A 138,920-nucleotide genomic window follows, 5' to 3' on the forward strand; every position below is an offset into this window, starting at 1 on the left:
TCCCCTCCCTGGGAGGAGGGCAGGAGCTCACAGCTTGGCAGGGCTGTAATTTATGAAGCTCTGATTTGAATCCAACTGGGGACGCGGGAGCGAGGAGCTGAAGTACAGCGTGCGAGGGAATCAAGTGGAGTGGCTTTTAGGAAGGTGGTAATAGCACAATTAATTGAAAAGCCATTAGAGCTCTCCTTCTCCTCCCCCTCCCCTTCCTCGCTCACTCGCTTGCTGTCCTCCTCCACTTCCACCTCCTTTCCTTCTCCCTCTCTCTGCTCCTCCTTCTCCCTTGCTTGCTTCTGAAGAAGCAGCTGTGTCTTAAGATTGCTTGGTATTTTTGCATGGTTAAATCATCTTCCTTTCTCTTTTTAACCCTTCCGTGTCAACCACAAGGGGAAATTATTCCCATCTGCCTAAACTGACCCTTCCTCAGCAGGCTTTGCAAGACTCTCTGAGCCCCAGTTCAGTCCCTGATTCCCTCCTTTCTTGGTGTCCAACTCATTGAGGCTGCTTTTTAAGTGCTCTAGATTGGGGGCTCTCAAACTTTTTTGTGCTGGGCCCTCCTTTGAAAATATTTCAGGCTGTGATAACCCCTCCCCCCCCCCCGCCTCCCTGCTCTAGATGATAAAGCTGCTGAAACTGAAAGATTGGCACCGAGGGAAGGAGGCCAAAGCACAGCCCTGGCAGAAGGGAGACCCGGGTTCTCTTCCTGTGACCTGGAGCAAGTTGCAGAACCTCTTACCATTTGTACCATGAGGATATAGGGACAGAGAACGTCCTGCAAAGTGCTGCCAGCAGTGGGGGTTGAGAGTGCTCAGCATCATGTCAGAGCAGGGCCACACTGTTTAATTCATGGGGTAAAGAGCAGAACTGGATCAAAAGTGGAACCATCAAGCCAAGACCTCAAAGGTTCCCCCCCCCCCCGCAAAAAAAGTGTTTTTATTTTTCTTCCTGTTTGTTCTGTTAGTGGTCATAGAATATCAGGGTTGGAAGGGACCTCAGGAGGTCTAGTTCAACCCCTGCTCAAAGCAGGACCAATCCCCAATTTTTGCCTCAGATGGTCCCCTTAAGGATTGAACTCACAACCCTGGGTTTAGCAGGCCAATGCTCAAACCACTGAGCTATCCCTCCCCTGACTTGGTTTTTTTGTTTTTTTTTTTTTTGTGGATGAAGCATTGGAGGACTCTAGAACAGACGGATTTGTAACATCATAGAATACCAGGGTTGGAAGGGACCTCAGGAGATCATCTAGTCCAACCCCCTGTTCAAAGCAGGACCAATCCCCAATTTTTGCCTCAGATCCCTAAATGCCCCCCTCAAGGATTGAACTCACAACCCTGCATTTACCAATGCTTAAACCACTGAGCTCTCCCTCCCCCCTAATTTTATTACCACTTCAACAGTAGTCCCTAAGGGCAAGCTGTAGAAAGATGTACAGATCTGAGCAACTGAGCTGGGAAACGGTTTCTAGCCAGCCAGATTAAAAATCTGTATTTTAAAAAAAAATCTGTTTAACTCAAACATTTTAGAAACTCTTGGGAGAAATACGCTCTTGGTGAAAGGATCAGCACTCTGTCTTTTCAGCTAAGGGCTGAGAAAGCTCCCACTCCGGTTCTCAGCTCCTCCAAAGAGTCCTCTAGCACATCAGTGAAGATAACACTCTACTTCTGATATTCGTAAGATAAACCACACATCCCTTGAAACCTCCCCCCTGTTAAGCCTTCTTTATAAATCATTGTGGGGAGGCACAAACTTTTTTCCCTTGGTTGCTGACCTTTAAGGTAAAGAGCCCCCCATCAGAGAAATAACAGCCTTAAACTCCCAGCCACCCGAGAGGCAGGATTCAGAGTCAGCAGCATGATCCAAGGCTTGCTCTGATGCTATGGATAAACTGCCTATTCTAGCACTACCATTCAGTGCTATAAAGCAACTGCTGCCCCTCTGTCCTGTCCTTTCCCCTCAACAGCACATATGCATACTGGCTCCCACGCATGGCTGTCGAGATGCAGTCCCTATCTCTCGTGGGATTTAAACAAACACAAATTCCAAGGGCAAACACACCGCTCCCCACTGCAGTAGAATCTGGGCCAAATGGTCCCCTGGGAATAAAGCTCAGTGGCTTCTTTCTACCAGGGTGATTTTGGGAAGCTCTCCCAGGAGGAATTGTCAAGGAACTGAACCCATTTAGTTTGCATTTGACTCATTTATTCATTTTGAAAGGAGGTTTGGCCCTCCAAGTGCACCCACTTTGCTTGTCTTCTATCTACAAATGATGCTCAGCAGCCTAATAAAGCAGGCACCTAAAAAAATTAGGACTGGCTAAATGAGGCATCCTCTCTCTAAACCTTGGAACTATGCTGTTGCCAGGGCAACTCTGCAATACCTGTCTTTCTGGAGAATGAGATGCAGTTGCCATGGCAACATCATCCTGTCTTTCCAGGGACTGTCCTGCAACATGGAAACTGCAGTTTCCAGGGTAACCTTTTTTGCCCCAGTTAATTCTAACCAGGTTGTCTGGCTTAATTTGCTTTTAATAGTCATATTTTAGACTTTGGGGACCCTCTTAGCAAGTGGCGTGCTGTTTTCCACTGGGCTGCAGTTTCTAGAGCCGCAGAGTCAGGGCATTAGAGAGTTGCAAGTAGCAGCAGAGGAAGGTGTTTGGGAAGCAGTTGCCTGGGTAACAGAAACAGGGCGTTCCAGAGGTGGTTGCTATGGGGATTTGGATGCTGACGAAGGCTTGTGAGGCTGAGAAGACAAATTGCCCTCATCGTTATCTTCAGGCTTGTCAATCAAACACATTCCCTTATTTACCTCAGAGAGGAGAGAGCACTAGGAGCAAAAAGAGACTGAGGGAACGAGAGGAGAGGCGCTTGTCCAAAACTCCACGCAGGTGAGGGAGCATCACCATCCAGGATGGCAACCATCACCTGCACTCGGTTCAGCGAGGAATATCAGCTCTTTGAAGAACTGGGCAAGTAAGTTGGAGACAGCAGGGCAAGGAATGTGGTGGTGCCGCATCGGCAGGGAGAGAGGCTTTGGCAGCGGGGGTGGGGGGAAATTAACTGACATGGGAACAGCTGGGATTCTGGAGGAAAGAAAAGGCAACGGAGTGAACCATAAAAATCAAACTCACAAGGGAGCGGGGTCACGCAAACTGTCAAGCGTGAAAGGGGTCGCACCAGGGTAAGATCGCAGAGCCAAAGACCAGGGAAACAGCTCCTGACCTTCCCTGCTTTGTTCCCCTAGAATTAACGCAGTGGCACATAAAACCAGGTTCCCTTGCCCTCCGCTTTTGTAAGGAAAGGGGATCAGTCTGGGAAAGGCTAAGAGCGGCTCAAGCATCCAGGGCTGGGTGTGTGAATGGCTTGCATTGTGTGCGCTTTGGGGGCTGCTGCCTGTAGCTCTGAGCTGCCTCTGCAAAAGGGGGCAACTGCGAAATGACCCTCGCTTAAGAAAGCAAACCCCCAAAGTGATGCTGCTAATTCTGCCTGGAAACTTGTCCGGCTGCATCAAGGGAGATGAAGGATCAGATCTGGGCAGCTGTCTGAGTTCTTGTTCTAAGTTTTTTTTTTTTTTTTTTTTTTATTGGGAGATGCTCTGTGCTGGATTTCACAGGGCTTTGCTTGCCAGCAGGAAACAACTTGCCTGGTGATGACTGACTGTCTCCCAGGAGAACTGGGGTTTAGAAATTCATGGAAGAATCCAGGACAGCAGCCACCCCCTCATCCATCTTCTGTGCTGCCCTGATTAGCTCGGAGTAGTTAGACACCTCTTATGGGTAGCACTGCTCCTGATTCCTTGGACAAGAACCTGTGTGCCCAGGAGCCCAAGAGAGCGAGGTTGACAGTTGGGTTTCCTGAGACTGTCATGTATACGGTGGGCTGTGTCTGGTTTTGCATGTCTGGGTATTTCTTTGCGTGCGTATGTGTAGATGTCTGTCTTGCCTTGTGTGCGCACATGCATGCACACGTAGGTCTGTATTAGTGTGCATCTGTCTAAACGTGTGTGCATTGTAGGATTGATCCTGCAGGGTGCTGAGCATTCCAGTGAGCTACAGAATGTCTTCTGCTCCCATTGAAATCTGTGGGAATTCAGAGTGCTTAGCACCTGGCAGGATGGAGCCTTATGTGTCTATGCTGGAGTGTAACTGCCCGTTGGTGTGCATTTTGTGTGTGAGTGCCCTCGTGCATGCATCCATCTAAGTGTGTGTGTGTGTGTGTGTGTGTGTGTGTGTGTATAAGGGGGTGCATCTTTGAGTGAATTTTTTACGTTTGTTTACATCCATTTGAATTTTGTGCACACAATGATGGGCATCTTTGGATGTATACATGTACATAAGGTTTTGTTTGGCTGTTTGAGTCTGCGTGTGCATCTGTTATGAATGTGAAGTTGTGCCTATTTGTAGGAGTGCTTATTTGTTCCAGTACATATGTCATGGCCTGCATGCACATATGTATTTTGTATAGCATTAAGTGTGTGTGTGTGTGTGTGTGTGTGTGTGTGCGCGTGCACAGGTGTTGGGTTTGTCTATGACTATGTGCAGGCAGGTGGGGATACAAAACTGAGGGCGAGGATGGAGAAATCGAGAGAAAGCGGAGGTTGCTTTCTTCTGGACTGAAAGTGACTAGTATTTCCTGTGCAAAAGAGAGGGGAGGACAGAATGGCCCAGATTTGCTGCTCGCTGAAGCAGGTGCAACTCCAAGGAAGTCCATGTCCAGCTGGCTCCGGGATGTGCATGTGTACCTAGATGGCTTGTGAAGTGCACAACACACTGTATTTTTCACCAATGTTTGGTGACTGCGTCACTCCTGGGCCATTGTGATTCAGACTGAAGTGAAGCACTGAGTCGGTGACCAGTTCTGTGCGATAAATGGAGATAAAGCTGGTGGGTTGGCCCGAGAGGGGCAAGCTATTCTTTCCCCTCAGATGCCTGCTTTGAACCTGTTTCTTCCAGAGGCTTCTCATCTCTTCACTCATGCCGCTGCATGGTTGCTGCGCGGAGCGGGGCGGGAGGGACTGCAACTGTGTGAAGTGTTCTCAGGTGCTGCTGGCATGGCTGGAGGGGACAAGGAATAAAACTGGGTACATGGCACAGCCAGGATGGTTCTAAATGGCAGGGGGGTGCACAGAAAAGGTAGGGATGGGGTACAACATAGGAAGTGTGGGGATAATAGGGTAAGGCATAGGCAGGAAGGGATACAACTCTGCATGGGCACATGCCTTATGCACAAGCCCAAGAGTGTGTTTCCTCCACAGTCTCTCGAGTGAACAAGGCACATTTTCTAGTGTTACTCGGAGAATGTTGTGTTTTATTATTTAATGGTATTAACGTTTTGTGTATCACCCTCCATCCTGATGGATCCCAAAGCTCTTCACAGATTCATACAACACTGCTGCAAAGCAGCTGCCTCTGGGAAAGGGTAGGCAGCAGCCAAACACTGCACAGGCAGAAACCCAGCATAGCCGTGTGTTCAGGAGAGACTGTAACCTAGGACAATATGGGAAGCCCCTCCCTTCATGGAAAGGACTATTGGATCATTAATATCTTTTTAGGCTTGATCTTCAGATGTGAACGTCTGTTGGGATCCAAGCCTAAGTTAGCAGGTTTTGTGCTCTGCTGTAATGCTAGATCAGAGGCATTTTCAATTGATGCATTTTCCCAAATCCAAAAATAAACCAATAACATTCACATGTGGCAGATAGGACCTTGGCTTTTCACGGCGCCTCCAAGTCTCTTTGCATTGAATAGATGACACGTTGAGCCAGCCCTGCTAGGATCTGAACCCATGGTTCTAAGAAGGCCATGTTCCTGCCAGCGCCCCAGACTGTCCTTTCACTGAGTAGATGGGAAGGTTCCCCCTTGGTATTGCTCATGTTGAGAATTGAGCCAACTGAAGGGAGGTAGTTCATAGGCAGGCTGGACCCTATTCTTCACTCGCCCACAGTGTTCTTTGTTTGCATGTTTTGACTAGATCTAGTTTATTCCAGAAGGATTATAACTTGTGTGTGAGCTCGAAGGGGGTGGAGGTTGGAGTGCAGCTGCATCTCTGGGGTATACTCCTAAGTGCATTGTGGGCCTTGCTGTCTTGTCAGCCTAGTAAGTCACAACATGCAGACTAGGGCTATGGGGACTTTTCCATTGGAATGGTTTTCCAGTGGAAATTGCAGTTCCTGCAAAAATCAAATTTTTCTGTTGGGAAAATTACAGTTTTGCCGGTTACATTTGTCTGTTGGGAAAATCGAAATGAAGTCAGGTCAGTTCAACCCAAATCAGAATGTTTAGTTTTGTTGAACTGACCTGACATGTTTCATTTTGATTCAGTTCAACAGAACATTAAACTGCATTTCCCTGTCAGTGCATCGTCTTCTGGGACCTGTAATTCGTGCCCCCAGTCTCTCCTATGGCTGGGCTCACTGGATATTACATCTCCCATAATGCAGCATGAACCCCTCCTGGTTCCTGCTGCATGGTGCATCATGGGAGATGGAGTCTTGCCAGGGAACCTGGCCGATAGGGGAGAATTGGAGCATCCCACTCCAAAACTACCACTTCTACAATAGAGCAAACCAGTTTAATGTTGAACTGACCCATAATGCTTCATTTTGATTCAGTTCAACAAACCAAAATGAATAGTTCAATTTCAGGATCACCAAAGGGAAATGTTTCAACGTTTCTGAATCACAATTAAGTTTTGTCCCAATCTGAGATGAAAACAAATGTTGAAATATGGGACTTTCATGCGGGATGGAAATTCTGAATTTTGCTCAGCTTCAGTGCTGACTCTGGGAGAGCTGCATTCATCTCTTATCCTGGCTGGGAGCTCTGGAGATGTGAGTGCTGCCTCTAGAGGAAGGAGAAGGAATCTCTTCACATGGTCTTCCATCCCACGGTCATGACAGATTCTGGCTAGAGCTACATCCAGAGCAACGGTCCTTAATGTGTAGCTCCCTTCTTGTGGGGATGGGGGGCAGAATCCAGGAAGGACTCAAAGGCCCCCAAGGAGCTAAAAAGCTTGGATTTCCTGGGTCATATCTTCAGTTTCATGTCATTGCCCTGAAGCTGCTGGTACATGAATGATGCAGAGACAACAGTGCACTCTGAGAGCTAGGGGTTATGCTGCTGTCTGGGGCTTGGTCTCCCACTCCCCAAGTGCAGGGAGCTGGACCTGAGCCAGGCCTGAACTAGGTTGTGGGGCGGTGAGTCAGAGGATGGAGGTGGCATTCCTTTGGACTGACCAGTGAAGAGGACCGATAACAGAACACCGATGCCCTTCCCTAGCAGCCCAAGGGTAATGGTGTTGAAGGGAGCCCTCTTATGCAGGGGGCCAGATCATGGTAGGTGGTTAATTTGATGGCCAAGAACAGCAGTTGTCATCACTCCTCCTAAGGGAGTAGTAACCAAATCTAGAGTGTAAGAGGAACACCGTTGGAGTTGAGAAGGAATTCCCCTTCTCCATGGAAAATATTACACAGTTGCCTAAGTGCATTATGGAGGTTTCCCCATCTCTCTGAGAAGTATCAGGCATTGATCATCGAGATAACAGAGGTGAAGGACCCTGGCTCCTATTTGGATGTCTCATCTTAAACAGTGCACTGGTGTGTCTTTGCACTTTCATCTCTCCACTCAGCCTTGGCTGTAGAGTTCGTGTACTGAGCACGTCTCCTGCCAGCCAGGTGAGCCATTGTTTGTACAGGAGGGCGCCACCCAAGGGAAAGCTGAAGCATGGTTCGTGTGAGGCTCAGAGAGACTTTGGGGTCTGAGGGCTGGCATGACCAGGAGTAGAGAGGGGCAGGAGGTGGAAATTGGCTTGACAAAGACATCCTTGTCTCTGGGGCATTTTCTGGTGCTGCTGGATCAGTCCATTTGAACCATCCCAAGATCTCCCAGAGGGAGGAGGAAGCATTTCCAAAGTCTGTCTTCCTCCCAGCATGGCTGAGCTCCCAGCCTCCCTCCCAGGAGTGAAATACACAACCGGCTCCTTCTGGAAGAACTAAACTCCGGGGCGGCCTTGCCACCTTGACTGGAGAAACGAGAACCTTGCATTCTCCATCTGCGGGTCACCGTAGGGATCGCTAACTCTATCTTCCCCACGGAGGCTGGGGAACAAAACAAGTGGCTGAGGAACAAGGGGAGCACACAGTGGTGGGGTGGGATGGGGGAGGCGAGGGAGGGAACTGAAGTGAGACAAATAGAAAGATTGTCTCCTTCTGGCTCCGGGCTCCTCTCAACTCTTTGAGTCCGCCCCCACGGCAGGTGACGGGAGGGGCTGGAAGAAATGATCATGCAGCACTGTATAATCATTCCCTTCACTCCCAGAGCAGCAGGAGAAGATGACTTTATTTAAAAAAAAAAAAAGCACAAACCCCCCCCCACCACCCACCCTCTTCTTTCTAGAAAGGAGAGAAATCCTTTAACGGACTGGGAGGAGGAGGAGGTGCAGACTTTGCAGGCTGGTGCCGGCAGGGAAGGTGTGAAACACAGATACGCAGAGTGTCCTTGTGTCAGAGTGACTGCTCATGAAGCCAGGTCCTGCAAGCTGCCAGGGCGGAGGAGGCCACGAGTTGCCTGCCGTCTGCTGCCGTAGGTCTAATGGCAATTGGTGCCCAGGGCTGGCCTGAGTGGTGCAGAGCTTGTGTGGGCCGTCAGTGGCCTCCTGCTTTGCTTATGCTTAAAGCTGACCCTACACGTTGTCTGCGAGGCTGGGGTTCAGATACAGGGCAGAACAGAGGGGGTGTGTGTTGGTCACCTCTCAGTGGAGGGGTTCCTACAGAAAGACCCAACTCCGGCTGAAGCAAGGGGAAACGGAAGTGCATTTGTGTCCGTGACCCCCTCACGTGATGGGTTCCAGCTGCCGCCTCAAATCCCGGGGCCAAGGACATGCCACCCATCAAATATAGACAGGCTGCAAGGGGGAGATGGTGACACTTTCCCCACCTCCACCAGAGGGGCTGAACCCATCAACGTGCATGAGTTGCTACACAAGGGAGAGCTGGCCAGCTGCTGCTTGAACTGAGAGGAGAGAAGATGGTAGGTTACCAGCTACCTGGAGAGAGAGATTCTGGATTAAGAACCATTTTTGTTGAAGCAGAATCCTTTGTGCCAATTTCAGCCTGAATCTCATACCTCCATGAAGATGAATTCATGAAACTGGAGCAGTTCTTGCCTCCTGACGCTTACTTGGAACAGTTTCTCCACCCTCCCTTAAACAGGGCCCAGATCCAAACCTCACCCTGTGTTTATTTATCAGAACCAAAACCTGCCCTAACAGATTTGGCAAAGATAACTGCACTGTCCTCCCCTTCTACCGTCACCTTGCTTACTCCCATGTCTATTCAAGACCTGTAAGGTTGGTGCCAGCCCCACCAAACGTATCAAGATGGGGGCATCACAGATCAAGGGGGGCGCATGGTGACCTGGGGGCGAGAGTGGTCTGAGGCGTTGAGCTGCCTGCTGAGAGATGTCAAGTGAATCCGGCTGACTCACTGCTGCAGGTGACTTGTTAACTCCACCCTTGATATAAAGGAGTTGGAAGCGGTTTGTTGGGAATGGAGGGGCTGGGCTGAACAGTCCTTAGGGAGGAGCCCTAGCAGCAGTAGCTGCCCAGCTGTGGGAGGAAGCTTGGGCTGGGACTCATTTTGAGTTGCTTTGTTAACAAAAAGAAAAGGAGGACTTGTGACACCGTTAGAGACTAACCCATTTATTTGAGCATAAGCTTTCGTGAGCTACAGCTCACTTCATCGGATGCATTCAGCTGTAGCACACGAAAGCTTATGCTCAAATAAATGGGTTAGTCTCTAAGGTGCCACAAGTACTCCTTTTCTTTTTTGCGGATACAGACTAACACGGCTGCTACTCTGAAATTTGTTAACAAAACCTAATATCAGGAAGGGAGGGAGCAGTGACCCTTGTCAGCAGATGTGGACTGTGCTTTGGAGCAAGGTGAGGGAATTAGCTGCTCACAGGGGGAGATTTCCCTCCCTATGCTGCAATCTGTCCCCCTTCCTGGCTAGCCGTGGCTCTAGGAAGGGGTTTTTTGCTAGGAGCATGAGTGCAGGGCTGTGTTCCTAGTACTGTTGAGCTGCTCACCTACCCTTCACCCCCCAAATCCTCCCCACCCCCTAGCTGCTTGAGTCTGTGTGAGGGAAGCAGCAGGGGCAAGGCATCCCCCATGTGTGGGCAGCTGTGGCGAGGGGAGCAGCTGGGAGCGATGTGTGCTGCGAGTGGGGAATGGATGGGTGTGATCCCTGTTTGTGGTGGGCTGTGGGGGGGACTGAGAGTGAATGTTCCCCAGTTGTGGGAGCTGGGCAGAGAAGGGCATTCTGTATTTGTGGGGAGCAGGGAGTGCTGGCCTCTGGCTGTGGGAGCTGGAGTGTGTCCAGGCAGTACAGCACACTATAAATTGGCAGGGGGACACCCCAGGTCTGTGGGAGCTGGGGAAGGCAGTTCAGATGGAATCACATTGTGAGAGGGGCTGCCCTGAGGGGTCAGGCCAAGGGACCTGAGCATTTCTTCCCTGGGAGCTATTTGCTGCAACCAGCCTGTCTCTCAAGCAGCCAATAAGTGGCAGGAGAGAGGCTCTCCCAGCTCAGCACCACATTCTGGAGTTGTGCCCCTGTCCTGCGGCAACAGGTGGTTGTTCTGCTTCAGGACTCGGCCTGATGCCTAAACTCTGCTGAGTTTGCTGCCCAGCGAGGAGGCAGCATTGGCCCTGGCTTGGTTAACTATCCTGTGTTTAAAGGTTGTGTGTGATCAGCAGGAGTCCAGAAGGCAGTGGGCTGTGAGCAGGGCTGGGCTCGTAAATACAAGGAGGGGAAGCACTGAAAAGTAAATACATGCTTCCTTTCTAGCTGCGCATATGTTTCAATGCATGTACGGATCCATGCACCCACTCACCCACCCACACACAGACTGAAATATTGCCACTCTCAATCCCCCTGCAGCACGCAGACGGTGAATGCTCCCTGCAGCATGCACACAGAGGTCCTCTGTATATTTCCTCCAGCACAAGAACATTGCAAACCTCCCCTGCAGCCTTTGCACAAAGGACCCTCTGAATACCTGACAACACATCCTGTCCTTAAGAACGCTCCATGCAACATGTGCACACACAGGCCCTCTGAATGCATCACAATGCGCAGTCCTGTAACTAGCAAATCTCCCCATCGTTAATGAGCATCAGCACCCTGTGCAGCTGAGCTGCTGCTGACCATGGTTCTTGGGTTCAATTTAAAGCTCCAGTGCCAGCAATTGGCAACCTTCCTGCTGTAGCCAAGACCTGTGAAAATATCATGCAACATGCATTCCGATTCCCTCTGAGCAACTGCATGCTGACCGCATGACTGCCTTGTGCAGCATGCATGCAGAGCCAACCTGGATATTGCCCATTATACGTCCTTTCGACTCTCACACATGTGCAAACACATGCACACACCTTGTAAAGCACCCATCCAACTGAAACACACACGCACACCTGCTCCCTGTGCCATACACACAGGCACTGTTAGTCTAGACAAATGTTGACCTACACATAGCCACACCATTATGCAAGGCTGTCCCACACAGCTCTATCCACAGCTGTGGCACTCGCTGCTTTTTGAACAGTCTCCGCAAAGCTCTGTTAATGCACCTCGGTGCTGACCTGCAACAGTCCCAGCTGATACTCCAGTCCCAGGCTCCTCACCCAGATCTCCTAGTGCATCTAAAATGTGACCTGCACCACCCCCTCCTCGTCCCATCTATTCCAAGGTTCTGAATTGACCATATCAACCCAAGAAAGGGATCTTGGCATCACTGCAGACAGCTCAGTGGGGACAATTTCTCGGTATGCAGCTATGGTCAAAAAGCAAACAAGACATTAGGCTGCGTAAGGGATGGGATGGAGAGTAATATGAAGAATATTATAATACCCTTATAGAAAACAATGGTATGGCCTCTTTTGGGATGCAGTCCTGGTCACACCATCTCAAAAAGGATATTGCATAACTAAGGGATTTCAGAGAAGGGAGACGAGAATGATCAAGGCAGAGAAAACTCTCCGAGAAAGAGAGATTGAAAAGATTGGGATTGTTTACCTTACAAAGGAGATGAAGAAAAGGGGATGTGATAAAAGTATATCTAATAATGAATGGTCCAGTGATGGTAGATCAGAAACTTCTGTTCTCCCTGACTCCTAACACAAGAATAAGGGGCCATTCAATGAAATTAAAAGATGAGGAATTAAAAACTAATCAAAGGTAATATTTTTCACAAAATGTATAAGTAGACTGTGGAACTCATTGCCAAGGTTCTTAAGTTGTCTCCTGAGACATCTCTACCTCAGGTCTGATCCACTATAGCAATTCCTCCCTTCCTATCCTCAGTCCCAGATTTTCCTAAGCAGAGAGACACTCTGTAACGTGGCAGTTTTGTGACATTGATAAAGATTCACTAAGGACTCAGCTGAGCCCTGCAGACTCATTTCACTTATTAAGCCAATTGAAACTCTCTGTTCTTGTGATGAAAGGCCAGTACTTGTTCCTCCTGCTGCCCTCTCTGGCCTCTTCTTAATTCATCACATGGTATTTCTGTGATCTATTACGAAGACAAGGAAGAGCTGAACAATCAAGTGTGTTAAAACTTGTGTTGGCAGAATGTTCCTGCCCCAGAGAACCAGACGGATACATTTCCAGCTTCCTGCATTGTGGTCGTCTGAGGTTTCCTGACACTTCCTCTTTCTGGATTGTTTATTTGAATTGAAATGAATTAATTCCTTTATTTATTTAGACAGTGGAAAGTTACAGAATTTATAGCAATCCAGTCCACGATGTATTGGCAGCTTCCGGCTGAGCTGTTCAGGAACCATGGGGAATCTCTGGCTGCTCCCAGGGTATAGAAGAGGGCCAGGTATCAGTGTGAGAACTCTGTCTCCCATAGATTTCAGAGCATGGGCTTTCTGTCCATACCTAGATATCAGGCATGATCTCAATCCCCTTAGCAAGAACTGAAAGCAGTGGGAGTTGGGGGCACTCTCACTAGCGCCAACCCTAATTAGTTGGGCCAAAAATCATTGGACTTGAACAAGCAGGAGATTGAAAAAACCTCAAGCAATCTTGGGCATTTGCCTTCTGGGTGTATGAGCCTTTACGTCGCACTCAGGTCACATTTTCAGGCTATTCTCCACACCCACAAGGGCTAGACACTTCCTTATTGTTTGCAAAGGAAAGCTGAGATTTCCAGGAATGAGCCCAAATCCAGAATCGGGGCTTTCAGAAACCCCCCAAATATAAGATTCCCAATAAAATCATGAGCGTCAGCAGCAGTGGATGGCACCCTTATTTGCATGGCACTATTCCATGGGGTTGGGTGTTGGGCAAACACTAGGAAGAGACAACCCCCGCCCCAAAGCATTCACAGTCTAAATTAAGGTAAGACATGTTCCGCAGGTGTAACTACCAAAGAGCAGCAGAGAAGAAGGGAGGATTTGGTGACAGTGACAGATAGACAGTTTTGTAGACTAGCTCTGTGTGCAAGCTAGGGAGGTTTTCCCAGGCATGGGAGCACTGATTTCCTTCCATCCAGGTACCAGAGCGGAGGGTTCTGATGTGAAGATAGGCGCAGCGAACGGTGCCCAAATCCCCCATGTCCAGGAAGGCAGGTGCAACGAACGGTGCCTAAATCTCCCACTTCCAGGAAGGCAGGCATGATGAAGACAAATGCACACAGGGAGCCTCAAGAGCCCAGAATGGATGGGCGGCCCCTCAGTGGAGAAACAGGAATGAAATGAAGCATTTACTCCTCTCTCTCTCCCCTGCCCCCCACATTCCAGTTAAACCCCTTGTCCTCCAGGCTCCAGGGATAAGAATAGTTCAGATCTTACAGAGGCCAAGAATAAATCTCAGGCTCCCACAAGAGAGAGAGGCAGGGAAAGTTCCCGTTTGGCTTTCTCGTCTTTCAAACCCCTCCAGAAGAGTCTCCTGTGGCTAGCCCTGCTGGCTGCAGCCACGTGACCCTGAGCAGTACTTTCCAGCAATGGCTCCGGGCGCATAGGTTGGCTTCTCCATTGGGATTTCAATAAGTTCTTTACTGCAGCTTCTCATACCCTGTTGCTTCCCCATTTCACTAAAGATTCATATTCAAACCGAAATTGCCTACCTCCTCCTTCCCCCACCGGGAAAATCAATTGGTCATCATTGCTCAGCAGAGAGCCTGTTTCCTGATTTTATTCCTTTCCCGTTTATGCGGGGAGATGGAGGGAAGCAAGGGGGGGCGGAGGGGGAATTGCTTTTGATTGTTTGACTGATTTGAATGGATCTGGCAGAAAGATCACTGAACGCAGAGTCCTAGCTCCTATTTAGCAGGCCTGGTGTGGGTGGGGTTGTGCCTTGCCTTGCTGCTTGGAAAGACGGGCTCAAATCCAGACTGTGTTCCTAAAGTGCAATGACTTTGTTGATCTAGCTGGGTCAGTGTTCAAAAACCACACCACAGAATCTGGTGCAGAGACTCGGGACTGAGCTGTTAGGGAGGATGCTGGTTGTTGCATCCCACATGGAGGGGAGGCTGCTCAGGTGATGGTTCAGGGAGATGCTGTTTCAGTTTTCTGATGGACTTCGGTTTCCAATATTGCTTTGCTCGTTGCTTCAAGGGACAGTGGGGTCAGTGCCTTGGAAAAGCTCTTTGAGTGCTAAGCTCTGTGGTTCCTTTGGGTGGAGGCAGGAAGGGGAGAATGCCATGTGGATCTGTCCCCTTCTCGGCAAAGGAGAGGGAACTCTGCTCACCTATCACCTCCTTGGGCATAGAGCATTGTCCAAGTTTTAGTGAACTGTGGCAGCCAGGGTAAGAGGGTCATTTGTCAAACTCTTCAGCCCATCTCCACGCTGGTGGCTTCCATTCTCTATGTTCCAAATATATGTGGGTCACCCTGTTTACAGATGGGCTTTTCATTGGAGGAGGCGGGGCTCAGTGATGCTGGGAACTAGTGGATTAACCTTTAGTAACCCATTGGTGAGTGTTTGTGGCAGGTGCCCTCTGTGCCGACACACAGAGTGTACGAGTTGTTGCAGCTCCCAGCTAAGATCTGGGTTCAGAATCCGCTTGGACCACAAGTGCAATGAAATTGGCAGGTTTCATTCTGTTGCCAAGTGGACATAGATACACATCATAAAAGTACCACGCAGTCTGGCACTGCTCAACATGCTACACAGCCTCCGCTCTGGAGAGACCAAGAGCGGGAACGGTAGAGGATGCTGCAGGTCAGACCAAGTGTGATGGACGGCATCTAAGGTTGAAATACCTGATATATGCTCAGTCACCCACTCGTATGATCCCCCATAATACATGTGCACGATCCTGAGATGCATGAGCTCACTAGTCACCTGCATGCTCCCAAGAAACACACACGTTCATTCACTCACTTGTGATCTGAAGATCTATGACCCACAATTCACCCCAGACATGCATTCACCAATTTACCCACATGTGCCCAAGTGAGACACACACACACCAACCTGCCCATGTGTTCCCAAGATGCCATATGTAGATTCCTCCACCTGGACCTGAAATGCACATGTGATTCCAAGACATATTTACTCATGAAGTGATCCCAAGACACATTTACTCATGAAGTGATCCCAAGACACATTTACTCATTCATCCATCCTCTTAAAAAGACCCTGTGAGCTGCTGCTTGTAATAGATGCTTCTCCGTGAGTGGATTCTGAGTGTTTGCTAGTGGAAGGGGCTTCTTGTGCCATAAATTCCCTGTTGCTGATCTAGGTTTTTGATATCATGTTTGCATCTGCCTCTGAGTATTATTTCAGTAATTTTACAATAGAAAGCACAATCAAAAGACTAAAAAGCAGCCACAATTTGTGAATAAAAGCCACTTTCATTTCTGTTACCCCTTCCTAAGTCAATATTTTTGACAAAGCTTGCAACCTGTAGTGCAAGATGTTTAATAAGACAGAAAGTGGTTTCCACCAATCAAAGACTGGCCTGTTTGGGAGAGAAGAAAATGTGAAAAAAGTCAAGTAAATGTACTTGATTTTGAGCTTTTCAGCAAACCAGGTAAAAGAGGGGAGATAAATTTGGTCTTTTTGCTAATACTGAATTGCTTGTCTCAGAGCCTGTGATACATTAAGGGGATGGGGGGGAGTAGCTCCCTTTGATGGACACCCAGCCAGCCAGTTAGCTGTAAAATCCGTCTTGGTGTCTGTTCTCTGCTTGCTTTACCTGTAAAGGGTTAACAAGCCCACAGTAAAAGAAAAGGAGTGGGCACCCAACCAAAAGAGCCAATGGGAAGGCTAGAACTTTTAAAATTGGGAAAGAAACTTTCCCTTTGTCTGTTGTTCTCTGGGCTGCAGGGATGGAGCAGCAATGCTATGTAAGGCTTGAACCAGGTATGAAAATTCATCTTCCATACCTAGAAGGAATTATTTGGATAGGGAATATTTTTTTAGACACAATCAGGTTGATTTTTTATTTTGGCTTGTGGATCACCTCTGTGCTAACCCCAGATGCTTTTGTTTTCTTATAACCTTTTAAGCTGAACCCCCTAGAAAGCTATTTTGAGTGCTTGATTTTTGGAATTGCTCTTTTAAAATCTAGCAAAAGCCTAAGTTCCAGATGTATTTTCTTTCTTTTTGTTTTTAATAAAATTTACCTTTTTTAAGAACAGCATTGGATTTTTGGTGTCCTAAGGGGTTTGTGCATATGCTGTTTGATTAGCTGGTAGCACAGCTAATTTCCTTTGTTTTCCTTCTCAGCTCTTCCCCGGAAGTGGGTGAAAGGGCTTGAGGGTACCTCACAGGGAGGAATTCACAAGTGTTCCTGCCTGGGTCCAAGGTTGTTTTTTTTTTTCATTTGGGTGGTGGCAGCATTTACCAAGCCAAGATCAGAGAAAAGCTGTAACCTTGGAAGTGTAATAGAAGCCTGGAGTGGCAAGTACTAACTTTTAGAATTCCTGCGGGCCCCCACCTTCTGCACTCAGAGTGACAGAGTGGATTCAGCCTTGACAGAGCCCTTGTCCCTGCCGTCCCAGAATCATCTCTCAGGATGGGAATGTTTTCCCAACAGTCTTGCCCATGCCATCTAGCTCAGTTTGGACAGGATAATCCCTATCTTTCCAATCATGCTAATTACCATTATTGAGTCTGTCCCTCCAGAATGCTCCTCCTTGTCCAGAGTTCATACATGTATTTCTGTCTTCAAGTCTCCAATGCTGGCAGGTGCTGTGTGGCGCTCCTGCTTTTCCTTTTGAGTCCAACCCCTTTCACTTTCTTTCTGGGCTCTTGTCTCCCCCAGAGGTGCCTTCTCAATCGTCCGGAGATGCGTGAAGGTGCTTGCGGGACAGGAGTACGCAGCCAAGATCATAAACACCAAGAAGCTCACTGCCAGAGGTAAGTGCACTGAAGTCTTGTGGCAGGCGCCTTTCCACTGATTCTGCTGCCCTTGCCCACCTCACACCTCCTCTGCTTGGACCAAGGTGAGCCTTAACCTTTAATACTTCCTGCTGATTCTGCTCTTTGGGTGGGAACTGCAGGAAGGAAGGAAGAAAGATGGGCATGTTTTCCTGAACAGTTGAATCCCCTTTATCAGCATGGAACTGGGGCCATGATGCGAGGGGGGGACCCAGTCTGTATTTGGATAATGGGGAATTGCAGAGAAGACAGGCAGAGCACAGAAAAGCCAGTTAGCCAAGCTAAGCTTTTACTTGCATGAAAAACATACCCTGAGATAGCCCCCCTGGCCTACTAACACTCCAGCTCTGTGGGCTTTGGCCTGCAAGGGGTGAGCGCCCACAGCTCCCATTGACTTCAATGGGAATGGGGAGCATTCAGTGCCAGTCAGGATTGGGCTTTCTATGTGGAGCTAATTCTGGAGCCTCATGTTGAGTGGTGGTGATGGCTTTTGTCCCACGTGGGAATTCTCCCCACCTCTGCAATCGTCTTCTCACTTCAGTTTCTCTGAAGTGCGATTCCCAGCCTGTGGAGCTGTTTCCTTCCCGGTGGCGAAGCAGCCGTCGGGCCTTGAGCAGTGATGCTTCCTGTTTGCTGCAGCTTAGGCCAGGAGTCTGTTGGTGTTTCTAGAGGGTTTTTTTAGCCAGCTGAACTCAGAAACCAAGCCCCTTTCTGCACCCAGTGGGGCTGCTCCGTGTCAGTCTTTGCCAGGTAACCCCGTTCACACACACAGCCAGCGCTGCGGGAGTAGCAAACACAGGAGAGTACCAAAGAGCAAAGGAGCCAGGACAGGTGAGAGCGGGGAGTGTGGCCGAGGGAGATTCAGTAGTAATGTGAGACGGAGACACAGAGCACAGATACAAACAGGAGAGCTATAACCAAGCAGATGTAGACTTTAACCTTCATTCCTCAGTGCTGTCCCCAGATGCCTTTTCCATGTCCCTGGGGGCTGTGGTGGCCGTAGGCAGGGAGGTGTTCATCAGAGAACCTCCATATTAAGGAGTAGTCACTACTATGAAGGGGGTGGAGAAAGTGACTAGGTTATTTACCCCTTGCCATAACGCAGGAAGCAGGGCTCCCCCAATGAAATTACTAGCCAGCAGGTTTAAAACAAACATAAGGAAGTACTTCTTTCACACAGCGCACAATCAGCCTGTGGAACTCATTGCCAAGGGGTGTTGTGAAGGCCAAAATATAGCTGGGTTCAAAAAAGAACTAGATAAGTTCATAGAGGCTAGGTCCATCAATGGCTTTTAGCCAAGATGGCCAGGGATGCAATTCCATGCTCTGGGTATCCCTGAACCTCTGACTGCCAGGAGGTGGGACTGGACAACTGGGGATGGATCACTTGATAATCGCCCTGTTCTGTTCATTCTGTCTGAAGTATTTGAAACTGGCCACTGTTGGAAGATGGGTTTCAGAGTAGCAGCTGTGTTAGTCTGTATCCGCAAAAAAGAACAGGAGTACTTGTGGCACCTTAGAGACTAAAAATAAATAAAAAAATTTGTTAGTCTCTAAGGTGCCACAAGTACTCATGTTCTTTTTTGTTGGAAGACAGGCTCCTGGGCTAGCTGGACCATTGGTCTGACCCAGTATGGCCATTCTTATTTTCTAGCCAGCATCCTAAGGGTATCCTCTCTTTTCAAAGGGCTCCAATCACGCTTTGCTCTTCCACCTGGGGACTCTGCTACAAGCCCCGGCCAGCCTTGGCTGCCCCAAGTGAATCAGACCCTGGGGAGCAGTGACCATTCACTGACCTCAGATTGGTGCCACAGGCTGCTGCCAATGACAAATAGAGTGAAAATATTAGCAGGAGAGATCAAACCCTTCAATAATTCCCCCAGCCCCGAGCCCCTCTGTCCTCTCTATCCAAAAAGCCCTGAGAAACATGGCCCGCCAGCAATGGAAAAAGAGCTTATTTTATATTCCACCCATGTCCTCTTTCCCAGTTCTCTTCAGAGATGCCTGTCCCAGCCACCTTGCTGCTTAGCTCCTGTAGTCTGCCATGGGCAACGGCTGTGCTTTGCAGAGTGGAAAACCTCTCCCACAGAAGACCGTGGCTCATTGCATTTGGTTCCAGCTGCTGTTCCATGCAGTCCCCTTCGCCTTTCCTCCTCCCCCACCGCTCCCTTGTCCCCAGCCACACACACAGATGCACATTGCCTGCAAAAAGTTGCATAATTGATTGTTGCTGTTCTTGGCAGAACTGGCTGCACAAGGGATTATCAGGGTCTCCAAGACCCAAAACTGTCAAGAACGATGTAGGAACCATTTTTCTTCACAGCCATAACAACTTGTGAGTCCCTGACAATCTCCTGCTGCTCTGCATGGCTCTCTGGCCCTGAAAGCAGACGGAGAGCAGACCTTCCACCTGGGTGAACCTGGCAGCTTCGCTGCCCTGGAATATTTTGCCCTGTTACTGACCAGCTGTATTAAAAGGTTTTCATCCGTCTTCATCTTTTGCTTTCACCTACCCCAAACTGAATGGGGCCATGCCATGGGGCCAGCTCTTCCGTGGCATGTAGTGGCCCGCTATTACTTTTAAAGGTGTGGGACTGAAAGTATTCGCGATTGATCTCGTGTATGTATCCGCGTGGCGACTGTGACCTTGGGAATGGTGGCACTGGGGCTGGGAAGTGTAACTTCCAGCTTGAGCAGACATAACCATGCTAGCCCTGATTGAGCTAGCACAGTCAAAAGAGAAGTGTAACCGCAGCAGTTAGCCATCCCGAGGACGATCCTGTAGGTACGTCCTCCAGGCAGCTAGCCCCGGCTGCGGCTTGTGTCACAGCTGTGCTTCTACGTTCAGCCCGCTAGCTCGATGAGATCTGGTGCATGTATGTCTACGAGAGCTGGAAGTGACAACTTCAGCTCCGGGGTCAACATAACCTGTGATTCAGCTTTGACCTGGAGGGGCTGGGCTAGCTACAGGCCAAGGATGTGTCTGCTCTGCAATCACAGCGGGTGGGTGAAGCTCGCACAGACACACCCTGATCTGGCTTTAATCTGGTACTGAAATGGTGAAGCCAGGGCAGCACGAACTTCCGTGTAGGCTAGCCCCCGAGCAAGTACCCAGCGTTCTGATGGTGCTCCTGCAGCCGGCGCCACGGCTTCACGGCTACCGTGCCCGAGCTAGCCAGGTGAAAGCTAGCTGGGATATGGCTATTGGAGCTGCAGTGCAGACATCCCCAAATGTTTTAGGCAGGGTGCTATAACTCTCCACAGCTACACTTGCTCTTTTGAAAGTACCCCTCAGTCCTCTTCCATGGCTGGCGAGCTGTTCACAGAAGAGCAAGCGCCTTCTCCGAAGCCCCGCTGCTTTGCAGGGTTGAGCGTCCTTCCTGGGAGTCATGAGGCCAGGTTCAACAGTAACAAATGGAAGGGATTCGTTAGTGAAGCTGCTGGACGCAGACAGCCTCTGTGGTTCTCTCTGGCTTCCAGGCTGCCTAAAGCCAGTCTGCGCTGCCTAGTGTCACTATACAGAGGGGCTGAGATTTTCTAAAGGGGCTAATAATTTTGGGTGCCTCTATTTTTAGGTGCTCAAATTGAGATGCCTTAACAGGACTTGTTCACCAGGGGCCAGGCATGCAGCAATTATGAAAATCAGGCCCCTTTCAGGTGTCTCAGGTTGAGTAGCCAAACACTGGGACAGCTCAAATCACTGGCCTCTTGTGAAAATCTTGGCCCTGATCACCCAAAGCCCTAGCCTGGACTAAGCAGTGATGGACGGGAGAGCTGGCCACACTGCATAGTGGAAGGTGCACTGTACAGTCTGGGGGTGCAGGCATTGGCAGGGATGCTGTGGCCTGGATCTCACACCTGGTAATAGAGTAGCAGCCGTGTTAGTCTGTATTCGCAAAAAGAAAAGGAGTACTTGTGGCACCTTAGAGACTAACAAATTTATTAGAGCATAAGCTTTCGTGAGCTACAGCTCACTTCATCGGATGCATGGAAGCTGTGAACCTGTCACCTTAGCAGCTGTGAATGATCCATGGAGATGGGATGAAGGGAAATCTGCTCAGCTTTGATTCATTGGTTTCCATTTTTCTGATGGTCCAGCTGCCCCGATGGCAGAACAGCTTCTGGGACCAAACACTCCTAGAGGTGAGAGAGGTTAGCTCTCCATGCCCCCTCCATCCCTGCTTCCTGTTGTCACTATGCCAACCAGGGCCGTCCCTAGTTATTTTGGTGCCTTAGGCAGTCCCCCCCACTGCGGGGGGGGCTATGTGGGACCCCAGGCCTCCGCGGGCAGGAGCAGGCTGGTCCCAGGCCTCCGCAGGGGACGGGGGCTGGCCACTTCCTGCGGGAAGTGGAGTGACCCGGCCCCAGCCTGCTCTGCTCTCCTGGCTCCCAAGCTTGGGGGGAGGGGGAACCACCCCCCAGCACTCGCCGGCGGCACGGCGGGGAGCCAAAGGAGCGGAGCAGGCTGGGGCGGGGTCACTCCACTTACCACGTGGTGAATGCAGGGTCGGGGCTGGCTGCAGTCTTCAGGGGAGTAGGGATGGGGCTGGGGCGGGGAAGGGGCAGGGCAAGAACAGGCAGGGCTGAGCACGGGCAGGGGTGTGGGGAAGAGCCGGAGCAAGGGCCGGAGCAGCACGCAGCTGCGCTGGGCACCAGGAAATGTGGTGCCCCAAATTTCCTGGTGCCCTACACAGCTGCCTACTTTGCCTATGGGTAAGGACGGCCCTGATGCCAACCAAGTCCCAAAGGGGGTGATGGTTTCTGTGAGGGGAACTAGACTGAGATTTCCAAATTATTTCAGAGGGGCCACCAGGCCGGTCTGGCTTTAAGCTAATGACCTCTGGTTGCCCTCCAAACCTCACTTTATTCCCCGCCGACCTTCGAAGACTCCATTGCAAAAGTCCCCTTCTTCTCCCAATGCAGTGCCATGGCTTTCCCCCCTCCTCCAGTCTTGCTGCAATTTCTGTATCATATTCACTCCTTTGTGCTCACCTACAAAGCTCTCCTACATCTCCTCTCCCATTTCTTACTGCTCCCCCCACCGGGCCTTCCCCCGCTAACTCCACCACGTTCCCATCATCTCCTCCCACGCAGACTTCACCGCCTTCTTCCACCCTGGAACAGCCTAGTGACTTCACTCTCCTTCAGGCACTCCTCTGCCGTGCTTCTTGGCCTGACCTTTCTCCAGTACCCTCCGCTCTGGAGTTTCCCTCTCACATGCCTACTATAGTAGGGTTACTAAAGGTAACATGATGACTCAAATGACTGCAACCCGCCCCCCTGAGGCTTTTAAACGGCAAGAAAGTTTTCTCAAGAGCTTTTATTCTCCCTTTCCCTTGTGTTGCCACCTACCAGTCCCCTCTCCCCGACACCCCTTCTCAAGGGCTGATGATCTCTTTAGTTGATAGCTGCGTAAATAAAACTGTAAGCTCCTTGGGGCACGAATTTGGTTTATATTATATCTGCAGAGTGGCATGCATCCCTATGGTTCTCTATACATAATGCAGAACAATAGAGCATGAGCTGGCTATATTTTCATTCCCACTTGGGTCGATGCATGATTTCCATCTGTGGGTTCTTAAAAGCTGTAGGTTTAATCTGCTACCAAAGCCTCTGAGAGCTACCCCGGTGATGTTCCTTTCACAGACCTCTCTACCAGGGGCATAGTCTGATTTTCGGTTGTGTATGTACTGAGCTGTGGGTTATAAAGAAAAAGTCTATAATGCGTTGTTGATGGAGCAGGGAGGCAGAGGACAAAAGGCGTATAGCAAGGGAAGATTTATTGCCAAGAACTTGATCCAAGTGGGAACGCTGTATTATGTTTTATAACTGGATGGCATTCACATACTGTAAAGAAAATAGAATTGGTTTTATGTAATGTAATTTGTACTCAAAGTGCTAAACCACTTTATAAAGCAGTATGTAGGTGCAGTGCATGTGTATGCAAACACAGCTGCAATTGTGCACTCAGCTATAGCTCGTGCTCAGCCTTGGACACGAGGACTTGTTTGGCTGTGAGAGGGAGTGTTTGCCAGGACACCTAGGTTACCCGTTACTCTTTCCAGTAAGTGCCAAGGGATCATTAACTCCCCCCCGGACAGCCAGAGATGGGAAACCTTGGTTCAGTATCCCTTCCAAAGGAGGGCACTGATCTGGTACTACACTGAGATGCCAGCCTGGGGGATGTGGCGCTCAGGTCCTGGGATGGTCAGCAAAGCTCCCTCTTACTGAGACAACCTCACCAAATCTGAAACCAGGGGCTGGGGGAGTTGTCTTGGTTTGGCCAGGTGCCACCTCAGTCTGTGCAAAGCAATCGAGTTCTGCAGCTGGCAGCAGTGTTCTCCCTCTCCTCAGATGTTTCCCTCTCTCTGAGCTGCCAAAAAAGAGAATTTGTGTTTTCATTTTGGCTGCTGTGTGCGCTCAGGCAGCCATTCCTCGCATCAGCTCTAGGCGCAGCATGCACATGTGTTGGACAAAGGGAGATGATGGGTTGGGAATGCACAGTACTGATCAAGTTGCCTTTGATTTCTTCTTGACTGGCATTTCAGAGGGCGTTGTCACCTGTAGCAGAGCCCTCGATCTGTGTGATTTTGAATTAGTCTGAATGAGAGCCCTGAAAATGGGCAAAACTCTCATGTTGTTTCAACCTGACACCATTATTCATCTCTCAAAAGGTAAAAAAAAACCAACCCCAATCATCTCCTTTCAAATCTTAAAATAGACCAGCATTTTGCAGGCTTCCTACACATAGCTCTGCCAATATACCACAATCGCGACCTGAAGCATCACAGCTATTCCAGGCTTGATCTCCCACAAAGTTCTGCCAATGCACCTCTTTCCTAATCTGCAGCACCTCCTAATATTTCAGTCCCAGACCCCCCAGCCCCAGCTCTACCAAGTCTCCTCAGTTTTGACCTTCAGCACCCCTGCTACTCCAGACCTGGACTCTCGTATAAACCTACTGGCGTACCTTAATCTGCAGTGCACCATTATAGTCCAGGACTGGAGGATTGCATAGCTCTGCCAGTGCCCCTTGTTCCTGACTTGTCAACTTCCACTGCTGCTTCAGTCCTAGGTGGCTTTCCCTGAATTGAGGCCACCAACCATGTGGAGCTGCTGGTTGGGTTTATGAAATGGGTTTATGAAAACCACCCAGTAGGGTCTAGGGGAAACTCACTCATCTTGTTGTCTCATACAAGCCTCATTTAAAAGAAGTGGAAGGCTAGTGCATTAATTACCCCACCCCCCAACAGAATTTTTATCCTTTGGACAATTAATAAGCAAGCCACTGTCCGTCAAGAGCAGATGGTCGGATTCTTCTGGAGGGCTGAATGCTTGGCTTCTCCAGGCAGATCGAAGTTGGCAGCAGAGAAGCCACCGGGCAGGAAGCATCGCAGATTTCAGGGCTTCCTGAAAGACCAGATTGAATTACTTTCTTTCTCTTCCCCCCTCCCCACCCACTTTTGTGTCTTCATTGGTTCCCTCTTTGTCCTCTTCTCAGGCTTCTGTTGGTCTACCCCTCAAGCAGTAGCCCAGCATCTTCATCCTTAAATACGCAGAGGAGCCTGCAGCCTTACTCTACTGGCTGACCTGGATCAAGTCACCAGCATCTTTTGTCAGCCATCCACCCAGCAGAGTCTTGATAGTACTACTATTTCACCAGTGTCAGGAAGCTAGTTTTAATCCTTCCACCAAGACCTCTACCAGGAGCAAAGCATACCTGGGATAGGTGGAGGAGCAGCATAGCTGCTAACTGTTAGAGCCCTGGGGTCATGATCGAATGCAATGGGCTGTCTGCCTCCTATGAGGATGAATCATATGATGGATACGAATCACCCTGGAATACAGGGGGAGGGGAAGGAAAAGGGGATGAGAATTGACAAATGCTCCTCTTCAAAGCCCCCCCATGTTGCTGCTGAGGTACAGAGGGGTGGGGGTAATACCAGAGGCCCAGTGTCCTCTAAGACACTGAGCGTGAGTTGTGTGGCTGTGTGTCTTCAGCCATCGCTTCTTGAGTCAGGAGATGTTTTTGCGCCAAATCTGGCCTCTCTCTCTCCACGTCCAAGGGATGTCCTGATCTGGGGTTTCTGGGCACACAATTCAGGTGAAACCCCCAAGATCCAATGGCCTTTGAAAGCAATGGCTTTGATTTAGATCCAGATCCCCTCCAGCCATACACAGAAATCACTTGCAAAGCTTCCCTGCTCCTTGCCATGTTTCAGTGCCACTAGCTTTTGTTGGGAGTAGGAGGAGGGATTCCCCCTTCCTGGCCTCTGCAGCTCACGTGAAAGAGCATGGCACCCATGCTGTGCTTAACTGCACTGAAACTCCCTTTGCTTTTCATCTCTCCCGTGCTTCCTTCTCATGCCCCTGGCTCAATTCCAGAGCCCTCTCAGCTCCCTGTGTGTCTCTGAACCCAAAATTCCTACCTAAGGCCAAGCTAGTTATGTTGGTTAATGCATCACTGTCAGATGTCAAATGCCACAATGCTGGATGCACTATAAGAACCTGAACAAACCAGAACAGGAAATCGGCCAATTCTCTGCTACATTCTAGAAGGGTTGTGGCCTGTGAGGGAGGAAGGAAGCAAGGACTGAGCTGTGTGTCTGTTGCACAGGTGTGGGTACCAGTGTGTGCACGCAGCAGCCTGGCCAGGAGTGGGTATCCATGTACATGAAGGCTGGGTCTGCGGGGATGCACGTAGATGAGTGTGGAGACGTGCATTCCTCAGTGCACAGGTGTCTGCACAGCTGTGAGGAGGAGACTTTATGCAGGCTTGCAGGGGTGTGCATGACAAGTGATTTTGTGAGAGTGCACACCTGCAAGCAGGTGTGTGCATGGATGTGCAAGGGCACCTGTAGGGCTGTGAGTGCAGGCAGGTAGTTGTGTGAGACAGGCAAGTGTCTGGGTGTGTCTGCTGCTGGTTAGGTGTATGTGGCGGTGTTTCTGTGCAGGTATCTGGAAAGGTGAGTGGGTGCCATATATTGCGTGTGTGTTACAGACCACTTAGAATCATAGAATCATAGAATATCAGGGTTGGAAGGGACCTCAGGAGATCATCTAGTCCAACCCCCTGCTCAAAGCAGGACCAATCCCCAATTTTTGCCCCAGATCCCTAAACGGCCCCCTCAAGGATTGAACTCACAACCCTGAGTTTAGCAGGCCAATACTCAAACCACTAAGCTATCCCTCCCCCCGTAAAAGAGACCGTGTCTCATTGTCTTGCCCAGGCTACGCTGCAGGGGCTATTCACAGGCGCGATCCCACTACTGATCGGCACGGGAGTTTTGACCTGCTCCGTTTCCGACCTGGGCCAGTTCACCCCTCCTTAGGCAACCTGGTAACCCCGAGCTTCCCAGGGATCACCATATTGATGCCGAACTTAGTGCGGACACCCGATCGGCATAGCCCGCTGCAGCCCAGAACTCCTGAGCTCAAGCGATCCACCGGCCTCAGCCTCCCAAGTAGCTGGGATTACAGGCGTGCGCCACCGCGCCCGGCTTAGCCTTCCTGAGCTAAACACAGTCTTCCCCTCTTGATCTGAATTCTCTGTCCTTCTGCAGCACCTCTGCCCTGAGCATCTCAAAGCCCTTTTAAACCACTAACAAAACAAGCCTCTGGGCATCCTTGGGAGGCAGGTCAGTGGGGTTATCCCTGATGGTGGATAGCTGCAGAATGCGAGGCCCAAGGAGGGGAAGTGGCTTGTTCTTCTTGCCTTTTCATTCATCCAAAGCCACTCCTGTTTTCATCCTGATGCTCCTGCAGGTGCAGAGAATGGAGCTAGGTTTGGCTCAGGGAGTATCCAGAGTCGGAAAGCTGCCAGCACTGGGAGGAGAAGCTTTGAGATGTAGCGTGAAAGGAGCAGCGAAGAGTGAGACCTGGAGAGATGGTGGAACAGAACTCCAAATTCAGATGACACCGCTGGGGGGCCCTGGAGAAGTTTGACTACCTTTCACAGCCCACTAGATTTCCTTTTCATGCACCTCGCCCTCCTAGGGTGGGATTTTAACAAGACCTGCGTGATTTAGCAGTTCAAGTCGCAATGAAAGTCAATAGGATTTGTGCTCCTAACTCACTTAGGTCCATTTGAAAATCCCAGCCCTAGGTTTCAGCTGGGACAGGGACCATGTCTGTCAAAATCTGCCACCCTTATTCAGGTTGTTCACAACAGCAGGCAGAAAATATCTATCCTCCTGAGATTTCCAACCTGCGTCTCTGGCTCCAAAAGCCCTGTAAGGAGCAGATAAGCATCCAGCTCTTGGGGGGTTTATCCAAACTGAACCGTCATTGCGGCTGGCTGTGAGGACCACTTCTTCTCCCTGAGGGACTGGATGGAGTGAATCACCACTGCTCCCTTTCATGCAGGGGCCAGGCTCCTTGCTAAAACTCCATATATCACTAATCTTCCCACAGCCTGTCTGCCCCATGAATCCCAGGAGCCCCTGGAATGTAGCTGGCAAGAATTTGCGGAAACCATTCCCTTCTTATTCTCCAGACAGGGATTACAACTATGTTAATTGCAAATCCAGATCTGTTCTGTTTCCCTGCAATCAACATCCCAGTGCCAGACTCACGGACTGAGAGTTAATCTCCCTGATATGCTCCCCCTGAAATATTATCCAGTGTCGGATGGTCTGGGATTCAGTGCTTGCCATCACCCTGGATGTACTGTCCCAGTGCTGGGCTGCCTTGTGATTGAGGGCTGATCTCCGTAGAATCCACCCTCTGTCTCCTGACCTCATTGTCCAGCACATGTGGATTTGAATAGCAAAGAATGGGCAACCCATACTAGGAGAAGTTGCATCTTTGTCTCCCTCTAGTGGTCGATCTGCATTGAAGGATAAGAGTCTATTACAGCCGACAGCTAATGGAGGTACTCTTTTAGCTACCCTATTATTCAGGTAATTGAGATTCTACTTTTAGTGCTGAAGATCATCAGTTAAAATCCTGCTACAGGCCCAAGTAAGGTTATTCTAAAACCACCACATTTTAGTCCGTATCTCTTTGGTAAATATCAGAGGAGCCAGTAGCCAAATTCTGAAGTTTTTGCTCTGCTTTTAATCCGTTCTCCTTACTCAGTGACTTCACTGGAAGCTTTGCCTGAGTAAGGACAGCAGGATATAGCTTGATAACATCAGAAGCTCAGAAGGCAAATAATAAATTCACTCCTCCAGGCACCTGATGGCTGGTGGTGTCTCATTTTAACAGACACAGCCAGTTCTCAGTTATGCACCTTTTGTTTTAATGCTGCATATTTTGTGGTGTGTATAAAAAGATTTTCTGTTATAACTTCGGGGCGCTTTTCTGCGAGTGCCCATCCCAACACATGCACGACTACAGGATTGGTAGGAAAAGCTGTACTTACTTTCCCCCTGTGCAGGGTCAGTCAAACAGACTGGGGTAAACAGTTCAAGCATCTCAAGGTTTCCACACAATTCCATTAGTGGTGAATAGTTGGACTGGAGGGTTCCTACTGAACTAACAAACCTTTAACCTTTAGGCTACTGGATCAAATGTGCCAGGTTAGTAACAGCTGGACCTTTGGTGGCTACTATAAGTGGACTCAATTGTTGTTTTAGTCCCGTTCCTGGTGGCAAAACAATAAGAGTGCTTGATGCCTTTAGTTACAATCTTAGAGGGAGGCCACGGACTGAATGGGACATGAAGATTTAACTCCCCTTCCCTCCCCCGCAGTTGGTCTTTCTGTGCCAAGATTGGGGTGGCCCAGGGAAAACCAGACTGCTGATATAACTCTTCTGTCCAGTGCCAGCCAGGCTCCAGGGCTGCTGCTTTATCTCCTCTCGCCATCTCGGATCCATTGCACTTGTTTCTCACTATTTATTCTTGGTAGTTTTCGTGCTTTAGTAAGTGCTAACCCCCTCCTGGCCGGCTCTGCTGTCAAACGCCTGAGTTGTGACCTTGCAGTCATTTCAATGGTGACAGATTGTGATGGTACAAATGCAGGACCAGGCAGAAGGAAAAGCTGGGGGTGAGGGGAGAGACATTTATTCTGAATCTCAGAATGACAGGAATGGGCAGGAGCAGGGCTGGGGGTTTTGCTTTGCAAAATCTCATTAGTCAAGTAATCCAAACCTGGTTCGTTTGGGTCTACATCCCATTTATTAATGGCCTCAGAGCTCAGATAAATGGTTCCCATTTTATCTCACTTCTAATAATGCTTTGCACAGATGTCTCTCTCAGGATCTCAAAGCACTCTGCAAGCATTAATGAAGTTAGCCCTATGACGGATAGGAAAGTATTAGCATCTTCATTTCACAGATGGGGAAACTGAGGCACGACAGGTCAAAAGACACAGGAAGACTGGAGGCAGAGCCAGAAAGGTAGCCCAGGTGTCCTGCCTCCCACTCCTGTGCTATCCTCCCTTAGGATCCTAGCTAAGGGAAACATAGAAAATGACCAGCCAAGTCAACTGCTGTTTGCATTAATTGTTTCTCATTTCCAGGGCACTCCATGCCTCCCAGGAGAATTCTTCTCAATAAGCAAGGGCCTTTACCAAAATAATGATGGTACCTAGCTCTTCTATGGTGTTTTTCATCAGTAAATCTGAAAGCACTTTACAAAGGAGGTCAGTATCATATATCCCCATTTTACGGATGGGGAAACTGAGGCACAGAGCAGTAACATGACTTGGCCAAGGCCACCCAGCAGATACAGGAACAGAACCCAGCTCTCCTATGCCCAATCCCGTGCTCTATCCAGTCCCTTTTCCTTTATTCGTGCCTCACTCCCTGCTACCTCCCCATCCCAAAGTACAAACACAGGATCAAGTTTGGATCTCACTGAGTGAGAAAGCACCTGTGCTGTCCCAGCACATTCAACTTCTGCTAGGAGTGTGTGGGAATCCAAGAGGTGAAATCTGTCTCGCTAGCACAGTGTGCACGATGAGATACCACCTGGATCCAAGGAAGCATTTGTGTTGTAGCTGGAGGATGTGCTGGGAAAGAGATGGAATTGAGTGTGACCCATGCGCTTCTCCCATCAGTGCTGTTGACCTGCTGTTCGGGCATTACAAGGTAGTGAGAGCACAGACTTTGAGAAGTGAAGCTCATGTCACCTGCCAGCTGGAGGAGAGGAACCCAGCCCTCCTCTGTGAAGCCTTGTGATTGGAGGTGACTCTCGCTCTTTGCAGCCTTTGACTCATGCTGGGAGGCTGCTATGCTGTGATGGTGGAACTGTACCCTCCTGTGAGTTAGCCAGGGGCCTCCATCCTGCTAGGGGAATGCCCCCAGGGCCTCTCTGCCCATGCATGCAGCTTTCTCAGTACTCCTCGGGCATGTGCAGCAGGCCTGGAGCTGAGCAGCTCATGGCAGGGAAAGCAGCTGTGCTTGGTGAATTGCCTTTGGCTGGGAGGAGGCCTCCGGTGTGCTAGGGCTTGTTGTGTTCTGCGGGACTTTGCTGCTCTTTTCTTCCTTAAACAAATAAAGGACGGTGGGAATATTACTGGGGCCCACTGCAGGCCACATGACAGAGCAAACTGTGTCCTGTCTGCTTCTTATACCATGCCCGTGATCATGTTATGTGAGCAAAGTGGCATCCCTGCCCAGTCCTTGGCTCCTGCAATGTTCTCCATGTAGCCCATTGCAGGCCCTCTCTTGCCACATGTGCCAGGGGAAGTGCTGCCCACTTCCTCTGTGACATGGGGTGGCAGACACTCTCAATGAGTGATGCCTGATAACGGAGAGCCCAGGCGGACAGAGAGAAGAGGAACTAGCTCAGACTGACCCAAACAATAACAGCGTGAACTTCTCTGGCCTGTGTTGTACAGGAGATCAGACAAGGCTGACTGTAATGTTTCCCTTTGGCCTTAAAAAATCTATGAATCTATGAAAAGCCAGTGGGAATGTACTACTCAGGGCAATTCACTGGCTGTGTTGAAAAAGACCATGAAAAAGTTTACTGTGGCTCTGGGCTGTACATACAAAAGTATCCCAGGGAGTGATATTGATTGTCTCTGTACAGGCCTTCTGTGACTGCACCTGGAATGCTCTGTTCTGCTCTATTCTGTGTAGATTTTTATATTGTGCATATCACCAGAGTATATGAGCCCATTCCTGCAGTGCGTTAAGTGATGTGACTATGCATTACTGTCTGGCCACCACATAATTGGAAAGAAGTTGATGAAATGGAGAGATTTTAGGAGTTCGGTAACTCAGCCAGAGGTTACGGGTCTATTACAGGAGTGGGTGGGCAAGGTTCTGTGGCCTGCAACATGCAGGAGGTCAAACTAAATGATTGTGATGGACCCTTTTGGCCTTGAAGTCTTTGAGTCTATGAGTTGAGAGATAACTAACAAGTACAAGGAGTCTATGGGGGATGAATTCTGAGTGAAGACTCCGAGAACTAAACTTGTATAGTTTAGTAAAGCAATGGCTAAAGGGAAGACATATATTAGTCTACAAATATTGGAAGGGTATAAACACCAGGAGCGGAGAGGAATTGGTGAGGATCTTGCATGGGAGTCTGACAAGCAGGATTCACTGAAACTCAAAAGTTAAACTCCAGGAGGTGAACCAGGATGGATCATAGCAATAGTCATGGCTGAGGTTTGCCCAGCTCTAATAATAACCCCGTTTCTTCTTCCTGCTGCTTAGTGCCTGATACCATGAAATACATTCACAAATGGTTGCTGTGGGAACGTATCTCTTCCCAGGAAGTCCATTTCGTGGACTGAGAAGGCAGTAAAATGCAGAGGAACAAACACAAAATCACTTCAGAACATCCCAGAATGGAACGCAGGAGCCATTTGGATGAGGTTCCCTGTACTGGATTTCATAGAATTGCAAAGTTCAGGGATGACTGTGAGGCCAGGAATTCCTGAACCAGGTATATTTGAAGTGGTCTTGAGAAGGGAAGAGAAGTTGGGAAAGGGAAGCCGTATGCAGAAGCCTGGGTGGAATGAGATGCTCGCTGAATACAGGGTAACCTTACGGGGTGAGATGTTCTCCTGGTGGTTCATGTGTGTCTATGTTAGTGCTTGAGTCATGCTCCTCAACAGTGTTACTGCAGAGCACTATCAGGGCCGAAGGATGAAGGACACTAGAGGAGAATTAGATTGCAGTTTGTGTCAACATGCATATGTTGAAGAGAGACTGAAAGAGATGTTGGAGAGGTAGGGAGAGGCTCACAAGCACACAGCAATAAATGATCTGCTGGAGCTTAAGAGTCTGATGTTATGGCACCTCTGGTGCAGTGTGAGACTGTTGCCCCAGATCATCTCGTCACATCAAAACACACTCTGTCAGCTAGGGATGGGAGAATGCAGGCTGCCTAATTCTGTACATCTTGCATTCCAAAATTCCACCTTATGAGGTTTGTGTTTTTCCTGAGGGAGAGAGAGAGAGCGAGAGAGAGCGAGACGCACACACACACACTCACGCACCAGGGGTTGTAGGAGAGAAGAAGAAACAAATCCAGTGAAAAGAGGAGCAGAGAACGGGCAGGACAAAAAAACAAAACAAAAAAGAGAGGCTGAAAAAAGAGAGAGGCAGATTGTCTGTCATTTCCCATTATAAGAGCCCATTTTCTGTTGCTTTGTAACTTTGCCAAATTCTAACCATTAGCGCTGACATTTTTGATGGTGTGTGTCTGCCTTAGGCTGATTTTTGGGGGTGGGGGGCTTTGTGGAAATGGTTCAGCCATTTTCAAGAACGAGTTTAGGGGAAAATACATTGCGTTGCCCATATCAAAAAGTTCTTACAGTCGTTTAGGTGAAAAGCGCTAGCGTCTCCATGCTGTGGAGAGAGGGCTTGAGATTGGGCAGAGAGGTCACCCTGATGTCAAGAATGTGCCTTTTGCTGTTATCAAGGGGGAAACTGGCCAAATCGGAACAAGTTATAAACTGTTGCAAAATCTCAGATTGCACATGCTCAGTAGAGACTTGTTAGATCTTGGCAGCTAAATTCTCTGAAGAGTCTATCTGCCCTGATCACGCTCCATCCCCACCCAGCTCTTACTTGCTGACTTGACTGCCATCCCCACAGAGCTACCAAGGATGCTCCAGCCTGGAGCTGCAGGACCAAAGCAGGACTTTCCCTGCAATTGCTCCTCAGGGCTGCTGCAGGCTGCTGTGTTGCTGGGCTCCAGAACTGAGAGCAGAGAGTCTCACCTATGCTGGCACCCAGGCAGTGAGGAGGGGAAGGAGGAGGCAGCTTGATTCAAATGCAGGGGGGACAAGAGCTGGATGGGGAGGGAGGCAGAGTCTGGGAGTTGGGTGGGGGCTGGGATGGTCTCAGCAAGGAAACTGGGACTGGAAGCCAGGGTGGGAAATGGCGGGGGAGGGACTTGGAGCCAGTCTTGGGAGTGGGGTGGGACTTAGATCAGATGAGAAGCTGGGACTGAGACTGGTGAGGATACCGGAACTGGGAATGGGGTGGATGCAAAACTGAGATCTGATGGGGAGCCTGGAATGGGGAAGACTGGGGCTGGCTGGGGAAGGAGAGAGGGACGAGGAACCTGAGGACCTGGGCAGAGACGGGTAACTGTGATGGGTGGACAAGGAGCTCAGTGTGTGAGACTGGGATTAGCTAGGAAAGGAAACTGGGATGAGAAGCCATGGGGAGAGACTGGGGCAAGGAGCCTGGGGCAGAGACAGGCTGGTGGGGACAGAGGCATAAGGCTGTCCATGAGGAGGCATGATAGGCCCTGTATCTCATTTAAAAGTGATACAGGGTCTTGTGAGGTTAGCCTGTGGGTGTGCTCCTCAAGGATATCCTGGCTGAAATATACATGTCAGATCCTCTTGGTGTTGAAGAATATCCTCAACCCTGTTCCTAAAGGGTAAAAGTGACTGGTTCCCCACCACAGCCTCCTAGAATGTTGCTGGGATTCCCTGCATGGGCAGCATCACGTCCCACCAGGAGCCTTTGTATTTTCTAGAGCCTGAGAGGAAGTGGAGGCGGGTTTGACCATAGCCATGTCTCCTGATGAAAGGAACCTGCGTGGTCTTCCCCTCAACCTTGACTTGTGACTTGTTTCTTTCCAGATCACCAGAAGCTGGAGCGAGAGGCTCGGATCTGCCGTCTTCTGAAGCATCCAAACATAGGTAGGGTCTTTCTCCATGCTGGGGACACGTGTGTGTGTGGGGAGCGGGAACCCCTCTGCATTCCTTTCCTTCCAGTCACACCCTGCACCTGCCTCCACTTCCCTCTGAGAGAGGCTGGACAAGCTGAGGCCTCCGTCGGTATTGAAAGGCATACTGAGGGGCAGAAGCCTGTTCTCCTCCCACTCGTGCTGTGCTGGTCAGGAATGGCTCCCCCAAGGTCGGTGCAACTGGAGTAGGAGACCTTTGTAAGTGACAAGAGAACAAGGTGCCAAAGGCCTTAATCCCCAGAGGCTAGCAGTCACTCCCTATGGGACATGAACGTTCAGTGGCTGGCTCGGTGGGGTGACTTCCTCCAATGAGGTCTAAGGGTGTGATCCAAAGTCCACTGAAATCAACGGACAGCTTCCCATTGACTTTGGATCAGGCCCTGTGCATAGCACTTGGCCACATAAGGAGAAGCAGGAGCATGCCATTAAGTGGGCAGTGCTTCCATTTTTACCCCTCCCCAGCTCCCACTGCCCAGGTGCTCCTTTCCTCAGGGCTCTCCAAAGGGAGAGCAGATCCCATCAGGGACCAGCGAAGGGGTGGGGGCTGCGGAGGCGGGTGACATGAAAAGGGGGATGGGGGCTTTCCCATCAAAGGTCCATCTGATGGTTGCCTCCTTCAGAAAAGCTGTTCCAGGAAAACTCCTGAGCCTCTGGGAAAGTCAGAAATAGGCCAGGAGAAGAGAGAGAGAGAAAAGGAAAAAAACCCAGCCCCAAGCCCTGCCAGTGATGCTGATTCAATCTGTCGTTCTCTCCATTCTCCCAGAGCCCGAGCTGATGCTGGCTGTGCCAGAGGAAGATCCCCACTCAGCGGGGAATGTAGCGAGCAAGGCCCGTGGCTCTCAGGGCGGGAGTTAGGGAAAGCCTTCCCTCCCACAGGGACTCTGGTTGGTGGGTTTTTGCACCGTGTTGAAAAGGAAATGGCTTGCGAAGCCGGGAGCAGGCGCTCCGCCACGGTATCCTCCCAGAGCGGCCCACCATGCTGAGATGGAGCCAGCTTCGTTCTGAACTGGGGCTTCCCCCGCTTGTCTTGCTGCTGCCTGGCTTTCCCTATCCGGGCCGAGGTAAAGTAGGTGGAACAAGCCACACACTGAAGCGTCGGCCACAGAATGCGGAGCGCTGCAAGCCATGGCCGGTCTGGGTTAGCGCGCTCACCTGTCCGCCCCCTCCCCAGTGCCTCCCAAGGCACCTGTCTAGCAAATCACATCGTCATGCAATGCCCACCGCATTTCTGTGGCACACCACGGTGAGGGGGAGACAGTAAATGGCAACAGAAAGTCAGTCACGTGGGTGAGCCCATGCTGACCAGACTCCATCTGCCCTGCGCTGTCTGCTCTGCCTGGAACTGCACCCCCCTTACCACCCCCCGGCACATGCACGCACACACACACACACACACACACACACACACGGTGCCTGCTTCATAAATATTTCAGCTCATAAAGAGCCTGTCAGCTTCAGTCTGTCTCAGGCAAATAGCCAGTGCAGCAGCGTCAGGTCGTCTCTGCATCAGCTCGAGTCACAGACCTCGCTGGACCAAGCTGTTACCGTGACAACAGAGGCATTTGCTTCCCCTCGTTCCAGCTGGAACAACGCTCCTGGGCAAAGGGAAAACAAACGGGAGAGGGATGAGAAGGGGTGTCAGCCAAGCAGTGCGAGAATCTGGGGGGCAGAGCAGAGAGAGGGAGGGAGGGAAAGGTGATGGCCATCGCAGCTATGCTGCCGATTTCCCTGGCATTTCGCTGCTTAATAACTAATCTTTGCCACCCTGGCATCTCCCAAGCGACACAGCCTCCGAATCTCTCCCAGACTCTCTGGGGCTGGAAATGAGAGAGAGCGCAGCCCCCAGAGGTGGAGGGTGCTGTGCTTTTCCCTGCTCAAAGAGAGGAGTATCATATGGGAAACCACACAAGAAAGAACAAAAGTAAAGTCTGCCGGCAAGAGCGCAGTGAAGTGTCTGCTCCCTGCATGCAGCTTGCAGGACACACAGGCTGCTCTCTCCACTTCCAGGAAAGGTGAAAGGTGCAGGACAGAGAAGACAAAGCCATCACAGTTATTACATAGCTGGACTCGGCACGTAATGGAACAGATCAGGGCTCCTGCGTGTAAGTAGTTAGAACAGGTGATTGCCGCTAGATTCACTTCCCAGCTTTAGTCACAGAGCAAGTGACCTATGCTTCTTCATGCCTCCTCACTCCTGACCTGTACAATGGGGATGACAATATCTGCCTCCCTCCCAGGGATGCTGGGAGGCTGGATTCATTAGAGTACTTTGAGGTCCTCCAGTGGCAAGCGCCCGAGGCCTGCAAAGCGTCATTCACGCAATGAATCTGGGGACGGGGACAAAGTACGGTTGCCAGCTTTGGTTGGATGAATCCCTGAAGATTTCATCACACAACATAATCTTTAATTAAAAATTAATCTTTAATTCCTGGAGACCCCAGGACAATCCTGGAGGGTAGGACAAAGAGAGCATTTTCCCGCCCCCTTTGCACAGGACAGACCACAGAGGAAGGGAAGTCTCCCCTTGCCAAAGGTTTGCTACTCTGTCCTGGGCACAGCTAGCACTGAGCACCTACCTTCTGAAAACTAAAATGACCCCATGGGCATTTGTAAGAAGATGGCCAGGGAATGAGCCTATCACTGCCAGGCAGGTATAAGTTCATACAGGAAACGCAGCATTTCTCCTGCTAATAGATGCAGATTCGCTTATATCCACAAGCCACTGCCCGGCAGGGAGCATTAGTTATGGCAGGCCCGTGAGTCCTCATCTCTGGCCAGTCATTATCTTCATCTTCTCCTCCTCCTCCTCCTCTTCTCTAGTGCAGATCCACTCCCCGTTAGCAGGGGGGAAAGTTCTGTCAAAAGCTGCCCTGTAACCAGGCACCCCAAGCAACCCACCCCGACACCTGCAGGCTGCCCACTGCTCAGCGAGGCATGGGGAGGACCCGCAGGCATGTCGTTTGCTGATGTCAGGGCACGGAAACCTTCCTGTAACAGGCTCCACGTGCAGGGATCAGCCCAGCCACAGAAGTAAGAAACAGTCCAAGTCAGAGCACATGGGGTGCACCCTAGCACTCCCCAGTGGACAGCAAAGGAACTCCGGGAAGCTTCCTCCGATGGGAAACACGAGTGTCCATCATGGCAGCAGGTAACTGCTGCAAAGTGGCAAGGATTGCAAGCAAGCGAACGGGGGAAGGGTGCAAGAGGGGGCTAGTCTGATGCAGCCCTCTCCTCCCCCTCTCGCCAGCACCCCATAGCACAGACAATCAGTAACCGGATGGGCCAATCAGATGAATCAGCCTCTCAACGGTATAAGCTAGAGCAGTGTAGAGCTGCTGTGCCATACACTCTCTGGGCCAGGCCCCACTCCCACTGAAGTGAATGGGAGTTTTAGCATTGGCTTCAGAGGTCTTCCAGGCCCCCTGCATTTTGAGGGTAGCCTATGCTGCAGATTGGTCTTCACCAGTCTTGCCTCCTTTTTATTCACCACTCATCCTTGGCGTGCACTCCTGATGCGCACCGCTGGCCTCGGTGCAGGGTGTGCTGGGCTGGAAAGGGTTAACAGAGCAAGATGCTAATGAAACCAATCTGGTTGCTATTTATACCCACAAGGCACTTCTCTTCCCGCACCTCGCACTCCCACTGTTCACTGCTGCCTGGAAACTTGGGAGCACAGCTTCCCCTGACTGCAGCACAAACAGGCTAATTACCCACTGATGATCTGGAATGAACTAGAATGCTGCAGACTGGAAATAAAGAGGAGAAAGAAGAATCAATGCCATCAAGAATGCAAGGAAAGCCAGTCTGCAGTGGAGCCCAGATTCCTGGCAGAAGCCAGAGCCATGGGCTGCGGGACACTACTACCTCTCCACGAGGGATGCACCGCAGGAGGGACTGGGGCGTTTCCACTGGATTGGACCATCCCCTCCTGTTTTAATTAGAGATGGATCCAAAGGTCCAACGTTTGCAGCTGTTTAGGTCTAGCATGTTGCTTTGGCCCATTCTAGAGATGGGAACCAGCTGCATGACATGGATCCAGATCTCAGCTTCCCTACTGCTCAGGGGAGTCCAGATGTGAGGGTTTTATCTGATCCATCTCTAATTCTGGTAGATGTTGGAGCTTCTTCTTAAATAACAGGTCAGATCCTCCCATACCCCTGAATAATTCTTATAGTTGTTAGACCTCAGGGGCCACACCCATAACATGCAATTCTTTTGGATCCCACAGGAAGAGAGAGAGGCAGAAAATCCTTCTTGATGAGATGTGGGCCCCTTAGCGGGGGTCTCATTCATTCCCTATGGCAACTTCTCACTGACATCCCCCATGGACATGGCAGACTCTGCAGTTACTGGTGGTGGTCAATATCCAGGCACATAAAGCATTCCCAGGTGGCAAGCTATACCAATTCGAACCATTGCACACATTGTGGCTAGGAGTGGCCGAGCCTAGGATGGAGGCTCGAAGGAGGCTGTGGTATGTAGGTGGGCATGGGAGGCTTTAAGCCTTCATGACCCCCCGCTTGGCTGCTGAACATCCCTGAGGGCAAAGCTTTGTGCAGTACTTCCGTAACCAAACCCACAGATTTGGAGCAGTTCGGAGTGGCCTGGGCCTAGATTTGAGTGACACTGGGTGAATTCCTGGTTTGGGATAGAACCCTGGAGGAACCTGGGAAAGGTTCCTTTCTTGTGGCAGTGACCCCTACTCTGAGCAAACCAGGGCAGTGTCAGTTGAATTTGGCTTTCAGGTTTTGAATTCATTCATTTCTGAGGCCCTGTGTGAAACTCCAGGCCTCTGTTGCCGTCCAGCCCTCCGGCTGTACAGATTCCTTGGCATGGCTCCTGTCACTGACTGTTTCCCCAAGACATGCATCGAGGATCCTCACAGGAATCAGATACCTTCTTCATGGAACAGGAAGGGATCATAGAATAATAGGACTGGCAGGGACCTTGAGAGGTCATCTAGTTCAGTCCCCTGCACTCATGGCAGAACTAAGAATTATCTAGACCATCCCTTGCATAATGACATATTTCAGAGTAGCAGCCGTGTTAGTCTGTATTCGCAAAAAGAAAAGGAGTACTTGTGGCACCTTAGAGACTAACACATTTATTTGAGCATAAGCTTTCTTGAGTTATAGCTCACTTCATCGGATGCAGGTGTTTGTCTAACCTGCTCTTAAAAATCTCCAATGATGGAGATTCCACAACCTCCCTAAGCAATTTATTCCAGTGCTTAACCAACCTGACAGTTAGGAAGTCAAACCTAAAGTCCTAAAGTCAAACCTAAACTGCCCTTGCTGCAATTTAAGCCCATTGCTTCTTGTCCTATCCTCAGAGGCTAAGGAGAACAATTTTTCTCCCTCCTCCTTGTAACAACTTTTTATGTACTTGATGTTTCTCTCTTGACCCATGTGGCCATCACAGGAAGACAGAAAAGTCGTAACTGAGCGTGAGAATAACTGGATGACTGCAGGTCTCTGAGCATCAGAGGATGAATACATAAACCAGCAATGTGAAAGGGGGAAATACTAATAAATTAGACTAACAGCCATGGTTCAAATCAGCTCCACAAAAGGGACTGAGAGCAAAGACCCACTCAGGCATGACAAACCTTTTCCTTTCTCTTCATAATTATTAATGAAAATACAACAATAAACCTCCTGGAGGACTCTGCCTTGCAGCGACACATCAGCATTGGTGGGTCATAGTCTTCCTGGGCAGTGATGATAGTGATGACTCACGTCGTCCCTTTGAGAGGAGACTGAAGGTGAAAGGATGTTCAAGCAGGTGACAGCCTTCTTCTGGAGAGAACACAGGCAAAAAACAACAAAGAGAACAAGTAGGTAGTGGCTTCTGAATTGCAGCTCTGTGCAATGAGCATCTAAAGAGCTGGACTAATAAATACATGACTACAGTCAAAGCGAACCCAATCACTGTTCCAAGAACCTCCTGACTGTTCTCCATTGGAGGTCTTGGAAGTGGCTCTCTACATGCCCTGGGGCACAGGATGGTGTGAGTACTAGTGATGTGACTGTTCACTGGGGATGTCACCTGACTGCCCAAATTAGAGGGTGTCCATTGGGGAGCATGATCTTGGTGGGTTTGATGACTATGACTGTATACATCTACACTGGGGCACAAGGTCATTGGAGGAGCTGACTTGTCTGAGCACTGGTCATGGGAGCATGTACTTTCTTAACTCTAGCAATTCCTTCCTAGCCTTTCTTTATATTGTTTCCATTACAAAATGGTACTTATAAATCTCCTTTTGCTCCAAATTCTACATCCTCCAATGCACACTCCCCATTCCTAGCAGGATCCTGGTTCACAAGCTGCAATCACCATCAGTTGTTGGATCTGCCTGCTGAGCTCTTCTTCACGTTGGTGTGTTGGGGGTGATATTAACAACTGAGCATTTTACTTGAATCTGGAAAATAACACTAGGAATGCAAAGAATCTGCATTCAAAATCAGAGCTGGATATAGCCTTAGGGCGTATTATCTCCCACTATCCCATTAGCCCGAGGACAGTAAACATAAAGTATGAAGAAAATTTCCATATGGGCCGAGGCCAAATTAACTGTGATCAAAGTGCGAGTAGCTAAAACTCCTCTCAATTTTAACAAGAAATGGGATTTTAAAAAACCCACATTTTTATATAATTTGTTTCTTTTTACCCCTAGTTTTTAAAGATCATTTTCAAAAGTATTGAGACTTACCTGATCGTACTGAGACCAGGTGACAGACACACAGGCAGAAAGGGTTAAATGTATTGTATGTACAGTCTACATGGCACTAGAATAAGATGTAGGGTCCTGGGACATAGGGGACTGTGAATCAAAACAACCAGGGCCAAATTATGCTCATATTTTCACTGGTGCAACTGTATTGGGGTTGCTTCTAATTTTATCTATCTATCTATCTATCTATCTATCTATCTATCGTGACAAAGCTCTGTCCTTGCCTCTGTGGGTCCCGTGTTTCCTGGCGGATTTTGCTAGCCTCAGAGGCTCACTATGACCCTCCACGTAACCCTTCTTTCTCTAGAGACAAGGGTCCCAGTCTACTGAGCCATTCTCATCATAAGCCAGCGAGGGAGGTGAGGAGAAGTTATCCTTCCTTGCACAGTCTCTGTTGTCTCCCAGTCTCAGTGATTAAACAGGGGGCAAAGGTGGGTGGGGAGCCCGGGCCCACCCTCGACTCTGGGCTCCAGCCCAGGGACCCTAATAGTATCAGCTATGGTAGCTGACCTTTTAGTAACATGACGACATGTACAATTCCCTGGGCTACTTCCCTCACTTCCTCAAGCTCCACTTCACCCTTACCTCAGGGCCTCCTTCCTTGTGCCTGATATGGTGTGTATTACTCAGCCTCTCCAACTGCGCAACTTCTTCCCACAGCTCCTGACATGCACCCCCACCTGACTGACTGGGAGGCTTTTAACTAGTTTCAGCCAGCCCCTGATTGGCTTCAGGTTTCCCAATCAACATAGCATTTTCCCTGCCTTCTGGAAAGTTCTTAATTGGCCCCAGGTGTCTTAATTGACCTGGAGCAGCTTCCATTTCACTTAGCCTGGTACCAGAGATTTGTTTAGCCTGGAGTTAATATATCTATATCCCACTACTTTTCTTTAGCCATCTGGCCTTGCCCTGTCACATATCCCCCCACTCTGCTCAACACCATAGAGTTGGGCAACTTGGGACGCCAGGCAGTATACTCGTGACAGACCATCAGCGTTGCCATGGTGGCATCCAGCCCTGTGCTGTATGCGGAACTGGAATGGTTGGAGGATAAGAACCACCTGGTGACCCTTGCATTCTTTTCCTTATTCCTCTGCATCCACTGGAGGGGTGCATGGTCCATTACAAGAGTAAATCGCTGGTCTAAGAGGTAATAACGCAATGTCTCCACAGCCCATTTGACAGCAAGGCATTCTCTCTCGACTACTGCGTATTTCTGTTCTCTTGGGAGAAGCTTTCTGCTTAGGTAGAGGATCGGGTGTTCCTCTTCTTCCACCATTTGCGACAGAACTGCTCCCAACCCCACCTCGGAAGCGTCTGTTTGTAAAATAAATTCCCTGTTAAAGTCTGGGGCTATGAGTATGGGGTCATTACAGAATCTCATGGTACGGTCAGGTTTAGGCACTAGAACAATTGGACTCGACCACTGACTGTAAGATTCTTCAATAACCCCTAATTCTAACTTTTTCTTTACTTCGGCCTTGATTTCCTCTCTTTTGGCTGCTGGAATTCGGTAGGGTCTCAATGTTACCTTGGCTCCGGGGATCATGTGGATATGGTGATAGGTCTCAGTTGTCCGCCCTGGTTTTTTAGAAAACGCATCTCTGTTGCGATTAATCATGTCAGCTGCCTCGATCTTTTGGATCGGCGTCAAGTCGGATGATATCCTCACTTGCTCGTGTAAATTCTCCTCCTGGGGAAGGGTCTCCTGCATGACTAAGCATGCCTCTCGATCGTGCCAAGATTTTAGAAGATTGATGTGGTAAATTTGCTCCGATTTCCAGCGGTTTGGCTGCCGCACCTTATAATTCACCTCTCCCACAGCTTCAATTATTTCGTAGAGTCCCTGCCACTGGACCAACAGTTTACTTTCTGCTGTGGGCACCAGTACCATCACCCGATCCCCTGGTTGGAACTGTCGAAGCATCGCTTGGTAGTTATAATGGGTTCGTTGGGTCTCCTGTGCTCTCTCCAAGTGCTCCCGTATAATGGGCGTAACTTGAACTATCTGATCTCTCATCTGCAGTACATGCTCAACTATGTTCCTTCTGGGATTTGGCTCCTCTTCCTAGGCTTCTCTGGCTATATCCAATATGCCCCAAGGGTGGCGCCCATATAGTAGTTCAAATGGAGAGAAACCTGTGGAGGCTTACGGAACCTCCCAGATGGCGAACATGAGGTAAGGCAATGGGGTATCCCAGTCTTTCCCATCCCGGCTCACCACTTTCCTGATCATGGCCTTGAGGGTCCTATTGAACCTTTCCACAAGGCCATCTGTTTGTGGGTGGTATACAGAGGTCCGTAGGGCTTGTACATGGAGCAATGAACAGAGATCTTTCATCAACTTGGACATGAAAGGTGTCCCTTGATCAGTCAATATCTCCTTGGGTAGCCCAACCGGGGAAAGATCTGTACTAGCTTCTTAGCTATTGTCTTGAAAGCTGTGCTGTGCAGGGGAACAGCTTCCGGGTACTGGGTTGCATAGTCCAGTACAACAAGCACATGTTGGTGGCCCCAAGCTGTCTTCTCTAGGGGGTCCTACCAGATCGGCTATCCATTCGAAAGGAACCTCTATTATTGGAAGAGGTATCAAAGGAGCCCACAAGTGCGGGCGAGGGCTATGTAACTGACACTCCGGACAAGAGGTGCAGTATTGCCAGACATCTTCATGTACTCCTAGCCAGAAGAACCTCCGCAGGATCCGTGCCTGGGTTTTCTCTACCCCTAGGTGTCCTCCAAACAGGTGACTGTGGGCGAGACTCAATATGGCTTTTTGATGTTTTCGTGGCACCAGTTGTTGTATCTCTTGCTCCTACATTTGCACCATGTGGTACAGGAGGTCTTTCTTCACTATAAAGTAAGGTCCGGGACCCCGGACCTTCCCATCCATGGGTATCCCATCGATCTCGGCCTCCTCTTTCCTGGCGTTATCATATCTGGGATCCTCCGCCTGGTCCCGCCCAAAAGTCTCTCTCCCGGGACTAACCTGCCCAAGCTCCCAGGGGCCAGCTTCTGCTTCTTCCAACGGCTCACCACCGTCATGGCTGGGGGCAGCTTCTGGCTCACCTTCTGTGGTGGAAGTTTCTCTGTTGGCTGCTCGCGTCCATCTGCCTACTAGGGAGGTCTTCTGGCCCTGGATCAGGATTCGGGTTCCCAAGGCCTTCACGGCCTTCCTCTCTTTTTTTGTCTCCGGGTCTTTTGGGGGCTGAGAACAGATCCTGAGAAATCTCAGCGAACATCGGGGGTTGACATTCCCCCGGTGACGAGTCGCTGTCCTCAGGGTCCCCACCTCCTTCCAGCCTCTCCGGGGAGAGTAAATTATCAAACCCTGGATAGTCCCTCCCAATTACTATAGGATATGGGCGTTTAGGAACTACGCCCACGGTCACCTCAATGGGGTTTCCCTGAACCTCTGTTTCCACTGGGATGGTGGGGTAATGGCTCACGGCCCCATACACGCACGTCACTGCTATGCGTTGTAGCAGCTGACTGTTTTTTATGAGCTTACCCGATACGAGGGTGATAGCACTCCCAGAGTCCACAAGCGCTGTAGTCTCTGCTCCATTTATCCTCACTGACCTGGTGTAATTATGCGGGGCTAATGCGACCCCCAAGAGGTGGATAATGGAGCCTGGGACCTCCCAATCCCCCAAGTTACATTGCATAGGCTCCTCGGTGCTGGGACACTGTGCAGCTATGTGTCTCCACTCCCCACATGCATAACATCTATAATTGCTTTTAATCACTCCCCTATCCCGTGGGTTAGGGGGTTTAGTCCTGGTGTTCCCCCCACTCAGGCCAATCCCTTCCTTCTGGGGTCCCTGCTGGTTTTCAGCCCCCCCTTCTTCCACCTAGGACTCCTTGGGGGTTTGGCTGCCCAACCTTCCAGGGTTGGGGTCAGGTGCTTGCTTCGAAAGGGGCCTTCCTTTAGTAGTCAGGTCAGTTCCCTGGCTGTCATCCATCTTTCTACCAGTGTGATCATCTCGTCGTACGTGGATAGATTGTTCTGGCCTACCCATTTGCGGAGATCTGGCGGCAGTCCCCGCATGTAATGGTCTATGACCAGGGTCTCCAAAATCTCCTCCGGCCTGCACACCTTGGGCTGTAACCACTTCCGTGTGAGGTGTATGAGGTTGAATAGCTGGGACCTTGGGGGTTTGTTCTCCTGGTATTTCCACTCATAGAACCTCTGGGCCCTTACCACTGCCGTTACCCCTGATCGTGCTAGGATCTCTGCCTTCAGACGGGTATAGTCAGTGGCATCTGTAGCAGGCAAGTCAAAGTAGGCCTTCTGGGCCTCTCCACACAAAAAAGGGGCGAGGATGTTGGCCCACTGCTCCTGGGGCCACGCCTCATGCTGAGCAGTCCTTTCGAATGAGAGGAGATATGCCTCTCTGTCATCTCCTGACGTCATCTTTGGCAGACAACCAGTGGCCCTCAGGGTTCGCTTCCCGTCGGACCCCTGGGCCTGGGTGGTGAGGATCTTCAACTGGTCCACCCCCTCTCTCAAGAGGGCACGATCTTGGGTCGCCTGGCTCATCAATAATTGATTGGTTTCCTGCTGTAGCCGCATAGACTCCTGTTGTGCCATTGCCTGAACCCGGGTGGCCTCCTGCTGGGCTGCCGTGACTTGTGCCAGAGCTCTGACCACCTCCTCCATTGTGGTACAAAGCAAACAAACAAAAACCAAACAAAAAAAAATCCAAAACTCCAGTGCACTTTTTTTTTTTTAAACCTCTTTCTTCCGCCACGCTGTGAATGAAGTCCCACTCCTGACACCAGTTGTGACAAAGCTCTGTCCTTGCCTCCGTGGGTCCCATGTTTCCTGGAGGATTTTGCTAGTCTCAGAGGCTCACTGTGACCCTCCACGTAACCCTTCTTTCTCTAGAGACAAGGGTCCCAGTCTACTGAGCCATTCTCATCATAAGCCAGCGAGGGAGGTGAGGAGAAGTTATCTTTCCTTGCACAGTCTCTGTTGTCTCCCAGTCTCAGTGATTAAACAGGGGGCAAAGGTGGGGGGGGGGAGCCTGGGCCCACCCTCGACTCTGGGCTCCAGCCCAGGGACCCTAATAGTATCAGCTATGGTAGCTGACCTTTTAGAAACATGACGACATGTACAATTCCCTGGGCTACTTCCCCCACAGCAGCCCTCACTTCCTCAAGCTCCACTTCACCCATACTTCAGGGCCTCCTTCCTTGTGCCTGATAGGGTGTGTACTACTCAGCCTCTCCAACAGCACAACTTCCTCCCACAGCTCCTGACATGCACCCCCACCTGACTGACTGGGAGGCTTTTAACTAGTTTCAGCCAGCCCCTGATTGGCTTCAGGTGTCCCAATTAACATAGCATTCTCCCTGCCTTCCGGAAGTTCTTAATTGGCCCCAGGTGTCTTAATTGACCTGGAGCAGCTGCCATTTCACTTAACCTGGTACCAGGGATTTGTTTAGCCTGGAGCTAATATATCTATTTCCCACTACTTTTCTATAGCCATCTGGCCTTGCCCCGTCACACTATCTATCTAATCGCCTTATTTCCATGCCATCTCCATCAATGTAGTATTGGAATGCCAAACTTTGTAACTGAGAGCAGAATTGACCCTCAAGACTCTGAATTAAGGAAGATGTGAGCCGTTTCTTGACTGCATTCAGTCTGACTAGAGTTCTGCACAGAACAATATTACAAAACAGAGCTTAATTTGTAATGAAAGAGGTGCCAGGGCTCAGCCCTGGCACAAATTAAGCACTGCTACAAAAGCATTGTGTCCCTACACACCCTGAGTCGTGTGTAGCACTTGGAATGGATGCTTCAGGAACAGCCACTAGCCCAGAGCCCAAGCTCCTGGAAGCAGACAGGAGAGGCTATTCTTTGGACATTACAACAGGGTGCTGCTCTTTCCATTCCAGGTCTCTGGTCAAAGAACAGTACTGGTGAGGAGAGGGGGGATGTTTAATGAGAAAGGGTTCCCGTGGCTGCTCCTAGACAACCCCACCATGTGGTCCACCTGGGTCCCCCAGGAGAAAGGAAAGTCACAGAGGACAAACATTATTTTCCCAGCAGCAGAGAAACCCTGCCTGCAAGAATGCTGCCTTGGCAGGGCTTCCTTTGCAGTCCAGCATTCCTCTTGATTAAATCACCCTAATCCTGGCAATTAGAGAAGCGTGTGTGAGTGTGTGTGTGGCTGAAATACTGCTCGATGCCCGAGATAACCAAGCAGCTGCCCAGGGCCTTAGCCAAGCATGAGCACTATTTGCAAACCACAGACAGCTCCTTGCTTTGCAAATGACCTTGAACCCATGCACCTCCCAGGGCTGGGAGAATCACTGTTGTGGGAGGGACACTGATAAGGCCATGACAGCACCGCTTAGCTGTTGCAATAGTGAGCAGCATGAGGCAGTGGAAGACTGTCGGAGGAAAACCCTCCGGGTTATGGGGCTCCCCTGCTGTTCCTCTGCCATCCCCTGGGGAACTCTTGCTGCTAAAGGGATATGGGAGTGTACGCGAACAAGAGAAGTCTGTGAGTATGAAGGACGTTGTGGTTGATAATGTCCTTTTGTCTCTGCTGCAGTGAGGCTGCATGACAGCATCTCCGAGGAGGGCCACCACTACCTAATATTTGACCTGTAAGTAATGGTGATTGTTGCGTTTCATCCTCTGTCACAAGGGCCAGGTTATTCCGCCACCATGCAAAGTCATTGCACCCCTGACTCCTGCCCAGGAGGGACCTCTCTGTGGGGCCTGAAGCCACTGCCATGGAGAGGGGAAGGCACAGAGTAGCGGAGCAGGCTGGAGAGGCCATTTTGCACCTGCTTCCAGCCTTAGTCGAATTAGCTTTGTGTCCTATGCAGATCAGCTCTCCAGTCTTCTCAGAGCAACAATTAGCATATGCAATGCAGCTTCCCTAGCGGTCCCGATGCTACCTGCTACTTCTGCTCCCTGCTGGTGTCAGTGATCCTGCCTTGTGCGGCAGCTTCTGTTCCTTCCCCTTGGAGACAGAGGAGCTTTGCATCCAAGTAATCGCTAAGAAGCTCTACTTTGCATGGTGCATCCCCCTCACCCCTTGCCCTCCTCTCCCCTGTCTGGTTGCTCTTGGCTGTTCCCCTCCCTTGCAATCCAGGGAAGGACTGTAACACTGGAACTCCGATGGGTTTGCTGGAAGCAGGGGGCGGGTCCTTTCCGGAGCACGTGGAAAGTGCAGAGTGTAATTTAATGAGAGCTGGAAGGGCATAAAGATCCGGGCCTGTCCGGAAGCGTGTGTGAGTGCGCAGATTTTAGGGCTAGGTGGGACCATTGTGATCATCTGATCTGGTCTCTTCCCAAAGACCCCCTTCACTCTCTGATCCTTCTAGTGTGGGGGACAGGATGGCTCAGAGGCCAGCCCCTTCCCGCTCCAGATCAGCAGATCCGAGACAGCCCGTCTGATGGCTGCTTGGTGGCCTCCTCTGAGAAAGGAACTGGTGAGCTCTGTCCAGCTCCGCCAGACTGCTGGGCTCTCGCTGGCTGTTCCAGGTGCCTGGCTGAGAGCTGCGTTGCAATGGGAAACAAACCACCCTCCCACCTCTGCAGACGGCTTGAAAGGACATAACATCAGGCAAAGAGAGCCCTGGTCTTTGGAAACCTGTTAGCCCTTCAAGGATGGAATGTGCTGCCAGGTTTAAGTGGTGGTATGCTGAAATCGTTGGAACTTCAGGACATCCTGCTATGTACAGGAGCACAGCAGATGCATGTGGGTTAGATGAGTCTAGTATTTTTGGCGGCATGGAACTGGTTAAATTTCCCAGCATGCTCTCCTCCAATCACAGGATCCATTTCTTGGATGCTGCTCCCCCAGTAGGTGGGAAGGAAGCACTGATCAGCTGGGAGAAATGAATTAGCGGGAGCCATTCCTCCATCTTTCTCTCCCCAGTCCTTCCAAGCTCAAACATATCAGCACACCAGCTCCTGAACCCAGGATCCACCCTTGGGGCAGGGGTTAAAATGGTAATTCAGTTCTCTTGTTGCCTGGAAAAAAAATTACCAGGTGCCTAAGGCCTGTCACCTACCATTTCCACGTACCCCTTCACCCCCAGCCACACTCGCCCTGGCCCACTCTCTGCTGAGCTGCTTGGCCAGTTGTGTTTCAATTCTTTCCATGGGCCAGATTGCCAGCTGGTATACATCCGCGCAGCTTGGTGGCATGTAGAGCTTCCCAAGCTAACATTCTCCTTTGTCTGTTTCATTCACAGTGTCACGGGTGGGGAGCTGTTCGAGGACATTGTGGCCAGAGAATACTACAGTGAAGCAGATGCCAGGTGAGGATGGAAACAAACCAAATATGATCCTGCAAGGCTTGGCAGCTGTACCCAGACAGGCAAGGGAAGGGCAGAGATGCCCAGCCTTCACCAAGAGCTTGAAGTCTGTCCTCAGCCACGGACTCCTGTATTTATTTTATTTATAGTATCAGAACATCAGTTTTCTCCACACTGTATACTGATTTTATTGCAGCGCTCCGAGATCTGCTGCTCTTGCTTCTCCACGCGATGTGACACTGCAAGTGGCTTACTCTAGCCAACTCGTTTTCCATGCCAAGGATTCTGTGCGTAACCACACTGCCGATTCTCCAAAGTCAAACCCGGGCCGCTTTAAGTGAATACAGACAAGCACTCCTCTTGCCCTAGATTATAATGCAGTTAGTGTCCAACCTACCTGCCTGACTGGTAGCCACTGGACTGCCCCGCTCCTCAGTCACCAATGTGTGGGATAAGAGAGGCCAGTAGCATACTGGCATCCCAGTCAAGGAGGTCTGAGTGCCAGTACCTTGTGGAGTCCTAGGAAGATATGGTAGAGATGATTAAATTCTTGACATTTACCAGTTGCAATAGTTATTTTTATGTATTTAAAGGTGTATCGATGGCATTCATCACTGGCGTATTGGAGCACCTTGCAAATATTAATGAATTAAGCTTCAGAGCAGCCCTAAGAGGAAGGGAAGCATTAGCTTCATTTTACTCAGGCATGGAAAGATGAGGTGACTTGCTCAAGGCCCCACAGAAAGTCTGTGGTAGATCTTTGAATAGAACCCAGGTCTCTGGTGCCCTTAACCACCAAACAATCCTTCCTCTCTTTAACGGTGTCTTTATGGACTAACCCATCCCAAACACTGGGAATAATACTGAGCTTCAGATAAACATAGCCAGGCAGTAAACTTCCGACTCAAGGCTCCTGCATGAAAACATTCTCTTTATTTTCTTGCTTGGAATGAGCTTTTTATTGAGTGTTCTGCCTGCACTGAATACGCTTATAACCAATCCACCTATTAATACCCCGCAAAAAATATAAATCAAGACCTTTCATTTTGCAGACAAATGCTTTGTGATCAAAGTTATCATCCCCTCTTGGCACCTGGAATTTCTTTTTCTTTCTTTCTCATGCATACAACAGAGTGTGTGTGATTTAATGAGCGATATATAACAAACGGATCTGATGAGACCTATAAGCATAAGTCAGGACTAGGGAAATGGGGCTGGAGTTACCATAAGCTTTATGTCTTATGAGTTCTTCTGCTCTGCTTGATGTTATCACACAAACTCAGGCTGGCATCCTGATTTCATCAACTGCCATTATCAAGTTCTCCATGCAGCTGCTCACGTTGTTTCTATGGGAATTGTTTGGATTGTTTTAGCTCATTACTTCTGACAACCATGAGAGTTCCTAAGGTAACCTGTGTGCTCCTTTTCTATTGTTCACTAAGTCTGGCTGAATGATTCAATGACCCCCACCTGGGAGTTTTATTGGCAATCAGGTTTTGATTGTTCTACCTTTCTCCATGCAGCACTTACCTGAGACTCTGTAGAGCGAGATTCTGAGCCATGCTGTATGGCTGCTAGTGGGAAAAGGGATGGGGAGTGTGGTAAGTGATGAAAAGAGATAAAAGTGAAGGGAAACTCCTAAGGAAGCCCTATCTCTGCTGCTCTCCCAGAGCACAGATGTGACTTGTATGATTTCTCTCTCCAGCCACTGCATTCAGCAGATCCTGGAAGCTGTTCTGCATTGCCACCAGATGGGCGTGGTGCACCGGGACCTAAAGGTAAGAGCTGTAGTGAGGCTCCCTACATGTATACATGTAATGGCCAGTGCTTCCAGGATATAACATCATAAAGAGAGAGATGGCCCTAGAACCCTTGTCCTGTAATCTTCTCTGCAGAGGTCTGATGCCCCTGTAATATTGTGAGAAGAATGCCTTGTGGGAGCTACCAAAAGCCAAAGATACAAAGCAAAGTCAGACCTTCAGGAGGCATCACTGACTTCATGACTTTCAAGGGTAAAGGGGACAATGAGGAGGTCCCTTGTCAGGCCAACTTTTCCTTCCAGAAGGATGCAGCTGGTCTGCTTAAAAGAGCCTTTCTCCTGCTCTGGAGGGAGCAAGATCAGCCCTAGAAGAAGACATGGGTAGGTTTGGAGGGAGTGCTTCATGGTGGCCATTGGTGGGGGCTCCGTGGAGACCTATTCAGTCCCCTGTGGCTGGAAGATTGGTAAGTGACTGTGACGTCCCCACCTGGGCCTCCTCAAACCCGTCCTCCAGTTCAGGGGAGAAAAATGACCCCTGGTCTCACGTCATCTGAAACAGGAAGTTCTTTAGGGCTTGATTATCCCGGTATAGTCTTGGAGCCCAAAAACCCCAGCTGTCCCATACTGAATTCAATTCAGTAACACTGAGCTCCTGCAGCAGAGACCCTCCCTTCCTGCAGGCCAGGAGGGATTTTAAGGCTCTGGCTTAATACATGCTAGTCTATAATGTTCTCTCACTGGAGAGAGCTCTTCTCAGATCGGCCCAGCAGCCTCTCCTGTAAGGGGAAGCTCATTCTACCTCTTCCTCTCAAAATGCCTCCCTAATTCAGGCCCAAATGCAGGAGGAGTGTGACTCCCAAGTCTGAACCAGTGTCGTCTCTCCCTACAAAGACACCAATAACTCTGGTAATACCTGGGAATCAATCAGTGCTGTCATCAGTTTGTTCACCCGCACTTTGTCTGGGGATTATTGAGCCAGCTGCCTGATTCCAGGCTGGCTAATGCAGTCGAAAGAGCAGAACTAGACTATCACTCTCCCTAATAGATGTAATAACATTGCCACTGAATGGGAGCCTGGAGTCGGGCGCCTCAGCGGAGGTGGAAACCGGATTCATGTGTCTTCATCAGCCCTAACGTAGGGAGTGATGGAGCCTGAACAGCAGCCACCAACCCTATTAATAAGGGCTTAAGCACTGAGGGCTTTAGTGTCCATGACACCTCTTGTTTCTATGAGAGAAAAAGAGATCAGGGCGAGCTGTCCGTGAGGGAACCTCTGATCTGTAACACATACGATTGTTTCCCCTTCCCTGAAGAAGCAAGGGGCCAAATTCAGCAAGTAGTCCGAGGGAGCTTAAGCTGGTCTAGGTTACTCCTCCTTTCAGCCATGCAGACTTGAATGTTCCACTCCCTCAGATTCTCTTAGACTCACATCCACTTACCACTGGTAACGTAACCTCCCCATCTACACATGACCCCTGAATTTGGCCCACTGAGTCTGTGTAAGGCAATGTAAGCTAGTGTACCTGTAACTCACAGGCCCAGGGGCTGGAAGAGAGGAATGCAGCAGGAAAAGCAACTAACAGGAGGCTGTCAGAAGGTAATGGTGGCAGGCCACCCACTTATTCTAACTTGCATCTTCTTCCAGCTCCTCCAGGTCTGCTCCCTTCTATGTCACAGAATGGGGCGGAACAGTTTTAAGGGAATCTCACTGTGTCTAGGGCTGTCTAAGTATAACACAGCAACCCCCTGGGCTTCTCAGTTAAGCGTCTCCCAGCTGATGTCTGATGGGGGAGAGTCCCATAGTCAGAATCCGGACTGGGAGTTCTGCTGGCCATAGCCATTCCCATGGCCAGTCAGAGAGCCCTAGGAAAGGGGTCCTGCTTGGGCCCCCGTTGTTTGAGTACAGTATGAGGAGGTTGTTTTTTCTTTTGCTCTCTATCCCTTGCTTCCTCCTGTAGCCAGAGAACCTGCTGCTGGCATCCAAACTGAAGGGAGCTGCGGTCAAGCTGGCAGACTTCGGCCTAGCCATTGAGGTGGAAGCGGATCAGCAGGCTTGGTTTGGTGAGTGGAAATGGTCGGGCGGGGGATTGAGGAGGCATCATTCTGTATTTCCTGTTTCTATGTGTGTGGCTAAACAGTTCCCCTCCCCCCGCACTGTCCAGGAATGTTTTATTAACGTCACAAGCCATGTGGGTACCTTGAATATTTATTCCTGAATCTAACCAAAGGGTTAAAAAATTTCCACTGAGCTCCCAAGGCAAAGCCGGGCCAGCAGGGATGGGGGAGGGTGTGGAACCTTGACAAGAGCTACATGGCAACTAGTCCCTTGCAAAGCAGCTGTTTTGGCAGCCTTCATGGCTCCAAGGTGAAACCACCCTATTGTGCACTTGGGATAACCCATTTTATTCTATTGGGAAAATACACCCTTGGGTCCCAGAGGTGCTCAGGCAAGATATAAGCCAAGTAACTGAATGGGAATTCAATGAATGGATGTGCAGAGCTGAAACTTGAGTCATGGAGCTACTATAAGGGTATGATGACTCCATGATGGGTACACAGCCAATGTCCCCTCCACTGTGCTCCCAGTCCACCAGTGGCTTATACCATGTTGAAGTCACTGAGTGCGTCTTCGCTGCACTGCTGCAGTCTTCGCTGCACTGCTGCAGTCTTCGCTGCACTGCCATCTTCCAGGACAATTGGGAAAGGATGTGTAAAACTGGCCTTCTGGACAATACTTGAAACCCAATGAGGCCTCAGTAATAGGGGTGGGCTACATGCTCGCCAGGAGAGGGTGTCACATACATCTTCCTAAGCAAACCTGCCAATGTAGAGATGAATACAAAGGGAGAAGGCAGGTGTAGAATGCCAACCCAAGACTTCTTTCTTAATGCTGTGCCAGCATCCGGCTCAGTAGGCTGGCTCCGTGCCTTGCATGACTCATTTTCCTATCCTTCCTTAACCCATTTGATTAGCTGCTAATAGGCCAGGACTTCCTAACCACAGGACAGATTGGTTTCTCAGTTACACCAGTGTCAACCTGGAGTAACTGCGCCCACATCAATGTAGTTGACTCATTGGATTGACACCCATATAACTTAAAGCAGAATCTGACCCAGTGCACTCACAGCCCCGCATGAACAGGCACTGAACTCTGAGGACCTGTAATCAGATCATGCGGGCATGGGCCCTCTGGATTATTATTATCTTTATTAAGGCCAATTATCTTTATTATGGCCATTTTCAATGGATTAATTGTGGCAGAAGACCCAAGTCACACGTTTGTCTTGCAGTCGGCTCTTGGGAGCTCCGTACTTCCTGGCGAGTGCTGATGTGACTGGGTGTTGTCTGGGTTTGGTTCCATAGGTACTGACTCTGTGAATGCTCCGGGGCTGGAGCACCCACAGGGAAAAAAAAAAAAAGGATGCTCAGCACCCACCAGCAGCCCCGCAGATCCGTGCCTGCCCCTCCCCCCCAGCACCGCCCGCCCGAGGCAGAGCAGTGGTTCAGCGGCATGCAGGAGGCGTTGGGGGGAAGCGGGAGGTTGAGGGTGGGAAGAGGCAGGGTGGGGGTTTGGGGGAAGGGATGGAGTGGGGATGGGGCTGGGATGGAGTGAGGGTGGGGCGGGGGGAATGAGGGTCGAGCACCCGCTGGGGACTGAGGAAGTCGGCACCTATGTTTGGTTCGTTAGGTTTTGCAGGCACACCAGGGTACCTTTCTCCAGAAGTGCTCCGGAAGGATCCCTATGGCAAAGCTGTGGACCTCTGGGCATGTGGTAAGTCAGACTGAGGTTAGCAAACAGGACAGTTACATCTGGGAGAAGGAAGAAGCAGCCAAACTTCTCATTTCCCACATTCTGTGCCACACCTACCAGTGTATCAGAGCCGTGTATATTTCAGCATGCTCATTCTGAAGCTGCGGGGGCCAGGGTGGCCTCTATCAGAATGTACCCCTGCCATTCTGTAAGCCACATCTTCCCTGCCCATGTGCCATCACTCCTAGCAGCCCACGGCACCACTGTACGGTTAATTTAAGTCTTGAACAGTTACGTTCTTCTGAACATTAAACCACTAGTGAAGCTAGAGCGGCCCTGTGTTAGCAACGTGTGACGCTGGCTTTCCAGGCCACCCATGTCACAAGAGAGACCACTGCTCAGGAATAGGCTGCTCTCCAGCTGTGACTCCTTTCCTTGCAGACCAACTCTGAAAATGCTGCTGGGTGGCAGTTTTCTCCATAATGCCAGCACTTTGTGAAAAGCCAGCGCTCTCCCTGGGACGTGCCAGTGGTCTGTGAGGCCAAACCCAGTGTGCCTTGTGTATCTGGAGCACAATGCACCAGTGACCCAGTTAATTAAAAGTTTCACCTTCAAATTGATTTCACGGCGCAGGCATGTGGAGAGGCACTGCTCTCCGTCTGAGCTTCCGGAATGTCGCATGGCGCAGATTGAAACAGATTTCTCTTCAGGCCAGACTGTTTTCAAGGAGGCCTGGGCACAGTGTGGGCCTACATCTGTGTGCACAGTTGCTGTGGCTGCGTGCACAGATTGGAGAGCTGCACGCATGCATGGCATCTGACCAGTCATTTGAATGCACAGGCATCATGACTGTGTGTGTGTGTGTGTGTGTGTGTGTGTGTGTGTGTGTGTGTGTATGTCAGCCTGAAATTGGGTAGGCGACTGAGCCCTACTTAATAAAAATCTACCTTCACCTCTAACTTCTTTTCCCTGATTTAGACCAACACAGAACTTGGGACCATACAGATCTCATAAGTCAGTGATCTAAACTCTCTCCCACCTCCGCCTGATGGAGGTTGATAATAATATGCTTCTATCTCTCGCTGGTACAGGAGTCATTCTCTATATTCTGTTGGTTGGGTATCCTCCCTTTTGGGATGAGGATCAGCACCGACTGTACCAGCAGATCAAAGCCGGGGCCTATGATGTAAGTAGCTTTGTTTTTCTCTCCTCTCTACTCGTCTCTCTCACACTCTTCTCTTCCTCTCTCCGGCACCCATCTGGCCTCCAAGTTATCACTTTGACTCTTTATACAAATAGGACCAGTAGCTGAGACCAGTTGCTGGCTTGAAGGAAACCAACTGCACTATTCCTTCTGTGCTTGTGAGTGGCCATGGGGAAGACCATATCCACCAATCACCAACACAGCTTTTTCAAGGCCTTGTGGAGGAAGGTGTGCGGTTTGGTTTTCCCTGAGGAAACAGCACAACACCAAAAGGCTAGGGCAGCTGTGGGGCAGCTTGGACAGATCTTCCTCCGGAGTCCCTCTTGGAGCTGTTGCTGCTCCTGAAGTGTCTGTTGGGGACAGTTACGAACACTCTAGCTGACGCTGGGGTCATCAGCTCAAAGCTCGGAGTCTTTTCTGCCTCAGGCTCCCCACCTGAGCCAAAGGAGAATTCCCATGTGACAAAGCAGCGTTAGAGTTAATATTCTCTTTGTAAGCTGCTACTCCAGGCTACAGTGGGGAAAACAACAGTGGGTCTGATCCTCTCCAGTAGAGGATAGACTTTTTCCTAGTGTCCACTGTTCCAGGCGTCGTGCTCCCTGAGCTGGCAGAATTAACCGTTCACTCTCCCTTTGGCCAAAACCCACCACAGACTCCCAGCATGAGAAGAGGCTCATCCTTTTGTAATAGGAGTGTGCGGGAATGAGCAAAATTTTATCTGGGGGGGCTGGGCAGCAGCAGAAATGCTCCTGATGCCATTGCTGATAGCATGCTCACATCTGGCCCCTTTGCCTTCGCAGTTCCCTTCACCCGAGTGGGATACTGTCACTCCTGAAGCAAAAGACCTCATCAACAAGATGTTAACAATCAACCCATCCAAGCGTATCACGGCAGCAGAGGCTCTGAAGCATCCATGGATATCGGTAAGCATGTCGTACAGGATGGGCTACTCAGGGCGCTAGCCAGACACTGGAAGGACAGGCAGCTTAGCATGCCGCTGGGAGATGTGGCCTGTTCTGTGATGCGGGAACATTTCTGTTAAGGATGAAGGTTCAGAAACCGGGAAGTTTTATGCAAATGATGAGGCACCTCACTTTGCATATTGGTGAATAGGCATCGCCTTGTGTGTGGCCTGTCTATCTGATGTGTAATGAAATCTTCCTCCCAGGTCTCGCTCCTCTGATACAGCGACAGGCATTTCTCTAAGTCAGCACGAGACATTTAGTTGTTGTTAAGCCTTAGTGCAAGTGAAGCATTAATACGAACTCACATTAAATGCTTGAGCCCAGACAGCCTGGTGATGGGAGGAAATGTGCCATCTTAGCCAAACCAATAAAAATGCTGTTATTTCATTAATGTCTCACGCCCGCATCGTCGGAGCCTCAGGCAGCTGGATCCCTGCTGCTTTTGGTTCCTTTGCAGGAGGATGGTGGGAATTCCTTCTCTCTTTGAGGGGGGCTGTGTCAGACTCACCTGCCCAGCTCCCTGAGAGCATGGACCATAGAGATCATCTCTAAGCTCTGCTCTGCCACTGCTGCTGGCTGTGCCATGCCTTCCTTCTCCTCCCGCTGCTGCTCCTCTTCCTCCCTGCACTGCACCTTCTGGTGTAAATGCAAACCCCAGCAAGCCCTGCACTCTCTCTTCTGCTGTCTTCTGTTTACAGCTAGGTTTCTGACAGTCATAATATTGTCTTCACATGGCAAAAATACTCTTTCTCTAGTGCCTTCTGGATCTTTAATGCTTCACTTCAGATCTGCAACATGCTCCCTTACTTCCCGGCTACAGGGCCCTATTGTGTGGGCTGTAACAGTTAGGGAATGTCTACAGACGGATGTAAGTTGACCTATGTTAGGTCAACTTACAGCCAGTGGTGGCTGACGTCCACACTACTCTCCTGTCAGTGGTGCGTGTCCTCACCAGGAGTGCTTCCACCAACTGAAGAGGGGTAGTGTGCGGGGCTGAGAGCCAGGGTGCTCAGCTCTGTGCAGCTCCTTGCTGGGAGCCCAGCTGTCCCCCGGTCTCTCAGCTCCCCACACCCAGCTGAGAGTGGGGGGCAGCCACCTGGGCTCCTCACCTCCCAGTCGGGAGCTGGGGGCAGCTGCCTGGGCTTCTCGCCTCCCCTGTCCCTGCCGAGAATGGGGGCAGCCAGACTCTAGCTGCCCGGCTTTCTTGTCAATTTCACAACTCCAGCATGGAACCCTGAAACTGACAAGACAGCCAATAGCCGATGTAAGTAGATGTAAGTAACGCAGTGTCTACACAGACCCTGCCTCGCCCTAACTACACCGACATAAACCCTACACCTTTCATGGAGGTGGAGTTATTATGTCAGTGTAGCAGGGCACTTACATCAGCGGGACAAGGCTATAGTGCGTACGCTGACCTAATTACATCAGCGTAAGCTGCCTTACGTTGACCTAACTGTGTAGTGTAGATCAGGCCTTAGAAACAGGAAAGTCCCCCAGGCAGGGGCCAGTAACAGAGCTCCTTTCCATGGCAGAGATTGTACCGAAGCCTGAGACTCACTGACACACCTTTCATCCCATAAAAGTCTAATCAACGACCAAAGTGATAAATCGTCCGTGAACTTAGCCTCACTGCCATGTATATAGTCCATGCCTGAGACCTCTCATCACATCCCTCCATAGCAAGGAGTTGCAGTGTTAATCATCCAGACAAATCAGTCAGCCCAGGGCATAGCTAAGCTCTCTGCAAGCTAATTTACAGCCCACTGCACAGCAGAACGAGGAACAAATGAACAAAGAGAATGGCTAACTCATGCTACCCATTAAAGTTTTATCTGCTGCTCCCAGAGAGGCCCACGCAGCTGCATGCAGCAATGGCCGTCTGCCTCAGCCAGGAGAGCCAGAGTGCATGCATGTGTGCATGTGAGAGCAACAGAGTGTGTGTGTGTACATGTGTGCCATTCCCCAAGTCCTTGGGTCTCCAGGTTTCTCCCCTCCCTTCTTCCCTCCACTATTGAGCGGGCTCTCCTTCTCTCTTCTAGCACCGCTCCACTGTGGCGTCATGCATGCACAGACAAGAGACAGTGGACTGCCTGAAGAAGTTCAACGCCAGAAGAAAGCTAAAGGTAATTCGCAGGGCCCATCCCCGGCACCCAGGTACCTTTGGGAACCAGTTGGGAAATGCGTGATGAGTTTGTTTTCCTGAACAGGAGATGTGTCACCGGGTGGGAGTCCGTGTTACCCTGTGAGTTTGGATTTCAGGGGCGCCAGACTGGCCAGGGAAAGGAGAGGCTGAGCTGAGGGGCTGAACATTAAAAACCAGGCGCAAAAGGATGTCTGACTAGGGTTGCTAGTTATTTTGAGGAAATCATCTGTTGGGTGTGTTGCAAGCAAGTTGGGAAATCCGTATTCCCATCTGGGGTAGGAACGGTGATAGACATATATAGAGCACCTTTCAGCTGTAGGGATACCAAAGCTGAACAGTGCTCCAGGGTGTCTACATCTGCCACTAGGGGGCAGCCCTTTTAATGGTGCATGGCAGTGCTACCCACCACAGCGGGTTAGAGCCAGAGGGGAAGAAGGACTGTTGTACCCAATTAACAAGGTAGGGGGAATTATAGGTAGGCAAAATACTGGAGTAGAGACATCACCCAGCAGTTGGGGCAAATGCCTCAGTACACTTACAAAAAGTGCTATTGGATCTCGAGGGATCGGAAGGAGTCAGAACTTTGATTTTCCATACTGGGAAGAATACTGAGTCATTAACACCAACTTCCAGCAGCGTATTACTGTTCATAGAATCAGAGAAGATTAGGGTTGGAAGAGACCTCAGGAGGTCATCTAGTCCAACCCCCTGCTCAAAGCAGGACCAACCCCGACTAAATCATCCCAGCCAGGGATTTGTCAAGCCAGGCCTCTGTTTCATGGGGGTCTCCAATCTAAGCAGGGATCTAGCCCTGCCCTTCATTATCCTGGGAGAGCTGATAGCTTTGCAGCACAAAGTAGGTGGCTCCAAGTGGTAACAAGATTGGCAAGAAAAAAAACTGGCAATAATCTATATTTACTGTTCATCTCAGCAAGTAATCCGATTAGTTCAGGTCTACACTTCTACATAGTAATCCGTTACTGTAACCAATTACTCAAATCTCATTATATGCTACTTGACTAGTTAGTAGAGTCGCCTGGAAAACGGAAAACATTTCTGGTGAACGTTTTTGCAGTACTTTTTTTTCCTGTTTTTGGTCAAAGTTTAGTTTTGATGGCAATTCCCTCCCCCCCCCCAGCTGTAATTAGTATAAGAAGTTACTTTAATAGCATTGAACCTGATTCTGACCTCTCTTACACCCATTTCAATCTGGAGTAATTCCACTTGTTACTATTTACACAGACTAAATTGAAATCAGAGTACGGCCCTGCATGTCTGATACTCCTTTTAATCTCATGGGTATAGGCAGTTTAGTGGCCTGCAGTGGAAACCCTGGGACTGTGGTTAGGGAGGCAGGTACAGGAGAATAAGCTTTAAGCTGTTATTGAGAAGTAAAAGTGTGTGTTACTGGAGTGAGCAGAGTTCTGGCGTTTTGGCCATTTTCACTCTGGTAGAATCTCAGAAAGGCGGATGATGTGGGGGGAATTTCTGAGAGAAATCTCAAGATAAGGAAACTTCCCAGAAACTCCCAATAGAAATCTCTCTGCTGGTCTGGTCTCGATGTCTTTGGAACACAGGGCCAGAGAAATGATGCCATTGCATGGCACATAAAAAGCCCCAGGGGAGAGATCTAGATTGTCTTCGCAAGAAGGTTGTAAATCATCCTGTCCCTCCTGTTATCATCCAGAGACTCGGATTGTAGGACCCCCTACCCAGGACCTGTTTCTACAAACTGGTTTCTGTTTCTGTTAATATCATCTCTGGACTATGTTCATGCAATCTCCCACCAGCTCCACCTGGTTCTGTTTTCCACCGGATACCTTTGAATAGAAGGACAAACAGATGGACCTGACTCTGAGCACAGTGATCTCTCTTTCCTTTCTGCTTTTTGTGTATTTCAGGGAGCTATTCTCACTACGATGCTGGCAACCCGGAATTTCTCTGGTAGGTGTTGTCTTGGCACCTCACGCTTTTTACTCGGTTGCTTTGCATTTATTGTATACACTGGGTTTCGGGTGCTAGGTGGGAGCTGATTTGTACCCACAAAAGCCAGCCAAACCCAGAAGCCTTACTGGTAAAGACTGGTCCCTCTGCATTTACACCGTCCATGTCCTTGTGGGAGCTGAACATGCATGCTGCGTGCTCGTAATGGATGTCATTCTGGGAAGCACCACCAGGCTGGCAGCGGGGAAGGTGACCTGGAGCAGGGAAGCAGGAGAGATGTATGTCCAAGGGGAGTGGAATTGAGGGCGTGGGAAATCACAGGTCCTGGAGATTTGGTCCTGAAGGGCTTTCTATGCATTTGCTTACTCACAGTTAATGGGCAGCCGTGTTCACATCCTGGGTAGGTGCTGGGGCGGAGAAGGGGCAGCCTCTCATTTCACAGTTCTGTGGCGAGTGGCTGGTGCTCAGATTCAGCCCAAAGGGGAAAGCTCCTGTCACTGTAATAACCCCTCCCGCGGCCATGCCAGGATGGGCCCCAAGGAGAGCAAAAGGAAAGAGAAAAAGCCTTTCGGGAAGAGTCCTAGGTTCAGCCTCCATCTAGGTTGTGAATAATGAGAGGCAGATATGGCCCAAGTCATGTGGGCCTCTCTGCAGACATCAATACAAAGACGTGGAACCTAATCATGTAAAGTGCCCCCAGTAAGTTTCTCTTCCATCGAGGGTCCTCTGGGATGGGAACTGCAATCCCAAGGGCCTCGGGTGCGAATGGCTGGCTCTGAAAGAGAGGGCCCTGCTGTGAGGGGGAGAACACCACTCTACCCATCATCGCATGCGAGCTATCAGGTTGTTTTCCCTGCAAGGCTGGTCTTGGAGTGCAGCCCAACGTGAAAAAATCTCTCTCTCTGTGTGGGGGAGGGTGTTAGAGAGTCATGGAAAAATTGCCTTGCAGTCAGGCCCTTTGGAAGCCGTCCAGGTACGGTCAGAACTAGACCGCAGCAGCCCCAGAGGCTGGAGTCTCTGTCTGTTTCCCTCCTTTCTTTTTCTGCCTTTTCTTCTCTCCCTCTCTAGGGGAGAGTCCTGTGGTCAGAGTTTCAAGGAGGGTTCAAGCTACTAGGAAGTCTGGTCTGTGCCCAAAGGCTCCACCTCCTTCCCTTACTCCCAGGTGTTACAACACAGCTAGTACACACAAGCAGACAAGAAGGGAGTTGGGGAGGGGTTTTTGTAGCCCACTGTCTACTCCTGTGGGATGCACAGACATAACTAGCTAGCATCTTCTCTCAAAGCACCTGTCTTGTGGGGTATTCAGCAGACTTAAAGCAAACCCTACAGGTGGGAATTCACATAAAGGAATCATGAATTCCCAGATGATTCCTGAGTGTGGTTCACAACGAGATCTCTCACAATGAGTCTGAACCTCGACCCTCAAACTGGCATTGAAAGCATCCCCTCTCCAGCACAGGCCCCTGCAGCTCCCTGTTGCAACCTGCTCAGAGCCCTAGTGGAAAAGGTGGAGGAGGGCACTGGTACTTAATGTGCAGGGCTGCAGGCCTGGCCTGGCTGTGTCCCTCAGAGAGGGGCGAATCTCTGACATCAGGGGACCAGCCAGCCTAGAAAAGGGGTTGGTGAGATTTGTTGTGGCCACAGGTGTGTTTTAACCTGGACCAGTCTCAGGTTTGTTCCACACTCATTCAATATGAAGCAAAAAAAAAATCTCTGTTAGGAAAACAACATATTGGTGACGGTAAAGCAAGTGACCACTTCTCCTTGCTAGACTGTAAACTCTTTCAGGCAAGGGACCTCTTCATTCTCCATCTCAGACAGTGCGGAGGTCATTGTAGCTGATTATTAGCAGGATTGTCATTTGAAAAGACACTTAATTTTGGAAAATTGCTAATGGGTGGGTAGAGATCACAAAGAGTTTTCTGATCTATTAGTGTTCTTGTTTGATCATTTTTTAGCTACATAGTACCCAAAGCATGCTTGGGGCTTTAAAGGAAATTAGAAGACACAGCTCCTACCCCAAAGTCTTGACAATCTAAATAGCATTGCAAATTAGCTCTTGCTAATCACCTGTGTTCTGGGAAGACCCTAAAAACATACCTGGAGCTAATCTGTGTTTTTGAAGGCCTGTGAAGGGGCAATTGCATGAACATGATGTGGGCTGTGAAAGCCCCTGGGGCGTAATGCTGACTCCCAGCCTCAGCAGCTGCTGGGCATGGTCAGAGGGCATTTTAACTTTCTTTTTTAAAGTCCTAACAAAATGTGCCCCTGCCCCAGCTGTTTGCAACACCTCCTCGTGCCCCTGCCCCAGCTGTTTGCAACACCTCCTCCTTGCACAGTCGTTTACACCAGTGCAAAATGCTGCCCGTCCGATTTACACTCTGCACTTGTGTAAATGCTGACACAAGGTGCAGGGCAAAGGGTGAATCGAGGCCAGGATGTCTCAAGCCTGGGAGGGCGTTAGCTGGATTCCAGTTCCTCTGGGCGGGGAGAGGCAGGGAGGACAGAGGATGTGCAGGTGCCAAAGGGACTGTGCACATCGGAGGAGAGCTGGGGAACCGGGGAAGTTGTGGGGGAGGGGAGGAGGAATCTGGACGCTGGTCTAGGGCGGAGGGACCGTGAGGTGTTCAGCTGAGGGATGGGGGAAGCCAGTGTCTATTCTGGGGCAGTTCTCTGGCCTGGGTTGTACCAGAGGTCAGAGTATATGATCACAGTGGTCCCTTCTGGCCTGGGAACCTGTGATTCTCTGAACAGATGGAGTGATGGGGGCCAGGACAGGGCACTGTTAGGATGGGATTGAAAGAGGATGGAGGGGTGATTAAGCTTGCCTGGATCGGGGCCTTATGGGAAATCTCAGGAGCTGGACAGAGGATGGTTGGCAAAGGGAGTTTGTGAAGTAGCTGCAGACAGTCAGAGCAGGGTGCTTGTCGGGTGGGTAAGAGGGAGCAGGAGGTGAGTTGGGAGGAAGGTCAGGTCGAGGACCGCTGGGGCCTGCAAGGGGCATTGGGATTGTCCAGCGGCTGGGGGTCAGGGTCAGCCCCGGGCATTTGTCGAGGGGGTAGTTAGGGTTTTGCGGACATGTGGCAGTTGTGAGAATATGTGCTGGAGTTGGATGAGTTAGATACCCAGGGGGGATATTCGGTCAGGCCCTACTAAGGGTGAAGAGGCTGTCATTGAGCATCTAAGGCCAGGATGTTCAAAGCTACACCCCATAGCCACTTCCCTCCCCGCATTCTGCCTGGGAATTCACAGCGGTCTCCTCCCCTCAGTGCACTCATCTGAGCCTACTGCGTGGGAGGGCGGCTGCTGGAAGTTCATTATCTGTTTGCCAAGGGCAGTGAGCTGGGAGAGCGCTGGAGTGGCCCTGGGGGATGGGGCCAGGCCTGCGGTGATAGGTGGGCTCAAGGGAGGCCGTCTGCTTTTCATCATAGTCAAAATGTGGGCTGCAGCTGTCAGGTCCAGGGAATCGTAGCACATGACCCCGGCAGCATGGGGCTAAAATTAGAGAGAGAGAGAGAGAGAGAGAGAGAGAGAGGCAGGCAGGCAGTGCCACGGCGCACTGCTTAGAGCTCCATATTCAGCTCCCCAAGACAAAGGCAGGAGGGGAAGCCCTGGGGCTGGACTGAGGCTCATGCTCTGTGGTGGAGGACACTGGATCCTCACTGGCCAGACTGCTGCATGACCCTTGAGTCCCGGCAGGAAGAAAACTGCCCAGAGACCTCTCCCTCTCCCCAGGCCTCTGCTGTTTCCAACACTGCCCCTTGCTCAGGTTCCTCCACGGAGCTGGTGGCCAGGGCCTCTGTCTCCGTGCAGGAGAAGGAAGGGCTGGAGTTGAGGCGTTCACCTTGCAGCTTAAGGGGCTGGGGAGAGAGGCTGCACCTGGGGCTGTTCTGCTCTGGGTCCGGAGCACACTAACCCGGAAGGACTCCTGAACCCCACCCCTCTTTTGTCTGACTCCATCGTCCCTCATGCTACTGATCCTCACTCTGCTGGCCTTGGTGCCTTGCCTGGCCCTGCTAACCTCCTACCTTGTCTCCGCAGGAGGGAAAAGTGGAGGCAACAAGAAGAATGATGGCGTGAAGGTAAGCACTCCCTCCCAGCCAGGACAGCGCCCCGGGGGCCACTTCTTGGGGCTGCAGTGGATTCGGCTCTGCTGAGGGCCCCGCCGTGGCCTTCCTCTGTTTGAAAGTGCGGTTGGTAGCCATGCATTTTTGGCCCAGCTCCTTGGCCACCATCGCCTTGTCCTTCCTCCCCTGTCCCCCGCAATGCCCGCTGTCAGTCAGCAGAGGTGCAACAGTAGCAAAAGGGAAAAACTGTAAAATGTGCAAAACTCTCTAGGGAAAAGCTTGGCAGCTTTCAGATCCGTGAGCGGAGAGAATGGATGCACAGGCTCATGCCTGAATAATGCACCCCTCCAACACCCCAGCAGGAAGGTGACATGAGAACTCCGAAATTAGCCTCCTCCCGAGGATTTTACTGCTGCCTAGCTGCCTGCAGCCCTCTCCACACGCCCCCACCACTCTCTCCCCATGAGGGCAGGAGGAATGGGGAAAGGAGAGGAGTCGAATGGATGGGAAGGGGAGAGAAGGGATCAGGAAAGGAAGAGGGGAAGGGGAAAGAGAGGCTTGCAATTTATGCCTGGTGGGGAGAGCCGAAGATTCAGGCGAGCAGCAGGAATTCAAAGCAGAGGCATTCCAGAATCTCCCCCGCTTGTTAGCAGGCGAGCCCATGCAAATTCAGGGTCACCCAAGGGAGGCTGAGCGCAAGAACCTGGAAGGAGCTGCCTGTATTCAAATGAATAAATGAGCAGCAGGAGCCGGCTCTCTTCAGAGAGTTTCACAGCCTGCCAATTCCATTCCTCTCACTTCCCCAGCAGGTAGCACTGGTCCCAGGGGAGTGGGGGGGCACACCCCTCCCCTCCCGCCCTAAATTCAAGAGTTAGAAATAATAAGAAAAAAATCCCATTTTACTTAAAAAGAGTATGGACATGTCAGGGTGAGCGACGGGGCCCCATGTGCTTGTGGTACCTACCGAGCTCAATTCCGCGTCCAGAGCCAGGCAGTGTCCTGGGGTGAGAGCCCAGTGGAAATCAGCTCTCTCCATTAATCACCTGTTCTAATGGCCTCTGGTATGTGTGCGTGGGGGGGGGGAGAGGGGGCTTCGTCATCCTTCCTCCTCAGAGGAGGGTGTGTGATCTGTGGGAAGGTCTCTCTGCCTGATGCATTGGGAGTCTTTCCACTGATTTCACCAGGGCTTGGTACCAGACGCCATGGTGACCTCTTCTCTCTGGGGCTTTCTCTGGGGGCAAATTTACGAGCTGTGCAGGGCCCCAGGATTCTGGGAGGGCCAGAGAATCAGGCCAGCCTTCCTCCCCCTGTGACCCAGTTGCTGGATGGACTAAGGAGCTTTGGCAATGGATTGCTTCCTCTCTCTCTTGTACTGTTGGAGGAGGCCAAGCCCACAATGTTAATAGCATTTATAACCACAGAAATGCTAAAAGAAAAGGAGTACTTGTGGCACCTTAGAGTACTCCTTTTCTTTTTGCGAATACAGACTAACACGGCTGCTACTCTGAAACCACAGAAATGCTGTATACGAGCTCAGCTCATTCTACTTCTGCTGCCAGCCTCTCTCTCTAACTCTTGAGATTCACCTGCAGGCCAGAGAATATTGTATCTTGGTCTGCTGCCATCAGAAGGTATTGCTGCTTCATGACGTGAAGACGCCACACTGGGTCATGAGGTCACGACACATGTAGGGGTGCCCTAGGTCAGAACTCTCACTGTTAACATCCTGCACACTAGTCTTGTGGGATGTGACACAGTAAGGCCCTGGACCAGGAGAGTCATGATTGTACCATGGGCACCTCACTGTCAGCCTGTACCTCTCCTCTGCTACCCTGGCACTGCCAGAGGTGCCAGCAGCTTATGATGGTCACCAGGGGAAAGAATCCCCCCACAGGCATTGCTGATGCAGTGCAAGGGGCTGGGGAAGAGGTAAGACAAACTCAAAGATGCTGTCTAAAGCTGTGGAAAGAGAGAGTGATGGACCAGGAAGCCTGTGTAGTGGCGTACCTTGGTTGGATTGCCCATGGGCAAGGCCTTTGTGTTTGGGTTTTAGTTTGTTTAAAATTTGCTGGGAATTTATTGGTGTTTATTACAAACATTTGAAAACAGATGAAAATCGATTCAAAAATAACATTAACGTTTTCTGGTAAATATTGGGGTTAATATTGGGGGATGGAGGAACAGATGTAAAGCAACAAATAGAAAAAAGTAAGAGTATTGAAAGTAAAAGCGGTTTAATGCTGTGGTTTATTTCATGAACTATATCTTAACAGTGTGTACAGTATTAACACGCGTGTGTGTATCTTCTACTACATTGCCTTACTCTAACAGACAGCCTCACATTTACCCTTAGACTAACTTTTGATTAACCTAAACACATCTGCATAATGTAATGCATTGGATTTGCTTAACATTATCAATATTTCCATGTACTTGAGTGGTCTGAAATTTGGGTGAAAAGTAGTAAAATAATTACAAAATAATGGCTTTTGTAAAAGCTGGGAATGTGGGAATGTTTTGTTAAAATTCATTAAAAATTGAAAACAAAGGGCCTTAGCCATCCCTAAGGGGCAGTGTTGAATTAGACCTGTCACTTCACAAAGGTGGGTGTGCTGGTGGAAAACCTCTTTGATAAAAGTTCTTCATGTTGGTTTTGTGGTGGCCATAAGGGTGAATACGGTCCTAGGTATGCAGCAGAGCTCGAGGGTAATTGTGGGTAGATTGTTAGGAAAACAATAATAGAATATTAGGGTTGGAAGAGACCTCAGGAGGTCATCTAGTCCAATCTCCTGCTCAAAGCAGGACCAACACAAACTAAATCGTTGGAACCATCAAAAAGGAAGGGTTTAGATTTCCAGTACCGCATCAGTCACTTAGGTTTGTATCCTTCAATTCTGAACCTTGTCTCAAGGGCCCTGTGAATGGGCTCGTCTGCCCCACATTATCACCCAGCTCTTGAGAGCATGTGAACCTGGGGAAGAGTTCTTAATGATTTTGGATTGCCCATGACTGCATTTTTTGGGCACCAAGGAGGGACAGCCTGGGTAGATGGCTGGAAGCCTCTCCTCCCTGGCTCCGTGCCATGATACAACTTGACAGGAAGATGGGAGAAGTGCTACCTTCGTGGGAGGGGTAGAGGTAGGAGGCAGGGCAGAGGAAGGGCTCCTGCTGAAACAACACAGGTATTGGTTCTTTCCCAACGGACCGTTCAATAGCACCATTCCCCACATTTCGCTGCCCTGGCCAGCCTGGAGGCACGGTTCTCTCTCGGGGGTGTGGCTTCCATCCCAGCAGCCTCCGGGGCACAGAGGAGTGGAATGTTCAGGCTGGCAGCTGGACATGCCCTGGGGCGAAGCTGGCGTGACAGACTGTGGGCAATCTGCAGAAATCAGGGCACGTGCTGGATGTGTTCATTTCTTTGGTTTGTGGTTTTAACTTAGCTGCAAAAGTGGGACAGTGTCTTGAAAACTCTATGGGGTCTTTGGGGACAGGAGTGTCCTCTAAGTGGGGAGGGGGAGTGCTGTTTATTAGTGAACATCACTGTAACTCAGGCCATGTGGTCTGGTATGGTGCTGGATGGGTTCTGTCCTCATTTGGGGGAACCCATTGGGTTCACCATCCCATGACAGCACACTGGTCCCAGGCAGCAGACCCACAATTCCTGAGTTACTGTCCCACCCCTGAGTTAATGCAACTGTCACATTGTCTTGCAAATGGTTGAAATCAGGGTTCCGCCCACTTCTGCTACCCCCCTGTCCTGCTAGTGCAGACATCCAGCAGTGTGGCCCTGTGGGTTTGGAAACCTGCGGCCCCCGGAGGTTCTTTTCCCATGAAACAGTTTTCACAGGGCCAGAATTTCCCTACTCACAATGCATGGAGGCCATTTTTGGTCCTCCTTTTTCTGGAGGATACGATACATTCACTGCCCTGTGTGATGTCACATCCTGTTACATTGTAAATGAATGCAATCACTGCCCCATGTCCCATCCTGTTACGTCCTAAATTAATGAAGTCACTGCCCCATGTTGCATCCTGTTACTGTACGTCCTAAATTAATGCGGTCACTGCTTTGTGTTGCATCATGTTCCGTCTGAAATTTCTTCCCTGACTGCCTCGTCTCCCAAACTGAATTAATGAAAGCTCTTGACCCTCCTTGCATCTTCCTATGTCCTGAATCAAGGTAGCTGTCACTACACTTTCTCATCAGGTTTCACCCTAAATACAGCGGTCGCCACTATCTGGCCTTACGTCATATTTGAGGATGTATATTTGTGCCGGGAGACTAATTTAGGACATCCCGTGATGCCAACAGCTATGCTAATGTAGGCTGGAACCTCATGAAATGGCTGTACTCATTTAGGATGCAAAGGGAGGAACAAGTGGTAATAAGCATTAGTGGATTCGGATGGCTCTTTATAACACAGTCTATCATGAGCTCTGATGGGACACTGACTTTTATCTCACAAGGGGCATGCATAGCTTTTGCCCATTGCCCCGTTGGCAGTGGGAGGTATGTCTATGCCTAATTCAATGTGCTGGCACCAAGCCTGTTACCTTGGCATGGCACCTCCCAAATCTGATGCGTTTTGCATTGACCTTTACTGTTGTGGGAATTCCCAGTTCCTGCCATCTTCACCACCACCTCCTAGCATCATGGAAGTCAAAGTGGAATGTGGTTCTTAGAGAATTGATAACCCTGGCGCACATCCTAGAAGTTAGAGATAGAAAAAAGGCGGTAGGTCATCTTGCCCATCCCTTTGAAGAAGTCTCCAAACCAAACAGAAGGTGAAAAGAAGCTGAGTGCATAAGCCAAGAATCTGCAGGAGTATTTTGGGGTGATAGGCAGGAATCTGTTCAAGGGGTCTTTTTATCCAAGGAGTCCAGAGCGTTCTTGGGTAGGAATCAAAGCATACACATAAGGTCTTCTTTTTTGAGGAGCTCAGCTGTGTTCTAAGGAGATAGCCTAGGTGCTAGATTTATACCCAGGACACCTTGACATGGTTTGTTCAAGAAGCACTCTCTAGCACACTCCTGGTTGTAAAAATTACTCCATAGAGGACCTGCAGCTGAGCAATTCCAGTGTTTAGAACCACAACTTGCTCACATGCAGGATCAGGGCAGAGGAAAATTTAGTTGGTGAAGAGGATTAGAATAGTAGCATCTCACCTGGTTTCAGATCCTTGTATAGTCACAAATAGAATGAGTTTAGTGGTCTCATGCTAGTTCCGAGTGGATGTTTGTCCACACTGCAAAACCACTGCACAATTTGGCATGATTGGCTGTCATTGCTTGGAGAGGCTCCGTTTTGGAATAGCAAGGCAAGGATTGAGTTTCATAGGCAGAGGTGTGCATTGATCCAGAACTGGAGGAGCAGATGTTGTGGCAGATCAGGGCTGAGAGGCATTGGCGGAGCTGTGTTGGGGACCTTGCATAGCATTGGCTGCCCTGTTTCACCTTAGGTAGTGGCATCAGTTTCTCACTTGGAGTGCCAAATTTACCCCCAAATTCCCCCTGCAAAAGGACTGTGAAGGGTGGCTCAGGAGCTGCTGTCTCCCATGTGCTGCTCTCTGCCTTTCTCACTCTGTGTCTCTCCCTGTCCCATCTCTTCTCCTTGTTTTTCCAGAAAAGAAAGTCCAGTTCCAGCGTTCAGTTAATGGTGAGTGTCCTTCGTCTTCCTCAATGCCGCTAATGCTGGGCCTCTCCACGTGTGCCAGCCTACCCCATTCTTGGAGCTTACCTTTGACACGGGGGGTAGGGAAGAGGGGACACTGGGTTGGAGGGAACATTTTCAAAGCAGTATCACCCCCAGATCCCTTGAACAGGGTTGGTGGTGCCCAAGGCCAAGGGGAAGCCAACTTTGCTTCCTGCTGGCAGGCCATCACACATTTCTTCCAGTCCTTCTGTCTGCAGCCTGCATCAGTCCAAAGAGCCTTGAAAAAACACCTCACTTGGCTTTGCTGGAACTGTATGGTCACGGGAGTCATAACAGCAATGGCAGCCCTTGCCAACCCACTCTAGTGGATTATGGGTAATACATAAATACGCCTTGGCTGGGATGAGCTAGTGGAGCGGTTGCCCTAGCTCAGCTGGCAGTCTCATCTTTCCTGGGAAATTTGGAGAGTGGATGGGTTCAGCGGCCCTGGTGCCTCCCTGTGCAAATCTGTGTCTCGGTCGGCGGTTTGTCTCAGCCTTTGGTAGTCCATGTGGGTCTCGGAAGCCCTCTCTGTTTTACTGTCCATTTCTCTCCCTATTATGCAGTCAATGTGGTCTCTCTCACTCCTGCACAGTCCCCTCACTCTCTCATCGCAGTTATCTCTCTTTGTTAATTTGTACATTTCTTTTCCTATTGTACAGTCAACATGATGTCTTTCACCCCTGCACAGCCTCTCCCCACCCTTTCTGGCTGCAGTCCTAGGAACCTTTGACACTCCCCCGCTCCCCCCAGATCCGACCCTTGTATGTCACTGTAGATGGTTGCAGGAAAGGCATGTCCACTCCTACAGACACAGCCCCCTTCTCTTTGATTATCAGGTTTGAAAGTCAGGGAGGGCACTGCAGTTGCTAAGCTAGAGTGGTGGTTGATGGCTGGCTCGGTCAGCTGGTGTTTTACCTGGTTTTGGTCCATTTGCAGAGTTGGGTAGAACCTGGGTGACGGATTGCTGAGTGCACAGGAGCCTTCAAACAAACAGCGTAGAGCAGGTCTTACTTTTCCTCTCTCCTTTCTGTTCTTTGCTCAGGAATCTTCTGAGAGCACTAACACCACCATTGAAGATGAAGACACCAAAGGTACAGTGGATGACCTTCAGGAGTCAGGGAGAAAGGTGCAGGGATCCTACCCTTGTCACTGGACCCTCCCAAGTCAGACATAGTTACTGTCCATGCAGTATAAACTCATTTGTGCCTCGTGCCTCAGTTTCCCCATCTGTAAAATGGGGATAATGATACTGAAAGTGCTTCAAGATGAAAAGCACTAGATCAGAGTTAGGTGTTGTTATTACTAGGGTACCCAAGTCTCTGTGAACATATTGGTCTTGACACTAGGGAGAGATTTGGCCCATTTTATCTGCACACCCAAGGGATCACTGTAGGAGAGGCAGATGACTGGCCTCAGTTTTGATCCCTCTCTAATGCACAGTGTTTTACTCCAGAACATCACTGCAGCATGCCATTCTTTATGCGGCAATATACAATTAGCCCTTGCGTTAGTCTGACCCTGCCAGAACCCATCCCGGCACTTCACCAGGGATCTTCCCAGCCTTCGCAAGTGCTTGAGCTCAGCAATCCCTTGCCTCATTCTGCAAGCGCTGCCTTCCCCGCTTAGCTCCTTTTCGTTCCTGTCCCTTCTGATCCTGTCCCTGCCACTGGAGACAGTCTGAAAAGTTAATCAGCTTTTGGGAAGAGCCTAGGGAGGAAATACCTTCAAGCCAGCCCTGTCAGGGCTAGCTTGCCAAGAATAGCCTGGGGAATAATTGTTCAGCGCTAATTTGTAAAGTCTCCCCAATGAACTGAACCCAGCAGCAAGTGATGTGGACTCTGGCCTGACATTAAAATTAATTGAAAATTCGTCCTCACAGGGAACAACTCCCAGGAGACAGGGAATGGAAATTAACATTTCAAAGGGTGGAAACACTTCAGGCCGAGCATGCAAGAAAGGTCCAGAGCTAGATATTCATTTTTATTAATGACGTTCTCTCTCTCTTCCCCCTTTGGCATAATAAAAAATTAACTCTACTTTGTGAGTCACACAGACCCCTGGTCTGCATCTGAACTGGACTTCATTATTAAGCACTGGGGGTAGCTCTGACAGGCTCCTTCAGAAGTGCCAGCGAGTATCACTGGACTCATCCCAAGTAGGTTTAGGCTTATCCCAGATCCAGCTGGGAACAGGCATGGAGACGCAAAACATCAGCCTGGCCCCTGCTGAGAGTTACATTTGCTGGTTCTCTCCTGGAGTTTTCTGTGGGCGATGGAATGGAGGCAGGTGGGATTCCGAGGTCAGACCTCCCTCTGAGACATGCAAGGAAAACCCTACCTCCTCCTACCGTGGGGCAGAGGCAAGGGGTGTTTTTTGGCTCGCGTGGGAGAAGTGCCACCCACAGACTAGGATGATCCCAATTTAAGTTTCAGCTGTGATCACAAGCAAGATGGACACCCAGCCACCAGATGAGGGACCTGTTAGCTGGTTCCATCCACCCTAGTGTTTGGCTAGGGGTCTGCAGCACAACATTCTGGCTAGTGAGCAGGATAAAAAGTCTTGGGAGAGTCAAGCAAAGTTCACTTGCTTAGAGATGGTTAAACTGATGGAGATTTACTGGCCAGATGGTGATGCTGAGGTCACTCAAGACTCTATACCACCATTTTGTACCACAGATCGGTCACTAACCCTCTACTTTTGTAAAAAGAGATGAACATTAAGAATTCCTGTAAGTGTCCGTGATTCTGAAGGAGCTTCCTCATCTGCTATTGTTAGAACTTTTCTATCTCATCGTTCCCAGGCCCTTTCCTGCTCCCATCCATCCAGGCAGAAAACCCCGCTTTCCATCCTCTGGGCCCCTCTCCCCCGACAAGTTTTTTCAAGTGAATGGGTGAATGGGGATGCCCTTTTTCGCATGGGGACCTCAACATTTGTGCTTTTGGCACCTTAGAGACTAACAAATTTATTTGGGCATAAGCTTTTGTGGGCTAAAACCCAACGAAAGCTTATGCCCAAATAAATGTGTTAGTCTCTAAGGTGCCACAAGGACTCCTCGTTTTTTTTGCTGATACAGACTAATACAACTATCCCTTTAAAATTTGTGCTTTTGTTTTTTTTTAAACCAACAGTACGAAAACAAGAAATTATTAAAGTAACAGAGCAACTGATCGAAGCAATAAGCAATGGAGACTTTGAGTCCTACACGTGAGTGTATCTGGGGTGGGTTCTGACTGTACAATGAGGAGAGGGGGAGTTTGGCTCAGCTAGCTAAGTGGAGTTCAGTTAGCCGCAACACTGCCAAGTGCTCTCGGCTGTGAGAAAGGAGTAGGTTGGTTTGTGTGGCCATCCGGTGGGAAATGTCAGGTTGCTAAGATGGTGAGACCCAGAAAAAGTAAGTAACTATTTCAAGACTCCAGAGGGTCAGCGTCAGAGCTGGGCCTGGAATTCAGGAGATCTGATTTCCCAGTCCCATACTCAAACCAAACCACTGTACCATGCCACTCTCCCCTCATTATAATGGATGGATGCATTTTATGGATTGCTAAAGGATGAATAATTGTGATTTATAATGGAGGGAGGAATGTTATTTCCACACATTATTACTCAAAAGTGCCTTGTGGTACTTTGAAACAGCAAGTTTCTACTAGCTGAGCAAGTACTACTCAAAGACATTCCCTCCTACAAACTCCTGCATCCAAAGCCTATTTAAGAGGTACTGCCGAGCTCACACAGATTTCACTTCCTGCCTCAGAGACCAAGAGCAGGGGTTCATTGGTATGGAGCAGGGTTAGATTTTTATTTGGGTTTTATTTTGTCTCAGAAAAGAGGTCAGAAGCCTATTCTAGGTCTGCAAAAGCTTAGGTAGTGTATCACAAAGATCCAATTCCACATGGTGAGGGAGGTATTGTAATTCTCTCCCTCAATTCTTGGGATTAGCTCAGAGCACACAATTTTTCAGCTAAGTCTTTCTATCCCTCATTAAGGGGGATGTGCAAAAGGCAGCTTGGGTCCAGACGGAGGGGCCAGTTAGCAGCTTCAGTACAAGTGTTTTGGGTGTTGCAAAACCTTGTTGTTCTGCACATTCATAATGCAGATCTGGCCCCCTTTATCTGAACCCTTCGCAGCTCAGGGGGTTTTGGGTAAATGGATCTGACTTGGGCCCATCTGCATGATGGAACTTCCCACTGCTTGGTTTTGGTGCCAGCCACAAGCTATCTCCCAGGTAACATTTTATGTCCATTTCACAGGGATGAATTGTGACTGGCATATTGCCCTGCTGCTTTTTTGTACACTTGTGCCAGGGACTCTGAAGCTAACACTATGAGAAACAGGGCTCATGTCTCCCTAAAGTTCTTGATGCTTTATTTCAGCAGCTCCTGCCATTAACTCTCATCATGAAAATGTGAGGATAATCCAGAGGAGTATTTGGGGATCTTTAACTATGTCTTTTAAAAGGTTGATAGGTTGTGCATGCATCTGTGTAGCCCTTGTGCCATGCAGAGGAAACAGCGGGGTAGATTGTTCCTGCTATCAGAGAACTGTCATTCTCAGCAGGAGCAGATCTTAGGTGAAGTGAGAGAGAGCTGGGACAGAGAGAGGGGATGTTGTGCTCTATATTCCAGAAAAGACTCCCAGAGCTGGGATGAATTTATTGTTATGTAGCAACATTCCCGGAGATCTTCCAGTTTGAAACAATGAGATAATCTCCCCCCTCTCTCTGTGCTTTGGCTTCCTCAGGAAGATGTGTGATCCTGGAATGACTGCTTTTGAGCCCGAGGCCTTGGGGAACCTGGTGGAAGGACTGGAGTTCCATCGATTCTACTTTGAAAACTGTAAGCAGCTCCTTTCCCCCCCAATAGGCTGTTGACCTCTCATGTTGATATGCTTTGATGTCGCTTGGAAGAAGCTTGTGGCTTCTGCCTGCCAGCCGGCTGGGCTGGGGCGTTTCTCGATCTCCTCGGATGGGAAGTTCTCAGTGCTGTCTCCTGGCCATCCCAAAAGATCTAGGTGGGAAGCAAATCAAATCTGTTAAATAATTTGAAATGGGGAGCGGCTGGCTCATGGAGTGGTGTTTTGGTTAGTTGTTGGTTAGTAAATTTTTTATAGAGCGAACCCTTCCCAGTCTGAGCTGTGTTGATGCAGAAATGATCCAATGCTCCATGGCACTGGCAGGAAGTCCGCTTGCTAAGTATCTCCCCTTTCTATATGGCTACAGCCTGTGGTGGTTAGTCAAGCAGAGAGGAGATTCCCCACTCACACGGGACCCCTGCCTCTGTGTAATTCCACCTGCCTTCCCCCATGTCCAGTGTGGTCCAGGAACAGCAAGCCGGTGCACACCACCATCCTGAACCCGCACATCCACCTGATGGGAGACGAGTCGGCCTGCATCGCCTATATCCGCATCACACAGTACGTTGATGCAGGCGGTATCCCACGCACTGCCCAGTCTGAGGAGACCCGCATCTGGCACCGCCGGGATGGCAAATGGCAAATTGTTCACTTCCACAGATCTGGAGCACCTTCCGTTCTACCGCAGTAAGCCAATGAGAAACTATGACCGGCCCTTTCCACCAGCCATTGACTCCTGTTCACCAGGCACGGAGACTAGAATGGGAGAGGAGAGTAGGCGTGAAGGGATAAAGGGCCCACTAAGGGAGCTGAATGGACCAAGAGTCATTCCAGGTCCTTGTCTCTTAACAGTGGCTGACGCCTGATGCTTTAGAGAAGCTTAATAGGCTTCACAGAATGCAACTACCTGTGCAGAGCTCCACCTTGGGGAGGGAAGTTCACTTTTGTCCTGGCCCCAGCTGGGGCTCAGCTTGTGCCTTGAAGTTGTAGGACTGACACCAGTATAATTTTATCCTAGATAGTGTCAGGGCTAATTCAAGCAAATTTGCCCCCCATCCCTGCGCGGAGCCATTCAGTTGGGTTCCCCAGCCAGGTCCAAGGTAAAGTGTGTGATCTGCCCCAAACTCTTGTGCCAGGCCAGATGGAGTGGGGTGGGAAGAGGAATAGGTCCAGGACTACAGTGTGTGCCCATGGAGGGAGTTAGGGGAAAAGCTAGCAGTCCCCCTCATTGATCAAGAGAGGTGTGGAGAACCTGCCCCTGCCCTGGGCAGAGCTGTGATGGGAGTGGGGAGGAGACTTCCTGACTACCCAGGGGACTCTGGTTCTGAGCACAGAGCTCTGGCAACACTACACAGCTCACACTTCATCCCCCGCCGCACTGCAGCATGACCCAGGGTCTCCCTGTGACTGCAGGTTTGGAAGCGTTATCTGGTCCGGCCCTGCATATTTGTTAAATGCCTCATGATTTTTTTCCCCCTCCAGCCTGCTAAGCTCTTTTTCCACATCCAGCTTGTGGCTTCTGCCTGCTAGATCCATTCTGCATTGGAGCAGGGGCATCTGAGGGGAGGGAGGGAAGGGGCAGGAAAATCCATCTAGGAAGTGGGATGAAATTCTGTCTGGATTCTGTGCATGACCCAGTCACGAACCTTAGGGCCTGATCCTGATGGTGCCCGGCCCCTGCAAACTCCCACTGCAGTCAAGTGTCTCATGTCCTCTCTCTGCTGGGAGATGCAGGCACTGCGTCCCCTCCTGATCATGTGCATGGGCTGGATTCTCAATTAGCAAAATCGGAGTCAATGTGGCCCAGTGTACGGCTGCATGAAAAATCAAACACAGGTTAGGTGACTGATCTGCGGGGGGTTGCTGGTTAGCTCCTGCGGAAGGGGGGGGCACAGGCAGACACAAGAGACGTGCCCATGAGGCCCTTCAGAAGGACAAACGGAATGAAAAGTCTTCCCCCTCCCCCTGACTTGTGTTTTCCAGCTGAAACATTGGCCGCTCGGGCCAGGTTTGTCACTGCCTCACTGCAAAGGGAATACCCACCCCCTTCCTTCACCTATCGAACTTGGCTGCTGGGTCTACTGCTTGGCTCTTGCTAGAATTCCTCCTGCCCACCTGGCTCCTCACCAAAAACAAACAAAGGACAGCAAGGCCCGAACGAGCTTTGAATTGACTTCTCTCTCTCTCTCTCGCTCTCTCTCCCCCTGTACTGTCACCTTTGGGCATAACAAGCACTGTCAGGGGCCCATGCGCAGGTCCCACTGCTTCTGTATGAAACCATCTGCGGTAAGACAATTAAAAACAAGTGGCCAACACACAGAACGTGTCTGAGGCGAAGACCTCCACCCACTGCCTCACCAGAACTCACAGATCCCCACGCATCCTCCCTCATGGCTCAGTGCATTTCTCATAGGACGGGATAGGACTCCTACTCCATCTCCATCCTCACCTCCGCCTGGGAGTCTCCGGGGACCAAGGCAGAAGGGTGGAGCATGAGGGGAGTGTCAAGCTACTTTGGGCTGACCAAGGTCTGGGGCCTCCTCCTCTCAGCACCAATGGGATTTGCCTTATTGGGTGTCTAGGTACCTGATCTGATGCCCTTGACCTTGGCATGTTCCCCACACCACTCCCCCTCAGGGCTCCTGCCCTCCCAGTTCTTTGCAGCGACAGCTGAAGGACATCTGCTTAAACTCTTTCAATGTCCTACTCACTTGCTACTCTAGGGCGAGTAGGGTTTTATTGTGATGGGTGAGTAAAATGTATCCTTTGTTTCTCTTTCTAGAAACGGCTGGGTGGGCAATTAGCGTGCAAACTCACTGGACTGAGCAGGATTGTATGCATGGCCCAGTGAGTTCTCACGCTAATTTTGACCATGCTGGTCAAATGTGAACATTTTCCTTTCTTTCTCCCTTCTCCCTTTGGAGCGGGGCTTAGAGATGCTGGGAAAAGAGAGAGAGAGATTAAGAAAACAATTTCAAGTGCTTTATCGGCACAATAAGGTATCCAAGTGCAACTAAAGTTGAGAGAGCAGCTCTCTGTGCAGAGGGCAGTCATAGCCATGGTTAGAGGTTGGGTATGGTAGCTGGCTCTTCTTCCGCAAGCATTATTTATCCATTTCTGAGTCAGTGATAGGAACTGTTTCACTATTAGGCAACCTGCCATCATCCAACACATTGCAGGTGGTCTTCTTTATCCTCAGCCAATTTAAGAGACCAGCTCCAAACATCTAGTGTTGAATCTACCCCTTTGCCCCCCACATTCCTCTTTCAATCTGCCCTCCAAGATTCAATTTTCTCTTCATTTTTAAAGGCCACCCAAAACCAGGAACCAAAACCCTTCCCCATTAATCAGCTTCAGGAAATTCACAGTATTAATAACACTGGTGCTTAAGGAAATAGAGCCGGCTGTTCATTTGAGAGAGAAAAATAAACCAACCGCACGATACCTTCCAGCAAAGATGGCGAATGTAAACTTTAGTAATAAAACTTTGAGGAATCCGATTATGCTTCGAAGAAACAAACAAGCCTTTAGCTATCTCTTCTACTTTGAGCGCATGCCTTTTTATAGGGAAAAGAAACCTACTGTGTATTTCGTAAATTGATTTTGAGTATTTGCTGAAATGGATCTTTATGTAATAACTAGAAATACTGAACGTTTTGGGGGGTGGGGAATTTTTTGGGAGTTGCTGGATTTTGGGGAGGTTGTTTTTGTTTTGTTTACATGTGGGAGTGGCTTGGCAACAAAGCGATGGTCATAGTGAAGGCGGTCCCAAGAGGGCAGGGTGGGGAAAGTTCCATAGCTGGTTTTCCTGTGAACCACGCTGGGCCCCTTAAGACACATGGTCATTTCTATTTGCAATGGAAATGTTTGAACGTCAGAAGTGCCCATTTGAATGGAGACAACTGGACAGTGAGGCATTCCTGGACTGAAGTTGCAGGTTCCGCAGGGAGAGTGGTCATCTCCAAGGGACATCTGAGTCAGCTGGCAGGAATACAACAGGCATGGGTCATTTCTGAGCCTGTGCATTTTCTTGAACGATAAACAACCATCCAGTGGTTCTTACAGCGCCACCGTTATGTCAGTCTCACGACATCGGGAGGGGCTGGCAAGACGTCTATTTTTGGTAGAGGTATGAGAGGCGTGATCTGGTTATTTTTTGGTAATCCTTCCATTTCCTGTTCTCTTTTTTCCAACTGCAACTTCTTTACTCTTTGATGTGAGGTTACTGCAGTGCACTTGCTCTGCCAGGGACTTTCTAACTGCACTTTCTTCATTTGCATGACGTTTAACTTTATAGACGGTGCGTGTATTTAGAAACAAACAAACAAAAATGCTTGTTTTGGACAAAAAAAAACAGTATATTCTCAATGTAAATTCTAAATGGTGTATTTTGCCTTTTCCGTGGTTTCAAGTGCTTAGCTCGCCATCAAAGCAGGACGACCGCCTGCTGAAACACAGCCATGTTTGCAAAGTGCGAAAATATTTTCTCGTTGGACCTGAGGGGAAGAAATCCAAGCAGCCGGGGCATTTAACAAGCTTCAGGAGGCATGTTCTATGAGATTCCACTGACCCCGTTGTGAGCTCATTGTGTGGAATGGGCGTTGAATGTGCCTTTTTAGGGACATATCAGCCAGATTCTCTGCTGATGGAAATCAGTGTCTCTCCATGAAACTCAATGGACCTATACTGATTTACAAGGGAGTGATACTGATTTACGCCAGCTGAGAATCTGGCCCAGAATCTTCTCTTAAACAGGCACTCTCATGCTGTGGAGAGGATCAGCCTTTTAGGGCTGCTTTTTCACAACGTTTTTTTCTTCCTGTGTTTGCTTAGTGCCAAAGCTATTTGTGTCTAAATGAGGGCGTTGGCTCTTTCACAGATTACTATGCTCCTCTAGAACCTACTGTGAAGCCAACTCTGATGAGGTGTCTCATCCACCTATTAATCACCATGCCATCTGGGCATCAGCAGTATTTTGGATGTTGTGAACATTCCCAGGGCGCTGCCTAGATTGTGATTTAATTGCAGGAGCCGCCATGAAGACTGCGGCCGTCCTATCAAGTTCCATCATCGTAATCTGCCCCCAGTGTAAATCCACCAGCGGAGGTTGTAGTTTGACTCCAGCCTGCACATATAGCTTCTACCTTTGCGACTGATGGTGGAGCTGCACCCGTGGTGAGTTCTGACTGTAAAGTGCAGCTGGATTGGACAGACGGGGAGGTAGGGTGACCAGACTTCCTGATATTAGGGACTTTGTCTTATATACGCAACTAAATCCATCCCCTCTCCCACAAAAAGTGTCCTGATTTTTCACACTTGTTCTCTGGTCACCCTAGGGGGAGGGGGTGCCGGAGGCCAGGCTTAGAACACAAATACCTTTGAGAACATGGAGAGGAGCTCAGAAGAACATTGACCTTTGTGCAGAAATGTTCTCCTTTCACTAGATGAGAGCCTCCTTTGAAGGGCTGAAGCTGATTGGGGGCCATGGTAACACTCACCTCTGCTGCTAGGGCTGAACAGCCACATCCACCTAGGCCCCACCCATTTCTGCACCCAGTTTGGCTTTGCTTCCAGCATGGTTATGGCCTGACTTCTTAGAAGTGCGTGGTCCCTACTCGGACTGTTTCCCCATGGACCTCTTTCTCAGGGGAAGGCTCATCCTCAGTCCTGGGCTGGATGGATGCCATACAACACCCACGGGACTTTAATAATAATAATGAGCCACCTGAGCGTTTCCAAATGAAGCAGTTTCCCTGAAGAGGCTGGGGCTTTGGCTCTTTTTTGTCTCCCAGGAAAAGAGAATCCTGACAAGGAAGAGGCGCTCCAGCCTTTCACATCCTGCCCACCACGTCTGCTTTTAGCACCCGCACTTTAGGCCCTGCTAGCACAAATGGATTGGTTTTGTGCCCTGGTCTCCAGTCCCAGCTCGGCCCGGACACCTAGAAGAGGTCTCCACGCTGGTCTTTGTCTGAGTAAGCATTGACACTGTACTAAGCTGCAGCCTTCCTTTAGCAGCCATATCAAAATTCCTTTATTGCTGGTCAGGTCGTGGATTCCTGGGTCTTCCCCAAACTCTCCAATTCCTCCAAGACAAAGCACCCTCCATCACAGCAGACTGGCTCTTCTTTGGCTTCCAGAACAAAGGGCACCGTCTCTCCCACAGTAGCCCAGTCCTCGGGGCCAAGCCACACTCCATTATCCTCCTACTTCCCCTGTCTGTCACAGGAGACCACAAGCAACAGCTGTGGTGACAGCATTTGCTGCTGTGGTTTCTGCTTTGTAGGCTGGAGGAGGTGGTGGTGGCAATTCCCTTCTGAGCCTCGGGAAGCTGCCAGCCTATCTGCAGCAGCATCTCTTATGTCCTTGCTGTTGCTGTTTCCCTCAGCCTGGAAAGAGACGGGCAACTTTAGCCCCTTCCTACCCTCATTGCCGCCCGTCTGTGAATAGCTATGCTCTGAAGGGTGGAAAATACCTGATCCCCTGAGACCTGTCCTGCAGGCTGTAACACTACACCATCCCATCGATTTCGGTTACAAGAGCTATGCAGTGATGGTATCACGTCACAGTCCACCGTAAACCGGCCTGTCCATAAGCAGCACTAATGTTATCATGTCTTCTGGTGTCTTTGGAGCAGCTTAGGTTTGCATCTTGCCACGTCACTGAAAGAAAATGACCTGCATTAAACCCCTGTGAGCCTCGTGCGTGAAGGTTCTGTGGTCTATGGGGACCTACATGGTTAAAAAGTCGCCTCCCTGGTAATTTACCCTGTAAATTGTTGGGAGGACATTTCAGGCTCTCTTTTCTACAGCGGAAGCCAATCACTCTGCCCAGTATGATGAGCAAAGAACTCAGTTCCTGACCCCAAACCCACCATGACCATCACCTAGTGTAGCTTCACTAGGGAGCTGGACAAGTCAGCAAGCAGCAGGCATAGGCTGGCGGTCCATCCTGGTGTTTCCAGGATGGCTCTGCAATGGTGCTGTGGAAGTCCAGCTGGTGCAAATTCTCCTTGATCAGGTGTTGAAGATAGAGGTAATGCTATATCTAATGTTTGCAGTGGGGCACCATGACCACAGTACCTATGGAGGATGGTGACATTGTGTCTTTAAGACAATCCTGATGTAGTCATGTGCCCCAGGAGTAGCTTTCCCCTGAGGACAGCAGAGATGCAGAAGATCACGCAATTAGCTCCTGCAGACATCCCAGGAGCATGATTAACCCTTGTTTCTAGCCCAGAGAAATACACCTGTTGGTGTTTATGGCCGTGTTGGGGGCATATTCCCTTGGGCATGCTCAGCTGGGTTTTCAGGAAGTTCTTTGTTTGGAGGTATATGCCTACATTCCAGTAGTTTTGGGCCCACCCCCAGATTGCCTGGCTGGGGATCAGAGGGAGGAGATTTGCCAGGATCCCCAGAAGGTAAGCACTCTTGGTGTGAGCCCCAATTAACCCTTCACAGACACAACAGCAGCGGTGAAGTGCAAAGAATAAGTGGTCACATCTTTACAAACTGTTTATAGAGGTTAACAAATGACCGCAGACAGCACAAGCATCACGGACATGAGCAATAGATGCCATAGAAGGTCGTAGACACTTCCTCAGAAGAGGTTATAGATGCTTAAAAGCTACCTGTTGGATTTTACAATTGATGAACCATGTATTAAAACATCTTTTAACGCTTTGTAGTCTATTGATACAGGGAACCTTAATATAAAGGGTAACAAAAACACCTTCCTGGCCATGGATGGAGCCTGGAAAGAAGGGCCTGCTGTCTGTCCCCATTCCCATTCAGTGCCGTAGGGGACCCAGGTGGTCACAGCCCTTCCCTGTAGACCCACCTGACTCCCCTCCCTCGGCTGAGCTTCCTTCCTTCTCCTCAATTCTCGCACGGCTGTGAACCATCCACCCTTTTTGTAACCGTGACACCAATGAGGGAGGGTGGGGTTCCGGGGAAGCGGGGTGTTGTTTATTGACTTGTTTCTTTTGGATTGTTGTTACTTTTTTCTAACTGTTGCACAATTTTAGGGCTTTTGTAACATTTTTGGAACAAGCAGGGAAAATGTTAACAGTGGTTTAAAAAATACTATGAGATATAGATATAGATATATATAGATATATACATACATGAAATCTCTATGGAAGTATTTATTTCACACGACTGCAAAAAACAAAATAATAAAAAAAATAAGGAGCTTTTTAATGTAATAAATGAAAACCCCAGCGAGAGGCTGCGGTGTGTCCTCTCCTGATTGTAACTCAATGTGGTTGGACTCTAAGCCTTGTGGTATCTTTTTGTAAGTGAATCCGATCTGTAAAGCGGCGTGTCCGTGTTGGATTCTTTGTTACAGTTTTTTTGAACCTGTGGCTGTGAACAGAATGATCACTGCTCAAATTTTATGCTATATTTTTGGGGGACTTGGGATGCGGGGGGGAGGGGAATGGTCAGTTTTATTCTTGGTGTTTCAAGTGCAATAAATAGCTACAAACTTCTGAGCATGGAAAGTGATGATTTCTCCCGCAGTGACTCAGACGATCTGCCACTTCATCTGTCTGTTTCATGGAGTCCAAAAGGTTGAGACGGGGATTGAGGTTAGAGGGGAGAGAGAAGGGATCTTTATTATTTTTTATTTGTATTACCAGACCCGCTAGGCGTCTCATTCGTGGACAAAGTCCCCTTTATGCTTTTCCCTAAAATATTTAATTAGCTTTAGGAAAACCAAATAAATATGCACATAGATATGTCCAAATCATTGTCTTTTATTTATTGCTAGCTAGCAAGTCTGTTGTGAAAAGTGATACTTGTATGTTTGTTAATATCACTTTTCACAACAGACTTACTCAGCCCTGGCAAGCTTGGGAACAAATTAAGGGCTGAATGGAGGGTCGGGGGAGGCAGTGGAGGTCAGGGGAGAAGGCGGTGGGCGGCTGGGGGAGGCAGCAGGGGGCTGGAGCCTGAAGCCCCATGGCTGGAGGACAGGGCCCAGGGACATAGCCCAAAGCCGTGTGGCTGGAGCCTGGGGCCTGCCGCCGCACAGCCAGAGCCAGAGCCCAGAGCCCCATGGCCAGAGCCTGCTGCCCCACCACCCCAGCGCTGAAGACCAAAGCCTGAGCCCCACCTCCTCTGGGAAGGTAGGGAACTCACCCACTGCCTGCTCCTATGGCATTGTGTCCCATCTGACTCCAGCTGGGGGCAGGGCCTAACCCCTGCTCGTGGCCAGAGCAACCTCCACCAAGGTGGTGCGACAGGGAGAGGGAGGGGATGCTACTTTCCCGGGTGGCCGCATGCAGCCACAGTGGCCGCGTTTGAGAAATGCTGCGCTAGGTGCTGTACAAGCAGAGAACAAAAGGGAAATTGATGGCCCAAAGCGTAAGTGTGACTCACTCTCCTTTTGTTTATTTCTTCTTCGGGATGGTAACTGAAAGAGAGGCGATCTGCTGCAATATATTTATTTATGGGAGATTGACTTTATATAAAAAAGTCAAATATATATATATTCCCCTCCCTTTAAACACCACTGGCTGTGATGATTTTCTCCTAAAATAAAATTGTTCGAAAGGGTTTTTCTTCTCCCTGGTGATATTGAGTCTTTTCAGTGGGGCCCCGATTCAGGAAAGCATTTAAGCGAATGCTCACTTTTAAGTTAAAGTTATGTACATGCTTAAGTGCTTTGCTGAATCAGGGCTTTGGTCCGTTTTCCCCCTGTTAAGCGCCTCCATCTCAGGTTTTGTACTTTGCTCATCCCTGTAACATAGAGAGAAATATTGAAACTGACTATCTGCAAAGTAAACCAGAATAGAGAATCATTCCCCGTTCTCCCTCCCCACCCATACACTAATTTCTTTCAGCAATAGTCTCCTTAGGTGCTAGTCATAACTAACAGGGACAACATTTTCGGAGTGAAATGCAACGCTCATGCTGATGATGTCCCTTTAAGTCAACTCTGTCTTAAGCTACCATCCATCAAGTCAAGAAATACCAGTCACCTAGCAGAACTGGTCTTCATGGGTGGGGTGCATTGATAAACCTGGGGGCTACTTTAAAATCATCCCTGTAGACCAGAAGTTGCCTAGAGGAGGTGAGATGGCTAAGGCAGGTTATACTGTATTTTCCAGTGTCAGCCAGGTAACGAGCTCCTGATATGATAAGCAGGCCTCACAAAGTAGGGCTTTAAAGATAAAAACTGGTGGTAAGCTGTGTCCCTCAAAGAGACCCCGTCAAACATCTTCGGCCTTCCAAGAGGTACAAGGACTATCTCTGGGCTGCAGGGCAGATGCACACAAGCCTCCAGCCAATGTTGGACTCCATCTGATTGATTTCCCTTAGAGTGAGCAGCAAGGGACTTCCCAACTCTATGCCTGCTGGAGCTGCCCTGTCCTTAGTACAGCCCCAGTGCCCACTACTGCTTCCTCTGTGAATGCCTATAGCTGGGGCTGCATCTTTCCTGCTGCCTCCTCCTCCACTCCTCTGGTGGAGCTGCACCTGCCCTTGCAGAAAACGTGGTGGGAGGGCGTGGTCGTTTTTACTGACACTTTTCCTAGGAGGAGTAGATGGCTCAGGATTCCCAGAATGAGCTAGGGAGCCTCCCACATCTAGATCATTAGAGCCAATCTGCCCTGGATCGGTAGTGATAGAAAGTCATTATGAACTGGCAGAACTTCAGTCCTTAGCGGCTGGGTGCCCACATGAGAGCTGGCAGCCTCAGCACAGACGAGGCCAGGGGATTTCTGTCTGCTACTCAAGATTTTAACAAGAATTTGAGCTCTGCTGGCCAGCTGGACCCCAGTGATGCACAGGGTGTTTTAGCTGCTGGGAGATTTGGTGTAAGTTCCTTGGCCTTTGACTGCCCTGCCAAAGGCAGCTGAACAGAGGCTGACTGGCGGGGTCCAGCCTATCATGTCTGCAATCCAACATGGGGGTGTGTGGAGTTTGCCTTGGGGGGCTCCTCTGTATGCACCACATGCTGCCCTTAGGCCAGGGTGAGGGAAAGGGCATAGGTGCGTATCTCAGAGTGGTCTAGATCTGCATCCATCTGGCAGAGCAGGGAGTAGGGTAGTGCCGCAGTGTGCTATAATATAACGTCACAGCCAGGAAAAGCTGCAGGAACAGCATTTAAAGTCCCTGTGCAGGAATGACTGCAGGTCCCCTGATCAGGAGATTTGAACCTGTGAGAGGGATACAAGACAGGACCAGACAGTGGCATTGGGACAATAGTGGGGGGTGCTGAGAGCCATTGAACCAAACTGTAAACCCTGCATATGATGGAAACCACTTCAAGCCAGGGGAGATGCTGAACCCCCAGCACCCCTAGGTCCAGCACCCTTGGGACCAGAAGGCCATGTGCAGTCACGATGGCAGTGACACAGTGTCATTTTCCTTATATTATGGCTACTCGCAGCCTCCGCTTGCAATACCACAGTCTGTCTACCAGAGGGCGGTGAAAGACCGCTATCTGCACAGCTGCTAGTTCACACAGGTAAAGTGTGTGAAGATGGAGAACTGAGGGAATGTTTCTCAATAGGGCTTTTGGGATAGGAGCTCATCAGGACAGGGCTGATACCTTTGGAAACCCCATGAATTAGGCTGACTCGCTCAGTATCTCACTGAGACTTCTCTCCATCAGCTCCTCCGAAGAAAGTGAACTTACCTTCCATTGGACATAGACCTTCATCCATGTGGCACTCCACAGCTGCCAGCTGGAGCCATCAGAAGCTCTGGTCTCCCACAGATGCATGGTTTGGATTTAAGTTTGCTTGGCCTCTTTATCCAGAGCGTGAGGACACTTAGCCAAGAGGTTCCCGTTTCCTGTCTCATGGGGGAATGACAGTGTCAGCAGGGCTGGCTTTGCCAAGACACTCCGGACCAGCCTGTTGGCAACAGGGGTGTTAAGGGCCCCTGGGGAGAAAATGAGCTCCCGCTCTGTGGTGCTTGCAGCGCTGGCCCTGTACAGAACCAGAGGCCTTGCAGTCTGGGGAGAAGTGTTACCCCAGAACCCTCCTGTGCAGAGGTTACTGGCCAGGATCAGAAATAATTATTATAATAATTAATAACATCCTAAAGCATTTTATCAACTGCACGTGGCATCACTGAAATGCAGCCACCTCTGGAGTACAGTGTGGTAGCTGACCAGCACAAGAATGGGTTGCAAACGGAGAGTGGGGGTGAAAATTTGGCCCAGCTCAGGACACAGGGGCAAACCCCCTATTCTTAAGGAAATTGCCAAGGGATTTTTAGTACCCAGACGGAGCAGAAGAGAGGCCTCACCTGAGAGACCCACACCAAGTTAACTGTCCAATCCCGCTGTGCCTGCCTCACAAGGGCAGAGGCTGGGCCAGCCCGCCAGGATTTAAGCCTGCGCTCCCACGGAGTCCAAACCCACTGTTGTAAATAGGAGCCTCCGACTCAGGGGAGCTGCAATCACAGTCCACTTAGCTTTTCAAATGCCATCAAGTCAAATGTTTTCTTTTTCTTGCACTTCAATCAGGACAACAAACCGGATCAGAACTTGCCACGTGTCACAGAACTTGACAGGGCTTGTTTTGCACTCTGAAAATTAAATGTGAATAAGCCAGTTCCCTGGGGATTCAGGCCTTACGCTGGCTGCTAGAAATAAAGAGCAAAGCCCAGTGCAATGCTCTGTAATTCTGGCCTGCTGGGTGCTGATTTGCTTTCTGCCTTGCAACAATAACCAACTCAGCTTCTTTCATTATTGGCAAACTTGCAGGGTCATTGAAGTGTCTTATTACCCTGGATTGTTCCCCACCTCTGCTATTCCAGGGTCAGTTTTGGTCTCACCAGTAATTCTGGCTGCATTTTTGCTTGTGCCACGAAACGTGGTTGCAAACAGAAGTAGTCAGATGGCTAAGTAACTAACTGATCTCCAGAGGCAAGCAGAGAGTTCGTTAGCATCATGCTGCTGTTTTCACCTACATGTCACTGCAACTGAAAAAAGTTGCACTTTTAAAAATTGCACCTGCTGCAGCCCAAACTCAGACCCAAATGTTCCAAATTCACAGCTGTGCAAAATACAGAACTTAACTTCAGCAGCTTGTTCTCACCACCAACTAGCTTCCCCAGGTGAAACGCCCCCCAATGCAAATTCAGCTAGAGGAGCTTTCCCAAAGAGACACTGGGCAAGCTTTTCAAAACGGACTCATGATTTTGGGTACCCGACTTGAGACACTTTCTGTGTGCTCAGCACTTCCCGAAACTCAAATCCCTTTAAAGTGTATCACGTTGGACATCCACAAGTTACTCATTTTGGGCTCCTATCCTCCACTCTACCCAGCTGTCTGTACCTGCCAGAGCTTCTTCCCCTGCTCTGTCTCATCCATCTCCGGTTCCTGATGGCTGCCTCCTTCTGTAACCAGAAGCCAAACAGAGATAAGGGAGTGCCTGTGTGTGAGACTTGGAGCTAGATGGTCCTTGGCGAGTTGCCCCACAGGGAATGGGACCTCCCTGCTGAAAGGTGAGCCGTGAGAGGGTGCTGGCCAGTTTGTGGCGGAAGGTGTTAGGCGGGAAGGGTGATCTTGTGCCTAAAGCAGAGACCTGGGCGTCAGGACACAGAGACCTGGGCTCTATTCCTGAGTCAACGAGGGGCAGAATGTTCAAAAGTGCATATAATTTTGGGTGCCTCTGGTTCTGGGTGCCCAACTGGAGACATCTGGGGCCTGATTTTCAGAGGTGCTGCAGTCAGGTGGATTTGGGGGCTGAGATGTTCAAAACTGTCTATGCGATTTGGACCCCAGGTCTCGAATTGGGTGTCCAGCTCCCCGTGTTAATGGTGCGTGGGTAGCCATGTGTGGGTGTGAAACGATCTCAGAGTCACACCAAAGCCTGGGGCAACAGGAGCTATAAATGACACGAGGGTGTGAGCCGCGGGGCAGGCTGTCGGCATGTTGTATTTGCTTTCTCCCCTCCACCCCCAAGAGGAACAGTGATGTATATTTAATTGACATGTGAGGCTGGCTCTGGGTAAATGTTTTATAGTCTCTTCCTTTGCAAGGAGGAAGTGTTTGCTCAAGCCGGGACATCGCCACCCTATTCCCATGGGAATCAAACCACACCAACCGTGGAAGTCAGCCAGCAGCAAGCCTTTTCCCATCCCGGAGGAACCCCACCTGTCCCTAGCAGGGTGGGGGTAGGGCAATGGGCGCAGCCCATCTTGGGTGGGAATGAGCAGTGTGAGCCTGTCTCCGCTGGCAAGAGGCCACCTCCCCAGTGTGTGACCCATTGCGTGACCCACAGCCTGCCCTGCACCCCCCACCCCAACCTTCCCCGAGCTCGCTGCACTGGTTCTACCAGCAAACACACCCCAGCTGGCCAGCGAATCGGTTCAACTCCTGGCTTTGCTGCCCCAACCGCCAACTCCCCCAGCCAATCAGCCCTCGCCCCGTTACTTAGTCCCCTCGCTGTTAGCCAATCAGCTCTCGGCCTCTTTCTCCTCTAGCCAATCCACTCCTGGGTGTCCTCGCCCTTGCCCAATGGTGGGGGGGCCGGGGCAATAAAGCTGCACGCTGACGCCTCCTTTTGGGTAAACAGTGTCAAGGTCAGAGCACGTCGTTGGCTGCAGCCGTAAATCTTTATTGCACCCCCCTTCCTAGGCCCTGCCAGAAACGGAACTTTCCATAACCCGTCCCTTTATGGTGGGCCGCTAATGATTAACTCCGCTGGTCCTGGAGCGCCCCTGGGCAGGGGGAAGGGAGATACGGTAAAGGAGGAGGTTGCTCATCCACAAAATATAGGCATCCGTCTCTCTTCCAGGGCACAAGCTGCATCAGGCAGGAGGGGGGACGCTCTCTCTTTGGGGAGACCACGCCCCACAATTCAGTGCCCCTTAGAGCGGAATAGGTGAAATCTCTGCGCCGCTCCCCCCGCAACGTAAAACACTAAGGAGGCCGCGGTCATCTGAGGGAGTTATTCCTTGGGCCCCTTCCCCTCCGCATTCAGAGCCCTCTTCCAACACACCAGCCGGCGGGCCTGGCCCTGGTGAGCCTCCCACCGGTGCCTGGAGCCCGTGATTTCAAGCAGATGCTGTCCTCCAGCCGGTCACGCTGCAGGGAGCCCAATCCATGTCACAGGGAGGAGGCGGGCGCTGGCTGGACAGCGACTATGCAGGCAGCAGCCATGGTGCGCACAGCGACAGCTCACCTACAGCCGTGGGACTCCTGACAAGAACACCAGGCTCTGCCTCAGCACAGACAGGACAGTGCCAGTGTCTGTAGTTCCCGCCGGGAGGCCCAGCAACGCAGAAAGGAGATGATTGAATTCTTATTTCAATGTAACGTCATCTTATCCCCGCTCGTGTCCGTTACCACAGCATCCGGCAGCCCCAGACACAGAGCAGGACCCCGGTGTGCAGGGTGCTGTACAAACCTAGAACAAAACAATGGTCCCTGCCCCAAAGAGCCGACAGTCTAAGCCAGGGGTCGGCAACCTTTGAGAAGTGGCGTGCCAAGTCTTCATTAATTTAAGGTTTCACGTGCCAGTAATAAATTTTAAATTTACAGGGACCCCCAACACAACCCCAGACTGGCAGCGGGCTAAGCGGGCCTGCAGCCAGGACCCCGGCTGGCAGGGGGCCGGACGGCTGGAACCCCTGACCGGCAGCGAGGTGAGCGTGGCCGGCGGCTAGTATCCCAGGCCATTAGCAGGCTGAGAGGGGCCGACGGCCGGGACCTAGTCTGGCAAGGGGCTGGCGGCCGGAATTTCAGACCGTCAGTGGGCTGAGCAGGGTGGTGGACAGAACCCCACCACCCGCAGCGAGGTGAGCGGGGCTGGCGGGTGGTATCCCAGGCTGTTAGCAGGCTGAGCGGGGCGGATGACCGGGACCCCGGCTGGCAAGGGGCTGGCGGCTGGAACCCCAGACCGGCAGTGGGCTGAGCAGGGTGGCGGACAGAACCCCAGACCGGCAGCGGCTCAGCCCGCCTCCGGTCTGGGGTTCCATCCGCCGGCTCCTGCCAGCCGGGGTCCCGGCTGCTGGCCCCGCTCAGCCCACTGCTGGCTGGGGTTCCATTCACGCAGGGACCCCCGCTGGCAGCAGCGTGCCAATAAAAATTGGCTCACGTGCCGCAGGTTGCCGACCCCTGGTCTAAGCACATGTCCAGCTCTCTTTGAAAAAACAGCATTGCTAGTGTCACAGCGCCCTGTTCCTGCTCTGCCTTGGGCCTGAGCCCAGAATCCACGCATTGCTAGGCCAGGTTGCCAGCAACTGTGTCACACATGCAGCTGGCTAGGAAGCATCCATTTCCCTTGCCCGAGATGCTGCAGATTTGCCATGTGCCATGAAGCAATCTGTGTGAACGCAGCCTGGTTCTCTAGCTGCCACAGGCAAAGGAAGGTCAGGGGAGCAGGAGCAGTCGCGGTATTGTTGGAGCAGCACATAGGCAGCGAGGATACCGGCTGTCTGAATGGAGAGGAAATGGGAGAAATACCAACCAGAGCCACAACGGAGCTAAAGCTGTTTTAGTCTCCAGCGCTTTGAGCTGCATGCTGGGGACCTGATCCTGGGAGGGGCTGAACCCCCTCAAATCCCAGTCAGCTCAGTGCAATTCATAGATTTCTAGAGTTAAGGCCAGAAAGGACCAAGCTTATGCCTAGATTGCCAGCACCTCAGGGCAGGGCCCGTCTTTTTGTTCTGTGTCGTACAGCGCCTAGCACGACGGGGTCCTGATCCGTGATTGGAGCTCTTAGGTCCTATGGTAACCCAAATAATGAGAATTAGCTCATGTAGTCTGGCCTCCTTTATATCCACAAGATAGAATTTCACCCTGTTACCTCAGTGTTGAGCCCCACAACTTGTGTCTGACCAAAGCCTACCTAGCTAGCTCGGGGCTCTGTTCTGGCACCCAATGCTGCCCCTCTCCAGCTCGGTGTCTGAGCTGCAGCAGCCGTGCCAGGATTAGGCAGGGAGGCGAAGGAAAGACCCTCACTGCTGGGGCCCCTCAGTCTCTGGGCACCGAGAGGAGGATTGTGAAAGTGAGTCAGATGGAATAAGTGTGGAAGGCTAGACGCAAGAGGAAAGCAAATGGTGACCCAGTGGAAAGTGGGGCAGGGTGGCCCCGACACTGAGCCACCCTCCCCTGAGTCGCTCGCTCTGGGCACCAGGTGCTGTCTGTTGCTGGAGGGACGGAGAAGGCAACGCGGGACATCGGGGTGCTCTGGGGTAGAACAGTTCCCAGCTGTCCTCAGCATGGCGTTCCACATTCACTGGGGCAGGAGGAGGGAGCTGTTAGACAGGACAGCAAGAGCCATTCGAGCCATTCCCTGGGCTCTGAGCTGAGGGAGATGGCGTATTGACAGGGGAAACAATTAGCAGCGTCGCCTCCATTAGGCACCAGTCATAAGGGGGAAAAGCAGTGCTCTGAGTGGGGAATAGCTGCGTCTCTCTCGAGTGCCCACCATTAACCCAGCCTTGTGCGCGCACGCAGGACGAGCAGCCGGTCAGCGCGGGAACGTCTCGCTCCCAACCTGCTCGGGGCTCGATCGCTGCCAGCCGCAGGTGCTGGGATACCTGGGACTCCAGAGGGAGGCAAGAGCTTTATTTCATCGTAATAGTATTTACGCTCATTGTCCCCGTCCCCCTGTGTGCACACCCCATGGCCATGGCCACGCCAGTACATGTTCGCTGTGGCACGGAGGAAGGGAGCGGCATGTGAGAGATGCAGAAGGGACCCTGGGAGGTGCCGGGGTCAGTTATATGCCGGGTGGGTGGCCAGGAGAGGGTTGTCTGTCTCTTCCCAGTCTTCAGCGCAGAAAGGAACTGAGATGAGAGAGGACTGCAGGGCAGGCCCGACCTAGCTGAGGAAAGGCCACCATCCTGCTCCTTGGTTCACAGGACTCTCTGCTGACATCCTGGGAGCTGGCTGTTGTGCGTGGGCAAAAGATGGCACAGCCACTCAGAGAGCACTTTCCCTTTCTGGACCAGCTCCCCAGCCAGGAGCCTGGATTGCAGGGGTTGCTTCTTGTGTATTTATCTTCTTCAGGGCAAAGGTCCCAGGTGGGAAGTCTGCAGGGCTTTGGTCAGCATGGCCATTGCATGTGCAGTGGGGCAGAGTAGCTGCCCTCAACATGGTGACTTGTAAAGCCACCAGTGCTAGAGATTGCATTTAGCACTAAGCACATGGTACCACAAAACTTTGTTTACCCATGAAAGCCATCTACAATCAAACCCAATCCAGTCCAGGATAAACCTCGGGAACACACAGCCCTTCAAATCCCAGTCTAGATTGCCCTGGCCTCCAGGGGATGCAGTCACCCTCAGGAAGTGGGGAGGTTCAATTTGGATATATACATGGAGCTGAGCTATTGGAGCTGGAGACAGGCTCCAACCATAAAATCCCGGTCCAGATGGAGACTTTAAGCCCATGTGGGGGTCGTTGGGACCTGCGGCTCAGCTGAGCCCACTGTAACGATAAAGGGCCATTTGCAAAATTCAGCCCTGGGTTCAGAGGTGTTTGGGGCTAGGATTTGGCCCTGCTCTGTCTCGAATACAGCCATGGAAATCAGGGTGTCGAGGAAGAAGTCCAGCTTTGCGAGCTTCCCAGCTGGAAGAACCCCCAAGCACAACCTTGCTGGTGGTACGTTGGTGTGTCTGCTTCTGGTCTCCAAGGGTGTGTCTACCATGGGTTTTTCATCCCTGTGTAGACATACTCAGCATCTACACAGCTGGCTGTACAGAGGATCAAGAATATGAAAAACAGCGGCCCAAGACCCTCCATGGGGCAGCTCTCTGGGTGGTTTTGGGAGATAATGCACTGGGCTCCATGGCCTCTAGGAAGGAACGGGTAGGTTTGGAGCCTGTGTTCGGGTTGGTTTGAGCTCAGGTTAAGGGAGAAGTTTGGGCCCTTCAATGCCGTGTCTGAAACACTGCTCAGCTTGAAGTGGAAATAACTCTCCTGCCCCACAAGGTGGCGTCTAGCCACTACACAACTGGTGCGTTAATAACGCAAGAGCGAGTGAGCTGGGGAGCCACCCGGAACCAGCCCATTTCAAACCCAGTGTGCAGTGAAAACAGCACGCACAGAAGGGTGGATCTTCATTTGTTTGCAATGTTACACCAACGACACACGCACACTCGAGAACACACGTCACAGTAGGTGAACACGGGGTACGCTACAAACCACCACGGGGGCAGCTTAGGTATTGAACTGCTGCTCCTTAAAAGAGGGTGCCCTGCACCCTCCATACACAACAGCACCGGCAGGAGCTGAGCTGCTGACGCACAAACACACAGCAGCTGCCAGGACCCTGCGGGGCGGGCTTTCAAAGTTGGAAATCACATGACCCAGAATCATTGATGCCCTGGCTAACCTGGAGCAGGACGGGCGAAGTCTGGCACAGAGAGACGTACCCACGCTAGCTCTGATCAAGCTAGTGCGCTAACAGTAGCAGCGTACATGCAGCAGCAGGAAGGCCTAGCAGCCTCAAGTACAAACCTGTGGGAGACCCTCGGCACATATTGGGGGGCAACTACCCCCTCCCACTGCACACACCACCGCAGCTCATTGCTGTTTTTAGTGCATAAGCTCTGATTACGCTGACATGGGATTGCAGCCCCAGCTTGAGTGCGGACATCCCCACACTGCACCGTGGACCTGGGCTTGTGTACTCGGTATTTCCAAGCCTGCACTTGAGCGTCCACGCTGCATTGTAAACCTGGGTTCACAGCTGCTGGACCCGGGTCTCACAGCCATGCAAATGCTTCCATGCTGCGCTACACAGACCTTCTGACTTGGGTCTGCGGCTTGACTTGCAGCCACACTGCAAATTGCCAGGGCTTGGACCCACGTCACAGAGATCGCAGACTCTGACCCACTACCCTAGCAGGGTCCTAGGATACAGGTCAGACTGATTTGTGTGTGGACAGAAGTGGGACTTGGGCTCAAACCTGAGTCAGAGCCCAGGTTTAGGTTACATCTACACAGCAAAGAGCCTAGGTCAATTGATGCCGGGTTCCAGCTGTGGGCTAAACATAGCAGTGTAGATGCTCAGGCTTGGGCTGGAACCTGGGCTGTGAAACCTGGCAGCAGGGGAGGGTCTCGTATCCCGGACTTCAGCCTGAACCTGAATGTCTACACTGCTCTTTTGACCTCCGCAGCATGAGCCCCGCAAGCTCGAGTCAGTTGATCGAGCTCGGAGACTTGCTGCCACAGATTGATTGATTTATTTTTGCTGTGTAGATGTACCCACAGTGCACAGGGTAGACATACCGTCAGACTGCCGGGGGAGGAAGGTGTGGAGAGCTGTGTGTAGCATAGGGTGAGCAGAAGACCTGATTTTATAGGGACAGTCCTGATATTCGGGGCTTTGTTTTATGGGGGTGCCTATCACCCTCCACCCCCATCCCAATTTTTCACACTTGCTATCTTGTCACCTTAGTGTAGGAATTGTAAAAGGCCATGTGGGAAGAGGACTTCCTGGAGACTTTGACAAGTCAGGACATTCCTGGAACTTTACTCCATGTCATGCAAGCAATGACTGACAGTCCAGGATTTTCCTATTACCATGTGAGATAAGGGGTACCCCCCACCCCCAAACTTCAATAACAGGGACTACAAGGGAAGGTGATCCGTGCTCCCCTTGAGTGGACTCTGGTACTGGAGGAGAAGAAGTGAGACTGGATTTCTGTCCCTGCCTGGAGAAGACTCTGGAGGCAGCCCCTCAGCATGGGGTCTCTGTGCCCAGTGAGTGGGATCTTGCAAAGAGCCCATGCAGAGAGGTTTTTTCCATTCCTTTTTGTGAAGTTATTTTAGTGACACTTCCAATAGCTCCTCATTCATAATTCACGGGCTAGTCAGCGCACCACTAGCCCTGCAGCACAATGGAGCACCGGTGCCAGAGAGCGCGTGGCTGGTCCTGCTGCTGCCTTCACTCAGGGGCACGTCGGCCGACCCCTTCGCATTGCAAACACAGAAAAAACACACGTCAAATGCCCCCCCGCCTCGGCCTGCACTCTGCTCCCAGGGCGTGTGACTGGGGGGCACTGCTGAGATTAGACATCGCCTCCCCAAGCCTCCCTGCTCCACCCTGGGCTGGAATCGGGGAGGGACAGCCACAGCCAGAGGCTCTGCCCCACCACGGAGTCCACGGAGGGGTTAACCTGACGCAGCCTCACCCCGAGGTTCTGAATTCAGATGTGTGAACAGGGGACCAGAGTGCAAATGGCACTTCTTAAGAGCAACCTGCAAAGGATTGATTTATCCCAGGGCCAGGGTTTACCTTTCTCTGTTGTGCACAGAAAGGCCTGTCCGGGGGTGGGTTGGTTTGTTTTATAACATGGGGTTTCTTTTCCCTAGACTTATTTATCAGGAATGGCCACTCTGGTCTTCCCTGGTGTTGCTGGAGGCTCCCAGAAGGGGTGGGACCCATGGGCACCGAGAGGTCCTGGTGTTGCTGGAGGACCCCAGAAGGGGTGGGACCCACGGGCATCGTGAGGACCTGGTGTTGCTGGAGGACCCTAGCAGGGGCGGGACGCATGGGCACTCACACCTCTCCACTGACAGGGTGGGGTTAACAAAGACATCCTTTCTCCACAACGTTCATGCGTCATTGGAGTTAAATAGGCTTAGCAACAACAAACACCACCAACAACTACTAGCCTTGTTCTCCACTGCCTTGCTCACTGATGCCTGTGCAAAAGGAGTGCAAAGTGGGTGCATGTCGCAGTCTTTACACAGAGGTCAATGAGTCATAACTCTGGGCAGAGGGCACCCAGGCAGGGTGGGGTGGGCCTGGAGCAGGGTAGGGTCCGGGCAGCTGGTCCCAGACACTGGAGAGCTAACACACACATTCATTACACAGCTTGCCACACTGAACAAAAATCTCAGCAACACTGGAATTCTCAGCAGCGTTCTGCTGGAGAGGCCAGAGCATCCCGTGGGATGCTGAGAGGTCAGCAGCTCGCAGCTGCCTCTAGAATTGCCTGTTAACCGGCCCGAAGTGCCTAAGTGCAACTGTGAAAGTTCAGGGTTGCAGTCCCCCATTCTCTGCTCCCCACCGGGTTTGTGACCTCCTCACATCATAGACTCCTCTTCCTCCTCGATCTCCCTGTCCACCTCGATGGCTGTGTTCTCATAGCTGGTGATTCCCCCGTATTTCCTCATGTGGACCATCAAGGGTTTGGGGGACTGGCTGCCAGCCAAGGTAGCCACGTACATGCCGGTTCTGTTCTCCTCCAGAGAAGGGCCCCAGTCCATGGCTGGCCGGCTGGCTTGCTGGATTCTCTGTGGTTGAAATCAGGAGATGAACAGCAGAGTTACAGAAGCACCCGCTAGGCACTAAGGCTCAGTAATGGTGACAGATCACCAGGTGAGCGCTTCAGACAATACCCCAGCATCCAGTGCTTTGGACTAGACTCACTCCACAGCTACTGTCAGGGCATCAGAACCAACGGGGTCTGTAATCCCATGGGGCACCAGACCATCTCTAGCCAGCCCACAGGGGGTACTGTAATCCCATGGGGCACCAGACCATCTCTAGCCAGCCCACAGGGGGTACTGTAATCCCATGGGGCACCAGACCATCTCTAGCCAGCCCACAGGGGGTACTGTAATCCCATGGGGCACCAGACCATCTCTAGCCAGCCCACAGGGGGTACTGTAATCCCATGGGGCACCAGACCATCTCTAGCCAGCCCACAGGGGTACTGTAATCCCATGGGGCACCAGACCATCTCTAGCCAGCCCACAGGGGGTACTGTAATCCCATGGGGCACCAGACCATCTCTAGCCAGCCCACAGGGGTTACTGTAATCCCATGGGACACCAGACCATCTCTAGCCAGCCCAAGGGGGGTGCTGTAACTACATGGGGCACCGGACCATCTCTAGCCACCCCACAGGGGGGCACTGTAATCACACGGGGCACCTGTCCAGACCATCTCTAGCAGCCTATAGGGGGCACTGTAATCACATGGGGCACCTGTCCAGACCATCTCTAGCAGCCCATAGGGGGCACTGTAATCACATGGGGCACCACACCATCTCTAGCCAGCCTACAGGGGGGGCACGGTAATCACATGGGGCCCCAGACTATCTCTAGCCAGCCCATAGGGGCACTGTAATCACATGGGGCACCTGTCCAGACCATCTCTAGCAGCCCATAGGGGGAGCTGTAATTGAGTCTGAATGGAGCAATTGAAGCTCTAAAGGTGTCCCAGCCAGCACTTGTGTATGGTCAAGGATTTGGTGCTGCTCTGAGCCCTGTTCCCAGTGGCTGGGCCTCTCCTTGGACAGTCCCCCTGCCTCACTAGTGCCAGTGCAGCACTAACCCAGCACTGCCATTTCCGTGTAACCTGGCCCGGAGGATGGTGAAATTGCCAGGGAACGCTAGTGCCATCTGCATTGGTGCCCTGCACCGTTGCTAGACGCTCGGAGACTCCCTGGGTGCAGTCAGGCCTAAGGGCGCCTGTGGAGATTCCCCAGGGACAGACCGGCTGCAGAAGAAAAAGGGAACGTCGTCCCTGTATTGAAGCTTTCCCAGTGCAGTGAATGACCTGCGTGCCAGGAGCCTGCGGACTCAGGCCCTGCTGCCTGGGGCCACTGTGTGTTTGGATCATGCCATTAACGCATCGGGCACTTTGCTCACTGCTCATTGGCCCTCCCACGGGTAAAGGCACTCCCAGGAGCCATGTGATCAGCACCCGCACAGGCCACCTGTCTGCTCAAGTCCCGTTTCTACCAGTCCATGGTGACCTTTGTGAGCCAAACTAATCATGTGATCCCACCACAAACATGGAAGAGGAAGTCTTCTATCTCAGAGTAAGAGATCCCCACCTGTGATGGTAAACTCATGGGCAAACAATTATAGAACAGCTTGTGGAGCAGGAGTCAAGTGTTGGAGGCTACACAGAAGTTCTTTCCATTGACCACTTTGAATAGTTTTGAGGGGGGGGGCGGATTCCCTTCCCCCCCAGACCTGCATCTCAAAGGGCTGCTCAGCTAGGCAGCTCAGGAGTCTCAGCTGCTGCACTCTTCCTGTCAGGTTGTGACCTGATGCACCTGAGGACTAATCAGCAGGGTGAAAGGCTTTGGGGGCAGCAGCACTGGGCAGGGGGTACAAGGAGGAGGAGGGGCTTCCCCCTGAGAAGCAGCTTCCCACGATTATCCTCACATCTGTGTGATGAGAGCAGCAGGGCTCAGGGGAATGCAGTGCAGGAAAATCACCACCCACCAGAACTGCCATTGCTTTGATGAGTAATCACCAGCTTGCAGCTGCAAGCGACTAGCAGAAGCCTCTGCTTGCACAAGAAGAGGAGGGGCCACTCAGGCACAGAGGGAAGGGATTGACTGAACCACCCTTCAATTAAGGACTGGAGAGGTGGGGACAGCCGTGTCCCAAGGCATGATGGGAAGGCAGCTCAGTATAAAACTCATGGCAGTGTTCCAACTAGCAAAGTTGTTTATGTTGTATGGGGAAGGAGGCAGGCAGGAGGGGTCTGAATTAAGTGGCTGTATTTGCTATGATTTGTCCTAGGTGCTGTGGCTTTGCTATGCAGTAAGTAGGGTCTGATAGGAAGTTTCCTTTATTTTATTAGTCTATATTAGAGATTGGGTCAAAGCAAGAACTCAGCTTCATTCCTCTCCTGTGGCCAAAGCAGTAGAGAAGCCTGGATCTGGGTGCAGCTTTGCCACTTGAGCCCTCTCAGTTGTGTGTTTTCCTTTGTCAGGGAATGAGGAAATTCACTGAAAGAAGCAGACCTCCCAAGGCCACTTACATGCTGCTATTTTGGGAGTGAGCTTGGTCATTTAACCTCAAGAAAGCAGGGGTCTGCCTCTCTTTGCAATGGCCTCTGGGAGCCCGGCTGGGTTCCATGCTGGCATAGGGCACAAGTGAACTGGTGTCCTGAGCTCTAATCCTACTCCCTAGGGGGTGTTTGTCTGTTGCCCAGAGCCCCCCGTCTCTGCTTGTGGGCAGGCAAGAAGGGTGTGGGCTTCTGGGGTGTGTTAAAGGAGTCAGAAAGGCTGTTGCTATGGCTCAGTGTTATCTACAACAAGAATGTAGCTCCTGTCAAGAGGGAGGGAGAACGCTGTGAAATGTACACAGCAATAGAAGAATCTTCAGAGCATTGGCCAGAAACGGCAGACTTGACTGACCCAAGCTACTGCCAAACCTGGCTACCTGAGCCTATCCCAAATGCAGCCGTGGCCCTTTGTAGGACCATGTGCTCAGAGAGGTTGCTTTTGGGGCAATAGTGAGCCACAAGGATTGTGGAGAAGCTAAAGGGGTAATGGTTATCTGACACAGCAGAACTGTAAGCACGGATCCATTAAGGCTCAGCATTTGGACAGTTGTGGGGGAGCCTCTCACCTGACTAAGTTAGGCATTTGTTATTTCTGTCTCTTCCCCTTTTGTTGTTCATCATCATATGATGCTAAAGACCAGGGCGAAGTACTACACTCAGAAAGGAAAAATCAAATGCACGGCTCCAAAGTGGGGAATAGCTGGCTAGGTAGCAGTGCTGCTGAAAAGGATCTGGGGGCTATAGTGGGTCACAAATTGAATATGTTAACTGTACAATGTGATGGCAAAAAAGGCAAATGTCCCTCAGGGCTGTATTAACAGCAGTGTCCTAGGTAAGACCGGGGAGGTAATTGTCCCACCCTGTGCGGCACTGGTAAGGCCTCAGCTGCAGGACTGCATCCACTTTTGGGTGCCACGCTTGAGAAATGATGTAGACAAATTGGAGAGAATCCAGAGGAGAGCAACAAAAAGTAGATGTTTAGTAAACCCTGATCTATGAGGAAAAGTTGAAAGAGTTGAGTGTGTTTAGTCTTGAGAAGAGAAGGCTGCGGGGGCATGTAACAGTCTTCACGTTTATAAATGGTGGTTCTATAGAGGATGGTGATCAATTGTTCTTTATGTCCACCAACGGTAGAACAATCAGCTTAGTTTGCAGCAAGGGAGTTTTAGGTTAGATATTAGGAAAAGCTTTCTAGTTACAAGGACAGTTAAGCACTGGCACAGGTTACCTAGGTAGGTTGTGGAATCTCCACCATCAGAGGTTTTAAAGAACAGGCTGGACAAACACTTGTCAAGGAGGGTCTAGGTTTACTTGGTCCTGCCTCATCCCAGTGGGATGGACTAGATCTCTTGAGGTCCCTTCCAGCCCTATGTTTCTATGATCCTGTAACTCAGGGAAGTCCTAGGATGAGAACAGAGAGGCTTGAGAGAGCGGTATATGGAAATCTGTAGCACCTCTTTAGCTGTAGCCTCTGCCATCAGAACTTCACTTTCCTGAGGCAAATCCACTGGTTTAACTGCATAGTCTGCTATATTAATGTCACAACGCACCAAGAGGTGCGAACGTACATGGGTCTCTTGCCTTCTGTCTACTGTGCAGCATGCACCAGCAATCCACCTACAGCTATCCCCAGGTATGCCCCAGTGCATCAATCCCCCATCCCTGCACGTGGACTGCATTCGGAATCTGTGCACAGGCTCCATCCATGCGTGAGCCACAAATAGCGATATCACCATGTGTTGCCATAGGGCCTGGCAAAGAAGTGAGGCGGGGCCTGTTTCCTCTCTGGATTATTGTTCCAATTCGACATCCGAAATAAGCATGACTTTGTGATGTCCCGTGCAAACCACTAGAGGGTGCCACACACCATTGTAAATACACGGGTATAAGCTGTCCTGTACACCAATTCTCAGGATTTGTGGACAGGGAGGGTGGGATGGGGACCCGTGCTTCCGCGGTGAGGCCTTTGTCCTTGCTGGGGCAGATGCATTAAATCCATTCTGCAAAGGTTAGACACTGGGTATGCTGGGGCCCTCAACTCCAGACCAGGCAGAGCTTGTGGGGGAGCTAACAGGGTGAGCCTGGAGAGTGGAAGGATTGCCCTAGACAGGCTGCAGTGAAAAGCTGCAGGTTGAGCAGGCTGTGAGGCAGCCCAGTCTGACGTGATGCTCAATTCTCAGCCCTCACACCTGGGAACAGCCCCAGGAGCCAGCCCCCTTTGACCTATGGCTAGAACGAAGGCTCCAGAATGAGCAGGAAGGAGGTTGTCTTTTACCCAGCATGAACCAAAGAGCAAGATTTCATGGCACAGAAAACCAGTATCTAGCAGTGGGGAGAGCCGGGGAACGCAGCCAAGGGAAGAAACGCCCTGGAGGAGTAGAGTCCCCTCCCTTTTTACAGGCTGCCACCCACGTCCATGTGCCACTTACCTCCCACAGCGTCCCTTCTTCTCTGAGCACCGCGACCACCATCCCTGCGGGGATCATCAGGCAGGAGAACAGCCCCATCAGTATGCCCAGGACCTCGGCCCAGTATGGGAAACGGTAACTCCCATACTCTGAGGGCTGGTACTTGACTATATTGTACACCAGCAGGGCCTGCAACACAGGGAGAGAGTCAAAGGGATGAGTCCTTCCTGGGGCTGTGTGACACAAGAACCCCTCAGTGCCAGCTGGCCAGAGGGTAACAGGAATGACCTGATTCTGGGATGCACATTCTGGTTCACCAACGTCATGTGAGCTCTCAAATGAAAGCCAGGGTCACACCAGTTACTAATCTCTTTGTGAACTGTATGTACAGGTGCTATGCAAGGAGTTATGTGTACACACAACACGGCCAATACATTCTTAGTTTGTATCATAGCAGAGGTGAAGAACCAGGTTTTCTGCTAGATGAGGTGTTTATTCACCTGTCCCTCTGTTGGCTAGAAAAGATGGGTGAGGTAATATCTTTTATTGGACCAACATTTACTGGTGAGAGAGACAAGCTTTCAAGCTACACAGAGCTCTTCTTCAGGTCTGGGGAAAGTACGCAGGGTGTCACAGCTAAATACAAGTCGAACAGAGAGTTTAGCATAAGTAGTTAGCACATATTCTAAGGGTCCATTCAAGGTGAAGTGGCCCATTTACACCACTGCAGTCATAGGACAAAAAGGGGAAGGGGGCTAGTGGGTTGCAGATTGTTGTAATAAACCACAAATCCAGTGTCGCTCTTCAGTCCATGACTTGTAGTGTCTAGCAGAGTTGTGAATTTAAGCTCCTAGGCTCATATTTTGGAAGTGTTGGGCAGGTTTCTTTGGAGGCTGAGGACTGAGAGGTCAGATAGAGAGTGATCGCTGTGAGAAAAGTGTTCTCCCACAGATGACAGGGTGGTTTTGTCTTTTATCATTTTCCTGGGTGAGTTCATTCAAGAGCATAGCGATTGACTGGTTTCCCCTACTTAGGTGCTGGGGCATTTAGTGGGCTGTGGTGATAGGCATATGTGGGGACCCATGGTTCTTGACAGGTGTGTTGCGGAGCTATGTCTGCAGGTCTGATCTCTGTTGGATGTGAATTAAACGTTGTAGCTAACACAATGGATGCCCCTTCACATACAAAATTATTGAAAAGATGTGATGTCAATAGGAGAGCAGCACACAGGAAACACAAGCCACGGTGGGTTATCCTGTCTCTGAGGATAGACAACAAACTCTGGGGATACAAGTAGAAGTAAAAAAAACCACCCCTTTATCCTGTCCCTAATAGGTAAACGGGCAGTGCTATTACATTCATGAAATCAGAATCGCAGCCCAGCTGGACTGAAGATGTTGCAAAAGGCTTTGAGTGAGACAAAATGTATTAGACAGGAGGCTACCCTGATAGTTAAGGTTAGTCTCTAGAAAATGGGCAATGATTTTGTTTCCAGTTTCCTTACTCGTGATCACTTGAATATTGGCGCTTTGATAGTAAATGCATTGCTGTTTTCACTATCAATGTATCTCAGTGCGGTGGTGTGAAGCAAAGTGCTAGGCCCGAGTTGACTCGTACACGCTGGTGTGCGTCCTGTTCCTTTGGGGAGGCAGACCTGGTGTTTTGGGGAGTGTTCAAAGGAGAAGGGGCTGAACGCTATGGGGAAATGCTTCAAAGGGGCTCGAGGGCTGGGGCACACCTAATGTTAACCTACAAGGCAAAGGTATGGCTGGCATAGCCCAGAGCAGAGCGCTTGGGGATGTGAGGGAGCAGACACCCAGTTAAGCACAAGCAAGACGCTCTCATGCTGGCAGCAGGGGGGTAACAAGGTGACTCCCAGACCTAGCTATCCCGAGGACCATCACAGGCTGTCATCCAAAATCCTGTGAGGGTTTCACACCCAAGCCCAGCCCTAGAACTTAGTGACACCTCCCCCGCACCCAGAACCTGGGCTCCCCAGGCTGGGATGGGAAGGGGCTACCTGGACCCCACCGAGACAATGCAGGTTGGAGACCTATGCTGATACGAGGGTGCAAAGATCATTCCATGCTGCTGGCTGTGACGGGGAGCCAGTCGAGTTGGGAAAGATTTTGTCCCAAAGGGACTAATCCAAGTGGTGCTGAGACCATGACAATGGGGCGTGGGTAGAGTAAGGGAAGCTCAGCAAACGTCAGCAGGGTCACACCAGTTACCATCATCATTGCCGGAGACAGGAACATCCAGCAGGCTTTAAAGTACAGCCCTGGTTGGAAGCCCAGCATCATGTGAATATCCCGGCAGAACCGCTTCATGCCTAGAGAAAGGAGGAGGAGATGGCATCAGAAAACAGCCAGCAACTCTAGCTACGGGTTCTCCTGGTGAATCCCTTGGCTCCATAGAGGCACCCCACCAGCTGTGTGAGCACAGGGATTGGGCTGTCAGCCACAGGGGCAGAGAGAGCCAGCAGAACAACGGATGTGTTGTTTCTCCTTCTGTATCACGTGACTTTCTCTGCTCTGCTATGAGAGCAAGGAAGGGGTTAAACTTAGCTATCCGCTACCATTGTGATGACACAAATGTCTCTGGCTTGATCTGGAACTTCCATCCAGCTGCATCGACCCTGGGAAGCAGCAAGAGCCTGGAGCTGAAGTGTCTAGCCCTCTGCCATGGGGTTCATCCGCACAAGCTAGAAACTACACCTCCTGCTCCAGTTCAAACACCCACTGAATGGATGAGTTTCTCCCCCCCACACCCCCCAAGTTCTCACTTCCTTGTTCCTCCACAAGCTTTTGCATGAACCTCTAGATGTTTCACCACATGCCCTGCTCAGGAGAGTCCATGGAGGCCAGTTCCCCTTACCATAGACACGTGTCACCACCAGGCAGGTTGTAATCACCACCACCATGAGTCCAAACCCAGCACTGTAGTCATCCAGCAGGACTAGCCAGTACATCCCCCCCTGGAGAGAGAGAATGACAAGCAGCCAGACCCTCAGTGAAGGAGGACCCGTTATCACCAGAGTTGGTCAACAAGCTCCCACCCATGTTTCCTCGCCTTTTGGGATGAATTCTCTTGTGCCCCTTTCCTTGTCACATTTGGGAGGCTGAGTTTTAGGGGCCTGAATATTCATGGGAAGCGAATGCCAGTGTATCCATCCTGTTTGCATGCTCGTCCAATCGGGGACAGAAGTAATACCACGCCACATATTAGATCAATTGCAGCTTGGATTTTGAATCTCAAGTAGGGAATACTCACAGCAAAATGTTAATAAACATGGGCTCTACTGATTAGATAAATTATTTCCTGCGAATGATTCACTCTGCTCTGAAGTCACCTAGCGTCTCCACTCCCACGGCCCTATCCGGTGGGACACTCCATCCATTTCTCTTCCCGAGCCCCCTCCCACTCAGTCATAGTCACAAATGATCATGGATCTGACAAATGTCCCCCTGTAAATCCTCAACTAAATAAGCACTCAGACTTCAGTCTAAGTCGACTCTGACAAGCTGGCCCGTGGGATTACCTACCTCTGTCGTGAGAATGAGCCCCATCAGGTACATGGCAGTACAGATGATGGCTGAGAAAAAAGCCTTCTTGGGGCGCAGGTAATAAGGAAACTCATCTGTCACTGCAGTAACAATGGTCTCCATGAAGGCAAACTGCACATAAGGGAAAACAAGCCACCCTAAGCATGTGTGTGTGAGGGGGTTAACGTACAAGGTTCGGCACGCTGTGTCCTTACCTGGCTGTCCAGGCCCAGGGTCAGCAGCATAAAGAAGAAAAGGAAAGACCAGAGTGGAGAAAGAGGAAGCATCGTCATGGCCTGGGGGTACACCACGAAAGCCAAGCCGGGACCTAGGGGTCAGGCAGAGGATGGGACAGTGAATGGGATCGTACATCAGACACAGCTGTTACTGCTGGGCAGGCGGAGGGAGTGTGCCAACCCAGGCAGGGGATGGCACCACTGGGAGAAGGGGGGGTGGGAGAGGTGCCCTACAAGAGCAGACAGGAGGTGTTCCCATGTGTGGGATCGAGCAGAAACAGGCAGGGGCCGGCACCGTGGGAGGGGGCAGGAATCCAGCTTCAAGGCTTTTTAATGCTATTTTTTTAGATAAAAGGTCACGATTGCCTTTTCTTGATCAGCAAGCGTGTCGCACAGCGCACGGCAGGCAAGGAGAGCCCCCAACAGCGGGCACCTCCCTCCTGCCCGGGAGGTCTCCCCCTATCACCCATGGCCCCAGGTTTTCAACAGAATTGTACGCTGCCCGCAGCTTGGGAGATGCCCTGGCTGTGGTGGCAACGTCTCCCCAGCAGGGGGCACTGTAGGGGAGGCTACCCCAGGGGGAGCTGCTAAATCACTCATGGCTTCACCACCCTCCCAGTAGGAGGCCCTATAGGGAAGCACTGGCTGGTGGGAGCTCCCAGCTGGAGGAATTGCAGTAGCGTTGGCTGCGGATGGAGGAGGTCCCCAGTACCTCAGGTCTCCCCACTCACTGCACGAACATCTGCCTCCAAGACCCGGGAGGGAGCCAGAGTGGAAACGGACGTTAGCCCTTTGGGAAGGGAAGCTGACGGATCACAGTCTCCGGAAGCCACTAGAGCGGGACTTTCTGCCCTGCCTAGTTCTTTATCGCCCCGCCAAGGCCCTGAACGAGACAGCTGAGCATGATGAATGCCCCACGCCCCCCAGACCCACTCGTCTGTATCAAGCTGCCATTGCTACAACAGGCAGTGCTGGCTGGTGGAGCCGCATGGCTTTATTCCGCCTCTTGTCTGTCACCCACCCCCCTGCAGCTGACATTCCCCCCTCTGCCACCCCCAGGTTTGTCCTGGGAATGGTAGAAGCACATGCAGGAGCTCCTGGGACGTCTCACTAAGCACCAAGGGACAGGGGTGTCACTCGGCCCATTCCTGTGGGACTCGTCACACCAGCTGCTGCCCCGATGCACTGGGGTGGCTCATGTCTCTCATAAGGGGTTTCCCCCTGGGCCCGCAGTCAGGAATGGGCTTTGCAGAGAGCCTGGAGGAGCGAGAAGCTGGCTCTGGTTATTGTTTCAGTGCTCTGGCCTGGTTTTGGAGAGCTAGGCTAGTGCCCACAGCTGCTTGTGCAGGCTCTGTGTGTCCCGCTCCATCCCTCCATGTGTCAGAGCCTCCCCTCTGTAAGTAACACCATCCCCTCCTCCACCCATGGCTTCTGGGCAGCGCCTGGTCTCCACCACGCTCGGCAAGGAGAGTCCCAGGGGCTCCCAAGCCATCTCTCCAGCATGGCAGAATGAAGAGCTGGCATCACACCACCAAACCGCCCTTCTCTTCCTCTGGCGTTCCTTGCGTTCTCTGACACCTGCTGTGGTTTTGTTTCAGTGCCTGGGTCCTCTGGTTCCACAGGTGTCCAGGGAGACATATGTCCCACCTGAGCCCAGATTCCTCCCTGGGGCTCCCTGAGCTGGCTCCAGCTATTTTATCAACCCCTTTGTTGCAGTCCTACCAGACCAGCTGACACTTGGGCAGCAGCCTGGACTCACTGCAAGAGAAGGAGCAATGGCTCCCAGCACATGGGAATGGATAAGGGCCTGACGACTGACCAGAGGAACTGCTCTGGGGAGTTCTGCCTGCACTGGGAGCGGGAGAAAGGAAAACGATTGGGAAACAGCCACCATTAAACGCTGATTTCAGGCCCCATTAGGTGGCAACATAAACTGTGCTACCAAATCCTGAATTTGCGGCTGGGCACTTAGGCGCTTGCTTCCCCATTTTGCCCTGGCGAGGGCCCATTTATGCACGTAATGAAGGCAGCTGCTGTTGATCCCCAAACCATCATCTTCAGGAAATGGCAACTCAGTGGGAGCTGAGGCTGGAGTCATGGTGAGCGAGAAGGAAGACCTGGGTTCTAATGCCTGCTCGGCCCAGCTTAGATTCATAGATACTAAGGTCAGAAGGGACCATTCTGATCATCTAGTCCGACCTCCTGCACAGCGCAGGCCACAGAATGTCACCCACCCACTCCTATGAAAAACCTCACCCATGTCTGAGCTTGTGTGGCCCGCTGTGTCCCACCCACCAATGAAGGATTTTTCCCACCCACCAATGGAGGATAATACCACCCACCTTCATAATGTGCTTTGAACTCCACCAGTGAATGGCTCTTTATCCATGCAAAGTCTCATGGTTATTATTGTTTTAAACTATCACACCTGAGTCTTATAAAGCACTTATAAGCCCGTCCCCTCTGCATACACACCCTAACCTACATATATCCCCACACACGCATTCACACACACACACACACACACGCGCGCGTACCCGCTCACACAACAAGAAAAGAGGGAAGGAATTATTATTTTTTGGTCTGACCTGCTTTTGCCACTTGGTTAACCGGGATGCCCAGCTCCTGCGACATGTAGCCCAAGACGGAAAAGATGGCAAACCCGGCCAGGATGCTGGTGATGGCATTGCCCAGGGTGACTATAAATGTATCCCTGCAGAACAGACAGCAGCTGATCTGAATGTGTCCCCTTCAGAGCCTGAAGAGACTGCACTGCTGAGATCTCACATGGTTTCCAGAGGAGAGGGAGGAGGCAGCTGCTGACTGGGGAGGGGCACCAAGAAAAGACCCACTTTGGGGGCACAAGCTGGCTTTCTGCTCCGAGCTGAGATGGGTTCCCCAGTTAGAGAGGGGACAGGTTCTTTTCTCTTTGCCAACATCCACATTCAGGAGCCTGTGGGGAGCTGGACTTACAGAGAAACTAAAAGTGCGAAGATGACACTGGGCAACTTCCCCACCTGTTTTGGGTTTTTATTACGAATATCAGGGAAAATCAATGGTGTGGGGCAGCAAATTCAGCTGATTATCAGCTCAGCTCGGCTGTGAAACACCCCTCTCAGCACCGGACAAGGCAACCTGTTCCTGAGCATCTGCTGGGGGCCGGAACCAGGCTATGGAAAGCAGCACTCAGTGCCTGGCTCGTGCAAAGAGAAGGGCCTCTCCTACATGCAGATGAGGATGCAGGCGTCTCTCCTTACAGGTTGCCACTGGGTTCTATGCATCCCTATCTTTCTGCTTGTTTCTTGCCTGCTTCCTTCTTGTTATCCACCTTATCCTGACCCGCCTGTTCCCTTTAAAGAGACAGCTGGTGCTTACCCGTTGGTGCCCCATGATATGCAGCTTCCATTCCGGGAAGAGAGGTTGTACTAACTCTAAGGACCCAGGTCAGTTTGAACCCCACTGTGAGCATCACCCTGAGGCTCACCTCCATTTCCTGTGTGAGGACTGGAAACCCACCTGTAAATATTCTGGTGGAAGGTGTTATAAGACGCGAAAGTGAGCAGTCCCCCGAAGCCCACCCCAAGGGAGTAGAAGATCTGCAGAGCCGCCTCTATCCACACCTGGGAGGGGGAAACAAGGAAGAAGAGCTCACTGCACCGAAAGGAGTGCAAATCTCAGCTCCATTCTCAAGAAGAGAGTGCTTTCTGGGACGGGATTCCCTATGCTCCAGATGGACATGCTGACTCCTTTTACCAAGCATATCTCCACTCTTTGTCTGCATCGCCAACACTGATTCCATCCAACACAGGTCTCTTAGAGTCAAGTGAGGGCGGTTCCCGTGGTCCTTCGCTTCTGGGCTTCCTTCACAGAGAACTACCAAATGCTCCAGTGGACTCCAGCCCTGATCTGGTGGAACCACCCTGGGCAGGTGTTTGGAGTCCATGCTTGGACTTCTCCACCTACTCTGAAATGGAGATCCCATTGGATCTGGAAGTACCCACATGGAGGAGGGAATTCAGTCTAGTTGTTTATTGATTCCTCTAGGTTGCTCCACCAATGGGCCATCACCCTAAGGGAGGGAGAAGGGAATCAGTCCAAGGGTTTCTGCACTGGCCTCCAACCCAAAAGCGAATGGTGGAGAAGAACTGCATTTGGCCTCTTTGTTCGTCCATGCTTGGGCTTCTCTTAAAGTGCAGGCTGTCCTGGGCTTCCTAACAGCTGCTATTCATGCTGTTGATGTGTTTGCCGTACTTTATGCTGAGCGGTGAGATCCTGGTTGCAAGGATCAGGTTGGAAATGATTTCCTAGGTTTTCTTTTCTACTTTCAAAGGCAGGAAATGATTTTGCATCTTGTTTGCATGCCAGTCAGCTGGTAAGAGGGTTAATTAGAGCCATGAATAACCAGATTGATCTACCGTGGCATTAAACGTCCTTATACAATGGAAGCTTTTCTTTTACACACGTCAGATTTGGGGATTTCCCTGCTTCACAGCTCTGCTTTGCTTGTCATCATCACTTGAAAGCAGCTGCCAAAAGACTGGATCCCAGCCTGATCCAGGTAACTGAACCCCACAGTATATTAAAAGTGCCCTGTCCCCTTCTCACCTTGGAAGACAGCAGGTGATCAAACTGGGGTGTGAGGTAGAACTTGATTCCTATCCAGGCCCCCTCCAGTGTCACACCACGAATGAGCAGCATGATCAGGATGAAGTAAGGGAATGTGGCAGTGAAATACACAACCTGCGGGAAGAGCAGATGGCTCTGAGTTGAAGCTTCAGCAAGACTTTCTCTTAACCGCACTGATGCACAGGGGATCTTTGCCCACTGGACAGTACCGCAGTCACTTGCAGAAGAGGTGTGCCCTTTGGGGAGCGTCTCTGTTCAACTAAAGTCTGCTTTATCTTGCACCTCACTGCTGTGTGGGTTTATGATGTAGGCAACACAATGTTGGATGGGTCACTGTGATGTATCCATGCAATTTACTGTGGCACTCGGCCATGCTAATTCCATCGGAAGCAGAGATGTGTCATTAACTACATTCTAGCCCTGAATACTGGGCAGGCATTTGATAATCTGCAAACTACCACGCTCTCCAAATTGTGCCTGTTGATAGCCATTGTATTTAGCAAGCGAGCTAGTTATTCTAATTGATATTTCCAAGATATATATACACAGCCACACACACACATTGTAGATCATGGAAAATGACCACTTAACCTCACCAGGTTCATTCTCGTGAAGCAAAAGACGGGGGGGCTGCAGGAGGAGAATGACTCCTGGTCTTACCTTGCCGGAGGATTTGACTCCCTTGAGGATACAGAAGTACACAACGACCCAGGAGAGCAGGAGGCACAGGCACAGATTCCAGCGGATTCGCCCCGGATCCCCGATCCCAGAGCTCCCTTGGATATGCAGAACATAACGACTAGGGCAAAAGGAGACCCGTTAATAAACCATCAGCATCCTCCATTCAGCAATGTGCCAGGGACCAGAGCTCCTGTCTGAGATCCCATACTTTACGCTTCAGCACCTTAGAACCTGGATCTAGCTTTGACTCCGAGAATAAAAATGATACTAAAAATCCCTTTGCGCAAGGAGAGCCAAGGGTTTGATTCCTTGGCGGGGGGTGTTAATTCCTGACCATATGTCAATGAACTGAAAGGTCCCCAGGGAAAGGTTGGTTTTTAGCTTAATTGTCTCAAACAACAGAAATGAAATATTTTGAACATAAGAACAGAAGAACGGCCATACTGAGTCAGTCCATCTGGCCCAGTATCCTGTCTTCTGACAGTGGCCAATGCCAGGTGCCCCAGAGGGAATGAACAGAACAGGTGATCATCAAGTGATCCATCCCATCGTCCATTCCCTGTTTCTGGCAAACAGAGGCTAGTGATGCCATCCCTGCCCATCCTGGCTAATAGCCATTGATGGATCTATGCCTGCATAGGCTACATGTTCCATTTTCACAAGCCTGTGTAAATTAACCCTTCTGCTGGGTCACATGATCATTCCGTACCATGGGAGACTCCAACATGGCCAGAGAGCGCAGAAGTTCTTGACCTCGCAACTGAGAACGTCTTTCCCACACTTGCTCCCTGCCAGAATGGGCACTTAGGGTGGCATGAATTTTCTATGGCATGATCACCCAAGTGTTTGGACCCTCACTAGCTACCAAGTGCTCTGTGCCTGGCAGGGTGGAATGGGCACATTGCAAAATGACATCCAGGGGTTTTGTACAGCCACAAAAGCTATTCAAATGCCAGCCTTAAAGAGTCAAAGAAGAGAGAGAGAGAGAGAGACACACACACACACACACACACACACACACAAAGAGAATGACTGTGTTTAAAATAGACAGTGGAACCGTTGCTAATGGTCATTCACTAACCAGGGTCACCCATCCTATGTAATGGCCAATGAAACTTCAGTCCCTGCAAGTGGCTAATCTCGTCTGACCATGCAGCCGCCTGTTAGAACAGCCAGCAACATATCCAGGCGTTTGGTGGCCAACAGGTTCCACTGAATCAAAAATACACATGGAACCAAGGCCAATTACACACAGACAGGACCAAACCCAGGCCCCTTTTGCCCATAACCACCTAAACTACAGCTTCCTGTATCTGTGAGTAAATAGCAAACTGTTATAGTGAAGCCAGCCATGAGAAGGCGCCATGATCCCAGGTGCTAAGCTGGCATATAACATATACGACTACTGTCTCAATGCAGCGACGTAGTCCAGGTTGTGCCGTCACGCTGGATAGTGCTGATGACAACAGCCGCACGCCTCATCATGCACTTGGAGAAGGTAGGTGCCCATCAAGCCATAGCGTGTGTGTTGTAGACCCATCGCCATGGTTCCTACACCAGTCTCACTCACTTCAACCCCCACCCTGCTCTGCCACAGTCTCTGGCTAGCCTCCTTACTTCCAGTACTCCTCACTCGGGCTGACGGTGTTAGTGATGTTGAATGGGATGGCAGCATTCCCTGCCTTGATGACCTGGTGATCCAAGCAGAGGTCGGTGTTCCACCAGTTGCCACAGTGCTCCCAGGGCAAGTTGCTTGTCAGGGACGCGAAGAGGTAGAAAAGCACGTAAGCAATGATCATGTTATAGTAAATGGCCACCAGAGAGACAATCAGGATTGTGCCCATCCCGAGACCTAAGGGAGGGGAGATGTAAACACAGTTCAGTGTGACGGCAGAGAGAGACACCACCCAGTCATCTCTCCCAGGTGCTGCTTAGCTACTGCAATGCTACTACAGGCTCCTAGGGGCCCAGTTCTTGGTACAAGCAGACCAGCTGTTAGGAATCTAAAATGAATCTTAAACCACAGCCATGAGCTAGACCAAAGCAGAGCTGCTAGGTTATTGTGCAGGAAGGAGCAATAACCCACCATAGCGAGGGGGATGTTGCATGAGAACATCAAGGATCTGCTAACAGGCTCATTGCTTTCCTGGCATTTCCTGGCTCAGCCCTAGAGCTGAGAACTCTGCTCCAGCCACATCTGAGCCTTTCCTCCTGAGATCACTTTGAAAGCCACAGGCACTGGTGCAGAAATGTGATAGATCTATGCAAGGTGGAAGCTGCCTTCCAGTGGAGAGAACTATTCTAGATTCCTGTAGACAAGTGTCAGCCAAAGAGACTCCTTTTCCCTTGTCAGATCGCTCTTTCCAAAGCTTAGCAGTGGATTGGGGGTTTGCATTGGGTGAGAGAAGTAGCGTATATGCACCTACAGGCCTTATATAAACTTTAATTATTTTTATTTCTTAAATGAGTTTCATCTTGAGCAGTTTTTAGGTAACTTTTCTCTTTCAAGATGAAACTTTCAGAGCTGTGTTTCCCTTATGGCCCAGCCCCAGGATACCCAGATTGTCTTATTTGCATGAAGAATGATGGCATCTGATCATAAGTTGTTCACGTTTATTTTTACTTTTGCTGATGGATGGACATTGAATGGCTGGTTGTTGCCTAGAGTCTTTTCAAGCCATTATTTTTATAGGATTTGGGGTCAAACTTTCCATAAAGTGGGGACATAATGTCATTGCAAATTCTTTTCACCCAGCCGAGGCCATGTCAGCTTCTCAAAAGTGATCGTATGTTTTCTACGTTTGATATTTGAAGGTGTGGAGGGCAGCTGTCACAGACATACAGCCTCTGTGGTAGGCAATCAGTGAATATTTTTTAAATTGCTGGCTTAAGCAGGACTTTTCTCCAAAGTGACACTAGCTAAGCATGATCTAACTCGAACCTGACTGGAGCAAGTTGAATGGCCATGCAAGAATTGAAATTGAAGGAAGGATCTCTGGCACTGCGGCTGAGGTTCAGTCATTAGATAATAATTTGGTTTCAGTGTCAAAATATTTAAAGAGCTCCAAGTTATAGATTTGATTGACTTTGGGGAAGCTCATTAGTTGGGCTTTATAATGAAGTGGACAGTCAGCTCCTTAGATGCTGCCTTAGAATTTAAAATGGTTGATTACTTGTTGCATTCATCAGATGATTTAACTAAATGATGATTTAATTACAATCCAGTATTGAAACTAATGTGTTGCTTTGACCTTGATTTGATGGCTGCATTGCTTTATTCTTAGGTTAGTTTAATATTTGTAACAACAGCTTAGCTGTGGTGATGTCCTCTCGATATTTATTTTTGTTCAATAGTTGTAATAAAATTTATGAAATTGACACTGAGTCACATTTCTTTCTAGAAGTAACGTGGGTCCAGAGCCCTGGAGGACCTGGATGGATAGAAGCCAGTTAGTCAACCTAAAAGCCTGACGAGTTCCCCCTAATTAGCTTTTAGTTCTCACAATTGCCTTAAAGATCAAAGGATGGTGATGCTAACATCTCACCATCAGCCCTCTGTTATGAGGGAAGGAAGAAGGAGGGAGGAGAGGGCAGGATTGGGGTTCGTCACTCACCTTTAAAGAGCGGGCTTATCTTCCAGACTGCAAGTGGCCCCAGGCTGGAGAACTGGCCTAGCGAGAGCTCCATGAAGAAGATGGGGATACCACATATTGCCAACATGATGAAGTAAGGAATAAGGAAAGCTCCTGTAGGAGACAAAAAAGGCAGGGAGGGTGAGCCTGGAGCACTGGTGTTGGGACAGGAGATCAATACAGTTTTATAAAGCTCCTGAAATTCTGAAGCACCTCAAAGTGCACAGAGCCAAAGCCTGGAAGGTGATGAGTACCCACCACTCACACTAAAGAGTGAGTGAGGGGTGGGATTGCCTAGGGCCTCTCAAAATTTGGCCCTGTATATGTAGGGATCCTTCCCCCACCTCTGCAACACAGTCCTCTCTGCAGCAAAATGCTGTTCCAGCAAAACTATCATCAGTTCTTAGGTCAAGGATTCAACGACTGGGGGAATTTCAGCAGAGAGAATGTCATTATTATCTGCTGGAGTATGGTCAAGACCCCAGGGTTAGTACCCCTATGAGTGTGAAAAGTTCTGGGAAAGTTATAGTAAGCAGTCATGGCCTTCATTTTACATCTTTTCTGCAAAGATGGCACTTCCAACAGCAAGGCACCCCTTGGTGTCATGTTATCGTGCTGGCTGGATACTGACTCAGCGGGATGCTGCCTGCCAAATCGTAACCATTTACTGCAGCATCCAGAAAATTTATTAGAGGCATTCCAGGACCAGCTCTGACTCTGCTTAGCTTTTGGAATCTGGGGCAGTGAGAGCTGGGCAAATAATGCATCAGGAATGGTTTATTTCCTGTCCTTGAACTCTCTGCAAACAGACTATCAAATTCTCCAGTTTATTTACTATTCCAAGTATCTCTCTGGAATAATTCTTCATCTGCGCGCTGTTTGCAAATACCCTACTGTGAAGATTTGTGATAATGTGCGGGATGGCCATATCACGATGGGTCTGTTCCTGGAATGGATGACACATGTGACCAGACAAAACCCTGAATTTCAGGAGTCAAGTTGGTAATTAGCACTGTTGGTTAGTTATTGCATTGTGAAGAATGCATGATGTTTGAGGTTTCACCCATATTCATGCTGGGGTAGCCTGTTCACTGAGACATTTGCATGGAGTGATTGCACAAAGGGTATGCCTAGAAGCTGCAGATTTGTTCCATAAGTGAGATGAATACCCATGGGAAATGTTTGCCAGGATCTACAGAGGTCTGGATTGGACCAACAGCAATGTGAGGTGGCTTTAGAGGTGGTGCCAAAGACCATGAGGGACTCATAGCATTTAAGACTATCAAAGCCCAATCCACATTCCCATTTTAAGGTCGTTGAATAGCAGGCCCCGTGGGGTGCTGTATTGTCACACACAGAGTGGCAGTTCCCAAGCATGCACTCTATATCCTTCTAGGGCATCATCAGATAAAATCATCCTTAGTCCATGGTAAGCCACTCCTGTACTGAGATACCAAGCCTCACAGAAGTGGACTGGTCCACTGAGATAAATCCTAGGCTGTTTCTCCTGACCAGTCTGAAGAGAGACCAGGCAGTTGCAGGGAAACCATCTGAAAGCCAAGAATTTCCAAGTAACTGCAGATTCCCAACCCTGAGAGGGAAGTGGAGAAAGGGACATAAGTGAGGCTTTAGTCCAACATGAGGGGATGGAAGTGCTGCAACTGAGCCCGTTAAAGAGGGGATGATCGAGCATGTACCTCCCCCATTCGTGTAAGCTCTGTATGGAAACCGCCACACATTCCCCAACCCCACACAGTAGCCAATACAGGAGAGAAGGAAATCCAGCTTCCCGGTCCAGTTCCCTCTCTCTGCTGGGTACTCCATCTCCAGGTCCCCATCTCCTTGGTCGCTGGGGCTCATCAGCAGGTCTGGAATTATGGGCTGACCGAGAAAGAGAAGAAGGGGGAGGAGGGTAAGGGAGTCAGAGAGAAGTAAGCCAGGGAAGGAGAAAGAGAAAGAGAGAATGAATAAACGAGGGGGGAGGAGAGTGCGGGCCGAGACAGGAGAGAGGATGAAACGAGAGAAGAATGACAGAAAGGCAGAAAGGGTTTGTGGTGGAAAGGGAGAAGGTGGAAAGGGAAGAGGTATGAGAAACAGGGTTAGAATTCATGTGGCTGAGTCACCAAACCTTTAACCACAAGGAAGGGTCCCCTAAGAGTCCCCTTACGGTCAGTTCCCAGAGGGCAGGCTGACACGAGTGACTCCAGGAGACCCTTGGCTGTTGTTCAGTGCAATACTATCCGTTCTGAGTTTCTTCCCACTCCTGGCTGAGCTAAGGAGTGCCAGGGGGACTCTCCTTGGGTGGCCAGAACCCATCTCCCAAGCACTATCCTGCCTGCTTTTCCCAACCAGAAAATTCAGAGGTGGTAAAATCAGAAGGGACAATAATGAACATCTAGTCTGACCTCCTATAGCACAGGCCAGAGCATGTAGGAGGACAGAATGAGAAGAATGGTCTCTACATTGCCACAGACTGTCACATACCCACTGAGCCTGTGCTGGCGAGAACTGGGGTTGACCCTGCTTATATCCCCTTGCTGCGTGGGACACTCCATGCTAAAAATGCTGTATTTATTTCCCACGCTTTTAGCTTAGGGTGATCAGATGTCCCGATTTTATAGGGACAGTCCAGGTTTTTGGGTCTTTTTCTTATATAAGCTCCTATTGCTCCCCCACCCCCCCCCCGTCCCGATTTTTCACACTTGCTGTCTGGTCACCCTATGTTGGCTTGAAGTACAGTGCTTCAGTGATAACCATGCGCCTGGTGCCTAAGATCCCTTCCAGGCTCATGGAATCTGACCCCTGATCCTCAGAGTGCATGCTGCTATCACATGGCAGGGTATTAACCCTTCCCTTTCCCCCAGGATCTCAAGCTCAGCAGGATTGTGGGGCAAATCTTAAAACACAGCTAGGTTTGCTCGCGCTCTTTGATCTGAAAGTGTGGCTGGATATTTGGCTTTGCAATGAGATATCCAACCCTTCCTGGTGAGACATGCTTTCCGTAGCTAAAAAGATGACAGAGCCTTACTTGGGGGATTGGCTAGAACAGGGGTTTTCAACCTTTTCTCATTGGCGGACCTTTAAAAAAATTTGAATGGAGGCGCGCACCCCTTCGGCATCTTACACAAAGCCTGCAGCCCCCAGGGGTCTGTGGGCCACAGGTTGAAAACCACTGGGCTAGAAGATTAAGGCTAGTCCTTACTTTATCTGAAGTCATGCACCCAAATTACCGAACCTCCCTGACACACCATTGCCCGATGAGATCCCTGTACTGGTATGTCCCCCAGCAAGGGCTCTCTGCCACCCACAGGCATCACAGACCAAATGTCACAGGGCCAAAGCCCAGTGACAGAATGAGGGGCTCTCAGCCACTGCTTAGCTGCATGCTGAATATTCTAAGCCCCCAAGCTGCCGCGTGTATCATGCTCTGACCAGTGCTGTGATGGCAACGAGACAGCAGAGTCAAGTAAGGTGACAGGTGTCATGGGACCACAACAATCTCACTGGCCTATAGAATACATGCGGGTCAATGGGATGACGTCCTCCTAGTTCTAGCGCCTCCAACATTTGTACTAGGCTCTTACAAGAAAGACCCTATAAGGGTTTGGGAAACATCTGTATGAACAGGTGTCACATGGCGGGGAATCTGCAGGGGGCACCTGGTCTGTAGTTCCATGTTTTCTGCACAGAGATGGAGATGGCAAGAAGACCCAGCTGCAGGTGTAGAACCCCTTTTGGTCTGCACCCCAGAAAGAAAAACAGACCAGCAACTAAAAGGTGGCTGGAAAGCCCAGTGCTGACCCTGCCGCTGACCTGCCTTGCCAAACCCGCCCAGCACTCAGATGTCCCAGCAGGTGAAACGCTGGTGAAGCCTCCCCTGCCTGTCCCCCGGCCCTCTCTTCCATTTCTCTCCCTCCCTAGCGGCTGCCCTTTTCTCTAGCTCAGCCCTGAGCTGCAGCTGAAAAGTTCCTGCTGCTCAGTTTCCATGGAGACGAGGAGTTGTTCCACTGGCGAAAGCATGTGTGATGTGTAGCCAACCTGATCATTAAACACAAACCTGCCTGGGACGTGTGGGTTTGCCCAGATGGTTACACACCTATGTGCCTCATGCCTGCCTAACATGTACATCCATGCATGCACACATCGACATACTTACACATGGGCACACATCATGCACACACACCCACACGCCTGTGTACCCCATATGCAAATACACACACATACATTCTGGCAAGCCTGGAAAGAATATCAACCTAATACAAAGCAGCAGCGTCCAGCAGTTTGGACAGAACTCTTCCAAAGTCTCAACAAAAAATCAAGCCTGAAGAATCTAGACTGAGACCAAAATAGTATCACTAAAAAAAAAAAAATGCAACGATCATTGAAGACACCATTAAAAACCTACCAGTCCCTGCTGGATGCCCCTATAACAATACAAGGGCTAAATGAAAACCTCCAAAAATTCAAACTCAGAATATCATGCAGCCCTTTTAGAGTACATCAGATGAGTGGCTTGAACGCAGCACTGACCACATCAAGGAAGCCTTTCTGAAGCAGTTTAACTTAGTCCTCCAGTTCAGAGGCTTCCCTGAGGTATGATCACAGACTAATTACCCCAATACACATAAGCAGCGGTGACTTTCACTCACAGAGGCACCTGGGTTTGCCATAACACCAGCGAATTATTCTGTAACCTCCTTAATGCAAGATTTGACCACTAACGAAGTCAGCCAGGAGGGTCCAGCTGGATTCCGCACTGAGAACCAACACCCCCCCACCCCCCCCCCAGCCCCATCCTTACCACCCAGAGAGCATGTTCACAAATGTGTGGACTGGTAATCGGACAAGGGATCTGTCTGCTGTGGAGGTTTTTAACAAGCTTTTGACTCAATGTGGTGCAAAGGGCTGAACCTTAAATGGGAAGGAAAGGGAATGAGTGCCGCAATGTATGATCCTGTTAAATCCATAGACCAATCATCAAACATAACTTAAAAATAAACAGCACAAGAAATGGAAGCCTTTAAGCAAGAAAAGGCAGCAAAACAACCGGGTCACCTCAGGCTGACCTTTTCCATCACGAATGAGCTTGGAACTCCCACCCAAAACCACAGTGGCGTGCAGGTGATCCGCTAGCACCTCTGCAAGACAGTCGCCAAAGGCATTCATGTGACAGCTGCCACCAAGCTAAGTTTGACACTTGCCCAATCCAGAATCAGTGACTGCCCACAGAAGTGGAAGCCAGGGGAAGGCAAAGCAATGCTAGCCCCCCCCAGTGAGCAGTGACTGCAAGCAACCTGGGGTGGAGATGAACTCTCTACTGTCATACACAAAATGCCAGGGAGTGGGAGAAAGATATTCCCTCAAATTATTGCAAATAAGAAGCACATTAGAAAACAACAAGGAAAAACGATGCCTAAGAATGGAGAGACCCGGCAGAGCTGGCGTCAGGGGACAGAGCAACCTGTCATCAGGTCAAGGATGACAAATGGACCTAGGGGTTCAAATCCTCATAACCCTGTGAAGCTCCATCTGGGGTAGACTGTACCTATTTGTGACAGCGGCTGGAGGGTCTTTGGCAACACTTGTATTCGGCACCGTTAGTGAAATTCAATAGTGACACTAAATCTGCGCTGTCTGGGGAAAGCTGGGGTTCATCAAACATTGGACCCGCTTCACACAGGAACTTTCATGAGTTGTAGGGCCCAACCGTGCACAGCACAGGGACACGGTGTTGCATATGTGAGTGCACGGCCGTAAGGAGCGCTGAGGGGGCCGGGGAGTGCAGCGGGACCTGATCCTGCATCGCAGAGAGCACTGCGCCCAATGACGCCAGCCTCACAGAAGGAGTGAAGCCGGAGGCTTTGCCCCAAAGCCACTAAAGTCAGTGGTGGGGCTCCCATTGATATTTGGGCACTGAATCAAGCCCAAACAAAGACGCCTGTAGCTAAGAACCTTGTGGACATGCTGCGGTGACAATCAAGACTCTCTCTCCTCAGAAATGCCCATTCTCTGCCCAGACTCAGCCTCTCTCTTACCCTGGCACCTGTGAGTAAGGCACGCAGAGGGGCTCTAGACTTCTTTCTGCTCTGTGCAAAGGGCTACACCTCAGACTTAGCTTTCCTCACACCTTGTGCAGCCTCCATCCGCTCTGGTGCTGAATGGAGCAGAGCAGCCTGACACGTGGGCTGTGAAATACAAGCAGAATGGACAGACTGGCAGTGCCCCCGGGGAGTCTTTAAAACAAGACTTGAGCATAAGAGAGGGGTCAGGACAAGACCGAACCTCACATCCCAGCCCTCTCTGAACTTCCTGGGACCCACCCCAAATCCCAACCCCCAGCACAGAGCAAACCCAATCCCCAGCTCTGGTTGTGAATTTTGGGCCCATCTCCAGCAAAACCCAACTCAGACCTTTATGGAAGCACTGTTAAGGAAAATCAGGTATAAAATCCATCAAGCATGAGAGATGTCTTGTTTTCTGTTACACCTGAACTTTCATCCATTTCGGGAAAAGACCTTAAACTTCATGGATGGAAAGTGGATCAAAATCAGAGGGAAAAGCTCTTGAACTATCCGAGATGTGACCCCCCCCAAGCCAATACTGTGTAAAACCTCTCAGCAATTGTACTGGGCTCCTTGGAGGAAACTTGATTTAAGAGATAATAACTAGTGTTCAAAGGTTCTAGGTGACAATGAACACATGGGATTGTGGAACGGTTAAAAGGCCTGATCCTGTTATCCTCCTGCCATTGAGTTCCATGAGAGTTTTGCAGGATAGGGCCCAAAATGTTCTGTAGCAAAACAGCATGAATAATGGGAAAAACAATCCTGGAGATAAGTTTCCACTTGAGCTGGTATTTCAGGAACTAAATGTGTCCCTGAATCAAAGTTTAAAATGGATCTCTATCAGTCGCAGTGATTGCTCATATAGAGACTTTGGAAGGGGTTAGGAAAAACTTGCCTATGTGAACTTTTAATGGATCTGGCATTCACTTTGTCATCCAAAGCAGTAATTTATGGGAAAGTGAATGAGAGGGAAGAGCCCAGCATAAGCTGGACCCTGCACTGAAACATCACAGGGAGGGGGGAAACGTAGAAAAACATCCTACATTGTGCTGGGCAGTGTAAGAGAAAAAGTGAACTAGGCAGAGACTTACAATGGGCAAAGAATCATGGGTAAGGGGTGATTTTACTTTAGCTCTCTAGCAGATATATACTACACAAATTATTCCAGGGAAACCTGTTGCAGGAGGTCAGACTAGAAGATCACAGTGGTTCCTCTTGTCTGGGAATCCATGAATCCAGGCTCAGTTACAGATGAGAGCAGGAGTTCTCAAACCTTTTCATGGTGTGGCCTACATTTCAATAGTGAGATTATCTCCTAAACCTCTCTCCTCCCATTCACTACAGTGCACCCCCACCATCTCTCCCATTCCCAATCCTGCAATGTCCCTTTGGTAGCTACAGGAAAGTAACACCTGAATGTCTGTCTGTCTTCTAATGTGGATTGGCAGCTAGAAATAAAGAGGAGCCTGAACCGTATGACTAGCTCATGGAGGATCAGTCCATGAAGGGCTATTAGCCGAGATGGTCAGGAATGCAACCCCATGCTCTGGGTGTTCCTAAGCCTCACTGCCAGAAGCTGGGAATGGACAACCAGGGATGGATCACTTGATAACTGCCTTGTTCTGTTCATTCCTCTTCTGAAGCATCTGGCACTGGCCACTGTCAGAGACAGGATACTGGGCAAGATGGGCCACTGGTTTGACCCAGTCCGGCTGTTCTTATGTTCTTAGCTAGGTCACTGCAGACCATTGGTGGTCAACAGAGCACAGTGTGAGAACCTACATACAAGGCTGTAAATGGCACCTATGGGATGGAACAGTAATGGTAGTATGTGTAAATAGAAAGAGAGAGAGGTATGGAAAGAGAGTGTTTATACCTCATTCATTTACAGAGAGGGGAATTTAATTTTCAGTAGATTGAACTGTCATTATTTGAGACAAAATCACTGACAAAATAATTATATATATGAACAATAAGCAAGCCTTCTACGAGAGCAGCGAGCAACAAGGCCAAAGCAGCCTAGACTAGTAGAGTGACCATGTGTCTTGGTTTTACTAGGGCAGTCCTGGTTGTTCATAACATGTCCCGGTGTCTTAGGAACTTCTTTCATGATACCTGAAATGTCCCACGTTTTCGTTTCAGCCATCAGGCTGCTTGGGCTTTTAAGAACTACAGAATATGTGGTCAAGACCAAGCTAGAATTCAGTCTAACAGGAAGAGTCGGGCAGCATGAGCACCCAAATGGAAGAAGGGAGAAGTTGAGCAGGCGTTCGTGACGCTTGTAACACGTTTTGTGATATGCTCAGACAGGCACTACGCCAAGCGCTATTCTAGCAGGAGCAACCCCAGCCCACACTTCTTAATGAAGCGCACTCTTCTCTTTCAAATGAGCGTTGGGGGTCTGGTGGGAGATTGGGGAGCGGGGAGCAGGGAGCCGTGGCAGAGAGAAGGGCTTGGTGCAGACAGAAAAGCACCACACGTGCTGGAGGAGAAATAGAGTGGTGGAGAAGAGAGAGAGCCCAGAAGCAAGAGGAAGAGGGTCAGGAGGAGAGACAGAGTCTGCGAAAGCAGGGTGCGGAAACCTGAGGTTTAATAGTAGGTTCCTAGGCTGAGAGTTCCAAAGGGGCCGGAGAGGGAGCTGAGTGCCCAGTGCCTATGGGATGACAGACCCCCTCAGGGCCCTCTGAACTCCCACCTTATGTGAAGAAAACTCCCTTCATGAGACCCAGTGTAGCCAGGCATTAGGGCTCAGTCCTGTCTGGAAGCAAAGGGAGAGATGGGTGGGAGAGTGCCCCATCACATTTGCTCCATTGTTTGGTCCCCTCAGGAGGCAGGGGAAGAGAGGCAAGTAGAGGGGAAAGGGGAGGTTTCTGGGGGGTTGGAGGGTCTCTGAGAAAGGGGGGTGCTTCAGTAACGGCAGGAGGGGCTATGTGAGCTGAGGGGGGATTTAAAGATGAGACGGGGGGAGACAATGCCTGCTTTATTTGAAACTATTCTGTAAAGAGCCCCTCAGCATTCTCCCTGTCTCGTTAGCGAGATTCGTTTAAAGAATCCCACCGGTTTCCCTTAAGGTCTCCAGATGTTCCCTGCACAACCTGGGAATTGCAAAGAAACCTGCATCCGGCTGGCAGTGAGGCTTCAGGAACCTGAAAAGGAACCTGACAGGAATGTGCCAAAGGGCAGTGAATGTATGTTTCCCTTTCCTACCGGGGTGACATTTCACCTCAGCTGCCAGGTACTCATCCAGGGCAAATGGAACATTTGTGCCCTTTTGTGGTCCTGCCCCTATCTGGGAGGGGAACTCGAGTCCCAAGAACTAGATTTTGGGCCCGGGGGAGTCTCTTTATTAGCCAAAAGTCCAGCTGCTGGAAACTGAGGCACTGGGGCCAAGTGCAGGGGAGTTGGCTGGGACATGCCAGGGAGAGGACCAGTGCCATGTGCCTGTATCCACCCCACCCTCCTTGAGCAGTCTGAGAGGATCGCAGGAACATATTCTCATGCTGGCAGGGCCAGGCTCACGGGAAGAGATGCCCTCCCATCCTTGATCCACCAATGCATTTCTTTTAAATACATTCCCTGCCTCCTCACAAGGGACATAACCTCCCCACACACCCTCCCTAGCCACCCCACTGTCCCACAGGGTGCAGAGCGTCCCCAAGGGACAGGATGGAAACTCCTCCAAGCAGTTTGGAGTCCTTTAAGCAGGGGAGAGGCCCCGTCATTCACCCCAGACCTCTCCATCCCCCTGAGTGCAGGAGCTCTTGGGAACCTTCAGAGAGCTGCAGGTTTACAGGGGTCCATTACTTTTTCTGCCCAAGAGGAGAAGCCACAAAGGGTAGAAGCCAGGGGAGGAGCCAAGAGAAGGGGGAGGAGCCAAAGGAGCCAGAGAGAGAAAAGAGGGGGGTCTGGGGAGGATCAAACTGCTTCCTGTCCGCTGGCCAGCCTGCTGATCCCAACAAAAGATTGCTTGGGCCCTGCTCCCTCCCCAGAGCACCTGTGCCCGCCCCACATCCGCTGCACCTGTCCCACCTCGGGTGTGATGCCAGGTGTGCAAACCACCCAACAACTCGAGGAACAGCATGTTCCACCTGAGCACCCCTCACCACCCGCCCAGACACAACATGAATCATCCCGACGGAAACACCTGCTCGCTAGGAAAAGCATCTCCACGGCGAGGCTGGCGGGCGAACGCGGGGCCAGCCAATTAGCTGCGCAGCGCCGGGCGTCGCTGTTTACTGAACTTGCTAATTAAAGAGAGCGAGAAGAGCTCATTACGAAATGACAGCCACCCACCGGCTTAATCTGCTTCTGAGCCAGCTTTGGCTCCCAGGATCAGAAAACTCTGCTCTTCCCAGTTGCAACGAATGGCGGTTAATAAGAACCCGAAACAACCCCCGTACCCCAGGGGGAGAGGAGATGGAGGTACTGTGAGGCTGAACGTTAGTCCCCTCGACCTGCCTGGTTTGCATTAAAAAGGCATCCCCATGCTGGTCAGCCCTGCAGCTTTCCCCCTCCTCTCCTTCCCTGGCATCTCATTCTGTGTGGTTACAGATTGCTGCTTCCTACCTCCCGGAGATGGTGCTCCTGGATCTTCTTCATCTCTGAAGTCCTGCTGCAATGCTTCCCCTGCCTCTCCGCGCTCTGACACCTTCGCTCGCCCCGGAGACCGTCTCTACGGCAATGGGGAGGGAGACGAGGAGAATCCGAAAAAGAAAAGGAAGAATCCCACTTCTCGCTCTCCGGCTCTCTCCTTCTCGGCTGGGTGTTCCTGGCACAGACAGAGGAGATGTTAACCCTGTCTAGAATGAGAGAGGGATGCCGGGCAGGCAGGGTGCAACCAGCAGGGCTGGCACACAGGTTTGCTCTGAGTTGGAAATCGCTGGGTGGGGAGCAGCAAGTGGGAAGAGGAGGGATCCCAGCAGGCTGCAGATGGACTATCCATCAAAAGGGTTTCTGCCATCTGCGGGGTCTGTGGGCTGAGTCCTGCTTCGGGAAAACAATGAGTTCCAATGAGGACAACCCTGGTGGCTCAGGGACTGGAGATCCTCAGTAACCCAGTGAGGGAATGCTCATTGGGTGGGAATAAGGAGGAGAGCAGAGCTGCATCACATGTGGAATGAATGTGCTGGATCTCATTGTGGTCCATCCCGGTCATGGATCCGGCTGGCAATCTGCCAATGCTGGCCACCAATGCCAGGGAGTGGCCCGGATTGGAGCAGCAGGCCATGTCACAGGTGAGGTTTGAGGTGGATGAGCTGTGGGGGGCACTGGAATAGCGGGGCACAGTAAGACGGGGCTGAAGTGCCGTGGGGGGGGCAGGACTTTAATAACAGGGTGTGCTGCAGGTAAGGGTTGAGCGTATCAGCAGATACAATGGGATCAAGCCACTAAGGGTCGGCCTAGATATCCAGAGAGACTAGACTCATGGGGTTCATCCAATCAGCGCTGACTGGGCCCTTCTTTATGCAGGCCCTGTGATAGCCCATGCAGAAGGCACCCCGGGGTTCTCCAAACATCCCATAAGAGATGGGCTCTGAGACAGGGAACCCCCGAAGCACAGCTGTAAATGGCAGACACTGGCGAGTGCCCCAGCAGCCTCCCTGGACAGTGCGACAGCCCAGCAACATACAACAGGGTTAATGTGTCTGTCTGGGAGCAAAAGCTGATTCCCCGGCCAGAGAGGGGAACATGTGAGGGAAGTCCCTCTCTTTCTGTTCGTAGAGCTGCCGGCCAGCATGCAGGTGCAGGACAGAAAACCAGATGTGTCACGCTGCACCTCCCAGTTCATTCCTGCCCATATTTATTTCCCTTCCCCCAAAGAGACATTGCCACGGGAGCTATCACCTGCAGCAGCCGGCGCTCCAGGGAACAGTGCTAGGACAGGGGCTCTCAAACATTCTCAGAGCACAGAGCACCTCTTCCTAGAGAGATGGGCTCCCAGACATCTCCCCTCCTGCCATGTCCCTGGGATAACTACACCAACTGCCAACCCGCAAAAGGAACCTGAGGGACCATCAGCAGCTGGAAATAAGGAGGAGAACATGCCTCATTTACTTATTGGCTTTTCTCTGGTGCTCATCACTGGAATCTGAACATCTCACATATGCTAATGAACTAATCCTCAGAGCATGCATGCCAGGTGAGAAAGTATTATGACACCCTTATTCTGGGGAAACTGAGGCACAAAGTGGTTAATTAATTTGCCCAAGGTCCCAGAGGTCTGATGCAGTGCTATGAAGAGACCTCAGATCTCCTGAGTTCCAGCCCAGTGCCTTAACCACAAGCCCATCCTTCCTCTCACGCAATTAGTCAGCTCTCCAGGAACCACCTGCAAGGGTTGCATAAATCATCAGCTGTCCCTGGATCACAGCTGAACACCTGCTAAGCTAATGGGCTGATGCTGTGACTTCCTGAGGCAGGACTCTGGGCACTGGTGGTGCGGTGGCAATACTGCGGTGGCAATTTCCCAGTTGCACGGAATCTAAGACTGCATGCACATAGGCACCGGGAGCCCATTCCTTACCTCCTGCTTCCAGAGCAAGAAAATCTTTAACATCCCCAACTCTGCGTTCCAGCCTGAGACCCCAGCACAAACCGAGGCTGCGGTGAGACACAGAGGGACAGTGCTGGGATGTCGGGGAAAGATCTCCCCCCCCCCCCGAGCCACAGGCAACATCCCCCCCATTCCCAGGCTGGGGCATGAGAATGACCCAACCAGAGGCAGCTCCCAGAGAATCCATCCCAGAAGCTCTGAACGGTGGGGGAGAGCAGTTGGGCTCTTTACTTGATCTCCAGCAGACAAGCAGCCGTGACCGAGGTGCCCGACAAAGCTGCCTGGAGTCTGTGTGTTTAGAGAAGGCTCCCAGTAACCTCAGCCTTAGGCCCCCGTCTGCACAGAACTGGGCTAACGCTCGGCTCTGCCTCCCGGTTCTATCGCGCTTTGGCCCCGTCCACACTGACCAGTCACAGCAGGTTAGAAATGGCTTGAAATGAGTTCCAGACACAGGCCCCCACCCGAGGGGAGCCAGGGGACCCTCATACCCACAGGCCAACCAGACTCCCCCTAACATGGAAGGGCTACGGAGAATATGGCTCTTTCCCTGCGGTCCCCATCCTCCGGTGAGAGATTCCGCTGGGCCATGGGCTCTCTGAGGAGCGGGGTTGGGGGGGGGGATATATTGCTGCATACCTCCGCTGGTCTGGACACCATGATCCTGACCACCCCTCCCTTCCCCTCCTGTAAAATCCGACTGATCAGATCTGATCTGGGCTCCTTCTCTCTCCCTTTCCCCTCCCTCCATCGTGGCTCTGCTGCTGTCATTCTCTCCCCTGCTGTCTGTCTTTCCTCCCTTCCCTTCTCCTCCTCCCCTTAGCCCTCCTCTGGGTGGGAGCTGGTTTCCAGCCCTGCTCTGCCCAGGGGAGTTGGGGTGATGGGCTTTGGCAGCTGCCATTCCCTACAGGGGTCTCTGCACAAGGCCCAAACCTGGTGTCCCTGCTCCCCCTGCTGGCGGAGCTCTGCAACAGGCCCAGTTCGGAGAATTCTTGCAGCATGGGAGCAATGGAAATAATTAACTGGCGGGAGGGGAGGGGGAGCCGCTCCCTGGTGTTTAGGGCTGTCTGGGGGCAGGAGCAAACCCCAGGGAGGGAGAGGGGTTATTTAGGGTGGCATGCAGGGGTATAGTTCGGGTGACATGTCGCGAGCAGCAATGTAGGCGGGTGCTCAGCGGGGACCTGCTGGCAGTGAGCTGTACCAGGCTGAGCCATACGAAGCGCTGGGACACTGGGATATTTTAGGACATCGGCCCCTTGCTTGGGGCATTTTGCTCCCAAGCGGGCGAAGCGCTGGACAATGCAAGGGCCAGCTCTGCATCGGGAGGGGACCAGCTCCCCTCAGCAGGGCTTGCCCAGCTCTTATGTCTCTGTTTCGAGGGCGAGAGGCACAGTAAGGAACTGGGCGGCTCTCCCTTGCACCAGGGCTGGCTCTGCTGGTTGTTAGAAGCTCAGCAGGAGGAATGGGCAGAGACTTCTTCAGCCCAGACGTCTCTGGGGCATTTATAAGACCGGCTGCACATTTGCAGGGCAGGTGGGGGGGGCAGGGGTGCATCTGGAAGGACTTGTTGAGACTGGAGAATAATACCCGACAGCAGTGAGCGTGAGCTACTGGTAAGACCCCACTTTTGTGGAGTGTCCCAGTGAATTATAACCATGCTGGTATCTTACCTCAGGGTGGCTTATCCCACCCACACCCACTGCTGCCCAGTAACCCTGGATCCCCAGTGAAAGGGCCTTCGGGCTGGGCTCCTGAGTGGCATTTCCCTTTCACGCTGGTCCCGTTGCTCTCTTCTAATCCACATGTCTCTTCAGCCAGGCTTCTCTGAGTTGTGGGGAGCAGACATCAGGGGGAGGCTGCTTGGGCTGTCATTGGCCACAGGCAAAGCACAATTCACATTCCCAGGTACTTGGAAATCCCTGCTGGCTACTTAGTGGGAGCAGGTGTCCCTGAAACCCAAGGATGTCCCTGTTTTCCTCCCATCATGTTGAGCCAAATCCACAGGGGGCTGAGGAGGACAGTTGCTTGACTGAGGATAGGAAGAAGTGGGTCCCCTTCTCTGTCTCAGCCTCCCTGATGGCCACCAGAACCATCTCCAGTGCACTATCTCCCCCTCTCCAGGATAGCTGTCCTGGTTTACCCTGTTAGAGGCAGGTAAGTGCCACGTCCCTGAGGCTAATAAAATCTGGCCTTTGTTTTCTGCTCTCCCTCCCCTGCCCCCGGAGCTGGGTTCTACATGTGCCCTCTACACGATAGGGGGCATGTTACAGGCCAGGACGTCATAGAGCGAATGGCTGAGAAATCCCTACAATGTGCCAGCCCTTGTGGGAATTAACTTGAGGACCCCTCTGAACATCACTGAGCTCCTCTGTCAGAGCTCTAGGCATGACGGGGCAGGACCATCAGAGCACGGTGGCTTCACAGACATGGGTAAAGATTCCAGGATAGGTCCCTCCCCAAGTACCTTGTCAAACATGATCTGTCCAATACAGGGCCTGGCAGCCATGCTGCGGTGGCTGCTAATCCAATGGGAACATCCCCAAGAGCCGCTGAAGCCATGATATCTGCCTCCTGCAATCTGACACTCCATGTCTGTGCGTGAGAGCAACTTTGCCCATAGCCGGCTGCAGCAGCATCTGTCCTCAGATGGCAGGAGCATTGGTCTTGCAGTATTGCCCAAAGGTTCCAGTCAGGATCATTATGGCTATAACACTTTGCGCACAGCATCCACAGATCTCAGTGTGAGTTATGAACACCCATTAGCTAAGCCACACAACACCCCAGGCAGGGAGATCACCACCATGGGTTGGTCTAGGACTCTAGATATACTTAATTGAGCCTCAGCATGGGGTGGGATGGATTAGATGGCCTCTTGAGGTTCCATCTAGCCCTACATTTCTGTAATTATCCCCGTTTTACGAGTGGGAAAATTGAGGCATGGAGCAGTGAAATGACAGCAAGTCAGTGGCCAAATCTGGAGTGGGATCTTAGAGTCCTGACGCCCAGTCCCCTGCTCTAATCTGGGCCACAGATGGGATCCTGTGGAGGGGAAGCAGCTACAGGCACTCCTTAGGGAAAGATGGAGCAGCTCCTAGAGAAGGAAATAGTCCGGGGGGCTGGTGGTGCCCCCAGAGCTGGGATCCGGTTTTGGGAAGGGCCTCACGCAGGCAGAAGCAAGGTGTCTGCACTTCCAGGAGCTCTCACACCTCCTTGGCACTCGCAGCCCAAGAGAGCAGGGAGTCTGTGGCTTCAGGGACTGTCTAATGGGATGCTGGCCTAGTGAGCATGTTAAAGACATGGAAGCTACCTCCAGTGAACAAGGACAGCTTGATGCCACCTGGCTGCAGTGCCATAGCCGATGTGCTATTTCTGAACTGATGAGAGCAAAGAGGCCAAGTGGGTCGGGCAAGCTGCATACATCACCTTGAACTGAGGTGCTCCCTTTCTTGACTGCTGGAGGCTGCATCATCACCGGTGCTAACGAGGCTCCTATAGATCACCCATGTCTGTAGCAATAAGTGTATGTGACAAAATATTTGTTCAGTGCAACCCCCTTGCTGTCTACAGCTTGGCAGCCAGCCCTCTGATGCGCAGTACGGGGTGCCTAGATTGGAATTCCTGCTCTCTCACGGACGTGCATGAAGCCAGTGAATTGTACCCAGGTCACATCGCCCTCTCTCCATAGGTGCTGGAACTAAGGGTGCGGGGGCGTGCTGCAGCACCCCCTGACTTGAAGTGGTTTCCATCATACACAGGTCTTACAGTTTGGTTCAATGGCTCTCAGCTCCCCCACTACCAAAATTGTTCCAGCACCTCTGCCTCTCTCTGCTGTCTGACATTTGGATAAAACTTTTCACTGGGTGGACTTGTTTTGTGCTGTACAGCGTATATAATAGCTGGGTAGGCCCCTGGTGACATGGGGAGCGGGGGCGTTATTTGGATCACTCTATCCAGCTCTGCCTTGTGAGTGTGCGAGTTCTCCTGAACCCTCCGACCTGCTTAGGTCTGAGGATGAATCAGGAGTGTAGAATTTGTGTACGCTGGGGAAGGTATCAGATTAAACGATAGAGAGCGAGATTTTCAAAGTGCCCAGAGATTTAGGAGAAAATCCCATGGATTTCCAGTGGGATTTATGCTCCTAAATCCCTTTAAGCAGTTCTGAAAATCTACCCCTAAAAGGAAAAGGCACCTACACAAAAAGAGAATTAGCTACAAGAGCAAAAGGATGATGCAGTGCCTCAAAGTTTGCACAATTTACCACTTGGAGTCTACGTTTTATGATCTGAATTTCCCCGTGGGAGTGGGTGGAGCTGAGTGAAAAATGTATCCTGTGAATTTCTCCTCTTATCCTGCTATTAGAACAAACAGAATGCCAGATCCCGTTTTTATCCGCTGTATTCCCTATTTCAAAATACTCCGTGACTGCCCCCGCCGCCCCCACATACACCAATTTTGTTAACTCCATGGATCGCTCATGAACAACAGCTCTTTGCAGATATTCACTTTTGAGCTACATTGGTAGGCTGTGAGAGGGCAAAGAAGTCACATGGTATTATTTCTGTTCCCTGATTGGCTGAGTGTGCAGCCCTGTAGATGCATAGATTATACAGCCAGAAGGGATCGCCCTGATCATCTAGTCTGACCTCATGCACAGAACATTCCTGAATTAATTCCTGTTTGAACCCCAGCAGACCTTTTAGAAAATACATCCAACCTTGATCGAAAATTTCCAGTGCTGGAGACTCCACCCCAGCCGGTGGTACGTTGTTCCAGTGATACCCTCAGTCTTTCAATTTTGCACCTTATTTCCAGGCCAAATTTCTCTAGCTTCACCTCCCAGCTGTTGGATTTTTGCCAGACCTTTTGTCTTTTAGCCCCAAGAACCCAATTTCAGAGGTCTCACTTCTGGCTTATACTCTGCCTCAGCAGAACCAAGTTTCTCCCATCGTTTGCATGTGCAACTTTGAGCTTGCCCGGAACATTTGTGCCAGTGAAAGCCAATTGCATGAATGTTCATGGACAGGGGAAAAAAGCACCTGCCATGGGCAGTGGTTGAAACTAGTGATGTCAATGGAGTTGGGGCCATTTGCTCTAGCAGAGAATTGGGTCCAAAATGGGTGTGAGTCAGACAGATGCAAATTCACTTTGGTGCAGACCCATGTAAGGTGTTCTGCAGAACCGGCCCAGCTCTGGCAGTGGGAGGGAATCTGTCACTCCAGCCGGTTTGGGCCCATTCAAGAGGAGAATCTGAGCAGATCAGGGATTGCAATTTGAATGCTGCTAAGATTAGTATCAGGTAATAGGCTAAAAACCTAGACCTGGTGCAGGTGGCAGGGCCTCCACTGAGTTTAATGGGCTTCCTTCAGGGCTGCTGAACCTGGACCAACGCTGTAGCAGAGACGGGAGGGAGTGGGGGCTGGATCTGCAGATGGGGAAGCTGGGATTTGGTGATGGGATAGGTTCCACAAGAAGCCAAAGTGGATCTGGGACCAAGCCAGAGGCAGAGGGGCCTAGGAGCAGCTGCAGTTCTGTGTTAAAACCATTGCGATTCCCTGTGCAGATGCCACCGAAGCGCTGCCTTCTGCTGCTTTCCCACCCTCCTAACTCCCCAGACGCACCAGTTGCGTGTCAATTCTCAGCCCCAGAGTGGAATTTATGGCCAATTTATAAACCCGTGAGAAGATGCGTTTCTGATGGAAAGACTGGCACAGTCCCTGCCCCGGTGCTGCTGCTGTTCTGTTCTGTCCAGGTAGTGCTGTGATCGGCAGAGTCTGCCGGTGCCTAGCCAGCCCCCTGCACTCCTCCCACAATAACCCTCTCTGCACATCTCCCTAAGGCCGCCAGGGAAACAGGGCCTTACAGGCACTTTGACTAACGAGGAGGCAGACACTTTCTATGGAAATGCCCGGGGAAATCGCTTGGCATCGCATGGCAGCTTTCCAAGGACGGAATGGTGCCGAAGGACCAGGAGAGGGTGCTATGGGTGGAAGAGGGTGCAAGGAGGAAGAGAGCCTCCCGCCCCCCGGCGCACACACAGGCTGAGCACATTTGCAGTCTATACAGGGAGGTGCAAAATTAGCAGCACCCGCACCGCCCCAAGCCTCTCCTAAGAGGGTCGGCAGGGGCATGGTCATATCTCAACTCCTCCCTTCTGCGGCTGACTGCTGGGAAGGGATGGTGCCGCACCCTGCAATCGTGCAGTGCCCCAGCCATGCTGCCCTGCCCCGCGACCCCCGCCATTACTTATTATTATGCTATAGACAAGGGGTAGGCAAACTACGGCCCGGGGGCCGCATCTGGCCCTCCAGCCATTTTAATCCAGCCTTGGAGCTCCAGCCAGGGAGTGGGGTCTGGGGCTTGCCATGCTCCACATGGCTCCCAGAAGCAGTGTCGTGTCCCCGCTCTGGCTCCTACGTGTAGGGGCAGCCAAGGAGCTCCACATGCTGCCCCCGCAGCTCCCATTGGCTGGGAACCGCGGCCCATGGGAGCTGCAGGGGCGGCACCTGTGGACAAGGTAGTGTACAGGGCTGCCTGGCTGCTCCTCCACGTAGAAGCAGGAGGGGGACATGCCGCTGCTCCTGGGAGCTGCTTGAGGTAAGCGCCACCTGGATCCTGCACCCTGCCCTGACCCTCTTGTGCACCCCAACCCCTTGCCCCCTCCCTCCCTCCCTCTGAACCCCTCGGTCCCAGCCAGAGCATCCTCCTACACCGCCAACCCCTTATCCCCAGCCCCAGCTGGAGCACTTGCTCCCCCCCTGCACCCCATCCCCCAATTCTGTGAGCATTCATGGCCTGCCATACAATTTCCATACCCAGATGTGGCCCTCAGGCCAAAAAGTTTGCCCACCCCTGCTGTAGAACCTCAAGGGTCCACCTGAGACTGTGTGTACCCATTGTGCCAGGTACTGTACTATGTCAACCCAGAGTGCCTGGCATCATTGTCCTTCCATCGGGGCAGTGTGCCACGGCACCACTCCAGGGCTGGCCTTTGGCCTAAAGTCACAGCTGAGCACTGACAGGACAAGCCTGTACAGTATCGGTTTGGCACATATTGCTGGTGAAAGTGAGGGTCCAATTGAGCTGGCTGGTGTAACCAGCCACTGTGCAGCTTCCCCTGCAGCTCTGTCCCTGCCTGTCTGTCCTGCAGCACCCCCCCGCTAGTCCCACTCACAGGCTCAATTGAGCAGAGGCTACGTTAGACGGGCATCTTGCAATGGAACGAGTCCGTAGGTGACAGGGATGAGGACTGCAAACACATTTTACCCAGGAACTGGAGCCAAGGCCCTTGGTTAAAATTGATGCAGTAACTCCCTGCACCCTGGCTGGATGGCAGTTTGTCGCTGTGCCCACCTGGGGCTCCAGAAGGAGTCGGATGTTGCATATCGGGCATTGTCACAGTTCCACCCTTTCTGTTCCATGCACTGATGCTTTGTTTGCATTTCGCCTCTTTCTGATCTCAATCAACCTTTTGACTTTTTCCCCAGGGATCCATCTAAAACACACAACAGCATTAAAGAGAAGAGGTGAGTGTCTGGTTGTTAAAATTACCTCAGCACAATGTCACCAGGGCATATACCTAACTGATTAAAAACAACACAACATTTAGCTGAACTGACATCAAACTACAGGCTTGTTTACAGGGAGGAATTTTACCAGCAGAACTATACCAATATAATTGTACACTACAGTGATACTGGTATAGCTCCACATGGGAACAGTCTTATTCTGGAATAAGAGGATCTTTATTCCGGTTTAGTTTATGTCATTTTGAAAGCAATATAATCACACCGGTATAGTTTCTGGTCAATTTACCCATGTAGACAAGCCCTAAATGTAAAGAGATTTGACTCCACCATCAGCAGAAGTGTGCCCTGGCAGAACCACCCACATGGGCAAAAGCCTGAGTAGCCAAATGAACTTTGTCCTTGTTCTGAAGGTCAACAGACCTGAGCTCCATTTGAGCATTGAGGGCCCTCTTCTGTAAAAGTATTGCCCTGATGTGTCTTCCTGCAAAGAGAAAAACAAATACTTTCATTCAGAAATGAGAGTAAAGAATAAAGAAGGAACCAAAGTAGAATCTCTGAGAGAGAGCATGGTGTAGGGGTCTCTATAAAGGGCTGCAGCTACTCTGAGAACAAAATGGCTGCTAAACACTGCACACAAGGAGAGATCTTGGGCTCTGGAAGGTGCAGCACACCTAATAATAGTAATAATAATAGCAAGCTCTGTTCATCCATAGACCTCAAAGTGCCGTACAAAGGAGGGAAGCAACAGTACCCCCATTTTACAGATGGAGAAACTGAGGCACAAAGCAGGGATACTTGCCCAAGGTCACCCAGTCACTTAAAACCTAAGGCATCAGTTTCAAAGCTGCATACGCTGCATGCCTCAGTGCCCAAATGTTCACTGCTCGTGAGTGTAAGTGTCAGCACGGTTGCCAATTTTGGCTGCTGTGACAGTGCATGAAGAGAGCTGCTTCCTCTTTTGCCAATGGCCATAGCTTTGAGGGCAAGGCTGGGCTGAGCTGCTGAAAACATTTGCCCCGCTGGGGCGGCAATCCCAGCAACCATGGAGAAACATTTCACAGTTTTGCCACAAATGTTCCTGACAAGCTTTGCCTTTGGCCAGACTCACCGTAGCTTTATGTGGGAACTGAACTGGCCTGGGTGCACAGGGACTTGTGACAGACCAGGCCATTTATGGCCAAGAAAACACGTCCGTCTCTCCGGTGACTAGCTGAGTGAAGGAGTGAGTGAGTGAGTGAGTGAAGGCGAATGCTCCTCTTCTTCCTCCACTTTCTTCCTTTGGGGCAGTACTTAATTTGTGCCAGGGCTCAGCCCTGGCACTTCTAGGCTTGGCGGTTCATAGCCCTGGCACCTGTGGGCTTGCTGTGTCAGTTATGAGAGTAAAAAGATTGCTTGAGTCCCGGCACCTCTTTCATTACAAATTAAGCCTTGCTTTGGAGGAATTGACTTTGGGATATAAATCATCATAACTGAGGAGCTGGCCCTTCGTGTCAGTAATGGGGCTGTGGATTGGGAGGGGAGTAGGGAAACATACCAGCCTCTGCTCTGGGCCCATTGTACTGATCCCAGCTGACTCAGACCCTGGGCAAATGGGGGCTATTGTTATTTACGTGATTGGTGCTTTACAGCCGGGTCTGAAGAGCAAATATCAGTTCTCTGCTGGTGTGAACAGGCAAAATTCCATTGATGTGACAGACGCTGGGGTCATTTGTACCAGCAGAGAATTTGGCCTTTCAACTTCTCTGTCCCAGAAAGCTTATAAACTGCACCGTCCTGAGCCAACTGGTCTAGCTGCTCCGCTACCATGCCCCAGCCATCCTGCAAGCTAGCAGAGAGCCCCTGATCTCGGGACACGGGTGTCCCAATTCAGTCTCTGCTTTGCAAGATGTAAGAAGGGAGACAGATGTCTCAGGGCACCAGGTAGTCACTGTTTGGTAATGTACCTGTTTGGAGACTGTTGGCAGGGTGGCTGCGTGTTGGGCTAATTATATTTTATGGTTTTACTTTGTAAAGATCGTGTCTCCATGCAATGATTTACCAGGGTAGCATGAGATCAAGGAAATGGTGCTGAATGTCTCTAGGAGCATCAAAAATCCTGACGTGTAAGGTGCTGAGATATATACACACACCTGCAACACACACATAGTGTGGCCATGCTCCTTGGCCTTCCTCAGAGCCACCCTGTAAGTGCCAGCAGCCCAGTCTCTGTCCTGTCCACCAGTGCTGTCCCGGAGGGAGAGTTTGTGTGTATGTGTCTGTTGGGGAGCTGGCTCGGTGACTAACGATCAAATTGCTCCCACCTTCTCCTCCAGCTATAGTCATTGACCAGTTCAGGGCAAACAGCAATATCCCAATGCTTCAGAAACCTAAAGCAGGGTGGCCCCTGAGCCCCAGCAGGATGCTCTGGGGGAGGCCTCCCAGGGACCTGGACAGATGCATTTCATCACCCTGGGCAAGGTGTGTTCTGAGGTTGGGGGCACATTTATTGCCACTTCCCGAAGGTGCCTGCTCCCTGCACACACATGGCCAGCGGGAACCCGAGGGCACAGCAGCTTCATGGACTTTTACCCTGCTATGCAAACAGTCAGGTGCCTGATACGAATATCAGGTGGAATTTCATCCCAACATCACAGTGCAGGAACAACCTGCAAACGCGTCTTCTCTCCCACCCCCAGGGCCATCCCATCCCAGACCCGTCCCTCCACCCCTAGCTCTCCAAGATGTCACCTCTCCTTCCTGTAGCTCTCCCTGCAGTACCACTGCTCCTCCCCCATGGCTGCATCACCGTTCCCTTTGCCCACCTGGTCAGGGCCCACTCCCCTTCCAGCCCAGTGCCCTTCCTCCCCCTCACACCAGCGCTCGCAGATACAGACTTGCACACCTGCCTGTCACACACACATAGCGTGATTAGCCTGCTATCTCCACGCCAATGGTAGGATGATGGCAGAGGTGCCAACGGGCAGTGATGGAAAGATCCATTCCAGCCGCTGACTGGTGTGTGCCAGTGAGGGAGCAGCAG

General features: G+C 50.7%; 2 protein-coding genes and 1 long non-coding RNA gene across 6 annotated transcripts; 2 read left to right on the plus strand and 1 right to left on the minus strand.

Moving 5' to 3' along the window:
- Positions 1-2,677: 2,677 nt before the first annotated feature.
- Positions 2,678-83,051, plus strand: CAMK2A (calcium/calmodulin dependent protein kinase II alpha). 3 transcript variants are annotated; one of them, XM_038412950.2, is made up of 19 exons: positions 2,739-2,966; positions 17,270-17,364; positions 34,388-34,447; positions 47,797-47,851; positions 49,454-49,519; positions 51,222-51,294; positions 53,234-53,336; positions 54,964-55,047; positions 56,118-56,212; positions 57,031-57,153; positions 59,238-59,321; positions 61,243-61,285; positions 65,327-65,367; positions 70,976-71,008; positions 72,090-72,138; positions 74,176-74,251; positions 75,785-75,879; positions 76,354-76,582; positions 77,879-83,051. In XM_038412950.2, the coding sequence occupies exons 1-19, from the start codon at positions 2,905-2,907 to the stop codon at positions 77,880-77,882; spliced, it is 1,470 nt and encodes a 489-aa protein (XP_038268878.1). In that variant the 5' UTR covers positions 2,739-2,904; the 3' UTR covers positions 77,883-83,051. The 3 variants fall into 3 exon arrangements, with proteins under 3 accessions (XP_038268879.1, XP_038268878.1, XP_038268881.1); XM_038412951.2 differs by lacking the exon at positions 70,976-71,008 and having other exon boundaries at positions 2,678-2,966; XM_038412953.2 differs by lacking the exons at positions 70,976-71,008; positions 77,879-83,051 and having other exon boundaries at positions 76,354-76,586.
- Positions 83,052-94,379: 11,328 nt separating this feature from the next.
- On the minus strand, positions 94,380-126,521 carry SLC6A7 (solute carrier family 6 member 7). 2 transcript variants are annotated; one of them, XM_038414342.2, is made up of 14 exons: positions 126,392-126,521; positions 117,458-117,641; positions 115,743-115,874; positions 113,746-113,980; positions 112,108-112,246; positions 111,427-111,561; positions 110,338-110,441; positions 109,410-109,534; positions 106,801-106,913; positions 106,586-106,717; positions 105,918-106,017; positions 105,272-105,372; positions 103,062-103,229; positions 94,380-98,114 (listed from the first exon to the last, which is right to left on the minus strand). In XM_038414342.2, exons 1-14 carry the CDS (start codon positions 126,422-126,424, stop codon positions 97,905-97,907), a joined length of 1,911 nt encoding a protein of 636 aa, XP_038270270.1. In that variant the 5' UTR covers positions 126,425-126,521; the 3' UTR covers positions 94,380-97,904. The 2 variants fall into 2 exon arrangements, with proteins under 2 accessions (XP_038270270.1, XP_038270272.1); XM_038414344.2 differs by lacking the exon at positions 117,458-117,641 and having other exon boundaries at positions 126,392-126,485.
- LOC119860542 lies at positions 125,797-129,607 on the plus strand. Its single transcript, XR_005294562.2, has 3 exons — positions 125,797-126,247; positions 126,377-127,059; positions 127,295-129,607. It is a non-coding gene; the product is annotated as an uncharacterized LOC119860542 (long non-coding RNA).
- The last annotated feature ends 9,313 nt before the right edge of the window (positions 129,608-138,920 follow it).

This window comes from Dermochelys coriacea, chromosome 8 (assembly GCF_009764565.3).
Source record: "Dermochelys coriacea isolate rDerCor1 chromosome 8, rDerCor1.pri.v4, whole genome shotgun sequence".
NCBI classification, from domain to species: domain Eukaryota; kingdom Metazoa; phylum Chordata; order Testudines; family Dermochelyidae; genus Dermochelys; species Dermochelys coriacea.

Excerpts from the sequence above, each read along its gene's own strand:
- CAMK2A (XM_038412950.2), top strand. The coding sequence starts at position 2,905 with ATGGCAACCATCACCTGCACTCGGTTCAGCGAGGAATATCAGCTCTTT. Across the intron at positions 47,852-49,453 it reads CACTACCTAATATTTGACCT|TGTCACGGGTGGGGAGCTGT; the intron begins GTAAGTAATGGT and ends TTTCATTCACAG. Across the intron at positions 75,880-76,353 it reads TCGATTCTACTTTGAAAACT|TGTGGTCCAGGAACAGCAAG; the intron begins GTAAGCAGCTCC and ends CCCCATGTCCAG.
- SLC6A7 (XM_038414342.2), bottom strand. The coding sequence starts at position 126,424 with ATGAAGAAGATCCAGGAGCACCATCTCCGGGAG. Across the intron at positions 106,718-106,800 it reads CCCTGGGCCTGGACAGCCAG|TTTGCCTTCATGGAGACCAT; the intron begins GTAAGGACACAG and ends CCTTATGTGCAG. Across the intron at positions 98,115-103,061 it reads AAGAAGGGACGCTGTGGGAG|AGAATCCAGCAAGCCAGCCG; the intron begins GTAAGTGGCACA and ends TTTCAACCACAG.